Below are 144,179 nucleotides of genomic sequence, written 5' to 3' on the forward strand. Positions count from 1 at the left end.
GTTTAGTGGTGAAAAACTAACAGCTTTTCCCCTGAGATTGGGAATAAGGTAAAGATGTCCACTTTCACCACCTTTATTTAATATAGTCCTGGAAGTCCAAGGCATGGCGATCAAACAACAAAAAAATACAAAGGCATCCAAACTGATAAGAAGGTAGTAAAACTTTCACTATTTGCACATGACATGATACTCTATATACAAAACCCAAACACTCTACCACAATACTACTATGGATCATAAATGAATTCAGTAATGTTGCAGAATATAAAAACATTGTACAGAAATCTGTTGAATTCCTGTACACTAATAATGAAGCAGCAGAAAGATAAATTAGGAAAGCAATCCCATGTACAATTCCACCAAAGATAATAAAATACTTAGGAATAAACTTAAGCAAAGAAGTGAAAGACCTGTACTCTGAGAACTATAGAAGGTTAATGAAACAAAATTGAAGACAACACAAAGAAATGGAAAGACATTCCATGTTAATGAGTTGGGAGAACAAATATTGTTAAAATGTCTATACTACCCAAAGCAATCTACAGATTTAATATAACCACTATCAAAATACCAAAAGCATTTTTCACAGAACTAGAAAAAACAATCCTAAAATTTGTATGGAACCACAAAAAAATCCTGAATAGCTAAAGCAATTTTGAAAAAGAAAAACAAAATTGGAAGTATCACAATTCCAGATTTCAACTTATATTACAAAGCTGTAATAATCAAAACAGTATGGTACTGGCACTAAAATAGACACATAGATCAATGTAATAGAATAGATAGCCCAGAAATAAATCACAAATACATGGCCAATTAATCTTTGATGAAAGAGGTGATAATATGCAATGGGAAAAAGACAGTGTCTTAAACAAATGGTGTTGGGAAAACTGGACAGCTACCTGCAAAAGAATGAAACTAAACCACTTTCTTAAGCCATGCAGAAAAATAAACTCAAAGTGGATTAAAGACAAAAATGTGAGATCCTAAACCATAAAAACCCTAGAAGAAAGTACAGGCAATAATTTCTCTGACATCAGCCTTAACAACATCTTTCTAGATATGTCTCCTGAGGCAAAGGAAACAAAAGCAAAAATAAAGTATTGGGACTGCATCAAAATAAATAGCTTCTGTATAGCAAAGGAAACTATCAACAAAACTAAAAGACAACCTATGAATGGGAGAAGATATTCCATAAAGAGTTAGTACTAAAAATATATAAAGAACTTAAATAATTGAGCACCCAAAAAACAAATAATCCAATTAAAACAAAGTGGACAGAAGACATGAACAGACGTTTCTCTTAAGAAGACATATCAATGGTCAACAGACACATGAAAAGATGCTCAACATCACTCATCATCAAGGAAATACAAATCAAATCACACACCTTGTGTATCACTTCACACCTGTCATAATCACTAAAATCAACAACACAAAAAACAAGTGTTGGTGAGGATGTGGAGAAATAGGAACCCTAGTGAACTGCTGGTGGGAATGCAAACTGTGCAGCCACTCTGGGAAACTGGATGGAGTTTCCTCAAAAAGTTAAAAATAGAACCACCCTATGATCCAGTAATCGCAATACTATTTAACCCCAAGATACAAAAACACTAATTCAAAGTGATTTATGCACCCCTATGGTAATTGCAGCATTATTTACAATTGCAAATTATGGAAACAACCCAAATTTTCATCAATAAATGAAGGGATAAACAAAGTGTGGTGTGTATATATATATATATATATATATATATATATATATATATATACAATGGAATATTATTCAGCCATAATAAATGAAGTCTTGCCATTTGTAACAACATGGATGGAGCTAGAGAGTATAACGTTAAGTGAAATAAGTCAATCAGAAAAAGACGAATAGCATGTGATCTCATTCATATGTGGAATTTAAGAAACAAAACAAAGAGTGAAGGAGAAAAAAGAGAGAGAGGAACCAGCAAACATACTCTGAAAACAGAGGTGGGTGGGGGGATGGGTAAACTAGGTGAAGGGGATTAAGAGTATACCTATCGTGCTAAACACCTAGTAATGTATAGAATTGTTGACTTACTATATTATATGCTTGAAACTATTATAACACTGTTAACTCTACTGGAATTAGAATTAAAAACTTAAAAAATAAAAAGTAAATTAAATAAAACTACACTCGCTTATCAAGTGTCCCCAGATTCCTCTGAGATTTTCCTTAGTTGTTTTCGTTTTCTTTTGAAGTGTTTCAAGTATATTTAACATTTTAAATGACTGTACAAACTCATTTTCATATAAAGCACAGCACGAAAAAAGTGCAAAATGTTTACTATAAACATATGGTTTTGAAACTGAATACCCACAGTGGTTGCATCATCAATCCAAGTAGGCCCTTTTGCTCATTTTAAGAAACCACAGCTTTTTTCTGAAAATTTCTTGGACATTAACAGCTGCTACATCTTTGTTCACCTACTCTCTTCTGATCTGGTTCAGTTTGCTTGGCACACATTCACACGGTGTTAAGAAAGTTGTAAAAATCAGCATGAGTGCAACAGTCCTATCCACAATTTGAGGAGTGGGAGGTGGCAGACTGTGGGTGCATGCATTTCATATTATTAAGTACAGTAAACATATATCCTTAATGTTTTATGTTATAAAATATTTCCATATGCTCAAAACTATGAAATGCATGTAACCACCATCCATTAAAAATTCATTCATATTTGCCTGAGTCTTAAGTCTTTTTCCCTTGTTTCTTTGAACAGTTTTCAGTAGAGTTTCTAAAATAGTCTGTGCCTACTGGGTGGTTGCTGTTACTCATTATATTGTTGCCTTTGTTGTTTGGGTTCAAATTCTCTTTGTTTTTGACCCTTGAAAGTATTCTCTCTCTCTCTCTCTCTCTCTCTCTCTCTCTCTCTCTCTCTCTCTCTGCTCTGATATATATTAAAACCAAACAGTTCAGAATTCCATTTCTATGTTGTGTGGGAAGGGGGCTATCTACATTGGTTAGTTCACCCAGCATTGTGTTCACCAGAAACTTGATATTTAAAGAAGGTGATGTGAAGAATTAGAGATTTTTTTTCTTTCCTCTAGATACAGACAACTCAGGATAAGTGAGAAAAGGATACTTTCCAAAAAAGAGTATATTCTTTACTGGCAACTTAATTCTTTATTCTGCTACAAAGTCACAGAGGATTTTTAAAGGGGTCAAATGCTCCTGTCTAAAAATTTGGACAGAAAATTAGAAACATATTCATTTATTTTTAGGGCTTTCTTCTAGAAGAGAGATTATAGTATTTTCTGCAGCTCCATAAAAAGAGCTAGGATTAGGGCATCTGGGTGCCTGACTCTTGATTTTCACTTAGGTCATGATCTCACAGTTCATGAGTTTGAGCCCTACATTGGGCTCTGCACTGGCAGTGTGGAGCTTGTTTGGGATTCTCTCTCTCTCTCTCTCTCTCTCTCTCTCTCTGTCTCTCTCTGCTTCTCTCTCTTTCTTTCCCTCTCTCAAAATAAATAAATAAACTTAAAAAAAAAGGCCTAGGATCAATGTATGGAAGGGATAGACTTCGTTTAGACTTTGAGGGAAAATTTGCAGCAAGTTGTCCTGACTTTGTGGGAGTCTGTTGCCTTCCAAGCTAAGTATAGTTACCATGTGTTTGGAGTGTTGTAGAAGAGATTGTTCTACTAAAAACCTGCTGTCCAGCTGACTTCTGGTATCCTCTCACACTCTAAAATTCTATGAGTTCCCATAACTCCAACAAAGCACCAGTAGATGCAAGTCTGGTGTAATCAAAGGGAGAGCTAATGAGCCTAAGCCAGGTACCCCCAGTCAGAATGTTCAGAACTGCAGATTAGTTTAGGTGGGAAATATCACAGGGCTTCCCACAGCAAGAACTGGAGGGAATAGAAATCTCAGGCCTGGAGGCAAAAATACCACAGGGAGAACTAGGAAGACAAGAATCATCTGGGGAGTTTGAACACATATAGGAGAAAATCAAAATCAAAAGGGAAATTTTGGAGAAAAATATTGGGGAAGCCAATGTATTATGTTCCTTGGTAAACCCAATTAAAAATTTCTTTATCTTGTTTTTTTAAATGCACTAAATATCATTGGTACTCACTTGAAAAATAGTTTTTGAAGTCTGTACTTTCTAATTCGTTTGATATTTTCTTCTATACTTTTCGTGAACAAGTTGTACAAAATAGAAAAGTTAATGTTGCAAAATAAAGATATTTTATACTTTGAAATGAATTTTAAACATATAAAAGCAGTTAAAATATATGTGTAAAACTATGTTTCTAATCTTTCTGGGAGCATATTATATTTTTCTAATGAATCATGAAATATTAAGAGAGTGTTTAGAGAATACATGTTTATTTGTTTTATTTGCTGTGGGATCATAAATGGTAATTTGGTAAGTTCTGCCTTTGTTTTTGCACTTTTTTAATTCCAAAAGATGATTAAACATCATATTCAAATAACTTACTTCGAAAGAAGCAGGAACATAAAAATGTTACTACCAAGTTTTTATCATACACATGAATAAATAAATGCGTGTGCTGCGTGCACACACACACACACACACACACACACACACACACACACACAGTGCTTTGTTTTTTACTGAGTCAATAGAGAATGAATTTCTGGCCATTAATTTCTTTTCAATTAAAAAAACATGTTTTAAGACTTGCTATCTGAAAGGCATTGGGTTAGGTGCTATAAAAATAGACAGATGAATGAAGGAAAGCCCGCCTTATAGGAGCACAAACTCTTGAAAGTATAGACATTGGGGTGCCTGGGTGGCTAAGTGTCCGACTTCAGCTCAGGGCACGATGTCATGGTTCGTGGGTTCAAGCCCCATGTCCAGCTCTGCACTGACAGCTAGGAGCCTGGTGCCTGCTTCAGATTCTCTGTCTCCTTCTCTCTCTCTGCCCCTTCCCTTCTTGCACTTTCTCTCTCAAAAATAAATGAATAAATCATTTAAAAAAAGAAAATATAGACATCTACAAATATAATTGAAGTAGCCCATAGAGTGGTAAGAGGATAATTAATATAAACCACATGCTGTGTGTCTCTGTATCTTCTAGACAGCAAGTTCCTAGAAGGCAGATGTTTCTTCTGAACTGATGAGTTCTGACAGTAGGCACCACCATCCCCAAAACTGTGAATAATTGCATATTCAAATAAAATCAATTATTATAAAACTAACATACTGAGGAATCTCAACAAAATAAAACAGCCAAAACAACCGGAATAAGATTCGATGAATAAAAACCCCAAGTTAGATCAGTGTGATTAACTTTAACTCTGTACATACATTTGACAGATAATTCTCTCACATCCAAAACAGCATTTTAACGTCCACAATAAAAAGAAGAGTAAACAGTACATCTACTGTTTTTCTTCTCACACACCATTTTTATACCAACCGGGGTATCTTATAATTAATATAATATTTACTGAATCCTCACTGTTCATTGTTTTATTTATTCAACACATTTATTGAACACTGTATTAGTTTCCTTTGCTTGCTGGAACCATTTAGTACAAACTTGGTAGCTTAAAAAAAACATTCATTTTATTTTCTTGCAGTTCTGGAATTCAGAATTCTGAAGTCAGTTCCACTGGGCTGAAAGCCAAGGTGTTGGCTTGGTCACTTTCCCTTTGAAGGCTCAGGGAAGTATCTGTTTTTTGTTTTTTGTTTTTGTGTTTTGTTTGCTTGCTTGTTTTTGTTTTGTTTGTTTTGTTTTGTTTTGTTTTTGCCTTGTCCAGATTCTAGAGCTGCCTTCCTTTCCTTCCTTCCCTTGCAGCTCCTTCCCCAATCTTTAAAGCTGCCAGCATGGCATTTTGCTCAGGAGCCACGTTGCCTTCTCGGTCAAATTTTCCTTTCCCTGACTGTGAAAAGGACACTTGTGGTGATAGTTAGGGCCCACACAGACAGTCTTCATCTCAAGCTACTTAATCACATCTGCAAAATCTCTTTTGCCATATAAAGTCACATTCATAGGTTCAGAGGATTTGGGCCTAGATCTCTTTGGGGACCATTACTCATCCTACCACATGCACCTGCTACATGCTGGATATTGGAGACCCAGCAGTGAATTAGACATCTTTGCATCTGTGCTCAAGGAGCTTGACATTGTGGGAGGCAGAAAAGATGTACAAGGCACAGACCTGCTTTTTAATTGCGTTCTCTAATAGAGGAATATTTTATCAGAGAATAAATGCATGTTCTTTCTTTTACTCTTTTAGCAAGAGAAATTGCCAGCTACTTCTTAGAATAAGCAGGCACAGAAAATCACCTTGCAGCAGACACTGCTGAGAAAAATTACTTGTGTTCTCTCTTATATAAATAGAGGATGAGTGGGCTCATCTATCTTAAGAAATAACAAGCCTTTTTTTTCCCTTTAGTGACTTTGCAGACTGCTCTTTTTTTTTTTTTTATCAGGAGATTGTGGTTTTCTGGCAGAAGAAAGGTTAGGTCGATGTGGTTTAGGAGTCTATGGTATCCTGGAAAGGTAAAGAAAAACCCAAACCCTAATGCCTTAGAAAAGAACTCTGTAAAATCTGGACTATATGTAGTACAACATTTGGGGATTTGCTAGTTAGGGTATAAAACTAATGCTCAATCACAACACATGAAACTCCTTCCCTTAAAACACTGACAGGCTCTGTACCAAGCTATATGGTGTAGTTTCCCCACTCAGGAAGTGCTGTTACCCCTTTGTCGACCCAGCTTTCAACTAAAGACATGCGTCTGTCTCAACTGCCATTTGGAATAGCGTCTTGCCAGCAGAGATGGCCCATACCCAGTCAGTATTGCATTCAATTCAGCAGCATCAATCGACCAGAAGTGAATGTTCTACTACCTCTGTATGGAAGGTAATGACACGGGAACTCTCCCATCTCCATCACTTGGAGTGCTATGACCTGGTCAAGTGCTGATATCAGAAATGAAAAGAGCTTTTGTCAAAAGGACTTAGCCTATTTAACTGGTTTCTTAGTCTGTTTAGGGATGTTATAACAAAATATGATAACCTGATGATTTATAAACATCAAGCATTTATTTTTCACAGTTCTGGAGGCTGGAAGTTCAAGATTAGGTGTATGGTCAGGTGAAAGCCCTCTTCTGGGTCATATACTTCTTATTTTATCCTCATATGGCAGAAAGGGGCAAGGGGTCTCTCTGGATCCTCTTTTATAAGGGCACTATAGCCATTCATTAGGGCTCTTCTTTCATGACCTAAGCACCTCCAAAGTCTTCACTTCCACAAGTCATCACCTCCTGGTAGCATCACCTGAGGAATTTGGTTTCAATATATCTTGAAAGGACATAAGCATTGAGACCATAGCAGTTGAGTTTAATACTGGGGTGTGAATCAATCCTAGAAGAACCTCTACTAATGAGTAAAGAAGGCACCTTAGCCCCTGTGGCCACTACAAGGCCAGGGAATTGACACAGCTCTGAGTTACAGACATGACCTTTCAAGGCCAGTTTCTTCTTTGACCTGTGTCACAATTCAGGAATTTATGTGAGAGAGTTAGACTGGATTCTTTGTTGTCAAGACCGGTAGGTACTCAAGATCTCAGGATGCACATGGTGAACTATTAGAGCACTAGGGTGATGGATAAGAGTTTAGATTTCTGAATTGCCTGCTGCCATCAGCTGGTGGAGGCTTTGGTCTTCTATTCAGGAGACTTCTTGGGAGTTATATCCTTTGCATCCCAAATGGTGTCAAGATCCTAGTTAAACCTTTATAAAGCAAAATGTGATGTAAATAATGGCATGACAATTTAATTAATAAATTATTGGTGTGTTTCATAGTACTGCCTATAAATGTAATAATTAAAAATGGACCATTCAGTGTGACACAATAGTCATGGAGAAGGTAGACTTTACATGAACATTGAAGTATAACATAATAAATAATTGAACTTTTTGTTTCGGGATTAATTGCATTTGTTTGTTTATTAGGATCCAAAAATCCTTCTGGTTTTGGAGGAATACTATAGTGTGTGTCTTGTGCCCCACTTCCCATTAAAGAAGTCAAAAGAACTGCCTTCCATTCAAGGAAGCTGAGAAGATACAGACATATAGCCTAGGCTCAGCTAATCAGATTTTTCCCAACAAAGACTTGAATCTTGAATAAATAAGGCAAATAATGCAGGCAGAATTGAGAAATTCTTCATGGTGGTGTCAATGATACTGAGAGGTCAGTGCGCACTTGAAAACATCAGTGCCTTAATCTGTACTGTTTTGTGAGGCTGTGCTCCCAATAGTCCAGTGCTTCTGGGTTCCCACCCATTGACTAATTTCCTGTCTTTACCTTCCTGCTGTATTCTATTTATGCTTTAGTTTGCCAGATTCAGTTTCTCTTGCTTGCAAAAAAGAAATCTAACATTGAGAAGAGAGGATGTGGACAAGAACTGAGAAGAAATGTCAGGTAAGTGGAGTGATGAACAAAGGGATAAAATGACATAATATATCTAGCAGATTCTAATGAAACTTCAAGGACTGGAGGGGAAAAAAGACATCAAGTATTCAGGTGACACACAGTAAAGACAGTTCTAGGACTAGAGCAAACAGTATATCTCAGAAAGTAGGATTAAATAATAATGAGTAAGTAACCTCTTAGTCTTTTATTCTTTTATCCCCCAAATAAATTATTTGTTGTATTCTTGTTATATGTCAATAACTATTGTGGCTCTGGACATATAAAAAGGGCAAAATCCATGCTGTCAAGGAGACAGTAGTCTTTTATAGTGCAGTAAGGGATTCAAATTCCCTTTTCCCAAATTTCAGGATACAAATTCCTTTCTTGTTTCAATTTAAACACTTAGATAACTCTCTCTCTCTCTCTAATTATTGCCACCAATTTATCAATTTTAAAAATTGATACAAGTAGAAATTCTAAAGCAACTTAGAATCCTAGTAAATCAAAGTAAGAGAGTGTCAGTCCTGAGGGCAGCATTCTCTGTTTTAAGGCCACATACCTATTTGCTAGTTATGGTTAATGATAAATTCATGAGTTTACCATGAAATAACATAGTACAGAAAAGAGGGGAGTGGAAAATCTACATATGAAAGCAGAAAGACCGGTGAGAAATTCTGCCCCACTAGTTACAACTTGACCCAGCTGCTGTTATGCACTTAATCAACTTGCACTCTCAGAAAGCCCTTCTTCCTGGAATATACAGATCTGGATTTAAATTCTATTACTACAATTCTGATAGTCCTCTTGTGACTGTAATAAAACAGAATATAGAGTTTAAAGCATGAAGTGGTGTACTTTCACTAGCCAAACATAAAAGAGACATGTCAAAACTTCTTTCTCATGGTCAAAAGGACATTGATGTCTCACCTTTTTCCATATCCCCCATTACCTCAACAGAAAAAAAACAACTAGAAAGACATGCACCAGGCTATAAGATAAAATTACAAGATGCAGAACTGAGTAATAATCCTAGTCTATGGAAGACTTATACAGCACTGATAAGGAGATTGTCCAAACTTAGTCCTCTCCCTTAATGGATGACTTCTCACACTATCCACAAGCCACAGGAGCATGCATTGTGTCTTCCATCATCCCATCAGCATACTTGCTGGAGCCCCAGTTCCCTGAAGACTCCTTATGTGGTGATGTGTTGTGGTGAAGTGAATTTAATTAGCTAGGGAAGAGCTTCTCATTCAGGGAGCCAGTAATGTGTTACACGTATGCAGGATATTGACCTCCTTAACACCTTAGAAATTACCACATAGGGTCTGGGATAGTCACAACCACAGGGCCCACAATGTACACTCCAAGCAGGCTATTTAGTTCAGTTTTATGAAATATTCTCTCTGTTTTACAAATGTGAACTGTTATTTTAGTATTCTGTTTTATGCAACTAAAGCGTGTCTTAACTGGTATACCTCCTCACACACTGTATATTTTGTGTACTTCTGAGGCCCACTGAAATTGAGACAGGGAAAAGGATGACTGTAGGTATGCAAGTTTGCACAAGCCTGGGAAATAAGGAGAAGGATCTTTACTGCTAATGCCAAAAGATAAATGGATGCTGTTTCACTAGTAGCAAGATAAGATCAACCCCGAGGATCTTGTCAGGTAGAGACTATTATAATAATAAATAGTAATTCAGAGAAGCCAAAAGCTACTATTAGTTTAATGTGTTAGAATAGTTCTCAACAAGAATTTGATAAGGAAAATTTGGATTATTTTCTCCCCATTTTGCCCGACCACCCTGATGCAATACATTTAAAATGTCTCTTTACTACACAAAATCAATTTACATGCAGCTCTCATGTTTTTCCTTCTGGGAATCCATCTTTAAATGAATGGCATATTTTCCAGTGCTACTTTTTTTAGTTAAAGTATATATGAAAAATAGACAATTGAACTTGGCAGGAATTATAGCCATCCTATATTTGAGAAATTCAAGATTTATCACGTAAAAATATATGTGATCATTACGACAAAATATCGTTACCATACCTCCCAATAAGTAAGTAATCTACACAATAGTATTTTGAAAAAAAAAAGTGATGTGAAAAAAAAGGATAACATTGTCTCTATAAGTGATATTTCAACATTTCTTGCCATTAGCAAGGGATAAGGGACCAATAGAACAGTAAGACTTATAGGATGGGGCATTAGCTGTGATCCCAATCCAATTTATAAATATTGTTATACATTGAAACTGATGGGTAGAAAAAGTGATGCAATGAGAATCTATTTACCCTAATTTATTTATGGTGGCAGGCATAATCAAACCATTTTTAAGAAGTAGGCATGCATTGGATATATTTATAAAATAAAATAATCTTTCTTTTATTCAACATCAGAATATTAATAACTCCCATAAAAATATTAGAGGAGGGAATAATTATTTTAAAACATGAAGAAAAAATCAATAAAATAACCATTCTTGATTTTAAAAATTAGCAACTATAAATAGAAACCTTAATAAACCTGATAAAGTATCTACCAAAAGCCCATAGCAAGCATTATTTCATGATAAAATTTTAGAAACACTTCAGTAAAGTCAGGGACAAGATAAAGATGCTATCATTATTTCCATTAACGTTGTATGGGACATCTGGGTGGCTCAGTTGGTTAAGCATCTGACTCTTGATTTCGGCTCAGGTCATGATCTCACGGTTGGGTTCGTGAGTTTGAGACCCACATCAGGCTCTGTACTAACAATGAGGAGCCTGCTTGGGATAGTTTCTTTCTCTTCTTCTGTCTCTCCCCTAAAAAAAAAAAAAAAAAGTTTAAAATATTGTACTGAAGGTCCTGTTAATACAAAAGAAAAGAAAAATGAATAAGTGGTTTAAGAAATGAAAAAGAAGGAAAAGAATTACCCTTATTTATACATGACATGGTTATTTACATAAAATATCCAGAGAGGTAACAAAGTAACAAAGCAAACACAAAAAATTCAGCAAAATTTTATGGATATGAGACCAATGTACAAAAATTGGTGCCCTTTTTATAAACCATTAATAGCCAATTAGAAAATGTAACTTAAAGAAGGATAGCTCCAATTTTAGGAAGAAAATCTAAGACCCTGTGTAATGAAAGTTGTTTAAAATTTTAATAAAATACAAAGCATTACAGGCTGTAAAAGACCTGAATAAATGGATAATTGTCCCACGTTCACTGATAAGACATTTTTTGCTAAGTTACTCTATAAAGTCAATTCCATTCCAATCAAAATCCAAATAGGGTTTTTTATGGATCTTAATGGACTCATCCTAAAGTTTATATGAGAGAGCAAAGAGCCAAGAGTAGCTAAGGCAATTTTAAAGAAGAATCATAAGAAAGAGGGGCTTGAAAAAATTTTCATTATGTAGAGTGCATGGGTGTTCACTATGTTATTATCTGTATTTTTCTGTGTCTGAAAATATTTCATAATTGAACTTCAAAAATGTAGAAAACAAAAGAGAATATTTCATGGTCTAAGGTTGGGAAGCCTCTTGTAAACACGAAAGCAAAAAGCATGAAATTATAATGTACAAAGTTGTTATCAGCTAGCAGTACCTTAAAATACACAGCTTTTGTTCACCAAGAGACCATAGAAAGTTAAAATACAATCCACAAACTGAGAGAAGCTATTTGAAACACATATAACTAACAACAGAGAAGTATTTAAGCTTTAAAAATATATAAAGATTATCTACAAATTAATTTTTTTAACAAATTAATTTTCAAAAGCAACAAGCCTATAAAAAGTGAGTCAAAATTGAGAACAGGCATTCCACAGAAACCCAAATAGCCACCAAGCATTTATAAGCTGCACAACTTCATTGGCAAAGGGTTAATGTAAATTGAAAGAGCAAATTAAAAAAGGATATTACCAGGCAAAAAGTTTTAAACTCTAAAAATAACAGGTGTTATGGATAATCATGTGCCAGTCTAGTCCATGTGAAATGTATCTGTGTATCGATGAATCTCAAAACCCAAATGTGTAGTGAAAAAAGAAGTTAGAGGGGGAAAATGCTATATGATTTATTATAAAATCTACATCACCAGGATAACTATATTTTTAGGGAATTATACATATAAAACTATATTAAAAAATGCAAGGAAATAAGTAATACAAAATTTAGCATAGTGTTTATTTGTCTGGGAGGGAGATGGAAAGGGACTTCCGAGGTCTCAGAAATACTGGTATTCTGCATCTTCAGCTCTGTAGTGAGTAGCAGGGTATTCTTTTTATTATTCTTTAAAATGTGCACATACGGGATACATTCATATATGCATATTTCACAATGAACATTCCTTTTAAAAAATCTAGTCTGACTTTAAAGGCAGCCCTTACAAAATTGTTCATATCAGCAAGTTCTAGACTGTGAGTCAGGATTTCCTTGTTACCATGTCACCAAACAAAATACGGTATTCTCTTGGCTTCTGAGGCTGATGTAAGATGGAAACCTTCAGCTGTAACCTATCTCCAAAGTACTTGTTCTCCCCACCGGCCTCATTGTTTTCAATCATTTCTCTACTTCAGAACAAATGTGACTTTATACAGTATATTTGCAAATTAAATGTCATCTTTGATTCTCTACTTAGGGCCTTTAAGAAAAGTTCTAGTTTTTTAAAAAAAGACAAAAAACGGTTCCTTAATTTAAAGAGCATGAAAACAACCGGTGTACATCAGTTAATGCAACTTTGGAAGGCCACATCAAGACCAGCTGCGCTCGATCAGTGGATCAGTGAGACTTTCGCAGAGAAACCTCAGAAGACCTGTTTTTAAGAGAGGGGTGGGTCATCTCTTGTTGGAGGGGGAGGTTGGGAGTTCGGCCAGAACCCGCTCCACCCCTTTTCTCCACCCGCACAGAACGCCCAGAAAAGCTCTCCCCTCATTCGTCCACGCCCCTCAGGCCCTGACGGATAAGAGGAGCCCCTGCGGGGGAAGCCTGCACCCCGCTGGCTCGCGGAGCCCGGCGTCAAAGCCCCGCCCCCTCGGGGTTGCAGGAACGCTCAGCGCGCGTCTTTGGGGAGGCGGGGCTGGGTGGGCGCGCTGACGGGAGGCCGCGGGCTCTCTGCACCCGCTCTACCTCTTCTCTCTACCCTCACGGCTCTGGCTGGATCGTCTGCTGGTGGCCGGATTCCCTGGTGAGTAGCTGTTAGATTCAGGGCCCCGCAGACGCGGCTGCGGCGGGTACGGGACCTACCCCGGGCGCCTGCGCGCTCTTCCGCCAGCCAATGTGCTCGCAGCTTCTGCGGGTGGCCTTTGACCCCGAGCCCCTTCGGCGAGCGAGAGGTGTCGCGTTGCGTGCTTCGGAACCCCCCGGGGCAACTCACTCTGTCACTCTTAGCCCTTCTTTGTGTCTGGGTTAGTTTTATTGCCTTCTTTTATTGCCTGCTGTTTCCCAATCCTGCCGGCCTTGTGCCCGCCACTTTGGAGAGGAACCTCCCGTCGCCTGTTTTCCCTTCTCTCCCCCAGCAAGTTGGGAATTCCAGGAGTGACGGAAGCTGTTCTAGGCCTGGTCCTTTTGTATGCAAACCTCAGCTAAGCCTTGAGCCTGCGGGGAGAGTGGGGGGATCGAGGCCTATCGGGCTCCGGGTGTTGGCGGAAGGTCGCGGCCACCAACCTCCTGGAGCCTTTGGGCCACCGCAGCGGTGTTTTTTCCATTTGCTTGTTAAAACACTTTTGGCTCTATCTTCGTAGACTATTATCTTTTGTTAAGTTTCAGGATGCAGCTATGCCGGACTACGTCTTGTTACATTTTCTAAAGGAGCAAATTGAACTTCAGGCGTTCAGGACAGTTTTAGTTGTATTACTGTAAGACCCTCTGGATAAGTGTTAAGGGAAAACCTCGAAGTGTTTAAAGACAAATAAGGGAGAATAATAGGATATGATGTTAAAAAAGACGAATAGGACTGGAATGGGTTTATGTTCAAGTATTTTAGACAGTTTGAGAGAAAAATACAAAATAAAATCTAGGTATTGGTAATATTGCCACATTGCTTACTGGTCACTTTCACGACAATACGTTATTTCCTCCTTCTTGAGCTATATGTAAACTCCTAAAACCGGTGTAGTGCTGTGAATTTTGTGGATTTTCAGGCTCTATCTATGCATAAAACATTACCAGTGATGTTGCTGTTAGTCACGTGGTGAACAGTAAGTGTATGATCAGAAAGTAAACGGTCTTCAGAATAAATTTGAGCTGCAATTTATGAGTAGGTAACAGATTATCTTGTTTTTCTAAGACCATACTACTTATTTATTTACTTATTTAAAGTTTATTAGAGAGTGAGTGAGCCAGGAAGGTGCAGAGAGAGAGAGGGGGAGAATCCCAAGCAGGCTTTGCTATGACAACAGGACTCTGTCTGGAACCTTCAGAAACATGACCTCATGACCTGAGCTGAAACCAAGAGTGGGAGCTTAGCCCACTTAGCCACCCAGGCACCCCTAAGACCGTACTATTTAAATGAAAACTTGGCCACATGTTGGCAGTTTTCATCTGTGTCACAAAAAAATTTTAAACTTAATTTGTCTAGTATGTTGTAGGATGGTGGAATAGAAGGCTAGACAAATAGAAGGCTAGAGCCAAATTTGCCCTGTTTCTTGCTAGTTGCTTAACCTCGGACATGTTACTTAGCTCTTCACTAGCCCACAGACTGAAGTTACCAATTGGTTTGTACCTCTACTGTGTCATCTGTAAAATGGCGTTAAAAAAGTTTTACTTCCTAGGTCATCGTGAAGGTTAAAGTGGAGGGATGAAATTATGCTTAACTGAATTTCTGTTAACCAGCAGGTGTGTTTCATTAAAACTGGGGTAAGGAAGCATTGGTATAGAAACTGGTTTTGAAAGTTCCAGGTGTGTTTTCTAGTATTATTTTTTATTTACAATGGCTTCTTAGAAAATGAAATTAGAAAACAATACTAAAAAGAAAAAGCACTAGAAGCCTGTAAAATTTAGTAATAGGGTAATTAAAAGGTGTTTCTAACTGGATTGACAGCACTTTTTGAAATAATAGTTGATCTCACGTTGTTCTGTGTCTGTTAGGCCTCACTAGACCTCTAAGTCAAAACCTAGAATTTCCAGAAGATGAAAAGCGTAAGACACAAAAGTACAAATGATGCAGTTTCTAAAAGATATTATTAGGTATAACTTCTGTGTATTATGTAATGTAAAGTGTCCTTTTCAGTCTTCAATAGCCAATACCTTGAGTAGATTCCTGGTTTAGGTGTCCATACATCTTCAGTTGTGATTTTATTATTTTCTCAGGAGACTTGTGAAATTTCTTGCCTTTGTTGAAGCAATAGAAGTAGTTCTCCACTCTTTCCTTGCTAGATAATTAGACCCTGGGCATCTCAAGGGTCATTGTGGTTTTGCTATCTTAAACTTGACAATTTATTAAAATGGATTTTTAAAATTATTGGATCTAGGTTTCTTCCTATGTAGTATGTTCAATATAGACTATAAAAAAGTCAACTATCTCTATAGTCAGTAGAATCTATTTATACACATACTGCCCAAATACATATCAATGTCAAAAACAGAAGGGCCTGACATTAAGTTGTTTAAGCTAAACACTTAATGGTCATTGGCTGTGTATAAGATATATGGGGCTCTACTGCAGTGTAAAGAGAAGGATTCCATTTTTGGAACTTAAAAGCAATCTAGTGGATACAATATATGTAAATATAATACAACACATACATGCCACTTTAAAAAGTAGGTAGTGCTGTAACAATAGAATATTTGAGAAAATGAGTACTTTTCACTGTGGAATCATTAGGGAAGTTGTCAAGAAGAGGCAACATTTCAGCGTTGTCTTGAAGGAGGAGTAGCATTTTAAAAGTTAGTCCTGTAGAGAGAAAATGGACCTTTAGAGAGAATTAACTATGTGTTAGTTATTAATTGCTTGCTAGATGCCCGTCTTTAATCATCCTCATCCTCATCACCATCACTCTAAACAGGAAATTATTCTAGAAGTTTTATAATACCAACTTATTTCATGCCTACAAATCTGTGAATGAGGTAATAACATTGTATAGATAAGAAGAGAAGCACAGAAAGATCAGGTCATTTGATGAGTGAAATAGCTGAAAAACAAAAACCAAAAACAAAACAGCTGGGGGATGCTTGCTTTTAATCACAGTGATCTGCCTTTTGTTTGAGGTGACTTACTGTTAATTGTGATGTGGAGGTTGGGAAGAACCATCTATAATGATGTAATAAATGAACATTTAAATGAGTGAAATAAGTAATGTGAAAAGAGAGGGACCAACTTAAAATTACATTTACAGGCAAAGGTGGGGAATCAACCAGGCAACTTCCATAAATGGACGTTTTATGTTTTGTGTTCTTCTGTAGATCTGAGAAACGAATGTGAGAAATGAATCTAACAAATGTACAAAAGTTTCAGAGTTGTTCAGAACTGTTTTTTTTTAATATTCATTTTGCACTTATTTTTTTTTAAATGTTTATTTTTGAGAGAGAGACAGAGCGTGAGTGGGGGATGGGCAGAGAGAGAGGGACACACAGAATCCCAAGCAGGCTCCAGGCTCTGAGCTGTCAGTACAGAGCCCCACACAGGACTCCAACTCATGAACTGTGGGATCATGACCTGAGCTGAAGTCGGACGCTTAACCGACTGAGCCACCCAGGCGCCCCAATTTTGCACTTATTCTTAAATCCAGTTGGTAAAATATTACCCTCTTCCACTTCTTTTGCAAACATCATCTTGCATAAGACACAGAACTACTTTGTCAGAAAACACACCTAATGTGTTCTTTAAAAAGAGATTAGGGGGGCGCCTGGGTGGCTCAGTCGGTTGAGCGTCCGACTTCAGCTCAGGTCACGATCTCACGGTCCATGAGTTCGAGCCCCGCGTCAGGCTCTGGGCTGATGGCTCAGAGCCTGGAGCCTGCTTCCGATTCTGTGTCTCCCTCTCTCTCTGCCCCTCCCCCATTCATGCTCTGTCTCTCTCTGTCTCAAAAATAAATAAATATTAAAAAAAATAAAAATAAAAAAAAATAAAAAGAGATTAGGGGTGCCTGGGTGCCTCAGTCGGTTGAGCGTCCGACTTCAGCTCAGGTCATGATCTCGCAGTTTGTGGGTTCAAGCCCCACATCAGGCTCTGTGCTGACTGCTTGCTCAGAGCCTGGAGCCTGCTTCAGATTCTGTCTCCTTCTCTCTCTGCCCCTCCCCCACTCACACTTTGTCTCACTCTGTTTCTCAAAAATAAATGTCAAAAAAAAAAATTTAAAAAGAGATTAAATGATTTAGTGAGGGTCCCACAAGGGGATCAACCTAGCTGATTTGGACTTTGGTTTTAGATGGCAAGATCAGTTTTCTGTTACATATCCTGACTCTTCTACCTACGTCACCACCACTCAACTGGTCAGTCTCTGAAAAACCAATGTCTTACTAATTAATGCTGTAGTTATTGCTCCCATTCTCTGTGACTTAGCAATATTCATTACCATTATTTCCTAAAATTTTCTTTCTTAGGAAGTATTAAGTTCTAATTTTAGAAGGTAGAGTAAGAAAATATCACTATTATGTTGTCACCCAGAGGTAATCATTATTTATGTTCTCCTTTGTATATCTTTAGTATTGTTGAGATATTATGTTCATAATTGTTTTTTCTACTTCATTGCTTGTCAGATTTCTCACTATCTTTAAGGGAAGGATTTTTTTATTATCAGTTATCTTGATAATTTGTAAATTTCAGTACAACAAATCCCTATATACTTCCCCTGCATTTCACCAAATGGTAATATCTTAACTGTATTTGCTTTATCATTATATGCATGTACACACTTCTGTATTATGTTGTACATAATTATATACATTACATGTAACATGTATGTGTACATAGGTGTATATATATGTATGTAATGTATGTATGGAGATGTGTATGTCTAATGTCTGATGTTTTCTCATGATTAGATCCAAATTAAATTTTGACAGGAATCCCATAGCAGTGATTGTTTCCTTTTTAGGGCATCCTCTCAGGAAACTTATATCTACCTAGCCAGAATTAACTGATGAAATTCATTTTGATCACTCGTTTAAGGTGGTGTCTGCTAGGTTTGCACTGAGTTACTGTTGTTCCCTTTGTAGTTAATTAGGTGTCTTTTGGAGAGCTACTTTGCCAATATATGAATATCCTGTTTCTCATCAAACTTTTATTTCCTCATTTAAAATCTGTTGATGATTTTGCCTAATAATAGTTGTTATTATGGTGGTTGCCAAATAGTGGTATTCCATTATTCTATCTAAATTTATTAGTTGCAGGGGTGCCTGGGTGGCTCAGTCAGTTAAGCGTCCAACTTCTGCTCAGGTCATGATCTCACGGTTCATGAGTTGGAGCCCCGCGTGGGGCTCTGTACTGACAGCTCGGAGCTTGGAACCTACTTTGGATTCTGTGTCTCCTTCTCTCTCTGCCCCTTCCCAACTTGTACTCTGTCTCTCTATGTCTCTCAAAAAATAAATAAATGTAAAACAAATTTTTTTAATTTATTAGTTGGCATTCTAATATGAGTCTTCTCTAATCCTTTTATTTATTTTTGCATTTTAAACATCAGTATGAAAATAAAAATAATTAAAAATATCAGTATGGATTCATGAATTCTTATTTTAATACCTATCATTTATTACTTATTCCTTATTTTGGTGCTGAAATTGTCCTGGATTTAGCCAGTGATTGCCCCTCAGTCTGGCTTTTGTGTCCAATGGACATATCCCCAACACTTCTTGAGTACTTTACTTTCTGGTAAGATGATCAAGGCTCATTTTGTACTTTCTCAGCCACAGTCTGGGAATCCACATTTCTCCAAGGTAACTACTGCTGCTTCTAAGTAGAGAAGGAATATTTAAAAACCAAGAATCTTAGCATCAGATGTGTTCATTTCTGCTGGGGTTTCTTTGGTCCTAGACTGCCAGTGGGCAGAACTAGGAAATAATGTGGTTATGTTAATGTGTATATACACACTTCCCCCATTTACTGATAAAAAACACACATCCATACTAATACTGCTAATTACTGTCTGATAACACAAGTTTCTTTCTAGCCTTCACTTTATACATAACTCAACTTTTTTGTCAGTGAAAAACCTGGGCCCCAGGTTGCAGCATATATTGTTTGTTGGCTTACTTGTAGAATACACATTAAGTGTTAAGAATTGCTAACCTGTACCAATGCAAAAACAGCTTACTAACTAGAGTTTAACATTTTATATTTGTTAGAGTATGTGAAATATAACATGGCTCAAAAAAGAACTATACAAAAAGAGAAGTCACTTCCATCCTCCAATCCTTCTACCCATTCTCATCCCCCTTTATTCTGTCCTGTTTCTCCTTACCCCCTTACATAATCCACATCATTATCTAATGTTTATTCTGTTTCTTTGCTCACTTGAAAAATGTATATTTCCTTATTTGCATTTTCCTTTTTTCACTTAAGAATATATCCAGAAAATCAGTTTATGTCATTTCCAAGATCTCTTCCTCATTCAGCTGAACATCCCAGCATTTTACAGTTACAAATGGTGCTGTGTATGGATTTATGTACTGTTCATGTGGTTTTGTATTTTTTGTGTATGTTGTGTATTTTTAAGGTAATTTCCATGAAGTAGGACTGAGTCCAAAGGTAAATGTATATGTAATTTTGTTAGTGCCAAATTCACAAAAAGGCTGTACCAATTTGCATTCACTAGTAGTGTTTGGAAGTGCTTGTTTTCCCACAGTTTTACCAACAGCATATATTTGTGTTTTTGTTTTGCCAGTCTCCTAGATAAGAAATGATTTTTTTTGTGTGTAGTTTTAATTTGCATTTTTTAAATTTTATTTTGAAAGAGCAAGATTGGGAGTGTGTAAGCACACATGGGGCAGGGCAGAGAGAGAGAGAGAGAAAGAATCTCAAGCAGGCTCTACACCATCAGCGCAGAGCCTGATGCAGGGCTTGATCTAACAACCATGAGAGTTCATGACTTGAGCGAAAATCAAGAGTCGGATGCTTAACCACTGAGCCACCCAGGCGCCCTTAATTTGCATTTTTAAAAATTTTGAATGAGGTAGAATATCTTGGTATTTTCAGTTTGTCAGTTGTCCTTTGTTGACCGTATGTTCTGATATGCATATTTTAAAAGCTATAGTTAATGAAAAGATAAATTAACTATGACTTCTATTGAATCTGAATTTTGAGTCCCTTCTAAAGCGTTTCATTATGCTCAGGTTATAAGGAAATTCAGGTGGAATTACTTATTTCAATGGCTCTGAGCCCTACATCATGCATTATTCTTTGGGAGATTGTGGGGGAGATAGGAAGGGTTATTCAAAATCCCTCATTTGAAAGTAGCAGAGAAACTAAACATAAGTAGAAAATAGAAAGTTGAAGGATCTTGATAAAACCCATGCCTTTAATTTCAGTACCCATATGTGTAAAGGAATAAGGATTAATTAGAAATAGTCCAAATATTTACAAGGACTTAAACCCAGTTTTGAAGATTTTGCTCTTACTAGATTCAGATATCTTCCTCTTCACATTTCATACACAAGGGCTGGCATTCAATAATAAATTAACCCGCCTTACAGAAAGACTGTGACTGTCCAGGTACTAAGCAAGAACAAAACAAAACAACAAAAGACAGGCAATAGAAACAGAATCCCTAAGGTCCAATTCAGGTTATTAGAGGTGGACTTTAATGAATGGGATTAACATGTTCAAGGAATTAGAGAAGGAAAATTTTAGCAGAAAACTGATACCTTTAAAAAGAGTCAAATGGAAATTCTAAGAGTAAAATTATAACTGAAATTAAGAAATGACAGCTGAAGAGAAATAGGAAACGAGAAGGTATTTCAGAAGTACAGAGGCATGGAAAGATATGGAGGGACAGTTTAAAAAAATGTTATAAACACATAGGATATAGAATTCTAACATGTGTAATGTATTCCAAAATGAGCAAGAAGGCAATAATGGAGCAAAAGCAATATTTGAAGAGATTGTGGTCAAGAATTTTACAAGGCTAAGGAATGCTATTAACCCCAGATTGAAGAAGCACTTTGGACCAAAAGCAGGATAAGTATTAAGAAAACCATATTCCATGTGTATTATTCCATAGGGAAACTGCTGAAAACCAAAGAAAGAGAAAAATGTTAAAAGAAACCAGAGAAAAAAGAAAATACCTTTAAAAATCCTTAAAATCAGAAAAAAAAATAGTGGTTGAGTTTTCAACAGAAACAAAAGCAGAAGATAATAGTTTGTGCTGAAAGAAAATAATTGCCAATATAGAAGTCTATGTATACATGTTAAGTTGAAGGTAACATATATTTTCAAACAAACTAATATGGAGTTTATGAGCAGCAGACTAATACTAAAAGCCCTGTTAAAGGGAATTGTTTTTTCACCATGAGGAAAATTAGTTTGAATGGAAGTAGGCGAATGTAAGAGGAACTAAAGAGGAAAGAAAAGGATAAATGCAATAATGTTGACTGTATAAAATGATATCCTAGGGGTGCCTGGGTAGCTCAGTCAGTTAAGCCCTGGACTCTTGATTTCGACCCTGGTCATGATCTTGAAGTTTGTGAGATTGGGCCCCCCCAGCTGTCTCTGTGCTGACAGCATGGTGCCTGCTTGGGATTCTCTCTCTCCCTCTGTCTCTACCCCTCCCCCCTCTCAAAATAAATATTAAAATTATATCTGGTGGGGTTTAAGATATGTGTAAAAAAAATAATCTACACCAAAATAGGAGCTCAAAGTTGGGGCAGGAATAAAGGAACTAAAGTCTTCTAAGTGTGCTTTTATTGTTTGAGAAATGGTAAAGTTCTAATTCATACCAGTTTTTGAGAAGAATGCATGCTCTTAATTGCACTGAGAATGCATAATAGAGCAAAATGAAACCATTAAAAAGATAAGAGAGAGGGGGAAAAAAAAAGGAAGAGAGAAAATGGAGCTTGTAAGAAGGCCAAAAGGAAAAACAAGGGCAAGAATTAGATTTAAATATCCATATTTATAGAACTGTAAATGTAGTGTATACTATAACTATTAGACAAAGACTCTCAGGTTAAAAACAGCAATAATAATTGTCTTATTTCAAAAATAACCATTTAAGGTGACAATAAAATGATGAAAATGATACTCTGTTCCAGTGTCAACCAAATGAAATCTGTTGTAGCTATATTAATATTAGGTTTTGTCTTACACTGTACTCTATCAGAGAAGAAAAGGAACATTTCATATAAAATAAGATTTAATATTTCAGGAAAATCTAGCAGTCTCAAATTTGTCTCTACATAATACCATCAATTAAAATTATATAATATAAACATGTAGATATAAATATAGGGGATTTTTAATACTGATGATATGAACGATATAAACAAGATAGCATATTTGGTACGTAGATCTTGTAACCACTAGCTGCAGAATATGCTTCCTTGATGTATATGGGACACTTAATGAGATTGATCATAGGCTGAGCCTTAAAGCAAGTCTCCACATATTTCAAAGGACTGAAATCATGCAGGCGATGTTTTCAATGGATTCACACTATAAATCAATAATAACAACAACAACAACAAAAAACTAGGAAATCTCCCAAATATAATACATCTATAAATAAGTTCTCATGGGAGAAATAATGGAAATTTGAATATATTTTGAACTCAGTGGTCATAAAAGTACAGAATACAGAACTTCTAAGATACTGCTAAAGATGTAATTAGCAGTAGAGTTATGGTATTAACACATTTTAAGGAAAGTACAAAGAGTTGAGGAGTGATGGCAACAGCTTTGGTATAATGTTTAAATTATCCTGAAATCATAAAAGCAGACCAGTAAATAGTAAAACCAAAACAAATAATCTGTAACAAAACTGAAAGACAAGTTATCCCCCATGGACTCACAGTATGAGTGGAAGGGGACAACTCTAATAACTATAAGACTTGTTTTCTAACTCTGTGCAGGAGGAAACCGAGGAAAGCAGTAGTGCATCTGCTTGAACTGAAGACAGGAACATTTCTAACCACAGATATTAATTGAAAGAGTGACAGCCCACTTTGAGAATAGTAGCTGCAACGGGGGAGGGAGACTTTGAAGCCTAACATCTGAAGGGGCTACAACATATTGGTTTTCAGGACAAAACCCCATATTGAAGAGTAACTTCTGGAAATAGCTTTCAAATTGAGCAGGGTAATAATAGCATACAAGCCAAGGAAATAAAAAATGCCGGATAAATATGGGAATGGAGAAGAACCCAACTGATCTCAGAAAGACATTCAAAGCCATTGTAAGATTTCCCCAAAACAGCTTAAGTTCTATAGAGCATGAATCTAGAAAAACTATCATGATAAAGCATTCACTTCCAAAAATTGAGAGAAAATTATTTCATGTAATATTTGTCAATAGAAAAAGATCAGTCAGGTTCCATACAAAGTTCTTATAAGCAAAGAAGTGAACATGTAGATACTGAAAGCATGCCAGAGAGACATGTTCATAAAATATATGACCACCATAACCTAATATTTTAATAGAAATAATTAAAATAGCTATATGAGATTTGGATGAATAAGCAAATTATGACTATGAAAAGTGAAAAATGAGCAAATTTTATAAATGAAGACTACAAGACAAACACGATAGATAATGCCCTATGAAATGTAAAGGGTACAGAAACTTAAAAATTGAAGAGATAATACAGTTGTAAAAGTTGAGCAAAATTCAATAAAAGTAATAGAGCTTTCTATAGAAGAAAAAGGAGTGAAACAAATATTAAAATTGGAAACCTTTGCTGACAATAAAAACAAGTTGATATTAAAGTTAATTTCTTAATGGGAAGATAAGGGAGTTTGTGTAAAATTGTTTTTGTTTCCTCTATGAAGTACTGTTGACCCTTGAACACTGGAGGTTAGGGGTGCTGATTCCTATGCAGTTGGAAATCTTCCTGTAACTTTGGACTCTCAAAAACTTAACTACTAATTACCTACTGTTGACTGGAAGCCTTCCTGATAACACACACAGTTCATTAACATGTTATTTATATATGTCCTTTATATGATATTTGTATTCTTACAATAATGTAAGCTAGAGAAAAAATGGTATTAAGAAAATCACAAGAGAAAATGCATTTTTAGTACTGCACTATATTTAATGAAAAATGCACATATTAATGAACCTGCATAGTTTAAACCCGCATTGTTCAAGGGTCAGCTGGATAAGACATAGATATCTGAAGATAATAAAGGAAGTTGGTGATGTAGCCGTAGGTTTGATGAAAAACAAAAATGAATAAAGTAATTCTGAGGTTAGAAAAGTGAACATACTGGAGTTTAGTGACAGGATCGTTAAGCATCTTGAGTATGAATTCATAGTGAAAGGTCAACATGGTTGGGTGTTTTGTCCAGTATAATTCTGTGGTTCTGGATCAAGGTCAAGGCACACATCATTTATTTGGGGTTTTACCAGTATGTATTAAGAAAGGGGAGAAGTGAGGAATTACAATGTTGGACAATGGACTATAAACTGTCACTAGAGACAAAACATGAAGAAAAGGAAATATAGCAAAAAAGCAGTGGACTCAGTGGATTGGACATCTCAATAAGGTCAAGGAATTGCGAGAATGAGAATACTAAACTAGAGGGGCTCAAGGCACGGAAGGTTATGTTTGGAAATGGGAAAAAAAATAAAGATTTTGGAGTAATAAATGTTTGACAATGTCAGGATCAAGAGTAGGAGTATGACACCTGAGTTAGTGAAGTGGAGTGAAAGAAAGAACAGATCTTTAGAAGTGAGGCAAAGAGTTGGGGCGGCTAAACTACGGGACTGGATCATCCATATTGGTGGAGTCACTAAAAATAGTAATAGAAGTAGGAAAGGAGTAAGTTGTTAAAATGATCAGTGAATGGGAGATTATTAGATTCAGAAAATGGTGGAGTTTGATGCCTTGAACATTATTTTTTTATAAGGGCTCCATTCTTCTAATCTGAACTCTTATTATGCCAATATTTTGTTTACAAGCCTTTAGTAGTCCCTTGTTTACCAGAAAAGTTTTCTTTCTTTGGTGTAGTATGGTTCCAACATAGCACTATAGCTTTATTTTTCCTCCTTATCTTTTACTGGCTGCAGCCTACAGAGGCCTTTGTGTTTCACAATGTGTCTTTCATGTCCGGTATATCTTTGGACACATCCTTTCTCTGACACTAGGGACATTCTTTTTTTTTTTTTTTTTTTTTTTTCTTTTCCTTCTCTTTTCCACCAGCCTATGCATATTGTATTCCTTCTTCTAAGATTTTACATTTTTTTTTCATAAAGAGTTTTTTTCAACTCCTTAATTTATATGGTATTTTATTGCTTTATATATGCCTTTCACTTCCCTTTTAGCACTTTTCTTCTTTGAGTTATAGTTTATTTGCATATGTGTCTTCTGCCTTCCTTGGGGACTCCAAGCATCTTGAACATAAGAACTGTGTCTTACTAATCAATCTGTTTCATGTGGCGCTTAGCATACTATTTTTTACACAATTTAGTTGCTCAATTAAACTGAGTCTAGAATTTGTTTTGATATTCCAACCAAATGAAACATATTTTTGTTCCTTGAACAACAGTAAGGATTCACCTGTTTCTCATCTAAAAGTCAACTATTTCTACTTTCATAATGCTTGTTTTAGTTTATGTCTAGTGTTAATTGGTTACATGATCTACGTTAATGAGTCCAGCTTGTTGGTGTGGTCATAGTGTATCCATGTAATAATATTAAAATATTATAACTTGGGGGGGTGTCCCTAAATTAGTCTTAGGAACAATAAAGTGTTAACTTTTTACTTCCAAAAGTTTAAGAAGGAGAATATTTGACATGAAAGCGTTTTCATAAGACCAGTGGATTATTATAGTTGTAAAACAAAATCTCCAGACCTATCTACCTATGCCTTTCCATCTTCATGACTTTTTTTATGAGAGGAAGAACTGATGCAAATTAGAACATAGGGATGGAAAAGAGGTAGGATACCATGTAAAGTGTCAGAGAAGGTTTAATAAAGTTTCTCAATATTTTTGTGTAACTTCTGTACATCTAATTATATATGTAATTATACATATTTATAGTATATCTAAGTATATGGAAGGCATACACATATATTTGTATAAGATTAATATGCATATTCTCTATTTGTATATATGTACATATGGATATTACCATATCTACTTAAGTAAAATTTTGAAATGGGCAAAACAAAATGAATATTGGTTAGATACATGTATGTTTTAGAAAACCTACAAAGAAAGGTGAGGGGATGGTAAATACAAAAGGCAAGTGGTTGTTGTTAAGGAGAAGGGGCAGGGCTGGTGATTGGCAAGGGGCACAAAAGGTGGAGATGAATTTTTAAGCTGGCAGCTTCCGTTTTGAATGTTTATATGTTTCAACCTAGATGTATGTCTTTTAATCTTTAGGTGTGTTATATTTCACAATTAAACTTTACTTTGAGAAGACTGATTTTAGCCCTAAAAGAAATATGCTTGCTCATCTTAGTAATTCTTGCATATATGCATAATGGAAGTAACAGTTTATAGAAAGTATTTGTGTATGTGTGAGACAGAATTACTTGCTGATTATGTTTAACTTGTCTGTCTTTTCTATCAGGATTAGTTGTTATGAACTTAATTCTTTGGAATAACAAGAGCATGATTTATCATAGAAAGTCGTATTTTACAAATCAATGTCAACTTTTCCCCAAGCCAGAAATTTGTACATAAAGATATTTTATTCATATGTGTGTATATACCTATGTACATATACACACATACCTATACATATATGTATATACATACTTAAACATAAAAACATAAAATGTAATTGTGATATTTCCAAATAAATACTGCTATTTAATCTAGCCATATATAGATTATTTTGTAGATCTCAGTTTTTGATTATACAACTAATATGATGAACTTTTAAAATCTTTCAGTGTAATGAACTTTACAGATTTTTGTTTTCGTTTTGAATACATTGGGTAATATTGTCAATACTACTTACTAATTACCACTTTTCAATAAATTACAGCTAAACACTTACCATTTTGGAATTTAAAGTATGTCATCATGGCAAAATTTCGAAGAAGGACTTGCATCATTTTGTCACTTTTTATTCTGTTTATTTTCTCCCTGATGATGGGTTTAAAAATGCTGAGACCAAATAAAGCTACTTTTGGAGATCCTTTTGGACTTGAACTTCTTCCAGAACTTCATCAACAAACTCACTTAGGGAAAAACCTTGATTCCCAAAACAATGACAAAATCAACAGTGAAACAAATATCAAGAATTTAAAAAGTGTTGAAATCACTCTGAAACCTTCCAAAGCCTCTGAACCTTACCTGGAAGAGCTGCGACCTCTGAATTATTATTTGCATGTCTTTTATTACAGTTGGTATGGAAATCCTCAATTTGATGGTAAATATATACATTGGAACCATCCAATCCTGAAGCATTGGGACCCTAGAATAACCAAGAATTATCCACAAGGGAAACATAATCCCCCGGATGACATTGGCTCCAGCTTTTACCCTGAGTTGGGAATTTACAGCTCTCGGGATCCTTCTGTCATTGAAACTCACATGAAACAAATGTACTCAGCTTCAATTGGTAATTACTTTATGTGTGTGTGTTTAGGCATGTGATTGTGTGTATGTATAAATAATATTTTGTAGAATATTTAAGTTACTGATTAGTCTTCACATTGTTGTTAATTATAATTTTAAACATGCATTCTAAATTAAGCTGTATATACATACATATGTTCTTAAACATCTGGTAAACCACCTTTTAACACTACTCTAAACTGTTTAATTTCTAACTTTTGGAACATTTCTGGATATAGATTTGATTCCTAATTTAACATTCTTAATTTTATTAAATTATGGTTAACATAAGATGGCAGTGAATTCTCCCACTTTATGTATATAGCTCAGTGATATTTCTGTAAGGTATACACCTGTTTAAATATTACCCCAACATGAAGTAAAATATTCTATAGCCCAGAACCTTTTGTCATGCTTCCCTTATGCACCCCCACATTCCTCCCCAGGAAACTAAATCTAATTTCTATCACTGTAGAATAATTGTGAATGTTCTACGTATGACTCTCTGAAATAGAATCAGCCAGTGCGCACATGTATGTGTGTGTGTGTGTCTGTGTGTGAACTTTTGCCTAGCACATCATTTTGAAATTTACTCATGCTGTTAACTGTATCAGTAGTTGAGTCATTATTGCTGAGTAGTATTCCATTGTATGATTGTGGCAGTTTGTTTCTGCATTCATCTTGATGGACATTTGTACTGTTTCAAATTTTAGACATGTAGTATACGATTTGGTCTTGTTTTTCTGTTTTTTAAAACTAGCCTAACAATCTCTTTTTAACTTTCTGTGTTTATTTCTATTTCATGTAATAGTGATATGGTTAATTATGCTTTCTTTGCTGTTTTTTATGTCTATTCCATCTGTTTTGTTCCTTTTTCCTCTTTTTCTGTCTTTTTTGTATAAAATGTTTATTCCATTTTATTTTCTCTTCTGACTTACTGGATGTCCCTTCATTTTATTTATTGTATGATTGCTTTAATATTTACAATATACACTTTAACTTAACTGATAAGTCTGTAGTTATTTGTATTGTTTTTTCCCTGCAGCTTTTTCTTCCCTCTAACTTCTGGCACTCCAGTTGCACACATTTACATAGAGTCAGATTGTCTCACAAGTAATTCATAAGAAAAAATTAAAATGGGATGCCTGAGAATTCTTTAATTTGTTAATCTACCTTTAAAAAAAGACAAAAACAAAAAACAAAACTTCTCTGTTATGTTTCCTGTGTCTTCCCAGTCTCCATAGCACTGGGACCACAAGAACAGATTGAGTGTTTTCACATTTTTATAGCTGTACAAAAGACACAAACTTATTATTGAGCTGAAACGTATATGGAGATGTGCAAGGCTTTTTCATGAGCAAAACAATGTAGAATTCTGTGAATCTGCCTCAACTGTGTGCAAGATGTCTTTCTTCTGTAATTGATTTTTTTTTCCAACTGGTTTTAAAAAATCTAGCTTTCTGGCCAGCTCCGGTTTCTGTGTTCTAGGATATAAAATATGACATAAAATAGGATTGGTAAATTCAGACAGCATTGACTGCTATCTCTACTTACAATTTACTTTTGTGGAGAGGATCTTGCAAATGACTTTTTAACTATTTTGTGCAAAGAATTTATATCACATTTGAGGCTTTTTTGTTATTACAACGTTGATTTGTTTATGACTATACTAGTAGTTCTTGACTAAAATTGATATCCGTGGAAGTTTCAAGGTTTTTTTCATGCAAACTGAACAGCATGCAATGAGTGTTTTTTCCCCCCCAGATACGTTTCATATAAAGAAATAATATATAAATGACATACTTTGTATGTTATAATTTAATTGTGATTAGGAAGAAAACTTTGTTTATATTTAGTTTTATGCCTATCTTAAGTTTATGAAGACCTTTTTTCCTTGTATATTATTTTACTACTACGTAATATGTGTGAACATGAATTGTTTCAAAACAAAAGTCAATACAATTAATCTTAATTATAAATGTTCACAGTTTCACTATTGATGCAAATGCTTTTTTTCTTTGGTAGATTTTCTGGGAAAAATAAATCATTTGATAGTAATAAAAGTGACATCATAATCCATCTGTAAATAAATTATTTTCTTATTAGTTAAATTATTTTCTTATCTTGAATTATAGTCTTTGGTATTGAAATATTATTGACATTTAACATGCCGTAAGTTAAAGATACGTAGCACATTGATTTGATATACATGTTTTCATACGATTACCATTGAGGCATTAGCAAACCTTTCTATCACATCTCGTAATTATCATTTCTTCTAGTGGTGGAAAAAATTAAGATCTAGTCTGTTAGCAAGTTTAATGTCTTTAATACAGTTTTGCTGCCCGTAATCACTGTATGCGTATGAGATCCCCATGTCTTATTCATGTAATAGTTGCAAGCATGTACCCTGAACAACATCTCTTCCATTCGTCCTCTCCGGAGCCCCTGGCAAGTACCATTTTACTGTTTCTTCATTTGTTTTGTTTTGTTTACCTTTCACATATAGGAGGTATCTGGCAGTATTTGTCTTATCTTAACATAATGTCCTCAAGATCCATCCCTGTTGCTGCAAATGGCAGGATTTCCCTTTTTCTTGTGGCTGAAGAGTATTGTTTTATTTATATACACACACATATATGTATATATGTATAATTCTGTTTTATGTATATGAATGTGATATGAATGTAAATAAAATGTGATCTGTCACACTTTATATATTTGTATGTGTGTGTCACCATGTCTTTGTCCGTTCACTTGTTGATGGACACAGTTTGGCTATTGTGTTAATGCTGCAGTATACAGTGTATATCTTTGATAATTTTAAATTCCTTTTGATTTATACACAGAATTGTGATTACTGGATAGAATCCATTAGAATTCAGATAGAATCTGATAGATATCTAGGTAGAATCCAGATAGAACTGGTAGTTCTATTCTTAACTTTTTTGGGGGAAACTATGCAGTTCTCCATTGTGGCTGAACCAATTTCATTCCCACCAACAGTGCCAACACTTTTTATCTCTTGTTTTCTTGATAATAGCTATTGTTACAAGTGTGAAATGATATCTCATTGTGGTTTTGACTTGTATTAGTGATGTTGAGCACCTTTTCATGTATCTATTGGCATGTCGTCTTTGGAAAAGTACCTCTTTAGTTCCTTTGCCCATTTTCTAATTGGATTCTTTGTGGGTTGTTTGTTTGTTTGTTACTGAGTTCTAGGAATTCTATGTATATTTTGGATATTAACCCATTATCCATTTGCCTTTTATTTACCAATAATTCATTTGCATTTTCATTTTCTAAATTTCTTAATTCTTGCTTCTGCAGTGTAGAAGCTTTTAAGTTTGATGTAGTCCCACTTAAGTTTTGTTTTGTTTTGTTTTGTTTTGTTTTACATTTGTGCTTTGGATATCCTATCCAAATGTTTAAGTCTGATCCATTTCTAGGTGATTTTTGCGGGTGGTGTAAGTAGGGGTCCAATTTTCTTTGCACGTGTTTATCGAGTTTTCCCAGCATCATTTATTGAAAAGCTATCCTTTCCCTATTGACTGTTCTTAGATCCCTTATCATTTATTAGTTGACAGTATATGTGGGAGTTTAATTCTGGTTACTGTATTTTGTTCTGTTGACTTAAGTACCTGTTTTTAGGCCAGGGTTGTATTATTTAATTAGTATAGCTTCGTAGTATACTTTGAAATCAGTAAGTATGATGGTTCCACTTTTGATTTTCTTTATCATCATTGCTTTGGCTATAAAGGGATCTTTTGTGGTTCCATACAAATTTGAGGATTGATTTTTCTATTGTGAGAAATGCTGGGGCACCTGGGTGGCTCAGTCAGTTAAGGGTCTGACTTCAGCTCAGGTCATAAACTCATGTTTCATGAGTTCCGTCCCTGTTTTGGGCTCTGTGCTGACAGCTCAGAGCATGGAGCCTGCTTTGGATTCTGTGTCTCCCTCTGTCCCTCCTCTACTCGCACTCTGTCTCTTAAAAAATAAAAAAAAGATTTAAAAAAATTTTTAATTAAAAAATAAAAAATTTAAAAAATGCCATAGGAATTTTGATAGTGATTGTGTTGAATCTATAAATGGCTTTGGTAGCATGGACCTTTTAACAATATTAACTCTTCAAATCCTTGACATGGGATATCCTTCCAATTTTTTTATGCCATTTAGAAAAGCCTTGTAGTTTTCATAGATCTTTTACTTGATTAAATTTCTTCCTAGGTATTTTATTATTTGTGTTGCTAGTGTGAATGGGATAGTATTTTTCTTTTAATTTTTTTCAGATGCATTATGGTTAGTGTATGGAAAACAACTAATATCTGTGTTGTGATTTTATACCCTTTAATTTTATTGTATTCATTGATTAGACCCAACCATTTTTTTTATTTCAGTATATAATGTCACATCATCTGCAAATAGCAACAATTTTAATTCTTCCTTTCCTATTTGGATGCTTTTTCTTTGTCCTGCCTGACTGTCCTAGGTAAGACTCACAGTATGTTGAATAAGAGTGGTGACAATGGGCACCTTTGTATTGTTCTTGATCTTACAGAAACAGCTTTCCATTTTTTCCATTGAGTATGCTGTTACCTGTGTGTTTGTTGTATATTACTTTTATTATATTGAGGTATGTTCTTTATGTACTCAATCTATTGAGGAATTTTATCATGAAAGAATGTTGTATTTTGTCAAATGAGTTTTTTTGTTACATCTTTTGAGATGATCATATGATTTTTATTTTTCATTCTATTAATCTGGTGTATCACATTTATTGATTCATATATTGTTGAACCATCCTTGAATCCTAGGGATAAATCCCACATGGTCATGATATAATCCTTTCAATGAATTCTTGAATTTGGTTTGCTAATATTTTGTTTAGAATTGTTGCATCTGTGTCCATCAGGGACATTGGTCTGTAGTTTTTTATTCTTTTTTTAAAAATTTTTTTTTTTCAACGTTTATTTATTTTTTGGGACAGAGAGAGACAGAGCATGAACGGGGGAGGGGCAGAGAGAGAGGGAGACACAGAATCGGAAACAGGCTCCAGGCTCTGAGCCATCAGCCCAGAGCCCGACGCGGGGCTCGAACTCACGGACCGCGAGATCGTGACCTGGCTGAAGTCGGACGCTTAACCGACTGCGCCACCCAGGCGCCCCTGTAGTTTTTTATTCTTGTAGGATCCTTATCTGACTTTGTCATCAGAGTATTGTTTACCTCATTAAATAACTTTTTAAGTGTTTCCTTCTCTCCAACTTTATGGAAGAGTTTGAGAATAATTGGCTTTAATTCTTCTTTAAATGTTTGCAAAAATTTACCAGGGAAACCATCTGGTCTGGATATTTCTGTGTTGGGAGGTTTTTGATTACTGATTCATTCTCCTTACATGTTATCATTCTGTTCAGACTCTATTTCTTCCTGGTTCAGTTTTGGAAGGTTATGGGATTGTAGGAATTTACTCATTTCTTCTGGGTTCTATAATTTGCTGGCATGTACATGTTTATAGTAGTCTCTTATGAGTCTATGTATTTCTGTAGTCAGTTGCACTTTTCTATTCATCCACTTCTGATTTTATTTATTCGAGTCTTTTCTATCGTAAGTACTCTCTAAAGGGTTGTCGGTTTTGTTTATTTTTCAAAGAAAATAGCTCTTTGTTTTGTTGATTTTTTTTTTTTCTATTTTTCTGGTCTTTTCCACTTTGAACTTTATTATTTCCTTCCTTCTACTAACTGCGGTCTTGGTTTGTTCTATTTATTCTACTTCTTTGAGGTATAAGGTTATGATGTTTATTTGCAATCTTAGTTCTTAATGTATGCATATGTTGCCATAAATTTTTGTCTCAACTGTTTTTGCAGCATCTCAGTGGTTTTGGTATGTTTTGTTTCTGTTTTCATATGTTTCAAGATATTCTTTGATTCCCTTTTTGATTTATTCTTTCGCTTATTGGTTGTTCAGGAGTTTGTTTAGATTCTACATATTTCCAAATTTTCTGTTTTGATACAAGTATGGCTATCCCTACTTCTGTTTGGTTTCCACTTGTATACAATATCTTTTTATCCTTTTACTTGGAGTCTTCTGTGCATCCTTAAAGCTGAAGTGGATCTCTTATTGGCACCACATAACTGGGTCTTATTTTTTATCCATCTAGCTACTTGCATGCCTTTTGATTGGTGAACTCCATTCATTTACATTTAGAGCAATTATTAATATGTGAGGACTTACTAGTGACATCTTGTTAATTGCTTTCTGGTTTTATTTTTCTGTTTCTGCCTACCTTTATAAATTATTTTCCATGGTGGTATGTCAGTTTCCACCTTTTTTTCTCTTTTGTGAATCTGCTCTAGGTTTTTCTCTTGTGGTTACTCTTGGGCTTACATAAAACATCTTACAAACACATACATTTTAGGCTGAGAGTAACTTATCACTGATTGCCTGTAAATTTCTCCATCCTTTTTCTCCTACTTTTTATATTGGTATTACAGTTTATCTACTTTTTGTTGTGTATTTGTTAATTTATAGTAGCTATAGTTTTCCAGCTTTCTGTTAGCCTTGGTGCTATAGTTGAGTATTAATACATCATTCTAATACAGAGTTAGAGTTTTCTACATCTGACTGTATAATTTTCAGCTTTACCAGCATGTTGTGTGCTTTCATATGTTTTTATGAGGCTGATTAGCCTGTTTTCATTTCAGCTTGAAGAACTCCTTTCAGTATTTCTTGCAAGACAGATCTAGTGATGGTGAGTTCCTTCCGATTTTGTTTGAGAAAACCTTTACTTGTCCATCATATCTAAGGGATAACTGTTGGAGATGTTCTTGGCTGGCCATTTTTATCTTTAAGCTCTTTGAATATGTCATTCCATTCTCCGCTGCCATGTAGAGTTTCTGCAGACAAATCCACTAATAGCCTAATGGTGTTTCCATTTTAGGTTACATTTTTTCCCCCTGTGTCTTTCCGTGTGGCCCTTGATTTCTTTTAGCAATATTTTGTGTTTCTCATTGTACAAATCTTTCACCTCCTTAGTTAATTCCTAAATATTTTATTCTTTTTGATGCTATTGGAATTATTTTTGCAATATCCTTTTCAGATTTTTCATTGTTAGTATAGAAATGCAACCAATTTTTGTATGTTGACTTTATGTCCTGCTACTGTGCTGAAATTACTTATTCTTTTTTCTTTTTAGTACAACCTTGAAAGTTTTCTATATATAAGATCACTTCATTTGCAAACAGATAATTTTACTTCTTTCCAACTTGGATGTCTTTTCCTTTCCTTTCTTAATTGCTCTGTCTAGATCTTTCAATGCTATGTTAAATAGAAGTGGTATAAGGGCCATCCTGTCTTGATTTTCTAGGAAAATCTCTAAATCTCACTGTTGGCACTGTGGGTTGTGTGTGTGGGGTGTGTGTGTGTGTGTGTGTGTGTGTGTGTAGTTTTTGTTGTGTTGTGGTAGTTTCCTTCTAAGTTTTTGAGTATTTTTATCATGAAGAGTCAAATTTTGTCAGATGCTTTTTCTATCTCAACTGAGATCATTTTTCCCCCTTCATCTGTTAATGTGCATACGATTTCCACATATTATATCATCCTCGCATTCCAGGAATAAACTCCACTTAATCATTGTGTGTAATCCTTTTACTATGCTACTGTATTTGTTTGGTAATAACAGATCTTCCTCATCTTAGGACGGGTTTATTTCCCGATAAACCCATAGTAAGTTGAAAATATCATAAGCCGAAAATGCATTTAATACACCTCACCTACCAAACATTGTAGCTTATTCTAGCCTACCTTAAATGTACTCAGGACACTTAAATTAGCCAACAGTTGGGCAAAATCATCTTATAGGAAGCCTATTTTATACTAAAGTGTTAGAAGTCTGTGTAACTAACTGAATACTGTATTGCAAGTGTACATTGTATATTACATATACATTGTAAATGTATTGGTTTTTTACCTTTATGATTGCCTGGCTGACTAGGAGCTGCAGCTCACTACTGCTGCCCATCATCAAAAGAAAGTATGTTACCATGTATTGCTAGCCTGGGAAGATATCAAAATTCAAAGTATGGTTTCTACTGAATGCCTATCAATTTCACACCATCTTAAAGATGAAATATCTTAACTTGAACCATCTTATGTCTGGTACCATCTATATTTTGTTGAGCATTTTTACATCAGTGTTCATTTGCGATAGTGCTCTAGTTTTTTTGTGTCTTTGTCTGCTTTGGTATTAAGGTAATGCTGACCTTACAATGAGTTAGAAAGTATTCCCTCTTCCTTAATTTTTTGGAATAGTTTGAGAAGAATTGGTTTAATTCTTTATGTATTTGATAGAATTCACTTACAAAGCCATTTGGTTCTTTTTTGGGAGGTTTTTGATTACTTATTCATTTTCCTTACTAGTTATAAGTCTATTCTGTTTATTTCTTCATAATTTAGTCTTGGTAGCATTTGGGCGTCTAGAATTTGTTTTTTTTTTTAATTTTTTTTTTAATATTTATTTTTGAGAGAGAGACACACAGTCTGAGTGGGAGAGAGGGACAGAGAGAGGGATACACAGAATCTGAAGCAGGGTCCTGGATCTGAGCTGTCAGCACAGACCCTGAGGCGGGGCTTGAACTCACAGGCTGCAAGATCATGATCTGATCTGAAGTCAGTCACTTTACTCACTGAGCCACTCCAGGTGCCCCTGGGCTTCTAGAATTTGTACATTTCAACCTGGGTATCCAATATTTTGCCATGTATTTGTTCATAGTACTCTCTGATAATCATTACTTTTGTAGAAATTATTAGTAATGTCCCCACTTTCATTTCAGATTTTAGTAATTTTTTTTCTTAGTCCATCTTGCTAAAGGTTTATTAGTTTTGTTCATTTCTTCAAAGGGCCAACCTTTATTTTCATTGATTTTTCTCTGTTGTTTTTTTAATTACCTATTTTATTTATCTCTGCTCTAATCTTTATTATTTCCTTCTTTCTGCAAGCCTTAGGATTAGTTTTTTTCTTCTTGTTCTAGTTCCTTAAGTTATAAAGTTAGGTTGATGAGATCGTTCTTTTTTTTAATGTAAAGCATTTATAGCTGTCAGTTTACTCCCTTAGCACTATTTTATCCATATGCCATAAATTTTGGTATGTCATGTTTTTGTTTTAGTCATTTCTAAATGTTTAGAAACATTTCCCTCATGATTTCTTCTTTTATCTATTGGTTGTTTAATCATTTAGTCTCTAATAGGGTGACTTCTGTTGATTTATTTTCAGATACCGACTGTTATTTTTCATTACTGGAATAAACTCCATTTGTTGATGGCTTATTATTTTGTCCATATATTACTAAATTCTATTTGCTAATCTTTTAAGAAAGATTTTGTATCCATGTTCAGCTGGTATACTGAGCTGTAGTTTTTCTTTTCTTGAGATGTCTTTTGTCTTTTTGTTATTAAAGTAGTGCTGGCCTCATAAAATGATTTAAGAAAACCTCCCTCTTTTTTTTCTGGAAGAGATTGAGTAGAGTTGGCATTATTTCCTATTATGTATTTGATAGAATTTATCAGTAAAACTATCTTGCCTTGGTGGTTTCATTATTTAATTACAAATTCAATTTCATTATTAGGACTATTCAGGTCATCAGTTTTTTTTTAGCAGAAAAAAGCATACATATTTATTCAATATTTTCGATGCTTATATGAAAGTCCTCAGGAGAGAAATGAAGACCTGAAGAAGATGGTAGGCTTAAAAGTTAATGGACCTTTTTACACAGAGAACAATAAATTGTGGGGATGTGACCAGACAAAGGGGTTTGGCTCAGGACAGTAGACTGTGGGACAGTGAACAGGAAGTGTAGGAGGGAAACTGACAGCAGTTCAAGGGTTATTTTAGTAGGTTTGTTTTTGCAGGTCCTTTGCAGGGTTGACTCCCAGTCTCAGGAGATAAGATACTCTCTTTCTGGTACAGGGACGGCAACTTTCTCATGGGAAATTTTATGATCAGCCTGCTTTTAGGTAGAAAGGGGAAAGTCAGAGAGCCCTTCTGCATCTGCATTTTCTCAAGTACCTTCAGCTCAAAATAGTCAATATGCCAGAGCGGCATATTTTGGGATGGCATGTTCTGATCCCCTTTACTACCTTTTTTCTTTCCTTTTTTTTGAAGCTGTGCTAGCAGAACATGGTTCAACCAGTTATGTTTGATTACAAATAAGTAAAACAATGGTCAATTCAGGGTTTCAGCAGAAGAATATTTTAAAAGCCAAGCAAATAAAGAAAGCTAGCCTGCTTAGCTTTGCCAGGTGTTCCCCCCTCCCCCGCCTTTTTTCTTCCAAGAACATTTTTATTTTTATTGATTGATTTCAGGAATAGAGTTGAGTGATTCAACACTTACATATAATACCCGATGCTCATTTCAACAAGTGCCTTCCTTAATGCCCATCACCCATTTTGCCCATCTCCCCACAGATCCCCATTCAGCAACCCTCAGTTCTCTTTATTGAAGTCTTAATGGTTTGCCTCCCTCTCTTTTTATCTTATTTTCCTTCACTTCCCCTATGTCCATTTATTTCTTCTTGAGTGAGTTTTGGTCCTTATATTTTGTAAATAACTGGTCAATGTCATCATATTTGTCAGTTTTATGAGCAGAGTTGCTTGTATTATCCCTTTATTATGATTTTAAAGTGTACGAAGTCTGTATGTTCTGTATGTTTTACCTCTTTCATCCATGCTTTTGCTAATATTTTTCTCCTTTTTTTCTTGGTCAATATATCTAATTAATATTTAATATTATTGATCCTTTCAGTAAATGAACAGTTGGTTTCATTATCTGAAAAAGGTTGTTGTGCTGCTGTTGGATTGTCTTATAAATGTCAGTTAAAGTTCTTGATAGTATTCAAGTCTTCTGTATCCTTGACAATTATCTACCTGTTCTATCAATTATTGATAAAGCAGTGTTGATGTGTCTTCAAGTATAATTGTAGATTTATTTATTTCCCCTTTCAGGTCTGCCATTTTTTGCTTTCTATATTTTGAAGGTCTTTTGTTAGGTACACAAACATTTAGGACTGTTATATCATTTAGACAGAGTCCTTTATTATTATGAAGTATCTCTCTTTAGTGCTGGTAATATTCTTTGTTCTGAAATCAACTTTGATGTTAATATAAACAATTCCAGCTCTCTTTAATTAGTGTTTGCCTGGTGAATCTTTTTTCATTATTTTACTTTTAACGTATCTGTTGTGTGTGTGCAAGGAAATCATTCTTTTGTCAGGTCTTGATTTTTTTTTTTTAATCCAATTTGAAAATTTTGTCCTTAAAATAGTATGCTTAGACTGTTTGCACTCAGTGTGATTATTTTTATGATTATATTGATTGAAATCTGCTTTATTAGCCACTTCCTATTTACTCAATTTCTTTGTTCTCCTGTTTTGTTTTGTTTTGTTTTGTTTTGTTTTGTTTTTTTCTGTATTCTTTTGGGTTAGTTGAACATTTTTTATGATTCCATGTACTCCACATTTGCTTAGTGTTACTTCTTATCTCTTTAGTTGTTGACATAAGATTTACCAAATAAACCTTTATATGATCAGGGTACTTGCAAATAATATATACTTCATATGTAGCAGAAGGACCTCTCCACATATATTCCTGGTTTTTTCCTCCCATATCTTTTGCTATTGTTGTCATTCTAGTATGTAAAATGGTGTACATTACTGTTCTTTTTCTTTTTTTTAATTTTTTTTCAACGTTTTTTATTTATTTTTGGGACAGAGAGAGACAGAGCATGAACGGGGGAGGGGCAGAGAGAGAGAGGGAGACACAGAATCGGAAACAGGCTCCAGGCTCCGAGCCATCAGCCCAGAGCCTGACGCAGGGCTCGAACTCACGGACCGCAAGATCGTGACCTGGCTGAAGTCGGACACTTAACCGACTGCGCCACCCAGGCGCCCCTACTGTTCTTTTTCTTGTAGACCAGATATTGGTTAACATCTTCTGTAAAGGACCAGCAATATTTTTGGTTTTGTGGCCCATATTATCTCTTTACAACCACTCAACTATGCCATTATCGTGTAAAAGTTGCCATATGTAGACAAATGTATACAAGACTTAGGGCAAGATTTGGCTCATGGACAATAGCTTGTTGATGACAATTTTAAGCAATCATTCATCTTATAAAGTAATTAAGGAACCAATATTAATCTTTCAAGTATTGTTTATATCCTTTGTTTTGAATGTCTCCTTTGCTATACAATTGTCAGCAGGAAGAGTTTTGTAGGTTTATGTTTTCTTTTGGAACTTTAAAAATGCTGTTCCATTGTTTTCTATCATGGTTTCTGATGAGAAGTATACTGTAAGTTTTACAAAACTTTTTATATCTTTACGTCCTGTATGTTTCCTTTTTGCACTGATTTTAAAATGTTTTTTCTTTGTTTATGAATTTTAGTAGTTTAAACATGTGTGTATCTGTTGGTTTTGGTATTTATTCTGCTTGATATTCTCTGAGCTTCTTGAATTTGTTGTTTTGTGTCTGTCATCAACTTTGCATAATTAGCAATTATTTTGACATATATACCTTCTACCTCTTCTGAGTTTTCAGTTACATGTGTGTTTTACCTTAGTCATATTATATTTTAATGTAATTTTATGTGACTGGAAATTGACCCTTTCCTCAGCTCTGTTCAGTCCTTTCATGAGTTTGTTGAAGATATTCCTCATCTTTTAACATGTTTTTCATTTCCAGTATTTCTATTTGATTCTTCTTTTTATTGAAGTGTAATTAACATCCAGTGGTGTATTAGTTTCATGTGTACAACATACTGGTTCAACAAATCTTATATATTACTCAGTGCTACTATAACTGTAGTCACCGTCTGTCATCTTACAATGTTATTACTATATTATTGATGATTTTCTCCATACTATACCTTTCATCTCTGTGACTTATTTATTTCTTAACTGTAAATTTGTACTTAATCTCCTTTATCTATTTCACCCATTCCCCCCACATCCCTCCCTTCAGGCAACCACCAGTTCTCTATATTTTGGGGTTTGTTTCTTCTTTGTTCATTTATTTTTTAGGTTCCACACATAAGTGAAATTTTATGGTATTTGTCTGCCTGACTTATTTCACTTAATATAATACCCTCTAGGTCCATCCATGTTGTTGCAAATGGCAATACCTCATTCTTTGTATAGCTGAATAATATTACATTGTGTGTGTATACATATGTATACACTATATATTATTTAGTGATTCATCTGTTGATGGACATTTGGTGTGCCTCCATATTTTGGCTATTGTAAATAATGCTGCAATAAACATAGGGTGCATATGTCTTTTTGAATTAGAGTTTTCATTTTCTGTGGGTAAATACCCAGTAGTAGAATTACTGGATCATTAGGTATTTCTTTTTTTTAAGTTTTTAAGGAACTTCCATACTGTTTTCCACAGTGGCTGCATCAATTTACAGCCCCACCAACAGTGAACAGAATTCTTTTGTTTCCACATCCATGCCAAGACTTGTTACTTCCTGTCTTTGATTCTAGCCGTTCTCACAATAGTAAAGTGATATCTCATGGTTTAAACTTGCAATTCCCTGATGATTAGTGGTGTTGAACATCTTTTCATATTTTGGCCATCTGTGTGTCTTCTTTGGAAAAGATATCTACTCAAGTCTTCTGCCCATTTTTTAACTAAATTATTTTTTCGTCAGGTTTTTTTTGTTGTTGGTTCTGGTATTGAGTTGTAAAAGTTATTTGTAGTTTGAATATTAAACCCTTATATGATGCATGATTTACACATGTCTTCTATCAGTAGGTTGCCTTTTCATTTTGTTCATGGTTTCCTTCACTGTGCAAAAACGTTGTTGTTGTTGTTGTTGTTGTTGTTGTTGTTGTTGTTGTTTTGGTATACTCCTAATAGTTTATTTTTGCTTTTGTTTCCCTTGTCAAAGGAGACCTAACTAGAAAAATTTTGGTAAGGCCCATGTCAAAGAGATTATTACTATTTTCTTTCAGGGATTTTTGGCTATTATAAATAATGCTGCAATAAACATATTGTGGGATACAATTTCAGGTCTCACATGTAGGTTTTTAATCCATTTTGAGTTTCTTTTTTTTTTTTTTTGTATACTGTGAGAAAGTGGTACAGTTTCATTTCTTTGCATGTAGCTCTCTAGCTGTACCAGTGCAGTTTATTGAAGAGATTGTCTTTTACCCATTGTATATCCTAGCCTCCTTTGTTATAGACTAATTGACCATATAAGCATGGGTTTAGTTCTGGGTCCTCGATTCTTGTATGCATCTTATTTTTTGGCTAATACCATGCTGTTTTCATTATTACAGCTTTGTGTAGTATACTTTGAAATCTGGGATTGTGATACCTTCAACTTTGTTCTTTTTTAAGATTGCTTTGGCTCATTGAGGTCTTGTGGTTCTGTATAAGTTTTAGGATTATATATTGTAGTTCTGTGACAAATTCTGTAGGTATTTTGATAAGAGATTGCACTGAGTCTGTAAATTGCTTTAGGACATTTCAACAATATTAATAGGACATTTCAACAACATTAATTCTTCCAAACCATGAGCATGGAACATTTTTCCATTTATTTATGTTCTTTTTAATTTTTTTCATGAATGTTTTAGAGTTTTCAGTGTATAAGTCATTTACCTCCTTGGTTAAGTTTATAGCTATGTTATTATTTTGGGTGTGATTGCAAATGAAATTGTTAATTTGTCTTTCTGCTACTTTGTAATTAATGCAACAGATTTCTGTGTATTAATTTTATATCTTGCAACTTGACTGGATTCATTTATCAGTTCCTAGTAGTTTTTTGGTGTAGTCTTTATGGTTTTCTATATATAGTATCACATCATCTGCAAATAGTGACAGCTTCTTCCTTAACAATTTTGATACCTTTTATTTCTTTTCTGATTACTGCAGCTAGGACTTCAGTACTATATTTAATAAAAGTGGTGAGAGTAGACATCTTGTTTTATTCCTGATAGAGGAAAAACTTTGTTTTGCACATATTGAAACATCCTTGCATCCCTAGAGCAAATTCTACTTGATAGTGGTGAATGATCTTTCTAATATATTGTTGAATTCTATTTGCTAGTATTTTGTTGAGGATTTTGCATCTATGTTCATCAGAGATACTAGCCTCCAGTTTTCTTTTTGTGAGATGTCTTTGTCTTATTTTGGTATCAGGGTAATGCCTGGACTTATAGAATGAATTTTAGAAGTTTTCCTTCTTCTGTTTTTTTGGGAATAGTTTGAGAAGAATAAGTAATAACTGTTTAAATGTTTGATAGTATTCACCTGTAGATCTCATTTGAACATTTGATGGGTTTTTTTTTTCATAACCAGTGCAATTTTATTACTAGTTATTGGCCTGTTCAAATTTTCTATTTTTTCCTGATTCAGTTTTGGCAGATTATATGTTTCTAGAAATTAATCCATTTCTTCTAGGTTATCCCAATTTGTTGATACATAATTTTTCATTCTGTTCTCTACAATGCTTTAATTTGTTTTTTTGGTGTTGGTTGTTCTTTCTCCTTCATTTCTGATTTTATTTTTTTGAGGCCTCTTTTTTTTTCTTGATGAGTCTAGCTAAAAGTTTATAAGTTTTGTTTATCTTTTCAAGGGACCAGTTTGTTTCTTTGATCTTTTTTTTTCCTGTTTTTTTTTTCTTTTTTATTTATTTCTGCTCTAAACTTTATTATTTCTTCTACTAGCTTTGGGCTTCATTTGTTCTTTTTCTAGCTCTTTTAGGTGTGGTTTTGGTTATTCAAGGTTTTGTTTCTTGAGATAGACCTGTATTGCCATAACCTTCTCTCTTAGAACTACTTTTGCTCTGTCCCAAAGATTTGGAATGGTATTTTCATTTGTCTCAATGTGTTTTTTGATTTCCTCTTTGATTTCAAGGTTGACTCCTTCCCTGTTTAGTAGCCTGTTGTTAGACCTCCATACATTTGTGTTCTTTCCAGATTTTTTTTTGTAATTGACTACTAGTTTCATACTATTATTGAGACTTGTTTGTGGCCTAATGTGTGATCTGTCTTGGAGAATGTTGCATGTACATTTGAAAAGAATGGATATTCTTACGTTTTTGGATAGAATATTCTGTATATATCTGTTAATTCACAACTGGTCTAATGTGTCAATTCAGAGCTACTTTTTCATTGTCGATTTCTGTTTGGATTTTCTATCCATTGATGTAAGTGGGGTGTTAAAGACCTCTACCATTGTAATACTGTCAATTTCTCCATTTCTGTCTGTTAATATTTGATTTATATATTTAGGTGCTTTGGTTGTATAGATATCTACAATTGTTATATCTTCTTGTTGGATTGGTCCCTTTATCATTATGTAATGCCCTTAATTGTCTCTGGCCACAGTCTTTGTTTTAAAGTGTTTTTTGTTTTTTGGTTTTGTTGTTCATGTTGTTTTGTTTTTATTTCATATTAGTATTGCTATCCCAGCTCTTTTTGTTTTGTTTTCTGGATGGTATATGTTTTTCCAGCTCTTCTTCACTTTCAGGGTGTTATGTGTCTTTAGGTCTGAAGTGAAGCTCTTGTGGGCAGAATATAGGTGAGTCTTGTTCTAAAGTAATGATATGTATGTACCTATTGCCATTTTGTTAATTTTTTGGTATAGTTTTTCTCTGTCTTCATTTGGTTTGATGGCTTTCTTTAGTGGTAGGCTTGGATTGGATTCTTTGTGTATATGTTTGTGTGGGGGGGCATTATAGGTTTTTGATTTGTGGTTTCCATTGGATCATATATAACATGTATGCAGTTGTGTTAATGGTTGCTTAAGTTTGAATACATTCTAAAGCACTAAATTACTATTCTCCCTTTGTTTTATACATATGGTGTCATACTTTATCTTTTTATTTTGTGTATGTTTTGAATGATTTTTGTAAATATAATTGATGTAAAATCAATTTTTGTGTCTTAACCACTGTATTGGCTTTATAAGTGATTCATCTCCTACCTTTATTATATATGTGCTTTTGCCTGTGAAATTTTTTCTTTATTAACTTTCCTACTTGTTATGGCATCTTCTTTCCATTTGAAGAATTCCCATTATCATGTAAGGCTGGTTTAGTGGTGATGAACTCCTTTAGTTTTTGTTTAGGAAAGAACTTCTTTTTTCTATTCTGAATGGTAACTTTGCTGAGTAGATTATTCTTGGTTGCAAGTTTTTTTGTTTGTTTGTTTGTTTTTTCCCTTTCATTCCTTTGAATAGATCATGCCACTTCCTTTTGGCCTGAACAGTTTCTGCTGAGAAATCACCTGTTGGGGTTATGGAGTTTCCTTTGTATGTAATTGTTTTGTTTTGTTTTGCTTGCTGAATTAAAAATTCTCTATTGTTACTTTTTGCCATTTTACTTATGTGTCTTGGACTCATCTTGTTATGCACTGTGTGTGCTTTCTGAAACTGATGTCTATTTCCCCAGATTAGGGAAATTTTCAGCTTGATTTTTTCAAGTAAATTTTCTCTTCCTTTCTCTCCTTTTTCTGTTATCTCTATAATGTGGATATTATTACGCTTGATGATGAGTTTCCTTAACATAGTCTTACTGCTTTTTATTAATCTTTTTTCTCTTTGCTGTTCAACTTGGTTGCTTCCCATTACCCTGTCTTCCAGATCACTGATCTGTTTTTCTGTGTCTTTTTAATCTGCTGTTAATTATTTTTTATTTCAGCTATTGAGGTGTTTGTTTTTAATTTCTGACTGGTTCTTTTGATTTATACGTGTATTTTTGTAAAACTTCTGAATTCATCCACTCTGTTTGTAAGTCCAGTGACTATCTTTAAATTCTTGTAAATATTTATTTATTTTTGAGAGAGAGAGAGAGAGCGAGCGAGCGAGAGTGCATAAGCAGGGGAGGGGCAGAGAGAGGGAGACATAGAATCCAAAGCAGACTCCAGGATCTGAGCTGTCAGCACAGAGCCCGACATGGGACTTGAACTTATGAACTGTGAGAATCATGACCTGAGATGAGGTCAGACACTTAACTGACTGAGCCACCCAGGTGCCCTTCCAGTGACTATATTTATGACCATTACTTTGAATTTTTTTATCAGGCATTTTTGCTTATCTCAGTTTCATTGAATTCTTTTGCTGTGATTTTTGTCTTTTTCTTTCATTTGGGACATCTTTCTCTGTCATCTCATTTTGCTTGACTCTCTGTGTCCATATATTATGGAGGTCAGCTACATCTCCTGATCTTAAAAATAGTGGTCTTCTATAGAAGAGGTCCTGTGATACCCTGTAGCTCAGTCCCTCCTGGTCACCAGAAACAGGTGCTCCTGTGGTGTTTCTTTTGCAGGCTGTGTGCACCCTACTATTGTGCCTGAACCTCACTTACCTTTGGCCCAATCAGATGCAGTGACTGACTTTGCCTGCTGTGGGCACACTAGGCAGGGTTTGGTCCCAGTGCAGTTGAGAAGTCTGAGGCCTCTGCAGGCTTGTAGGTGGGCAGGGTCAGCAGTCAGGCTGTCTGCTCTTAGCCTGTCTGCCACAGCTATGGGATACCAAACAGCAAAACTTCTTTCTGCTCAGTGAAGAGGCTTTGCTGCTGGAATTGTGGGCATGCTGGTGTGTGAGATTAGTTGGCCTCTCCCCAGGGCAGGAGTCACTTTGTAGTTGTGCGGATCCCTGCTGGGGCTGTTTTCAGGTTATGGTGGGGCAGGAACCACTTTGTTGTTATGCCTGCCAAGGCAGGCGGGTTGGATTGGCAGGTCTGCATGGGAATGTGGGGACATAGCACACAATGCTAGAAAGATAGGTAGAGCATTAGTACTGGCTCCTGCAAATGTCCAGCTATCTAGGATGGGGGAGGGGAAGAGAAATGGCACCCCCTAGTACTTTTGTTTTTGGAGAAGTCTTCTGATCATTCCCACTGCTTTAGCATGTGTTCTGAGATTAGTAAGTGATTCTCCTTCACGTATACCCCAGGCACTTTTCAAACTGCTACTATTGTGCTGTGTCTTTGGTTGAGTCATTTACTATGCTGGCTTTTTAGTATATGTGCTGCCGAAGCGAGAACTATGCTGGCTTTTTAAAGGTGGAACTCAGTTTCCTGTTGCTATCTGACTCTCTTGGAGTTAAGCCCAGTTGACTTGTAACGTAAGTGGAGTTAAATCTTGGTGATATTAAAAGCTTCTAAAGTTCAGCCCCATAGGTGTTCAAGGCCAGATGGGGGCTCATTTCCTAGTGCATATCCCAGTACTTCTGGTGCCTAGCGTGGGGTCTAATCCTCTCCTTTCTCTTTGCTTGTGGTGTAAGTCCTTTTTGTGGTTAATCTCACCTGGGTGGTTGGTTCCCAACCATGTGTCCACCTCTCCTGCCCTTTTTGACGTAGCCTCCTGTCTGATTGACTGTGAAAGGTCTTTCTGCCAGTCTTTAGGTCATTTTCAGAGTTAGTTACTTAGAGTTAGCTATAGTCTCAGAGCTGTGTCCATGGAAGGAGGTGAACCTGGGATCATCCTACTCTGCTTTCTTCCCTGAACTTCTATTTGATTCTTAGAATTTTCATTTCTGGCATATTTCCCAGCTGATTCACATATGGTAGCTGTCTTTCCCATTAGATCTTTTAATGTTTTGATCATAGTAATTTTACATTGCTTATTTAATGATTTCAGTATCTGTTTCATATCTAGTTTGGTTCTGTTGACTTCTTTGCCTCTTGACAGTTATTTTTTTTCTTTTTTGTATGCCTTATACTTTTTGTTGAACATGGGTCATCCTATATAGTGATAATAGTGTTTATGTCTGAAACTGGGCTTGCCTTTGTTTCTGCTAAATCTTTAGTTTGAAGGAGTGTTTAATATGTTTGAAAGAAACAGTAAGTTCTCTATATCGAAGAGAAGCTATCATAAGTTCTGTGGAGTTAAATGTATCCTAATTTACTTGCCATTGTCTTTTTATTATTGTTTTTATAATCACTTTTGGGGGTCTTATTCTTTGTAAGGCATTTTCTATTTTTAAAACACTTTTAGGGAATGAACTGAGCTTATCCCCAATTTACAAGTATGGAAACTTAAGTAAAATTAATTAAAGATAAACACCTATCAAATAAGAGAATGAGAACTTGAATCTCCAGGTCTGTCCGATTTCATATCTTCTTAACTATTACCCTGTTTAGATTCATCGTTTTACTTCATAAAATAAATGGTTGGGTACCATTTATATTGAAGACCCTGTAATAAGTGCTATGGAGGGACACCATGATCAATATGACATGATCTGCATTTAATAAAATGCTAGTGTGCTAAGAATAGACCTCAAAGAATATCCCTTTTCACTATACAGTTGAAATAGTAGAAATACTCAGTAATCTTATTTATAAATGATACTTAGATTATGTGTGTTAGAGAAAATTTTCTGGTTGCTGTGAAGGTTCATTACCATTGTCAGTGGCCCAACTCTCCTTGTGAGGAAGACCGTGATTGGCTTATTTCCCAGACTATTACTTGTGTTCAGAACTCATGAGGGATACAGTCCAAAAGATATGCTGCAAAGATAAATTAGACTGTGGAGCACAGTAAGGGTATAGAATTAGACATGTGGAAATGATAATTTGACAGAATAAAAAAGCTGAAGTAGAGTAACGAGGAACAAAGAACATTCTTCTCAAGCCTTAGAGTAGAACTTGAATGAGGATAGGGAGGAAGAAAACTCAGCAGACAAGAATGAGATGGTCAGGTATTAGGAGGATCAGAAATCTAGGAACGCTGTCCGGTAGAACTTTCTGTAAGAATGAAAATGTTCTTTATCTATGGTATTCAGTACAGTAGAAAATACTAGTCACTTTAAATTTAAAGCTAGAGGACTTCCCAAGCTTGTCAACCTGGTACTTAATCCACTGGTTTTGAGGGTTAGTTTACTTCTGCCAATTATGTTTTGAGCAGACCAAGTTCTTGCTCAGATACTTCTCTTCTTTGTGTTTTTGCCTCAGTTTGGACAGATAATTCGTTATTCTCCAGCTCTTTGGCTTTGAGAAGTTTTTTTTTGTTTTGTTTTGTTTTTTTGTAATCCGTATTTTGTTTAATAATTGTTTGTCATTGGAAATGTTGGTCTATGTAACCTAATCTTTATTGCTAGGAACAGGAATCTTTTGATTTGAATTTCATGGGAGAATGCTGTGCTTAAAATTTTCCTAGGCTTCATGGATAATCTTTTATATATTCTTCATTATTTTGTCTCGTGCTTGTTTTCTTATTTTTTGCAGGATTTTTTCATAGGTCCAGTGTTGAAACTTTTTTAATTGTGACTCTTCATTAGTGGTGTTTTTTTTTTTCTTTTTATAAACTAGGCTAGTAGGCAGCTTAAATGTTTGATCAATTGTTTCCAGACCATTTTTTCACCATCATTTCCCTCTATATAATAGATTCCCTTTGTAACTAGCCATAAGCTTTCCTAAAGCCTATTGTAGGTTCTTTTTCTACCTCTTGTGTTCTTAATGCTATTCTTGTTTTCAGAGTGGATAGAGGACATAGACGACCACTTCTTCTTTTTCTTCTTCTTCTTTTGGAAATGTTAATGAAAGTTCTGTTTTGTTTCCCTAGATGGGGCTGCTCTGTACATGGCATGTCTACTCCAAAGTTTAAATCTTATAATTTAATTCTCTGCCGGTTTCTAACCTTGCAGTTTCTGCATTTCCATATGCTTCTCTTTTGGTACCATTGTATTTCTCTCCATGCCTTAAAGAGTATGTTGATTAATTTAGAAATTAGTAGCATTTTTCTAATGGCCTGTTATAGCTTTATATATTAATGTGGGTTTGAATTACTTGACTTCAAATATTCCATCAAAGTCAGTGATTTTTTTTTTGCAGGCTTATGTTTCTAATACTTATTTTGTAACTTATCATTTCAAAAGTAAGTACTACAGGAAGAAACTGTAATTTTTTTCTTGAATGCTCATAATTTCCCCAAATAAGCATCCATGGTATCCTCTAGTAGTTGAATGGATAAACTGGCACATTCATACAATGAGATAGTATGTGGCAATAAAAAAGAATGATTTATAAATCCACAAAAAGACATGAATGAACCTTAGTTATGTATGTATGACTAAATTTCAAAAGCCAGTCTGAAGAAGTTACTGTATAATTCTACCTATGTAACATCCTGGAAAAGACAGCAATAGAGATACTAAAAAGATCAATTATTGTCCAGGGGATTGAGAGAGGAGGGATGAATAGAGGGATGTCAGAGGATTCTGAGGTCAGTAAAACTATTCTATATGACACTGTAACAGTGGGCAAATATGCTTTTGTCAGAAGCCATAGAACTGTACAACACAAAAGGTAGACTTTGATTAATAATGATGTATCAATATCGGTTTATTATGTGTAACAAACATACCACAGTAATGCAAGGTATTAATAACAGGAACCGTATGTGGGTTGGAGAGGGGGTGTGGAAGAGAATGTATGGAAACTGTACTTTCAGTGCAGTTTTTCTGTAAACCTAAATTCTATAAAGTAAAACTTATTAAATATATTCATACCTGATAGAGTTTAAATATGACTATACAAAGTAATTAAATAGACATAGGTAATATTTAAGTAACAAAATAATAACTTATATGGGAATATGTTTCTTTTTTATTGTTGCCAATTTGGTCTTTGTTCTGCCTTTTAAGAAAAATCTGTGTGGAATACCTCCAATCAGTCCTGTTCCTGTATTTATTTTTCTTTTTGGTTTTTTCTATTAGGTGTACTAGCCCTATCTTGGTACCCACCTGGTACAAATGATGAAAATGGAGAAAATACTGATGATTTGGTACCAACTATTTTGGATAAAGCTCATAAATATAACCTGAAGGTATTTAATTTATTTTTTATTGAGATAAAATTGACATATTAATTTCAGGTGTTCAGCATAATGATTTGATGTGTTTATTTTGTGAAGTGATCATCAAAATAAGTCTAGTTAACATTTATTACCACACAATTAGAAATTATTTTTTCTTGTGATAAGAATTTTTAAGATCTATTCTCTTAGCAGCTTTCAAATACGTAATACAACATTAATTATAGTCACCGTGCTGTACATTATATACCTGGGTCTTTTTTATTTTGTGACTAGAAGTTTGTACCTTTTAACCATCTTCGCCCATTTCACCCCTCCTCACACCCACCTCAGGCCAACCACACATTTGTTCTCTGTATCTGTGAAGTTGTTTTGTTTTGTTATTAAGATTCCACGTTTAAGTGCGATCATAGGGTATTTGTCTTTCTCTGATAGACTTAATTCACATAGCATATTGTCCTTAAGGTCCACCCATGTTGTAGCAGATGGCAAGATTTCCTTCTTTTTGTGGCTGAATAATATTCAACCAACTTTTTGGTGCTGAATATCAGCACCATTTTCCAACAGTATTTGCTTACTTCATGTTCTTTGCCACATTTTGGTAATTCTTGCAATATTTCAAACTTTTGCATTATATTTATTAAGGTAATCTGTGATGAGTGGTTATGACTTACTGGAAGATGAAATGATGGCTAGCACTTTTTAGCAGTAAAGTATTTTTCAATTAAGACACATTGTTTTTTTTAGACATAATGCTGTTGCAGATGTAACAGACTATACTGTATGTAGTGTAAGCATAACTTTTTTATGCACTGGGAAGCCAAAAAATTCATTTGACTCACTTTTTTGCAATATTCACTTTATTGAACTAGTCTGGAACCAAACCTATAATGTTTCTGATATGCTTGTAATGATGCAATAAGCATAAGTATTTTTTCAAACTTGTTTTTGTTTCCTTTGGATAAATACCAGAAAGGAAATTGCTGGGTCATATGGTAGTTTTATGTTTAATTTTTTTAAAGAACTTCCATAGTGTTTTCCATAGCAGCTGAATCAATTTATATTCCCAACAACAGTGCACAAGGGTTCCCTTTTCTCTACATCCTCTACATTACTTGTTATTTACTATCTTTTTGATAATAGCCATTCTAACAGGTATAAGATATACCTCTTTGTGGTTTCATTTGCATTTCCCCGTTAAGTAAGTGATGATGAGCACCTTTTCATGTACCTATTGGCTGTCTGGATATCTTAGAAAAAATGTTAAGAACTTTAATTGGATTGTGTGTTTTTAAAATTTATATTGGATATTAACTCCCTATCAGATATATGATACACAAATATTTTCTCCCAGTTGCTAGGTTGCCTTTCACTTTGCTGTGCAGAACCTGTTTAGTTTGCTATAGTCCCACTTGTTTGTTTTTGCTTTTGTTGCCTTTGCTTTTGGTGTCAAATCCAAAAAAAAAAAAAAAAAAAAATTAACATTGCTAAGCTCTGTGTCAAAGAACTTGCCACCTATGTTATCTTCCAGTTTTGTAGTTTCTAAATTTATAAGATTTTAATCCATTTTTGGTTAATTTTTTGTATGGTGTAAAGCAGTGGTTCAGTTTCAGTTTTTTGCATGTAGCCGTCCAGTTTTTCCAATACCATTTATTGAAGAGACTGGCCTTTCTCCATTGTGTGTTCTTGTCTCCTTTGTTGAAGATTAATTGGCCATATCTGTGTGGGTTTTGGGGGAGGGAGCTTTCTGTTCTGTTTGTTCCATTGATTTATATCTCTGGTTTTGATCTTGCCAGTACCAACCACATTGTTTTGATTACTGTAGCTTTGTAATACAATTTGAAATTAGGGACCTTGATAGTTCGAGGTTTCTTTTTCGTTCTCTGTTTTGGTTCTCTTGTGGTTCCATACAAATTTTAGGACTATTTGTTCCATTTCTGTTGAAAATGCCATTGGAATATTCCTAGGGATGGGATTTAATCTATAAGTTGCTTTGTATAGTATGCATGTTTTAGCAATATTAGTTCTTTCAGTTTATAAACATGGAGTATCTCTCCATTTGTGTCTTCCTCAGTTTCTCTCAATGTCTTCTATTCAGTGTCCAGATCTTTTACCTTCTTGGTTAAATTTATTTTTAGGTATTTTATTATTTTTGATGCAGTTGTAAATGGGATTTTCTTAATTTCTCCTTGTGATAGTTCATTCTGAATTAACTTGTATCATAGAAAAAAATCTAAAAGTTTATTGAGCATATCTTTACATAGCATCAGATTTCACCCATTACTTCTAGTCAACCTTTGAGAAACAGCTGATTCTTATGATACTAAAATACAGTGGAGAGTTTACCCGTTATCTATTGCTACATAACAAATTGCCGTAAAATTCTGCAGTTTAAAGGAACAAACATGTATTATCTCACACATTTTCTAAAAGTTGAGAATCTGGAAGTGGCTGAACCTGGTGGGTCTGGTTCAGGGTCTCCCAAGAGGTTGTAGTCAGTTTCTTTGCTGGTGCTGCAGTTATCTGAAGGCTGTAGGATCCACTTCCGAGCTTCTTATGCAAAGGTTGACAGACCTCAGTTCCTTTCAGCTATTGGAATGGGAGTTTTGGTTCTTCATCACGTAAGCCTTCCCACAGAGTTACCTGAGTCCCCTTAACACATGGCAACTAGTTTCCCCTTAGTGAATGATCTGAGACAGAGTCCAGTGTTTTCTTGACCTAATCTTAGAAGTGACTATCACTTTGACTTCTTCTATGGATTTATCTACTGGTAGACCAACTAAACAAGTACAGCATGAGAAAGATTTATAGACTGATCTCACTAATGAAAACATATGCAAAATTCCTAAAGCAAAAATGCAGATAAGAAGTGTCCATTAGCAAGAAGCTGAAGAATTGTTTCAAGAGTATGAAATCTGAATTCAGATCTCTGCATTCAATCCTGACTCAACCACATAAGAACTATGTAACACTTATGCCTGAGTTCTCTCATCTTTCAAATGGAAAAAGAAAATCTGCAGAGTGGTTGGAAAGATTACATGAAGTAATATATGAAAAGTGCTCAGTGTCTGGCACAGAGTAAGCGCTATATGAATGTTAAGTAAAGTTTACTGGAGATAAAATATGTCATAACAGATACTGAAATCTTGACTACATAAAAACTCATTAGTAATAAATCTTCGAATGCAAGTTTTTTAACTGGATAAATGAGGTCTTCTACTAACCTATGTCAAACATTTAATGGAAAAACAATGGTAAAACATGTTCATTAAGCCAAGATCAATCAAAAATGCCTTCTATCGTCAGTATTATTTAATAGTGACTGAATTCTGAACAAATCATTTTAACTAAAAGTGTTCCAAATAAAATTACCATTCTTTACAAGTGGAAAATACCTATAAAACTCATGAAAATTATCTAAAAACGATTATGTGTAAAGAGTCCAATAAGGTGGCCAAACCCAAAGAATATACAAGTCAAGAGGATTCTTGTATTATAGGGAACATAATGGAAAAAATGTACATTGAAAATAGCATAGCAGTAAATATACAAAGAAATCTTTGGAATTTTATGAAAGGATATAAAAGACTTGAATAAATGGAGAAACATGAATTAATTTTTTTTTTGTTTTTTTAGTATTTATTTCATGGGAGACAGAGAGACAGAGTGCAAGCAGGGAAGGGACAGAGAGAGAGGGAGACACAAATTCTGAAGCAGGCTCCAGGCTCTGAGCTATCAGCACAGAGCCTGACGCAAGGCTTGAACCCACGAAGTGTGGGATCATGTCCCGGGCCGAAGTCAGACCCCTAACCAACTGAGCCACCCAGGCACCCCTGGAGAAACGTGAATTTATTGTGAAGAGTCAAAATTGCCAAGTGGACATTCTTTCAAACATTTGTATTTTATATATTAATATAATTAATTTGTAAATTTAGTGCAATTCAAATGAGAAATTCTGATGAGATTTTATAGAACTTAACCACCTAATCCTAAAGTTTATAACTATGTTAGAAAAAAGTAAGACTTAAAAAAATGTTTATTAACGAAGGGAAAAACTTGTTTTTCCAAATAACAAAATGTACTATAAAATGATAGATATTAGAAGTATGGCATTAGCATTACTATACAGAAAGAGATCAATGAAATGAAACAGTCCAAAAACAAAGCACTTTATGTGGAATTCTAGTATATAATTGAAGAATCATTTAGAATGAAGTATAAAAGGAATGTATTTAATAATCTTGTCTTCCTGGTACTGGTTTAGTTTTTTGCATTATTCACTCCACTGTTGTCCTTAAGCAGTAATTTTCATGTCTAATAATTCTTCTCAGGCTGTTCATTTTTCTTCAGGTTTATTCTTGTTTTTCTAAGGCAGTATGTTAGCAAATCTTGATGAAAATGTGAATCAGTATCTTTTCACTAGAGACTAGTTACTCTGAATTTTCAGGTTGTTAACACTCTTAAAAATCACTGAGGGTTTTTATTTGCTCTGAAACTTCTTCCAGTTTATATATCCTAATTAAATACAGCTGGTTTGTCTGGTACAGGGAAATTATTTCCAAATAAAAAGAGGAAACTTAGTTTTAAAACTTCTTTCACAGCTTACGGATTTAGTAGTTTACTGTGGAGTAGAACTGGAACTCTAGGGAAACAGGCGGGAGCAACTAGATAGGCAAATTCTTTTTTCTGTCTTTTTTTGTTTGTTTTTAATTCCTGTCCATAAAGCCTTCTCCTACTTTATAACCCTAAAGCTCTTAAGGCAGCATCTCCTAAATTAGGTGACTGGGAAGAGCTGTCATTTGCCATGTCCCCTGTACCATTCAGTTAGCTTTCATTGGCACTTGAAATCTGCAAATATACAGACCTTGCAAATTCTGGCACCAAGTCTGAAACTGGATAAGTAACATGATTTATCTTCTACAAAACAGGTCCAAGGGCTACTCTTCTTTACCTATAACTATAGATATTATAATCCTGGGATATGAGAGGGAAGGGGCCTTCACAACCCAAGAAAGCTGGCTTTTTAGATTGTACTTTCAGAGTTTAAAGGTACACTGAGGGTGTTCTGATGAATGGGGATAGGTTTGGATTTCTCCTGTTTAAAGCTTATTGTTTAGGTGAATGTGGCAAAGATGTCTAATTGCCAACATACTTAGTCTTTTTGCATCAGATTTTTTTATTATGTTACAGTATTTTTTTTAATTTAAATTTTAGTTAACATGCTGTGCAATATTGGTTTCAGGAGTAGAATTCAGTGATTCATCACTTACACACAACACCCAGTGCTCATCACAACAGGTGCCCTTAGTACCTATCACTCATCTAGCCCAACTACCAACCTTTTCCCTCTGTCAAGCCATAGTTTGTTCTCTATCATTAAGAGTCTCTTGCGGTTTGTTTCCCTCCCTTCTCTTCCCCCCTTTCCCATATGCTCACCTGTTTCATCACTTAAATTCCACATATGAGTGAAATCATATGGTATTTGACTTTCTCTGATTGACATATTTCATTTGGCATAATACATTCTAGCTCAATCTACATTATTGAAAATGGCAAGATTTTATTCTTTTTGATGAATGAGTGATATTCCATTCTGTATGTATACCACATCTTTTTTATCCATTCATAAGTTGATGGACATTTGGGCTTTCTCTGTTGTTGGCTATTGTTGATAACGCTGCTATATAAACATTGGGGTGCATGTACCCCTTTGAATCTGTACTTTTGTATCTTTTGCATAAATACCTATAGTGCCATTGCTGGATTGTAGGGTAGTTCTATTTTTAGTTTCTTGAGGAACCTCCATGCTCTTCCTCAGAGTGGCCTCACCAGTTTGCATTCCTGCCAACAGTGCAAGAGGGTTCTCCTTTTTCTGCATCCTCACCAACACCAGTTGTTTCTTGTGTTGTTAATTTTAGCTATTCTGACATGTGCCAGGTGGTACCTTATCATGGTTTTGATATGTATTTCCCTGATGATGACTGATATTGAGCATCTTTTCATGTGTCTGTTAGCCATCTGGATGTCTTCTTTGGAAAAGTGTCTGTTCATGTCTTCTACGTTATTTTGAGTTTGATAAGTTCTTTATATATTTTGGATACTAACCCTTTATTAGATATGTCATTTGCAAATATCTTCTCCCATTTTTTAATGAATATAATTTATTGTCAAATTGGCTTACATACAGCACCCAGTGCTCATCCCAACAAGTGCCCTCCTCAGTGCCCATCACCCATTTTCCCTCTCCCCCATTCCACATTCACCCGTAGTTTGTTCTCTGTATTTAATAGTCTCTTGTGGTTTCCCTCCCTCCCTCTCTGTTTGTATCTTTTTTTTTCCCCTTTCCTTCCCCCATAGTCTTCTGTTCAGTTTGTCAAGACCCACATATGAGTGAAAATATATCTATCCTCTGACTGACTTATTTCACTCAGCATAAAATCTTCCAGTTCCATCCACATTGCTGCAAATGGCCAGATTTCATTCTTTCTCATTGCCAAATAGTATTCCATTGAATATATAAACCACATCTTCTTTATCCATTCATCAGTTGATGGACATTTAGGCTCTTTCCATAATTTGGCTGTTGTTCAAAGTGCTGCTATAAACATTGGGGTACACAGGCCCTTATGCATCATCACTCCTGTATCCCTTGGGTAAATTCCTAGTATTGCTATTGCTGGATTATAGGGTGGCTCTATTTTTAATTTTTTGAGGAACCTCCACACTGTTTTCCAGAATGGCTGCACCAGTTTACATTCCCACCAACAGTGCAAGAGGGTTCCTGTTTTTGCACATCCTCGCCAGCATCTATAGTTACCTGATTTGTTCATTTTAGCCACTCTGACTGGTGTGAGGTGGTATATCAGTGTGGCTTTCATTTGTGTTTCCCAATGATGAGTGACATTGAGCATCTTTTCATGTGTCTATTGGCCATTTGGATGTCTTTAGAATTCTGCCCATTTCTTTGCTGGATTATTTGTTTTTCAGGTGTGGAGTTTGGTTAAGTTCTTTATAGATTTTGGATACTAGCCCTTTATCTGATATGTCATTTGAAAATATCATTTCCCATTCTGTTTGTTGCCTTTTAGTTTTGTTGATGATTTCCTTTGCAGTGCAGAAACTTTGATGAGGTCCCAATAGTTCATTTTTTCATTTAATTCTCTTGCCTTTGGAGATATATCGAACAAGAAATTGCTGCGGCTGACATCAAAGAGGTAGCCTGCTTTCTCCTCTAGGGTTTTCATGGTTTCCTAACTCACATTTAGGTCTTTCATCCATTTTGAGTTTATTTTTGTGCATGGCGTAAGAAGGTGGGCTAGTTTCATTTTTCTGAATGTTGCTGTCCAGTTCTCCCAGCACCATTTGCTAAAGATACTGTCTTTTTTCCATTGGATGCTCTTTCCTGCTTTGTCAGAGATTAGTTGGCCGTACATTTTTGGGTCCAATTCTGGGTTCTATTACATTGGTCTATATGTCTATTTTTGTGCCAATACCATACTGTGTTGATGATTACAGCTTTGTAGTAGAGGCTAAAGTCTGGGATTGTGGTGCCTCCTACTTTGGTTTTCTTCTTCAATATTACTTTGGCTATTTGGGGTCTTTTGTGGTTCTATACAAATTTTAGGATTGTTCATTCTAGCTTTGAGAAGAATGCCTGTGCAATTTTGATTGGGATTGCATTGAATGTGTAGATTGCTTTGGGTAGTATTGACAAATATTAACAATATTAACACATATCAATATACAAATATAATAACAAATATTAATATACAAATATATTATTAACAAATACTAACAATATTTATTCTTCCAATCCAGGAGCATGGAATGTTTTTCCATTTCTTTGTGTCTTCTTCAGTTTCCTTCATGAACTTCCTATAGTTTTCAGCATACAGGTCTTGTACATCTTTGGTTAGGTTTATTCCTAAGTATTTTATGGTTCTTGGTTCAGTTGTAAATGGGATCGTTTATTTCTCTTTCTGTTGCTTCATTATTGGTGTATAAAAATGCAACCGATTTCTGTACATTGATTTTGTACCCTGCAACTTTACTGAATTCATGTATCAGTTCTAGGAGTCTTTTGGTGGAGTCTTTGGGGTTTTCCATGTAGAGTATTGTGTTGTCTGCAAAAAGTGAAAATTTGACTTCTTTGCCAATTTTGATGCCTTTTATTTCCTTTTGTTGTCTGATTGCTGATGCTAGAACTTCCAACACTATGTTAAACAACAGTGGTGAGAGTGGACATCCCTGTCGTGTTCCTGATCTCAGGGGGAAAGCTCTCAGTTTTTCCACATTGAGGATGATATTACCTGTGGGCTTTTCATACATGGCTTTTATGATGTTAAGTATGTTCCTTTCTTGATGGTTTTTATTAAGAAAGGATGTTGTATTTTGTCAAATGCTTTTTCTGCATCTATTGACAGCATCATATGGTTCTTATCCTTTCTTAATGTGATGTATCACATTGATTGATTTGCAAATATTGAACCAGCCCTGCAGCTCAGGAGTGAATCCCACATGGTCATGGTGAATAATTCTTTTTATATGCTGTTGAATTTGATTTGCTAGTATCTTGTTGAGAGTTTTTGTATCTGTGTTCATCAGGGATATTGGCCTGGAGTTCTCCTTTTTCGTGGTGTCTCTGTCTGGTTTAGGAATCAAGGTAATGCTGTTTTTCTTCCAGTTTTATTTTGTGGAACAATTTGAGATGGATGGGTATTAACTCTGCTTTAAATGTCTGGTAGAATTTTCCAGGGAAGCCATCTGATCCAGGGCCCTTATTTGTTGGGAGATTTTTGATAACTGATTCAATTTCTTCATTAGTTTGGGGTCTGTTCAAATTTTCTCTTTCTTCCTGTTTGAGTTTTGGTAGTGTGTGGGTGTCTTGGAATTTGTCCATTTCTTCCAGGTTGTCCTGTTTGTTGGCATATAATTTTTCAAAGTATTCTCTGATAATTTCTTGTATTTCTGAGGGATTGGCTGTGATAACTCCATTTTCATTCATGAGTTTATCTATTTGGGTCTTCTCTCTTTTTGAGAAGTCTGGCTAGGGGTTATCAATTTTGTTTATTTCTTCAAAAAACCAACTCTTAGTTTCATTGATCTGTTCTACTGTTTTATTTTTATTTTTATTTTTGGATTCTATATTGTTTATTTCTGTTCTGACCTTTATTATTTCTCTTCTTCTGCTGGGTTTGGGTTTTTTTGTTGTCCTGCTTCTAGTTCCTTCTGGTGTGCTGTTAGATTTTGTATTTGGGATTTTTCTTGTTTCTTGAGGTAGGCCTGGATTGCAATGTATTTTCCTCTTAGGACTACTTTTGCTGCATCCCAAAGGGTTTGGATTGTTGTGTTTTCATTTTCATTTGTTTCCATATATTTTTTTAATTCCTTCTTTAATTGCCTGGTTGACCCATTCATTCTTTAGTAGGATGTCCTTTAACCTCCATGTGTTTGGAGGTTTTCCAAACTTTTTCCTGTGGTTGATTTCAGGTTTCATAGCATTGTGATCTGAAAGTGCATGGTATGATCTCAATTCTTTTGTATTTATTGAGGGCTGTTTCGTGAACCAATATGTGATCTATCTTGGAGAATGTTCCATGTGCACTCAAGAAGAATGTTTATTCTGCTGCTTTTGGATGAAAAGTTCTAACTTTATCTGTCAAGTCCATCTGCTCCAGTGTATCATTCAGGACCATTGTTTCTTATTGATTTTCTGTCTAGATGATCTGTCCATTGTTGTAATTGGAGTATTAAAGTCCCCTGCAATTACCACATTCTTACCAATAAGATTGCTTAGGTTTGTGATTAATTGTTTTATATATTTGAGTGTTACTGAATTCGGTGCATAAACATTTCTAATTGTTAGCTCTTCTTGATGGATAGACTGTGCCCTTCTTCATCTCTTGTTACAGCCTTTAATTTAAAGTCCAGTTTGTCTGATATAAGTTTGGCTACTCCAGCTTTCTTGATAGTTCTCCATCCCCTCACTTTCAATCTGAAGGTGCCCTCAGGTCTAAAATGAGTCTCTTATAGACAGAGAATAGAATGGGTCTTGTTTTTTTTTTATGCATTCTGATACCCTATGTCTTTTGATTGGAACATTTAGTCCATTTACATTCAGTGTTATTAATGAAAAATATGCATTTAGAGTCATCATGTTATCTGTAGGTTTCATGCTTGTAGTGGTGTCTCTGGTTCTTTGTGGTCTTTGCAGTACTCACAGAGTCCCCCTTAGGATCTCTTGTATGGCTGGTTTAGTCCTGATGAATTCTTTCAGTTTTTGTTTGTTTGGGGAAACCTTTATCTGTCCTTCTGTTCTGAATGACAGTCTTGCTGGATAAAGGATTCTTGGCTGCATATTTTTCCTATTCATCACTTTGAAAATTTCCTGCCACTCCTTTCTGTCAATTTTCAGTAGATAGATCTGCTACTACCCTCATGTGTCTGTCTATCCTTACAGGTTAAGGCCCGTTTATCCCCAGCTGCTTTCAGAGTTCTCTCTTTATCTTTGTATTTTGCCAGTTTCACTCTGATATGTCTTGCAAAAGATCAATTCAGATTACGTCTGAAGGGAGTTCTCTGTGCCTCCTGGATTTCAACGTGTTTGCTTCCCCAGATTGGGGAAGTTCTCAGCTATGATTTGTTCAAGCACATCTTAGGCCCCCTTCTCTCTCTCTTCTTCTTCTTCTTCTTCTTCTTCTTCTGGAACTCCTGCGATATGGATGTTGTTCTGTTTCATTGAGTCACTTAGTTCTCTAATTCTCCCCTTGTGATCCAGAATTTTTTTCATCTTTTTCCATAATTTTACTCTTCTCCTCTCTGCCTCTTCAATTCTGGTTTTTGCCATCTCTATTTTGCACCTCATTACAGATTTTTTTAAATACATCATGACTATTTTTTAGTTCTTTGACCTCTGCAGCAATAGATTCTCTGCTGTCTTCTATGTTTTTTTCAAGTACCAGCAATTAATCTTATGACTATTATTCTAAATTTTTGTTCAGTCATATTGTTTATATCTGTTTTGAGCAATTCTTTAGCTGTCATTTCTTCCTGGAATTTCTTTTGAGGGGAATTCTTCCATTTTTGTCATTTTGGCTAGTTTTCTGTCCCTTATGTGTTTTAAGCTTTGTATGTGTCCTGCACCTGCAAGCACTGCTATATTAAAGGGGGGCCATACATTGTCCAGGGCCTGGCCCTATAGGAGGTGTTTTTTTGGAGAGTGTTACTTGCTCTCTATTGTTGTGAGTTTGGCTACTTTGTCTCCCTGCTCTTAGTGATATTTTGAACCCTTCACTAGATGTGCTTTGATTTGTTCCTTGAAGTAGCCCTGGAAAGGAAAGCAAACAAAAACAAACAGAAAACAAAAACACTTGAACACACAACTCAAAAACAAAAAACCAGAAACACCAGCTACTAGTAAACAACAGGGTGGAGGTGGTGCTGATGGAAGAGGCCTTATCCCATACAAAGAGAAAAATGACAGGGGTAGGGAAAAAGAAAGAATAAGAACTGACCAGAGAAACTCTGTGGCTTAATCCAGAGAGAGAGAGAGAAAGGAAAATAAAGACGACACTTGGAAAAAGAAAAAGAAAATAGTTACCCAGACAGAGAAACTATATGGTTTAATCCAGAGAGAGAGAAAGGAGAATAAAGAAGGAGGTATAGAACATGTATCAAGAGAATAGATTGGTTTTGGTTTGTTTAAAGACATATTTAGAGTAACCAGAGTAGAGGAGGGAAGAGATGAGAAGGAGAAAAGGAAGAATATATCTATATAATAAATGTCTGAGAATTAGATCAGGCAATGCAACAGCGCTGGTCTGGAGAAGAGGCCATCTGGTTCATCAGTATCAATCCTGCTCCAGTAGATAGGCAGTTAGCAGGCGCAGAGGGGTGTGGTTTGGTGTAGGCGGGTCCCGCCTCCTCTGTGGGCCCCATTGGCCCTTTGCTGAAGTCCCCCCTTGTTGGTGATGGGGAGAAAAATAGTGACACCCCAGTCTCTCCTCCTTGGACCCAGTGAGCCAAACCACTCTGTTCGAGCTGTCCTCACAGTGCCACGGGCAAAAACGAGTCAGTTTGTCCTGCTCCACCGACTCCCAAGCCCCAGTGCTTGGCTGGGATTCAAATTCCTGTCCGTGTGCCCTGGTACTGGGGAAGCACAGCTGTGCGCCACCCAATATGTGGTCCCCAGCTGCGGGTGCAGGGGGACCTGCCCTGTCCCACAGCACTCCAGGGAGAGGATTGCTTTCTCCTACTGAGGACTGCACCCCTGACCTAGCCACTGAGCCTGGGGCTGGCTCCCCTCTTCCCCAGGTGCACCATATGGGCAGCCAGCCCCAGTCCCCTGTCTGGAGAAAGCCCCTCAGTTAGAGATTGGCTCTTTCTCCTTCCTGATCCATGTTTTTGTTTTGTTTTGTTTTGTTTTTTTCTTGTCCAGATACAGTCCTAAGCTTCCTCAGCCACTCTTGCTCTTCCCTTTGTCTCTCCGCAGAAGGGGATCCCTCCCCTCCTTTGTTTTCTCTCTCCGGGTTTGCAATCATGCACCTATGGCCCATCTGATTGTCCCAGTGGGTGCCTGGAAGCATGACTGTCTCTTTTCCTCCCAGACTCTCAGAGTTCAAAGTCCTTTAGCTTCAGCACTGGTTTGTTTGTGAGATGAGGGAACTTCGGATCCCCGTTTCCCTACCATGTCGGTCCCTCCCCTCTTTTCTCCCATTTTGTAGCCTGCTTTTAGTTTTGTTGATTGTTTCCCTCACTGTGCAGAAGCTTTTTATCTTGATGAAGTCTCCATAGTTCATGTTTGCTTTTGTTTCCCTTGCCTTTAGCAACGTGTCCAGTAAGAATTTGTTGCAGTGGAAGTCAAAGAGGTTCCTGTCTGGGTTTTCCTCGAGGATTTTGATTGTTTCCTGTCTCACGTTTAAGTCTTTCATCCATTTCAATTTATTTCTGTGTATTGTGTAAGAAAGTAGTCCTGTTTCATTCTTGTGCATGTTAGTATCCAGCTTTCCCAGTACCATTTTTTTCTGGTGGAGTATAGTTGACCATATAGTTGTGGGTCCATTTTGGGGGTTCTGTTCTGTTCCATTGGTCTGTATGTCTGTTTTTGTGCCAGTACCATACTGTCTCAAGGACTACAGATTTGTAATACAGCTAGAAATCCAGAATGATGATGCCTCAAGTTATATTTTTCTTTTTCAGGATTGCTTTGGCTATTCAAGGTCTTTTGTGGTTCCATACAAATTTTAGGATTGTTTGTTCTAGCTCCGCAAAATATGCTGGTGGTATTTTGACAGGGATTGTATTAAATGTGTAGATTGCTTTGAGTAGTGTAGACATTTTAACAGTGTTCTAATCCATGAGCGTAGAATGTTTTTCCATTCCTTTGTGTCCTCTTTAATTTCTTTCATAAGTCTCCTATAGTTTTCAGAGTATAAATCTTTTACCTCTTTGGTTAGGTTTATTCCTAGTTATCTTATGTTTTTTTTGTGCAATTGCAAATGGGAATGATTTCTTGATTTCTTTTTCTGCTGCTTCATTGTTGGCATATAGAAATGCAAGAGATATCTGTACGTTGATTTTATGTCTTGCAACTTTGCTGAGTTCATGTATTCTAGCAATTTTTTTGGTGGTCTTTCATGTTTTCTAACAGAATATCATGTTGTTTGCAAATATGTGTCTCAAATTTTATATCTGATCAGAAAAATTTGAAACCAGAGAGTCTAATATTTTACAAACTTTTTAGGACAATATTTTTGATTTGTATGTGGGGAGCAATTATGCAGTGCTTTAAAAAAGTAGACCGGGAACCATGAGACTGGGGTTCTTAGCTCTGGAGTTTTATGTTACTTACTTCATCTTCTTGGCTTATCTTCCTCATTTTAAAATGACATCATAAGATGTCATGAAATGACATGAAACCATAAGATGGTTTTATTTATTGGATTTTTGTGTGATTTCTGTAATATTGTTGAAAGGATATTTTTGTAAAAAGATAAAGTGTAATATATCCTGTTTTTATAAAGAATGGATACTTTGCTTTCTAGTTCAAACAAAACTTAATGCTTAAATAATGACAAAATTTACTAAAATTAAAATTTTAAGGCAATATGATACAAAGGAGGAGTAATTCTCTGAGTTCTGTGCTAATAAACTAGGGCCCACAATACACATTTATCACCAAACCTGAAGCTTTAAGGGTAAAATAAATGGGTTTATTAGTAAGAACTTTTTTTGCTTGCTAATTTTCAGCCCCAGGAAGTAATCTCCCCTTTTCTCCAATTTGATTAGTATAGAGTTAGTATTAGTCCCTTACCCCTAAGAAAGCAGCTCTTCAATTTATCAATTTTATTTTTAAAATATTCCATTTTTTTTAGTGTTTATTTAGAGAGAGAACACATAAGTGGGGGAGGAGTAGAAAGAGAGAGAGGGACAGAATCCCATCCAGGCTCTGCACTATCAGTGCAAAGTCCTATGTGGGATTCAATCCTAAGAACCAGATCATGACCCAAGCTGAAATCAAGAGTTAGTCACTTAACTGACTGAGCCACCTAGGCGTCCCTAAAATATTCCAGTAGTTTTAATGTATTAATTGTATTCAACCTTGATTGATATTTTTCTCATTCTTTGCTTGGGTTTATTTTACTCCTCTTTTGCTACTTTCTGAGCTGAAAATGTTTTTCCTTTATTCTCTTTTTTTTTTTGTTTAAGAAAGAGAGTTTGCTCAAAAATGAGTTTGTCTCATAGTTAAGCTTTTGTCATAGCTCATTAGTTTTCATTACATAATAGTATAACTAGTATTAGTCACTAAGTACTTAGTAATTGCAATTTTTATTAACTTCAAGAGTCATTTTAGGTTAGTGCGTTTTAAGTCAAACAAGCAAGAATAATAAAAATGTTTGACACTGTAGTTACTTGTTTTGCATTATCTTTAGCAAATGTGGATTAATTTCTTCAAGGGGGGGCAAAGTAAATGAGTAAAACTAAAATATAAATCATGAGTTTTCAAAGAGAGATATCTGCTCTCTCATATATTTGTCAGCGTATTCACTGGAATAAGAGCTATATCACTTTTAACTGTCACTGAGTAGGTTGGTTTTGTAAAAACTGTAAAAATCAGGGGTGCCTGGGTGGCTCAGTCAGTTAAGCCTCTGACTTCAGCTCAGGTCATGACCTCATGGTTCATGTTCGAACCCCACATCGAGCTCTGTGCTGACAGCTCAGAGCCTGGAGCCTGCTTTGGATTCTGTCTTCCCCTCTCTCTCTTCCCCCCCCCCCCCGCCCCCCGCTCATGCTCTGTCTCTCTCTCAAAAATAAACATTAAAAAAAATTTTTTAAAGGTATAGGAGGGCAAAGACAGGGTAGAAAAAAATCCACCTCTGATCTTTAGTTTTTTAAATTGTCTTTAATGTTTATTTATTTTAGAGAAGGAGGGAAGGTGAAAGGGGGAGGGGCAGAGAGAGAGGAAGACACAGAATCCAAAGCAGGCTCCAGGCTCTGAGCTGTCAGCACAGAGCCTGATGCAGGGTTAAAATTCATGAACCATGAGGTCATGACCTGAGCTAAAGTCACTTAACTGACTGAGCCACCCAGGTGCCCCATGCCCTCCTATGTCTTCATGAACATAGCAGTGAAACAGTACTTGAGTGAGACATGTTTTGGTAGATTTGTGTCATTGTTTGGCCAATATTCCTGTTTCCTTTCCCCTCCGTGGAAAAGAGTAAGGGTACCTCTTGCCCCACTGATGTTGGGCCTGACCTCATGGCTTACTTTGGCTGATGAGATGTGAAGAAACCTAATGTATACCATGTCTGAGCATAAGCATTGTCCATAGTCGTGTTCCTTTCTCTTCAATGAGAACAGCATGCGCCAGGTGCTCTTTGTGCCTAGGACCCTGAATGGTAAGGCACACAGAGCAGACCTGAACCTGATCCACAGTCTAGAGCATTGTTAGGTATGTGATCCTTCTATATCAGATTTGTTGAGGGTTTTATGATGAAAGGATGTTGTATTTTTTTAAATGCTTTTTCTGCATCTATTGAGATGATCATCATATGATCTTTATCTTTCATTCTGTTAATGTGATGTATCTCATTGATTTAAGTATGTTGAACCATCTTGATTCCCAGTGATAATTTCTACTTGGTCATGGTATATAATTTTTTTAATGAGTTCTTGAATTCAGTTTGCTAATATTTGTTGAGAACTTGTGCCTGTCTTTTCAGAAGGTCCATAGTTTTCTACCCATGTAGCATCATTATCTAGCTTTGGCATCACAGTAATGCTGGCCTCATACAATCAGTTTAGAAGTGTTTCCTGCTCTTCTATTTTTTGGAAAAAAGTGAAAAGTATTAGCAGTAACTCTTTAAATATTTGGTAGAATTCCCAGTTAAGTAAGACATCTGGTCATGGGATTTCATGAATCAGGAAGCTTTTGATAACTGATTCAATCTCTTTATGTGTGCTTAGATTTTCTTTTTCTGTGTCTTTAGGAAATTTATCCAGTTCTTCTAGGTTATCTAATTTGTTGGCATATAATTATTCATAGTAGTCTCTTATCCTATTTATTTTGATAGTGTCTGTTGTAATTTCTTTTTTGAGTCTTCTGTCTCATTCTCACTTAAGAGTTGTAAATTTTGTTAATCTTCGCAAAAAAACAGCCCTTAGTTTCCTTACTCTTTTCTATTGCTTTTCTGGTTTCCATTTGATCTTTGATCTTTATTATTTGATCTTTATTATTTCCTTCCTTCTGCTAACTTTAAGCTTAATTTGTTCTTTTTCCAGTTTCTTGAGGTATAAAGTTAGGCTGTTAATATATGACCTTTCTCATTTTCATTTTTTAATATGTGCATCTATCATCTGTAAACTTGTCTCTGAACTAGTTTTGAAGCATTCCGTTGGTTTGGGTGTGTTGTGTTTCCATTTTCATTTGTGTTGAGACATTCTTTGATTTCCTTTGTTTTTTAATGGGGTATAATTGACATGTAACATTATATTAGTTTCAGGTGTACAGTGTAAAGATTTTATATATATATATATATATTGTGGAATAATCACCACACTAAGTCCAGTTAATATCTACCACCACGCATGATTATAAAATTTTCTTGTGATAAAAATTTTAAGGTCTAATCTCTTAGTAAATTTCAAATATGCCGTGCAGTATTAGGAACTGTAGTCACTATGTTCTACATTACATCTCCATTTCTCTCTCTCTCTTCTCCTTCTGGGACCCCTGTCATGCAAATGTTTACTTGATGTTCTCCTATAAAAATCCCTTAATTTAGGTTCACTATTTTTCCATTCTTTTTAATTAATTTATTTATTATTTACTTACTTATTTTTTGCTGTTCTGGTTGGTGAGTTCCTATGCCCTGTGTTCGAGTTCACTGAACCTTTCTTCTGTTTCATGCTATTTAATCCCTCTTGTGTATTTTTCAGTTCAGCTATTTAATTCTTTAGCACTTTCATTTCGTACTGTCTAATATTATCCCTTTGTTGAAGTTTTCACTTTTTTATCCATTCTTCTGAGTTTTGTGACCATATTTAAGATTATTAATTTCAGCTCTTTATCAGGTAAGTTACTATCTCCATTTTATTTGACTCTCTGTTGGTTTCTATGCATTAGATGAAACAACCATCTCTCCCTGTCTTGAATGGTTGGCCTTATACAGGAGCTGAACCTTAAAACTCAACCCTGCCCTAGCTTTTGGCTGTCTGTTAAGATTATTTTTAATGTTTATTTTTTAGAGAGAGAGGGAAAGCAGGAGAGGGAGAGAGAGAGAGGGACAGATGATCTGAGGCAGGCTCTGCACTGATAGCAGTGAGCCCAAGCCCAATGTGGGATTCAAACTTAACAAACTGTGAGATCATGACCTGAGCCAAAGTCGGATGCTCAACCAACTGAGCCACTCAGGCACCCTCTATTTTATTTTTAATAGATCCCTGTAGTTGGGGTATTCCAAATAGTTATACAAAGCAAGGGAGAGCCTCCATCAGCACCTAGATTCAGGCTGATAAACCAGAGCCTTAGTTAGGCAGTAGCTTTAAAAAAAATTTTTTTTTAAACGTTTATTTATTTTTGAGACAGAGAGAGACAGAGCATGAACGGGGGAGGGTCAGAGAGAGGGAGACACAGAATCTGAAACAGGCTCCAGGCTCTGAGTTGTCAGCACAGGGCCAATTCAAGGCCTGAACTCAGGGATGGCGAGATCATGACCTGAGCCGAAGTCGGCCGCTTAACCGACTGAGCCACCCAGGCGCCCCAGGCAGTAGCTTTTTAAAGAATACAAATAAATACAGTCCAGTGGGACCACAGACATGAGACCCACCAGCCATCAGAGCCAGGCAATCTGGATGTGTTGCCTGCATGGCAGTTGTGAAAATTGTAGCACCAGACAAGTTTATTAGCTCCTTTCTGGGAGACTCCACAAGCTGTGACGCAGAGGGAGAGTGCAAAGACCACATCCTCTGGCCTACATTCCCTGAAGGCACTTCTGTATGCTCCAGATATGTGCCAAACCTGAAATCTTTCCCTAAGGCCGAAGCTCCAGGACAAGCAAGTCTGCCTTTTTTTTTGACAGAATGGGGCTGTGTTTCAGTCTGCTGTGTGCTGTGCCACGAAGTACCTGTGCCACCAAGTCTCTGGTTAGTGCATTTCTGGGAGACTCCAGAACTCCAGCACTGCTGCTACCAGAGCCAGGCATTCAAGGGTTATCCTCTTGGTTGCAGCTGCAAAAATCAGGGCACCAGACACATGTAAGAGGTCCCCTCTAAGAGATGCTGATGCTCTGAAGTGCAGCAGAGGGAGAACCAGAGATAGTGCCTGGCTCTCTGAGGGCCCAGAAAAGGTTTACAGTCAGCCCGTAAATGTGTTTAATTAGAAGCCTGCCTCTCAGATTGCAATGATGACAAAACTATTAGGCCTCTTTTACAAAAAGACTGAGCTCCTAGTTGTTACCTGTTGCTATGCCAAAGAGGTGGTATCTGTTTAAGAATTATTTTTCTGTGTGTTACAGTCCTGTGGCATTTGTGAGCATTAACTCCACTGGCCAGCAGAACCAGGTGATGTGGAGGTGTCCCCTGGAAGCAGCTGTACAAATCAAGGCACCAGCCAAGAACTTAAGTTCCTTTCTTGAAGATAAGGGCAAGTTTAAGCAAGGCAGATGGAGAACGTAAATACTGCATCCACTGAGCAATTCTCTGGATATCTATAAATGTGCCAAATCAGAAGCCTTAGGTCAGACCCTCTGGTCAGAGCTCCTGGACAAGCAAATAGGCCTCCTTGTCAATTTGGGACTGGGTTTCAGTCTGCTATCGATACTCTCCCAGGGGAGTGCCAGTCTGCCAAGAACTGCCTCTCTGATTGTTGTGTTCCTGGGTCCCTTAAGATGATAAGCTGCTTGTTCTTGAGAGCCAGGTGATCAAGGGGTGTTTCCTGAGTGGCAGACACAAAAACTGGGTCACCAGACATAAAAACCGGGATACCAGACATGGGTAAAAGCTCTCCTTTAGGAGATACTGGTGTTCTAGAGCACAACAGAGAGAGAGATCAGGAAGAATTCACCCACCGGCCTTCTTTCCCAGAGAGTATTCCCGTAGGCCCCTGCCTCTCAGATCAATGCTTTAATTAGCAAATGAATCTCTTTGACATAAAGTCTGGGCACCTTTCAAAGAACTGTTTCTGTGCTGGGCCCTGGGGCAGGTGAGTCGGCACATGAACCTTTTAAGAATCATCAGTCTGGTGGGTATGAACCCTGTTGGTCTTCAAAGCCAGATGTTTTGGGGACTCCTCTGTCAGGTGGCAGTCTTAAAAGTGGGATACCCAATGTGGGATCAAACACTTTGCTTCTCTGGGAGAAGCTCCAGCTTTTGAATCCCCTTCTGATTATGGATCGGCGGTGGGTTTATCATAAGATTGTCTCAGTCTTTCCTATGTACTTTGATATGGTTTTTCCCATGTTTGCCAGATGTGAAGAGCTCATGCTGCCAGGTTTTAGGGTTTTTTTTTTCCAGAGGAAATTATTCCATAGATATAGCTATAGATCTAGTGTGTCCATGTTAGGTGAGTGTAGGATCTTCTTCCTACGTCACTATCTTGAATTGGAACCGTTTTTTATTTTCTTTCCCTACTAGAGTTAACATTTATATCAAATAAATTATAATGTAAAACTACAAAGAAACAAAAATATTTAACACTCACAGAGACACAATTTTGTAAAGAGGAAAGTTAACCATAATTAGCATAAGTACAATAAATTATATCTGTTGATATTTTAGGGGAAAGTATTACCAGAAGAAACACAGAAATACTTTTAAAATACAGCATCATTGCCACAGCACATGGAAACATTGCCATAAAAAATTAACGATTTTTGCTTAATTTTTCAGCCCTCTTTGAATTTATATTCTGAAATTTGATGTTCTACTGCAATTCCACTTGCATGGAGTATATTTTCCATCTCTTCAAGTTTTACATGCATCCTTAAAGCTGAAGTGTATCCATTGTTGGTACCAAATACTTGGGTCTTAGTTTTTATCCAGCCAGCCAGAGTGCCTTTTGATTGGTGAATTCAAACCACTTATGTTTAGAGTGATTTTTTAGTAAGTCCTTAACCATTAATAGCTTTTATATTTCCATTATTTCTTTTTATCTCTCTTTCGGCCTACCTTTGTAAATTGGTTATTTTTCATGGTGGTATGCTCTGTTTCCTCCTTTGTCAATTTGCTGTGGGTTTTGTCTTATTATTGATGTTCCAATTGACCTCCTGTTTTTTCTTTAACAACTTATTGTTGCTGTATTTATTTTTCCTGCTTTTTTCCTCTGACTTTATACTGTAGTTGAAGAGTTGACACACCATCCTAATATAGAGTTACAGTTTTCTAAGGTATATTTTTACTTTTACCTAGTGTGTTGTGTACTTTTGAATGTGGCTTATTAGTATGTCTTCGTTTTAGCTTGAAGAACTCTTTATCAGGTTGCTTGCAAGGCAGATTTAGTGGTGGTGAACTTTATTTCATTGGTCTGAGAAAGCCTTTATTTCCTCTTCATATCTGAAGGGAAACTTTGCCAGATTAAATATTCTTGGCTGACAATTTTTTGTCTTTCAACACTTCAAATATGTCGTCATGCTCTCTCCTGGCCAGTAGATGTTCTGCAGAGAAATACACTGATAACCTAATGGGAATTCCTACGTAAGTTACATTTTTTTTAAATTGGATGTCTTTAATATTCTTTATTATTTGTGACAGTTATGTCTTATAGAAGGTCATTGGGTATTGAGATAAAAGGGTGATCTATTAGTTGGTAGACTTGGACATACATAACTTTCCTCAGGTTTGGGAAGTTCTCAACTTTTTAAAAATTTATTTATAAACTCTGCCCCCTTCTCCGTCTCTTCTTCTGAAATCCTGATTTATTCTGATATTTGCCTTCTTTATGGATAATCACCACTCACATAGGCTTTCTTCACTTTTTTTTAACTCTAATTTCTCTCTTTTGTGTTATTTCAAAATTCTTATTCTCCATGTCAATTATTCTTTCTTCTATGTGATGGGCCTTGTTATATATGCTCTCTGTTTTATTGAATTATCAGCTCCAGAATTTGTTCTGTTTCTATAATTTCATTCTCTTTGGTTAAAAAAAAAAAAGAAAACTCATTTTGTTTGTATTTTTAATTCCTGACTTCATTGAATTGTCTTTCTGAATTTTCTTAGAACTTGTTGAGTTTCTTCATTATAGCTATCTTAAATTCTTTATCAGTTAGATCAGAATACCCTGTGCCTGTGAGCTTGATTGCTGAAGAATATAAGTTTCTCTTAGTAATGCCCTATTTCCTTGATTTTCATAACCTTTGTAGATACTTATTGGTGCTTTCACATTTGAAGTAGAAGATACCTCCTTAATTCTGCTTACTGTCTTCATATGGGGTATTATGTTCTATAGTATTGTTACTGTATTTTTCCTCTGTGTTTTTGAAGAAACCTTCTCGTCATCTTGTTCCTCCTTTGGGGCAGTTTTCTAAAGCTTTTAGGTTTTCTCTGGTTCTTATGATTTACCAGACTACAAGCATTTCTTTTGTTTTCTAGAAGGTGGCACTATAGCTCAAGTTTGTGCTGTCTACTAGAGACTACTCTCATGGTGGCACTTGAGAATCCTGCACAAGGAACTAACAGACCTTGAGGGGAGGTGTGGGTTTAGCACTGGGTGCTCCCACAGACCCAGTAGGATGATCCCAGGAGTGGTACTTCTTGTTAAGCACAGTCCTTCTCACACCATTTGAAATTCTTACCTGCTTCTTTCCCAGTATCCTCCCAACTTCCAGTTATAGAGCTCCCACCTTAGTATTCCATGTGCTGAGGCAGAAAATGGATTTCTCTAGTTGCCATAAGTAGGCAGTCACTGATTTCCCTTGCAGGAGAGGTCACTGCCACCAGATAAATCAGCACCCTTCAGTGTTTTCTTAGCCTGGAAGGTTTCTCTTACTGCTTCTTCTGCAACCAAACTCCTATATTTTTCCCTTTAGGGTAGTGTGCTAGAGTCTGCCTTAGGGAAGTCTACACTCAGGAGCATGTTCTCTCTCTGATGTGTGAGTGCCTGTTCAGATCTGCACTCACCCGATTTTTGTCCCATACTGGCAAGAGGGGTCTAGGCAGTTTGGCTACCTTCTCTGGTTCCCCAGCTCTTACAGAGGTTGGTTTGTCTCTTACTGGCTGCACTGGTGGGTGAGACTCCTGCCAGGTTCTTTGGAGTAAGGTTATAGGTCTGAAAACACCCACGAGGGTGCTTTGGTTTATGTATGAATGTCAAATCTTTTGATTAAAAAGGGGGATAAGTAGGAGAAACATTTTATGCCAGCATGTTGCTGACCTCACCAGGACTGTCAGATGTTCACTTTAGAATGTTCACTTTGGCTGCAGGGTGGAGAAGAGCTGGAGAGGTCAGAAGTAGAAGCCTGAAATGAAGAAACATTCATGATTCTTACTCCATAATCTAAAGCATTGCATTTGATTTTATTTATAGTATTCTATCATTTATAAGGTTATTTTAGCATTGGTCTAATAGGATTTTCCCATTGAATGAGAAATAGTAACTAGGTTACATCATTAAACCTACAAAGTGATATTGTAATTAAAAAGTTTGAAATATATGAGGGAAAATGAAAATATTATGTATTTATCAATAATGGCTTTTTAAATTACTGTAAATATATTGAGCTATACTTTACAAAAGAAGGAAGGATGTCATTTGTATCTGGCATAGGCTGTTTGGTACCCTTTATTTATAAAATGAAAACTTAGAAAATACAACATTCCATCTAAAGGGAGAATTACCCAAGGTAACATTACATAAGAATACCTATATCCTTACCAATCTGCTTTCATTGAAGTTAAAAAGCAAATACCAGAGCTACTGAAAACTATGACTATCCTAGCAATACTTACAACACACAGAATTGAATTTGATCTTAATGATAAAACTTCCTATTAATAAAATGAAGTCTCGATAATATTATACAATGTAGGGGATATTTTCATTAAATGCTATCTGATTTTAAGCTTCTGTGACAGCTGTTAGCACTGATTTATGTAAAATTCATTTTACTTTAATTGGGTAATTGAAAACAAAGGCACTTTGTATTGCAGTAGCATAGAAATTTATTTTTATTTTTACATAGAGAGCGAGAAGCTCAAGCAGACCCCATGCTCACTCAGCATGGAGCCCAATGTGTGGCTTGACCCCATCACCCTGGGATCATAGCCTGAGCCAAAATCAAGAGTTGGATGCTCAACTGGCCAACCCACCCAGACACCCCCTAGAAGTTTCTAATTACATGCATGCTTCATAGAGACCAAACCCTAAAGTTAAGATAAACATTTTGATGTTATTCGATTGTCATAAAGATGTTTAATGACTACTGATAAGTCAGTAAAATTAGTAATGAAAGTGAAAATTTTCACATTATTTGATAGTCACATCTTAAGTACTAGGTGGAAGTAGCATTCAAAATCGTTTTGCTAGCCATAATTAGTTTTTTTAAATTTGTATATAAGTAATGTTTTTCAGTTTACAAAATGATTGTTCTGTGCACAGTATTTAAAAAATACTTTTGGTTACTGCTTTCTACAATTATGGTTGAGATCTATCTATAAACCATTATCAACAAGCATTCATAGTACTAGCACATATTATTTTTTCAGTAATTTTGGAATAAATCCTTTGAGTAATAGTACACATATGTAGATTATTTTGTGAAATATTGTTTTAATGATAGAAGACGTTGTCATTTAAAGATACCTGCTATTAGGATGCTTGGGTGACTCAGTTAAGCATCTGACCCTTGATCTCTGCTCAAGTCATGATCTCATGGTTTATGAGTTTGACACCCTTGTGGGGCTCTGCACTGATGGCGTGGAGACTGCCTGGGATTCTCTCTCTCTCCCCCTCCCCCACTCTGTCTCTCAAAATAAATAAACTTTAAAAAGATATTTGCTATTGACTCCATTTAAATGTAAACTTAGTTGGTCATACCTGGGAATAGAATCCATCCAGATTTTTCTGGACCATGTTCTTTTAAAGAAACCTATGTCTGGATGTAGAATATATCCCTATTCTTTATAAGAAATATAGGAAGACGTATTGGATGGTGGTCGAACATTTGGGTTCTGAATTCAGATTGCCCATTTTGACTCCAAGTGTCTGACTCATTTAGTAACTAGAGAGTCATGAGAATGGAGGTAAAAAGTATAAACTGTTGAGCATATTATTTCACAGTAACAACATTGACTAAGAACTTTCTCCCTTAGAATTCTCTGTTGACTACTTATTGAACATAAACGTTATCTTAATGAAAGTATATTCCATGTTTTAATAACCTTTTTTTCATTATAAATAATTAATCAATTTTTTGTTTTAGGTCACTTTTCACATCGAGCCATATAGCAATCGGGATGATCAAAACATGTACAAAAATGTCAAATATATTATAGACAAGTGAGTTTCTTCTGTGTTTATAATTATTTTTTATGAGCCAGTGATAATTACAGTTATAAGAAGAGTAAATTTAAATGTATTTGAGAGATTTGAATGAGTTATGATTTGATACATTAAAACTAATCATTTTGAGGAATATTTATGAAATTCCGTATAATTCACTTTCTGTGTAAATAGATTGTTCACTTTACTGTTTGTGTTTATTAAGCTGTTTATGATTTCTCATATCATATAAATGATATAAAATATTTTAAATTGATGTTATTAAACCACAAATATTAAGTTTTGTCTAATTATGAAACATGAACTGCTTCTCTATCAGTGGACTCACATCTAATATTTATATTTAATCTGATTATAAGGAAACATTAATTTTGTTCAAGGATTTTACTGATGAGAACTGTGACAGATACTATATACTCTTAAAAAGAAACTCGTCAGCAACAGGGAGACATTGATTAGTAGGAAGCAGTTGACATATTCATATAGAAAATGGGCTTTTTATGGTATTGGTCATTATTTGTAAACCTCAATATAAGATAGTTAATTTGTTGTTAGGTAATGTCTTGATGTATCCAGTATCTCATTTTTCTAATCTGCAAAATTGAAAATACTTTAATCATTACCCATAATACAACTGATCCCCCTCAAAGAAAGTGAACAATGTGCTTATTAAACTGCATGCATTACCTTCATTTTCAATATAGAAACAGTTATGGTCTATGGAAAATGAGTTGCAGATATTCATTTCATTTTTACATATTTTTGTATTTTAGGTATGGAAATCATCCAGCCTTTTATAGGTACCAGACTAAGACTGGCAATTCCCTTCCTATGTTTTATATCTATGATTCCTATATCACAAAGCCTGAAAAATGGGCCAATCTGTTAACCACCACAGGGTCTCAAAGCATTCGCAATTCTCCTTATGATGGACTGTTCATTGCACTTCTAGTAGAAAGCAAACATAGGTATGATATTCTACAAGGTGGTTTTGATGGAATTTACACATATTTTGCCACAAACGGCTTTACTTATGGCTCATCCTATGAGAACTGGGCAGGGCTAAAATTTTTTTGTGATCAGTTCAACCTACTGTTTATCCCAAGTGTGGGCCCAGGATACATAGACACCAGCATCCGTCCGTGGAACGCTCAAAATACTCGGAACCGAATCAGCGGGAAGTACTATGAAACTGCCCTGGGTGCCGCACTCCATGCCCACCCCAGTGTAATTTCCATCACCTCTTTTAATGAGTGGCACGAAGGAACTCAGATTGAAAAAGCTGTTCCCAAAAGAACCAGTAATACGGTATACCTAGATTACCGGCCTCATAAACCAAGTCTTTATCTAGAACTAACTCGCAAGTGGTCTGAAAAATACAGTAAGGAAAGAGCTGCTTATGCATTCGATCATGAGCTGCCTCTTTCTTAATGCATTTATAATTCTTATAAATCAATAAATATTTTTTGTTTTAGGAATAACTGTCAATCAGTATACACTGATACACTTAATAAAAAGAATTTGTTCTTTTTTAAAAATAGTAATGTCATCATTGCCACCCTTCACATTGCTGCACTGAAAAAATGAGAGAAAAGTGCACAATGTTCTGAATTTGCAGTTAAAATTCTACTTTGATACTTTCATTTCACAGTAAATGCTTGTGTTACATAATTAGTGCACAGTTACATCAAACTTGTATTCTGGGCCCAAGGAAATAGATTGTGTGCATATTTGGTATGTCTACTGAGGAAAATAAGGCTTAAACGATAGTGTACATGTTTCATGTAGAATTTTTTCAGTGATTCAGTCATCCAGAGTTTGAACACTAAAGTCTCCAATAAAAATACTTAAGGGAATGTAATCATAACATCAGTCTTACTGTGAATCCTATTGTGTGAGGAAGGCCTGCATCATCCTTTGAGGAATTTTGATAAACCATAGCACGCTTGGTGTTTTGTCCGTCTAATGTGTCTGCTTCACATCGATGAATTACAGATTTTAGAAGCTGTGGAAAGTTGTTTCATAAAAGTTAACACTTGCTTATCAGTTATTAAGAAAACATAGTTCACAATTGTTATTCATGTTTTTAAAATTCAATGTTAATCAGAGACCAACTGTTAGTATCAATTTTTTTTTTCTTACCTGTCATCGGATTTCCTTCTTGTTTTTAGCTATTTTTACCCAAATAGAGAAAATTTACTTAGCATTTTAAGGCCATGGAAGTGAAAATATTTTTATATCTTAAATCCATTCCTACATTTTACTTTTACCAATTTAATGATTGAAATAATCTCATTTAAAATACTTTATTGTATGTAATAACATCCCCATGTGTAAAAACATCATACATTCATGGTATCTGTCACGTTTAATGCTTGTGATCAGTTGTTTGTCATATTGTGACAAATTAATCTACCTGTATGCTAATAATGAATCTTTATTTTTTTTAATGTTTATTTATTATTGAGAGAGCATGAGCAGGGGAGGGGCAGAGAGAGGAGGAGACTACAGAATCTGAAGCAGGCTCCAGGCTCTGAGCTATTAGCACAGAGCCTGACACAGGGCTCAAACTCACAAACCATGAGATCATGACCTGAGCCGAAGTCGAACACTTAACCGACTGAGCCACCCAGGTGCCCCAACAATGAATCTCTTTAATAATAGAGTATATGTCATTCTCCAGTTCTTATAGTTAATATTTGTAATTAGAAATATAGTAAAAAATATATGCTTACATGAATATTAAAGAGAAGCAATTGGGCAGTACTAATCAAAAATACATATAAATCTTCAGGGTTTAGAGATACTCATACAGAAATAAATTAACAACAGTAGAATTAACAACAGTAGAATTAACAGTAAATTAACAATTTATCATAAAATAGTCCATCAGGTGATGAAATTTATTTTCAATCAGTGATTTTGAAGTAAAATTTCTTTGAAAAGAGGCAAGATTAGTGTTAAACTTATAACTTAATTTGCCATTTCTCAATGATCAGACGATGGGAAATTAGTACAATAGTAATCCACTTTCTCAGAAAATGACAAGAATAAATCACTATAATGATGTAAGCAAGCATCTTCATAGGACCACTCATACAGATAGAACCTGTGGATTTTTTTTTCTTCTATCCAGTTAGCCACTGTATGCTATCCTAGGGATGAATTCTAAATACATCATGCCTAATAATCACACTGTATTAAATTTTGAAGAATGCTACAGAGGAGTTTTTGATATTGCTTGTACTATATATTTGAACCTACTGTGACAGAAAAGTTTTGTGAAATGGTTCTGATTAAGGGAAAGTGGATAAAAACAAGGTCAGCAAATCCTCAACACAAATACCATCACTTCCTATTTTGCTCTCATTGCAGACCTAGATAATCAACAGCATGACCCCATCCAGCCAGTAACAGACTTCAAAGTAAGATAAAACAGATTCTGTCTTCAGTGCAGAAAGTTATTCTCAAGGGAAGAATGTTTGGAATCTGATATAATGGTTTAAGAATTTATATGAACATCGTGTGTCTTTTCACCTGTTAAAAAAATTATTAGGAATCATCTTCAATAATTCTCAAAAATGCTCTCAAAACCCTTCCTCAGGTATTCATTACAGCTGCCTGCATCATTTGACTTACAACACAGTTTATATCATTATAATCACAAGTAAATGAGAGCAAAGAACTGATTGCCTAAACTATATAGGTGTAAATTCAATAAACAGTATAATATATGCAATGCATGAATCATAATTCTTTTATGGTTTAATCAGTCTGTTTTGACTGTATAGAAAATCTTTGTTTTATTGTCCCCTTAAGGACTAATATTGTCAAAAACTGCTGTTATTAGTTTTTAAGTTGTACATTAACTTTTTTGTTTTGAAATTAAAAAATGACTATTTTGTTATATTAACTTTCATTTAATAAAAGCGTACATGAAATATATATAAAAATGTTTCTGCTTAATGAAATATTTAATTTCTGATGATTAACAGATGAAAGTAGTATTCATTCAGCACTCTATTTTCTGTTTGAAATACACAACACTCACAAAGTCTATCTTTAACTGCATATACATTTTAAATGTAAATTTGCTAAACATGTTTTTTTTATTTGGGAGATGTTTTATTTTTTTTTATTCTTTAGGCATAATTATGTTCTAACTTATGAAATTGGTCTTACCGTAACAAGCTACCAGAAAGTCTACCCAGTTTATAACCATGCACTTTTCAAACTAACCAGTCAGTTTAAACACGATGACATGTGTGAACTCTATAGTTCCTACAGAAACAGCTCTTAAAACTCTGTATCTAAATTTTGGATTAAGGTCCAACACCCTCATGTCACATAGTGTAGAAGCAATACTTTATTTATTACTATTAAAATATAAAGCAATACTTTTAAAGTATAAAGCATATAGTATAAAGTATAAAGCAATACTATTAAAGTATAAAGCAATACTTTATTACTATTAAATACTTTGTTACTTTATTAATAAATAATATTTATTTAGAAAAAGTCCAGTTACTTTCATAAATATCTACAATTTCAAAATGAAAAATGGACCTAGCCACAGCCACAGGCAGAAACGTTTTTTGGCTCACATGTTCTCTGTTTAAAAATAAACTCCAAATTGAATTTTATACTGACTTTCTTACATGTCCACGTAAAGTCTAAATGTTATTGTATGCTTACTGTAAAATTATCATTGAGAATTCAGGTACTACATTGGCTTAATTATAAAGACTCACTTATCCTTAGTCTAAAGAACTTAGTAGTAGTGCTGTTACATTTCAATTATCCGTGGAGAGAGGAACATTTTTCAATGCGATTAGTTTTTGTTGGTTTTACATAATTTAGGATATCAAAAGAATTTAAAAACTAGTAAGCAAATGATCATACATCTAAAATTTACTGAAATTAAAAGAGTAGCACTTTTTATTCTTAGTGTTCTAGATCCCATTTAAAAGCATCTTATATATTAAATTGTAAAAAAATTTAACCATGAATTTAACCATAAAGAGACTTTCAGAAAATACCCATGAAATAAATATCTCATGACATAAAACAATAGTGTACTATTATAATTCTATATACAATTCAACTTATGGTATATGATTGTATCCTCATGCTTTGTGTTTTTGACTTGAAAGAATTGGTTAAAAATCCAAGAAAAGATTGTAAACAACATAAAGTGACAGTCTTTAGCTATTCAATCACATTTAAAATTCATTACAATTATATTCGTGCATAAAAGTATGTTTGAATCAGTTTTATAAAAGCCATTAAGACACTCACTTTTGATAATATCTAATGTAATGCGATCTTTACCCTGATTTTGAAAATACAAAAAAAAAATTTAGAAGAAATTCAATTGTAATAAATACAATAAAGTTTAGAAATTTATATATTTAAACAGTCATCTAAATGTAGTGTGCCAGAACTTTTTTTGTATGTAGTAAGTTTATTTTGAAGACTGCCATTTTATATATTGTTTTTTACTTAGATTCACTAGCCATGTGGCACACTGTTAAGCCATTAATATTAAAGTAGAGCAATCTGATCTTTGGCTTCATGTAAAAAGTTAACTGTAAATCTGCTAAATTCTTACTTGAAAATTGGTGTTATATTCATTTTAGTTAAAGTACATGTGTCTTGAAAATACTCGACTTTTTAGCCATCTTGTAAAAAATGTTGAATGATAATCACTTTATGAATAAGTAGCTGAGCTCAAATTCTGTTTTATTTTTCATGAGTATTATGTATTTTCAGCTAAAGACTTAATCTCCAAATATTATTTTAATGTATAGTATTTCACTATTTTCACTTGAGTCATTCTTATATAGGGTGTAGGTAATATTTCCTTTTTTTAAAATATGTGTACTCTTTGAAAAACATAACATTTTTTCTGCAAAAAGGGGGGGGGGGGCCTGAGTGGCTCAGTCAGTTAAGTGTCCAACTTTGGCTCAGGTCATGATCTCACAGTTCATGAGTTCGAGCCCTGTATTGTGTTCTGTGCTGACAGCTCAGAGCCTGGAGCCTGCTTTGGATTCTGTTTCCCTTGCTCTCTGACCCTCCCCCACTTGCTCTCTCTCTCAAAAATAAACATTAACATTTTTTTAATCTGAACAATGAAACGAGATTTTAAAAAGAATATACATATACAGTACTAGCATACGTGGTTGACTACATATTTGGTATTGAGCTTGAGTAGTTAATATAAAATGTTATATGTTTCTTACTGCCAGAAAAGAAGCACCTCCTTTCCTCTCCAAGGTAAAGTTCACCTTGTCAACACAATTTAAAATAAAAGTTATAAGGAATATAGTCAACAGTACTATAATAGTGTTGCATGTGACAGGTAGTAACTACATTTATGGGGAGCACAGCATAATGCATAGAGTTGTTGAATCATTGTGTTGTATATCTGAAACTAATGTATATCAACCATGCAAAAAATTTCAGAAAAATAAAATTCTTAAATGGCCATTATACCTCTTGTCAAAAGTGTAAAAACCTACAGGAACCTGTCAGGTAATATAAATAAAATACATCAGGTCTAAGACCCTAGAGAGAATCCTAGGAACTGTGGACCACTCCTAAAAGGAATAGCTGCTAATCAGCTCTGTCAATGTTCATTTTGTAGTTAGGCATCACTAAAATGAAGAATTAGGTACTATGTCCATGTGTGTGTACGTTTTTCTAATTATAACGTTGGCAAATATCACAGATGATTTTAAAAATATTTGTTGGTTGGGGGTCACTAATATGTGACCTCTGAAATAAAGAATGTAAAACTATTGAATATTTGTCATAATGTTTTATTACACTTAAGAGGATTTCATGTGTCAAATTATTGTGATGATTATTGGATAAATTCCAGGTATGTAACAAACTCAGAGAAAGTGAATCCATGAGGGTTCTGATTATATGATAGCTTTTCCCAGATATTATCTAGTGCAAGATCAGAAATAAAGCACCTCAAAATGAGTTAGATGTGTATCTCTTCACCAGTCTTCTCTATTATTTAACCTAACTTGATTTTTGAATAGCTGATGTGAATTTATTTACTAAGGTCCTGGAAGGCTTTATTCTATTGTTTGTTAGGTATGGATCTGTGTTTGAAACTTCAAAAATAAATAGAAAACACTATAAGTAATTGCATTTAATTATAGCCCCCACTTCTGACTTTTTGATGCCTGCCATTCAACCTTTCTTATTCTCAACTTCCTGTTCGTTTTAAGTTTTTATTTAAATTCTAGTTTACATATAATGTAATATTACTTTCAGGAGAATTTAGTGATTTATCACTTACATATAACACAGTGCTCCTCACAAGTGCCCTCCTTAATACCCATCACTGATTTAGCTCAACCCCCTCCTTTCTCCCCTCCAGCAACCTTGTTTGTTCTTTATACTTAAAGTCTTGTTTTATGGTTTGCCTCTCTTTCCAACCCCCCCCCCCCATGTTCATCTGTTTTCTTAAATTCCACATGAGTGAAATCATATGGGATTTGCCTTTCTCAGACTTATTTTGCTTAGCATAAAATATTCTAGTTCCATCCATGTCATTGCAAATGGCAAGATTTCATTATTTTGATGGCTGAGTAATATTCCGTGTGTGTGTGTGTGTGTGTGCGCGCATGTGTATTCAACTTCTTTATTCATCGGTCAGTTAATGGACATTTAGGCTCCTTCCACAATTTGACTATTGTTGATAATACTGCTGAAAACATCAAGGTGCATGTGTCCCTTCAAATTAGTATTTTTGTATCTTTTAGGTAAATATCTAATAGTACTATTGTTGGATCATAGGATAGTTCAATTTTTTAACTTTTTGTGGAAGCTCCATACTTTTTTTGTGACTGTACCAGTTTGCATTCCCATCAACCACCAACAGTGCAAGAAGGTTCTCCTTTTTCTTCATCCTCACCAACACCTGTTGTTTCTTGTGTTGTTAATTTTAACCATTCTTATAGGTGTGAGGTGACATCTTTTGAAGTTTTGATTTGTATCAGTGGGGCACCTGGGTGGCTCAGTCAGTTGAGCGTCAGACTTTGGCTCAGGTCATGATCTCACAGTTCGTGAGTTTGAGCCCTGCACCGGGCTCTGTGCGGACAGCTCAGAGCCTGGAGCCTGTTTCAGATTCTATGTCTCACTCTGCTCCTCCCTTGCTCACACTCTGTCTCTCTCAAAAAAAAAAAAACAAAAAAAAAAAAAAAAAAAAAAAAACCACATTTTTTTAAAAAAATGAACTGATTAATGATGTTGAGCATTTTTTCACATGTCTTTTGGTCATCTGTGTGTCTACTTTGGAAAAATGTCTATTCAGGTTTTGTGCCCATTTCTTAAGTGGATTATTTGGTTTTTGGCTGTTGAGTTTGTTAAGTTTTTTTTTTTTTTTAAATAGATTTTGGATACTAACCCTTCATCATCATTTGTCATTTGCAAATATCTTCTCCCATTCCAAAGTTTGCCTTTTAGTTTCGTTATTTTCTGTTTTGTTTTAAAAAGGATACTAGTGATTTGTTAGAATATGTAACATGTGACAAAAAGTCTCCATTGAAATGGAGCAAGAATAGGAATATACATGAAGCTAGCATTGAAAGGAAAACAGTATTAATGTAAATACACTGCTATACTGGTGATTACAAATTTAACTTTAAGCTTTTGAGTAGCCAAATATGGTAAAGCATCTAATCATCCACATATTGGGTAATATCCATAGCATAAAATACAAATAACTTTCTCAGTTATTTGTAGAAAAGTAGAGCTATCTTAAGGATGTCCATTCTCAGGGCGCATGGCTGGCTTACTCAGTTAAGCCTCCGACTTCAGCTCAGGTCTTGATCTCATGGTTTGTGAGTTCAAGCCCCACGTCAGGCTCTGTGCTGACAGCTCAGAGCCTGAGCCTATTTAAGATTCTGTGTCTCCCTCTCCTTCTGACCCTCCCCCATTCATGCTCTGTCTCTCTCTGTTTCAAAAATAAACATTAAAAAATTTTTTTGATAAACATTAAAAAAAAAGATGTCCTCTCTTACCACATTTACTCAAATTAGTACTGTAAGTTCTAGCCATAACAATTAGACAACAAAAAAGAAATAAAAGGCATCTAAACTGGTAAGAAAGAAATAAAACTATTTGCAGATGACATGATATAAGACAAAACCATAGACTCCACCAAAAAACTATTAGAAATAAAAAGTGAATTCACTAAAGGTGCAGGATACAAACCTAATACATAGAAAATCTGTTGTCTTTCTATATGCAAATGACGAAAGAGACATTCAGAAAACAATTCCATTTAAATTGCATCAGAAAAATACCTAGGAGTAAACTTAACCCAAGTGGTGAAAGATCTGTACTCTGAAAACTCTAAAACACCAATGAAAAAATTGAAGATGACACAAGTGGAAAGATATACCATGCTCATGGATTGGATTAATATTGCTAAAATGTTCTTACTATCCAAAGGAATCTAAAGGTTTGCTGCAATCTCTATCAAAATACCTAGAGTATTTTTCATAGAACCAGAATGACACTAAGATATATATGGGACCACATAAAGCCCCAAGTAGCAAAATCAATCTTGGAAAAGAAAAACAAAACTTTCCCAGATTTCAAGATATACTACACAAAGCTGTAGTAATCAAAACAGTATGGCACTGGCACAAAACTTGAAACATTGATAAATAGAATAGAGAGGTTAGAAATAAACCCATGCTTATTTGGTCAATTATGACAAAGGAGGCAAGAATACAATGGGAAAAAAGACAGTCTCCTCAATAACGGTGCTGGAAAAACTGGACAGCTACATGCAAAAGAATGAAACTGGATAACTATCTTACACAATACAAAAAATAAAAGATTAAGGAAAGACCTAACTGTGAGACCTAAAACCATAAAACTCCTAGAAGAAAACAGGAAGTAATCTCTTTGATGGATTACATTACTCTAGCAATGTAATTGTAGGTATGTCTCCTTAGGAAATGACTATTTCCTGAAAATTAAACTGTTAATTAACAAACTATTGGACTATACCAAAATACAAAGCTTCTGCACAACAAAGGAAACCATCAGCAAAATGAAAAGGCAGCCTACTGAGTGGGAGAAGCTATTTGCAAAAAAAATCCAATAAGGGGTTAACATCCAAAATATATAAAAAACATCTATAACTCAACATCAGAAAAATCTGATAAAAACATGGGCAAAAGACCTGAATATACATTCTCCCAAAGAAGATCTACAGATGACCAGTAGACCCATCAACATCACTAACCATTAGGAGATACAAATCAAAACCACAATGAGATATCATCTTACACCTAACCAAAGGACTAAAATTGAAAAAAAACAGCAAGTGTTGGCAAGGATGCAGAGAAAAAGGAACGCTCATGCACTGTTGGTGGCAATGTAAATTAGTGCGGCCACTGTGGAAGTTCCTTGAAAAATTACAAGTTGAAATATATATGTTCCAGTAATTTCCCTACCTATTTACCCACAGAAAATGAAAATACTAATTTGAAAAGATATATGCACCCCTATGTTTATTCAGCAGTCGCCAAATAAGGAAGCAAAGTGTCCATCTATAGATTAATGAGTAAAGAAGATGTGGTAAATATAAATAATGGAGTATTACCCATAAAGAGAATAAAATCTTACCATCTGCAACAACATGGCTGGACCTAGAGGGTATTATGCTAAGTGAAGTAAGTCAGACAAAGACTAATACCTTAATTTCACTCAAATGTGGAATTTAAAAAACAAAAATGAATAAATAAAGCAGAAACAGACCCGTAAATAAAACGAATTGATGGTTGCCAGAAGGGAGAGGAGTGGGGGAATGAGCAAAATGGCTAAATGAGAATGGGTTGGAGATATAGACTTCCAGTTATGGAATAAAGAAGGCACAGGGATGAAAGGTACAGCACAAGGAGTATATCAATGATATAGTGTTGTATAGTGAAAAGATGATAGTTACACTCGTGGTAAATATAGCATAATGTATAGATTTGTCAAATCACTATGTTGTACACCTGAAACTAATGTAACATTGTATGTCAACTATATTGCAATTACATATATATAATTGTGTGTATGTGTATGTATATATATATGTATTTATATATACATATGTGTACATATACATGTGTACATATACATATACATATATGTACACATATATGTGTGTATATATATATAGAGTATACATAAGAGAGAGAGAGAGAGAGAGCTTAGTATTGAAAGAGGGATTTCTTTTGGAGGGTTCTTATAAAGAGGATACTGTAATATAATGAACAATATACTTGGTTAAAATTTTTTATGTTTGTTTACTTTTTGAGAGATACAGAGCACGAGTGGTGGAGGGGCAGAGAGAGGGGGAGACACAGAATCGGAAGCAGGCTCCAGGCTCTAAGCTGTCAGCACAGAGCCCAACACAGGGCTCAAAGTCACAGACCAGGAGATCATGACCTGAGCCGAAGTCAGATGCTCAACCAACTGAGCCACCCAGGCACCCCTAATGAACAATATTTTTATCAACACTCTCCTTATAATATGTCAAGACCAAATTTCATCGGGCTTTTTCTTATAAATGTCTTTACATATGTGATTTCAGTATCAGGCTAAAGCACAGTCACTGAAAGCATTTAATACCTATCCATCCATTTATCTCAAAAAGTGGATAGTCCATGTATCCTTCAAGCAATTCTTCCCATAATTTTTTGAGTTATTTGTTAATTAAAATTTCTTGAAGTTTTGCCAGAAACTGATGAAGGGGATTATACATGAATAAAACAGTAGCTACCTGCTTTCAAGATACTTAAAGTTTTTAACAAAGCATTATGTTTTAGGTGATGCAGTTTATGTTTTTTGATTCCTCATGCCTGATCAGCTATATTCATAACAGAAACTTTCTGATAAATAATCAAAATAAAAGGCTGAGTCAAATATATATTAGTTCCAGAAGGGAAAATGAAATTATATAGAATTTTATACAGAAAAAAAATTGACATTTGCTGAATTGGTTGTACATTAGCCATAGATCACTGTTCATTTACAAAAAAGGAGACCAAAATGGTTACTGATAACTCATCTGCCCGGTTTCTATATCTTTAAAATGGAGGCATTGGGCTGAAAAACAACTAAGACCGCTATCTGGAACTAAAATTATTTTTATGTTAATAGCATCAAAACCAAAAAAAAAAAAAAAAAGAGAGAGAGAGAGACAGAGAGAGAGAAACAAGGTCTGCATATCTATAATAAAGACATAAATGGTAGCTGGAAAAAAAACGATTTGATAAAATCATACAAACCTTAAAATTAATATCTGTCATCCACTCTGGATTTTATTACTCTCATGTCTGCCTTTCAAATAATATTGTTGTAGATATTAAATGTGTTAATACAAATAAAGTGCTAAAATAGTACTGAAACATGGTAATATTCATAAATGCTGGACATTCCTGTAATTTTTATACTCAAGAACAATTCAAATGTCTGTCAGTGAGCAAAAGGATAAATGAACTCTGGTACATTCATTTTTACTAAGCATTAAAAAACAACAAAACACTGATACATGCAACCATGTGGATAAATCTCAAATGCATTATGCTAAGTGAAAGACATCAGCTGCCACTTACAGGTTTTCCCCATTTACCTGAAAGCAAAACATTCCTATGAAATCTTTTATGAGCTAAAATCATGTAAAGCAAAGAAACAATTGCCGTTTCACAAAAGCAAAAATCCTCTTCGGATTTCTTTTGGTTAGCAAAAATAGATGCTATTATAGCTCTTTTCTGAAACAAAAATGGCATAAAGCAAACTTTTGATAGCAAGAGAAGCATTTGTATACATTGTGATTCTACTTATATGATATTCTCAAAAAGGCAAAATTCTACAGGCAGAATACTTTGGTGGTCACCATGGTTTAGGTGTTGGGGACAGGGGCTTGATTACAAAGGAGCAGCACAAACTGTTGATTACTCAACGCTATACATTTGTCAAAATTCACGGGGCTATACAACTGCTTTCCACTCAACAAACACATACACACAAAAGAAACAGGTTAATTTTCTGTATATTAGTATTTTTAAGCCTATAATGTGGTACTACTAGACATTCATACAAATGACAAAAATTTAAGAAGACTTAGAATGCTAAAGCAATCATCCTTTTGTGGTGCCAGTATAAAATACTTCACCAACTTTCAAAAACCATTTGGCAATTTCTTATATAGCTAGACATATCTTTACACTATGACCAACAATGTCACTTCCACTAGCAGAATTTCTCATCTTGAATCCTCATTTTCTTTTCCCAATCTCAAATCATGCCATTGTCATTCATGCCACACAACCACAAATGTGGTTCTTCTGTGCCTTACCACACTCTCTCAGTGCCCTAAACCACATCAGCCATTAAGTACTGCTACCTTTTCCCGCTAGATATTTCCTAAATATTTATGCTATTCTCCATCTGTATAATCTCTGATCATACTTAAGACATCATCATGTTTTCACTTAGCCTATTAGATCTTCTCAACTAGTTTATATACTTGGAGCAGTATCTAATTCAAATCACTCTCTAGACCCAGAGTCTAGGTCATTCTCTTGCTTCGAATCTTTTAAGTGATTGCCAATTTCCTACAGAATAAAGCACAAACTTCAGAAGGTATGTTAGATGTCTCATTACTCTTCAATGCTTATAGGAACAGTCTCATCTCCTGGGTCATTTTTTCCCTCAAACTTTTTGCTACAATATTTTACTTTTAGAGGGATTGTCAAACACAACTTGCTATTTCATAATCCCATGAAGATGTGTGTGTGTGTGTGTGTGTGTGTGTGTGTGTATGATGTCTTTTTCATTGTTCCTCACTTATTTACTCCTACTTGAAAGAGGTTAAGAATGGAACAGGAAAGCATAGGTAGAAAGGAAATAGACATTTCTAACAAGTATCTAATGTGTGTCAAACACTGCATTAAAGTTTTGTACATTTTATTTCATGTGATAATCATCTAACATTCTGAGGTAGCTTTTATTTATTTTATAATTGATACTATATTACAAAATTTGTCAATGTCCTACAGCCACTTGAGTAGAGATGGGTCTGAACAAACTATGTCATTCTACTATAGGGCCAACTTACCTAGAACTATTTGCCAACACTTTCCCTACTCACATAGGTTAGATACTCCAACTACACTTCTATCCCAGCACTTACTACTTTGTATTGAGATAAGCTTCATGGGTGATATCTTTCTAAAATAAGCACATTGGGGGTGGGGAATATCTTTGGCTTCACTTTTTTTTTTAAGAATATAAATATGTCATACACAGAAAAAGAACATAATAAATATTTAGTTTTTTTAAAAAGGCTGTCATGGACCCAGCATGAAATGTAGCATTCCTCATAAATCTGAAACCTCAGGGAGTGTGTCTTTTCCATCTTTACACTCCCAGTGTGACACAGATTAGGTGCAAATTAAATACTTGTTGAACTGAAGACAGATTTATATGAAGCTTTGCATATACAAAACAATGTGTTACACAAAGGTTTCTTCTCATGAACATTTCTTATTATTATTCTTGTCCTCTTAGTTACTGGCAAGAAAATTGTAGATGTGTTCAATGAATTGATGGTTAAACCAAATAATATTGGTATATATAGTTTATTTTTATAATCACTAATTAAAACTTTAAAAATAAAATTGTAGTTGCGGGCTACCTGGCTGGCTCAGTCAGTTAAATGTCCGACTCTTGATTTTGGCTCATGTCATGATCTTATGGTTCATGGGACTGAGCCCCCACATCAGGCTCTGTGTCTGTTGTGGACCGTGCTTAGGATTCTCTCTCTCTCTTCCTCCACTGCTCATGCTCACACATTCTCTCTCTCTAAGATAAATAAACATTTAAAAAATAAATAAATAAAATTGTAGTTGTATCTCACAAATTTTATTTTGTTGTTTTTCCGACCCTTTCATACAAAGTCAATTTCAGGAAAGCTCTGTAATGCAAACAAAAACAATAAACAAGAAACTCCATTGCTTACAGAAAAGTAAAGCTATTTTGTTGATTAAATACATTAGTGGCAGAAATTCTATAAGTGTCCCAATTAAACAGATTTATAATCAGTCATTTTCTCTAACAGTATAATGTTTGCGATAGTCATAGCTTCTGAGGTATTTGCATAATCCCTGTGCTCTTCCCACTAAATGTTTTGCTAAATTTAACACAGCTATTAAAACATAACATGCACCAGAAATTTTTAAAAAGTAAATATTGACATGCTTTTCAATCAATATTAAGATTTAGAAAACCATGTGTTGAATATTAACCTCATTTCTCCATTAATCATAATTCCTCCTAGATCTTTCAATTTTAAGACAGTAGAGTGAATTCTTTCTTACTGTGACAAAGTCCCACAGATACCATACAGCATATTTAGCAATTGATAAAGTATGATGATTGGGTTGGATAAACAGTTATCCTAGGAAACCACATTCTGGAAAAATCTTGAGGAGGTTGTTGAGTCAAAAGGTACACATTCTTAGATATAGGTCAGCCCTTTTCCCACTTCCTGAAACCTCCACTACCTTCTCTGTCCAATTTGTGATCTTGCTTCCTACTTAAGAAAGTAGAAGAAATTGAAGATGATGCCCAATGAGCCATTCCTTTATATAATCCCCTCCCCATAAGTGTGAGTAGGATCTATAATCTATACTCATTTATTTCCAACAGACTACATCAAAGTTAACGTGTTAGCATTTCTGCAATTATATGGCAAAGGTGAAATGATTTTGAAGATGTAATTGAGACACCTAATCAGTTGACCTTAAGTTAATCAAAAGGTATATAATTCTTGGTTGGCTGCCTAATCAGTTGAATGCTTTTTAAAAAAGGTCAGAGGTTAGAGACAATACATTAGAGACACTGTCTTACTGACAAGAAGCAAACCACCATGAATCTTCAGCTTCAAAGAAATGAAGTCCCCCAACAACTGCATGAGCTGAGAAGATGACTCAGCATTACATTTTCCTCAGCACCAGCTGACACCTTATTTACCACCCTGTAAGACTCTGAGCTGAGAATCCAGGTAAGCCGTGCCAGGTAGCCTGACTCAAGGAAACTGTGAGATAATAAAATATTTGTTGTTTTAAACTGCTAAATTTTTAATAATTTGTTACATAGAAATAGAAAATTAATACACAGTCAAAAGAAAATGTGCATAAGCCGCCACCACCACATGCATTCTCCTGCACACATCTGGGTTCATAAACTCTGTCAGCCTTTCTCTTAATTATGCACAAACCATCCTTATTTCATCTAAGTCCAGTTTCTCCCTCTGGGTTCTAAACCTTACTTCCCCTTTGTGATCAAAGGCACAAAACTGACAGTGGTACTGTCTTACTCAGAAATCATTAAATCTCCCCCTTCTCTACTGACTCATTTCATCATCAAACAGGATCTAGTTTCTTCTGGCTTCACAAAACATACCACCTCTGTAGTATCATCTCCAAGAAACAATAACCCCAGTCTAGTCGTGAGAAAAAAAAAAATCAGACACGCGCAAATTGAGGGACCTTCTGCAAAATACCTAACCAGAATTCCACAAAACTGTCAAGATCATGCAACAAGGAAAGGCTGACTGTCATAGGCCAGCAGAAACAAAGGCAATATGGCAACTAAATTCAGTGGTTTCTGGGACTGGACCCTGCAACAGTGAAAGGACATGAAGGGAACAACTGTTGAACTCTGAACAAAGTCTGAAGCAGTCTGTGTTAGTTTCTTAGGCTTGACAAATATACCATGGTGGTCCCTCACCTTCTTTAGGTCTTTGCTGAAATATCAGTGAGGACTTTCCAGTGAGTCCTTCTTTAACAATTCTATTTTATTTTAGAATACACCTACTATTTTCATGGAACACAAGTTTATAGCATACTTACTTTTAGATAATAAGGAAATAAAATGAAGGTAATATCTCCATGCACAAGTAGTTCACAGGCTAGAAACAAAATAATAATTTCTTCACAAGGTAATCATTGTTTCTGCTTGTCCAGTGTCCCTTAAGTTTTTATGATAAAAAGTCTGTATTTGAGGAACAACCTTTCCCTATTCTATGTGGTCCTGGTGGGATTATTAATCCCAGAATCTTTAGATTGGACATATGGTAGAAACTACCAAATGAATCTACTCCATTTGCAACAGTGATTGCTCCAGGGCTAGACATGTGAACCAAGCTCAGTTGATCTCTAATAATATAGGCTTGGAGCACTCCCTAGATACATTTTTTCTCCCACATGGAAATCTGTCTGAGAAAAATCGAATATACAGGAGGAAGCAAAAAGCAAGAGGTGGAGAAAAAGAGTCTTGATAACATATCTGGACCCCTCAAATTCTACCCTAAACTACATCCGCCTTTTGGCTCCATTCCATTAGCCAGTAAACCTTTCTTTTGGATTAAGCTAATTTTAGTTAGATTTAATTCATGGAACTGAAAGAGTCATGATCGATACAATTGCATGTAGTATTGTAAATCTCAATGTAGAGGTAGATATGGAAAAGACATTACAAAGAGTGAGTCCATCCTCTATGAAAGGCTAAGGAAACATTCACAGAGGAGTCACTCTTAAATTTTAAAGTCTAAGAACCCAACATTTGGGCAAACCAAGAAAATATGTTAATGATTTTCTGAGTTCTTACTATGAGATAAGCATGGTCTTAAGCATATCACATATATTGTGAAATCGATTCTGTTATTATCTCCAATTTTTTAATGAAGGGAGAAAGCAATTACTAATTTGGCCAAGTTTACACCTGGTAATTGAACCAGCAGCAGCCAAATTCCATTGTATGATCTTTTTGGGGAAATGGGTTTTATGATATATAATTTTTGAAATGTTTCCCATATGTTCTAAGAAATCACTAATACATAAAAACTTTATTTGCGATGGGGGCACCTGGATGGCTCAGTCAGTTGAGCGTCTGACTCTTGATTTTGGCGCAGGTCATGATCTCACTGTTTTGAGATCCAGCCCCACATTAGGCTCTGCGCTGACAGCATGGAGCCTGCTTGGAATTCTCTCTCTGTCTCTGCCCCTCCCACACTGTGCTAGCTTGCACACACATGTACATGCTCTCTCTCCAAAATAAATAAATACATAAATAAACCTTATTTGTTGTGGACTGGATTTTCTATAAAGGGTATAATTTGAGTCCTAAAATCATCTAACTTTGGTTTAATTAAGGTGAACAATATACTAAGGACCAATAGGTAAAACAGACCAGTGGTTTATTACCTGTTAGCTACTAACCCCTGAGTGGAGCGGTTATTTCTAAGCATATACAATTATGAACAACTTCTTATGGGAATCAAGTATTTCCCCTAGTGTGGCTGAACCACTGAGTCAAGTAGAGCTGGAGACAACTGCTTGGATGAGTTAGTGGGTGTTCTCTCCAGGAGTGCAACTTAGTCAAGCAAACAAAAACAGTTGAGACATGTAAATGTGATACTTTTAAAATGCTTTAGCTCCGAGTGGTAGCAAAATATTTTTTACAAAAAAACATGGTAATTTCTATGAGGAAGAGTGACAAATATTTTTGAGAATGCATAAATAGCCCTATAAAAACTGACAGTTTTGAGAGAACTTCAGATTTATTTTATTTGCTAACAAAATCTAATACCATCCAACACCAGTTGATCTAGAATTTTCTATATGCTGCAGCCTCTTGAACTTTTTCTTATGAATATTTCTCTTATAAAAGCATTTTAAGCTTAATATGTAAATTATGCATGATATATTTATATAACCATTATATATTTTTACATAGAAGAAAAAACATTATTTAAATTAAGTATGTTGATTTTTCTGCCTCAAGTAAGCATGTCTTGTTTAGTTTCGATAGGGACATTCTTTCTTAATACACTACACTTACAATATAACCCAATATTTTCTGCCTATATTAAAAGGGGACTGTATTGATGAATATTAAATTAATTTGCTAGTAAGGACTGAATAACAAAACCATACCGCAGATAATTTGCTTAAGTTTGTGTTGTTTCATCATTAAAGTCCACACGAAATTAGCTGTTTCTGTAAAGTTTCATTCCATAATTTATAAAATTGAGAACATTAAAAAAATATATTTGTGCAGAGATGCCTAATAAATGAGAACACATTATTTTCTATTTTTTCTCAATGCCAGCTGCCACAGACTCATATTTGGAAATTTTCACGGTTATTACAGTATTTGAAAATTATATGAAATCACATTGAATAACTTATTTTCAGATATATTTACTAAATTTTCTTTATCTGTACTTATTACATTACCTAAGTGTTCATAAACTTAAAATTCCATACTGTTATGATTAAGACCTGGATTCACTTAAACATGGCTGTATTCTATTTTATTTCATTTTAATTTTACTTTTATTGACATATAGCTGATATACAATATGACATTAGTTTCAAGTGTTCTTACTTTGGTTTAATGGAGGTAATTTAAATACTTTAGAAAATTATGGAGCTTAAGTCTAGTTACCATCTGTTATCATATAAAATTATTATAATATTATTGACCATATTCTCTATGCTGTACTTTATATATTTATTTTATAACTGGAAGTTTGTACATTTTAATCCCTTTCAGCTATTCTACCCATTCTTCATCCTCTCCAAACATCAGTTTATTTCCTATATCTATGTGGCCTGGTTTTGTTTTATTTTATTTGTTCATTTCGCTTTTTTAGATTCCACGTGAAAGTGAAATCATATAGTATTTGTCTTTTTCTGACTTATTTCATTTAGCATAATACCCTATAGGTTCATATCATAACAAATGGCAAGATGTCATTGTTTTTTATGGCTGAGTAATATTTGTGTGTGTGCGTGTGTGTGTGTGTATTACATTTTCTTTCTATCGTTATCTATATGGACTATAGATATATCCATATCTTGTCTATTGTAAATTATACTGCAATGAACATAGGGTACATATATCTTTCTGAATTAGTATTTTTGTTTTCTTCAAATCAATAGCCAGAAGTGGAATTGCTGGATAGTATGGTAGTTCTATTTTCAATTTTTTGAGAAACCTCCATGCTATTTTGCATAGTTGCTGCAGCAATTTACATCCCTATCATCAATGCACAATGGTTTCCTTTTATCCACATTTTCAAATATTCACTTTATTCAAATAATATCTGACATTCTACAGATGTGATTGTAACACCATGCAGATTGATCTCAGTAATCTATCATTGGTGAAGCACACAAAACTTTTCTTTAAATAAGGTATCTTTCACTAACTGACAACTGTTCTTTTGTTGCTCAGCATTATGGCATCGTATATTATTAAGATAGCTGAGAAAATATTGATTTTCTTTAATGATGCCTTGCAACATTTCAGTCCTTTTGACTTTTTAACTTTTGTAGGCATTAATCCAAGGATCCTAAACTGAAATATATCTTCTTTTCTGTGCACTGATTTCCAACAGCTCCAGAGAAATGTATTTTTATTCACCATTTATAAGCATCATTAAGCATCATGCTTTCTTAATGGTAATTACTATGCTCTAAGAAATAAAATATTTCCAACTATGAATTTGAGAAACCTATTTTACCTAACTAGCTTCAAGTGAGCCAACAATTTATAGTGACACTTTTACGAAAAACTTGATAATCAACTTGGAAATAAGCTTAAATCTTTCATTTTCATATTTTTAAAAATTTCCCTAGGGTATCTTTTTCCTTTTCTTTCTTTTTTTTTGTTTTTTTCTTTTTATCTTCATTTCTTCCTTGCTTTCTATATTTCCCCCTTCCTTCCCCCTCCCTTCTTCTTTATTTCCTTGCCAGTTTCTTTACTTCCTTTCTACAAAAAACCTAACTGCTCCAAATAACATTTCTTCAGACCAGGTTTTTTAACAGGTAGAACTATTGGGATACAAAGTATATGATGATATACATTTTAAAATTCTCTCTTCACTTTTTAAGTCTAAATTCCAAAGTGATTTTTACATGTTATAATCTGTCTTGAACTTTGTAGACTTCAAAAGTAAGTTTTAGTGGAGATGGTCATCACGTTTTTCATAAATTACAAACCCTCAATTATATAATAGTTGAACTTGCATCACTCCCTACATATATTTTGATTAGAGCACGTTGATTCATCATAGATGAGGATGATATTTATGACTAATAGTTTTTGAATATCTACTGACTATGTTTTAGGTTGGTGGTTTCAATAACCTTCAAAACATCCTTGTAGGGCAAAGGAGCTAACTTTAGCTCCAGTTTTAGTTTTCTCATCTGTAAAATGCAAATAATAATAGCACACAACTCCTGGAGTTATGTGCCATTAGTTGAGGAAAATGTTGCACAGTAACCTACACAGGGTTGCAGAGCTAACAGTTTAGGACCAGGATTAAACCTTTCCTGTTCAACTCTATAGTTTATGTGCCTAATTGTGCTATAATGACATACTGAAGGCTAACTGCTCCTGGAAAGAACCCCTTCCACTAGCTCCTGCACTGCTCTCCATTGGATTGGGAAGTGGTGAGGGGAGGGGAAATGACAGAGTTTGCTTTACTTTCAGTCTGACTGTGACTTCCCATCCTCCAATCATCTCAAACTTATCTTGAACCAGTTCCAAGATGGGTCTATAATTAGACTTAATCATTCATATCCCCATAAGATACCATCAATACAAATAGTTATTGTGTCCTATATTCTTGTTTATCTTAGTTCCCTGACAAAAAGTCCAAACTTCATATCCTTTATCAATTTACCTTCACATGGCACTAAACATTATTTTAATCTGACTCAAGCTCCCATTCTTTCCTGTGGCCTACAGACTCTAAGACAACCTCAGTTATCCCACCTTTCTGGTGCTCAAGTTTTAGTGTAATTTCTTCCTTTTGTGTGTGGGTTGGGGGGGGGGGCAGTGCTGGGAGTTGCTTCTAACTAATAAAATATGCAAAAGTGACTAGATGTCACATCTGTGGTTATGATCTGAGATTGAAATTTCTGCTTTGCTAGAAGAATCTATCGCTTGCTGGTTTTGATGAAGCAAGTAGTTTTACTTGAAAGGTCTCATGACAAAGAACTGAGAGTAATCAGCTGACAGCAGCAAGAAACTAAGACCCTTAATCCATCAGTCTGCAAGTATCTGAATCCTGCCAACAACGACATGAGTTTGGAAGTGAATCCATCCCTAGTCAAGTGTTGAGAGCATAGCTTTGGCTGACACCTTCACTGCAGCCTTTCAGGGGACCAGACAAACCATGCTTAGACTTTTGACTCACAGAAATTGGAAGATGATAAATCTGCACTGTTTTCAACTGTTACGTTTGTGATATTATTGTTACACAGAAATATGCAACTAACACACCCCTGAATCCCCCCAAACTCTTTATCTATGATCTCTAGAATTCACTGAGGAAATAGAGGCCATCAGAAGAGAATTTCTACATCCATCAAGTATTCCAATCTACCTACAGTTTGTTCTTCATTATTCAACTGTCTCTTCTATTATAATATATAAACTTTCTGTGTTCCTAATGCCATTTTTTGAATTGTGCATTTAATCCAATTACCTCTCTTCATATCAAAGACTCTGTTTCTAGAATTATTTCCTCCCTCTTCATCATCAATTTTTCTGTATCTATTGGAGAGTTCTCATTTGTATAGAAGAATGTGTAATATCCCCATCATAAAACAACAAAATCTTCCCTTGACTTTATCTCCCACCAGTTACAGCTCTCTATTCCTTTATACAGCAAATATCTCTGGAGAGTTGTCTATACTCTCTACTTCTCCTGCTTTTCTCTTTCGGATCCAGCTAAATCTTTCTTTCCTATCACTCCACTAAAAGTGCTCTTATTAGGGTCTCTAATGACCTCCAAATTGCCAAATTTAGAAGGTAATTCTCAGTCTCCATCTTATTCAAACTCCCAGCAGTGAGTTCAGTTCATCATTTCATCCTCCTTGAAGAACTTTCTTCCCTTAGTTTGGTGACATCACCCACTTTAGGTTTTCCTTCTAACATTCACTGCTCTGTGTTTGTGTCTGTGCTGATAGCTCAGAGCCTGGAGCCCGCTTCGGATTCTATGTCTCCCTCTCTCTCTGCCCCTTGTCTGCTCACGCTCTGTCTCCCTCTCTCTTTCAAAAATAAACATTAAAAAAAATTAACATTCGAAGTTCTTTTTCAGTCAACATTGCTGCATGCTCCTGCCTTTTGTAACCACTGAAGGTTACAAGGCTCTGGGCTCTGTCCTTGCTTATCTTCTCTTTTTTATCGACATTCTCTTTCTAGGCAACTTTGTCTAGTACCACGGATATGCAAGTAACTTCCAAAACTATATCTATAGGATATAACTTCCAAAAGTGTGTGTGTAAGCCCTGACTTTTCATCCAAATGTCTAGGCTTATATAGCTAATCTGAACTTGGGTTTCTAATAAGTAATTTAAATTTAATTTTAAAAAACTGAATTTGATTTCCTACATTCCCCCCAACATTTGCTTTCCCAGCAAGTGGCATCAGCATACTTTCTGTTCCTCATACCAAAATGCGTAGAATCGATCTTTACTTCACATCCTACATCCATTCCTTTGTGGAGCATATGCCAGCTCTGCTTTTAAAATGTGTCCCAAATATGAAAGTTTCTCACTCCATTCACTAACTAGGACTAGTTTGGTTGTAGCCACCACCTTTTCTTCCCTGACTGTAACTTCTCATCGTGTTTCTATTTTTGGAAACATATAGTCTATCTCCTTCTTAGTAGCTAAGTGATTTAAGTTTATTTTTGAGAGAGAAATAGGGGGGAGGGCGAGCATATGAGTGGGAGAGGGACAGAGAAAGGGGGAGACAGAGAATCCTAAGCAGGCTCCCCATTGTCCTGAGCCAAAGTCAAGAGTTGGACACTTAACTGACTGAGCCACCCAGATGCCCATGAGTGATTCTTTTTAATATGTTAAATTATACATTATGATATTTCATAAAACTATCCAATGACTGTCCTCAACAGTAGTAATAAAGTCCGAAGTATTTGCAGTAGGTGCCCAAGCCTGCATGATCTAGCCCCTGCTTCAGTCCTGATCATCTTTCCTTCGTTATTCTTTGCTCACTCCACCCCAGCCACAAAGACCTTTTTGCCTTCTCTACAGTACTCTATGCAGGTGTGTTCCTCAGGCTCCTCCTTTCTTTGTCCCTCTGTTTCCTCTTCAGAAGGATCCTCCCCAAGATATTTGTAAAGCTCCCTGCAACCGTCATTTCATTTTTGCTTCTGTCCAAAAGTCTCAAATTTTTCCCTGACTATACTATTTAAAATAGCAGGCATATCACTCTCTATTCCCTTGTACTATGTCACTTTTCTTCAAGGATCTTTTACCAAAAGACAATATTATACAGCTGTTTTTACAGTCTGTGATCCTTTCTGGAATTCAGGCTCTGTGTCCTGGTATGTCCTCTTTGTTTACTCACTGCTGTATTGCAGTGCACACAAGTTCCTGAGGCGAAGGTGAAGCGTGAACAGAGCAGCAAATCGTAAAAATTAAAGTATCAAAATATCACCATTTGTTGAATTATAGAAAAGTCTGTCTTTCATTAAAATTTTTATATCGTGATGAAGAATTTTCTGTCATGCAATAGATTCATCGCATAGTGCTACAATTATTTGTAGCTATTTATGTGGTTTTGATGATCTTATCACATTTCTGATAGATTCATTTTTCTTCTTTCTGGGAAATAGGGGATCTTGTCTCCATTTTCCTTGTTCAACTCTCATAGCAGTCTTTATTATCTAGGCTTTTAAGCATTAACTGAATCTTTTCTGCAAATTTCACTGAGAAAAAAAGAATTATTTAGGACATTTCATAACATTCATTACCTAATCAGTAATCCCCTAGTTAGCTTTGATCTTTCACAGATGGCAAAAACATTCAAAAGAGCGTTCAAAACTTTTGAAAGACATTTTGTCTTAGCTAGCAATGCCTCATATCTCCTTCCAACTTACTTTTTAAATGTGCCAACATACCTCTGTATGTTTTTGAGACCATCACAAAGCTTTTCCTTTTTCCCATCTTTTTCATTATAAATATTATAAAAGAATCCTACTCCTTTTTTCTGAGTCTTTATTTAATATGCTTCTCACACACCTGCCCATCCTCATAATAAATTTTTAGCACATAGCCAATTTGTCATTTAGTGCCTAAGAATGATGCTATATTTCCAGAGATGAGTCTGTGCCAAACTTTCATAGCCTCATCGTGCATGACTGCAAAAGTATTCGTCCATAGAGTTCTTCCGTTTAAACAGCTTTCTCAAATTCCCTCCAAAATTGAAGAGGAGAGTCTCATACTAAAAATGCTTCATTTCAATGCGCTTGGACCTCTGACAAAAATAAACATGGATGCACTATTAGTAAACTATGTACATACAACAAATATGACTTTGGGATGAGGTTTTAAATTTGAAAACAATCAAACAAACATACAAACAAAAACCCTGTCACTCTGTGCCTTCAAATTAGCATTTCTTCTATCACTCCATTCCTCTTCTCCATTTAGAATACGTGGTTCTGTGCTTCTTGCATTTGAGATTAAAATCTGGCTCTAAGAGTTTTTCTTAAAACTGCAAGTAGTTTCCATGGAAACACAGCATGACTTCTCAAATGTCAGCTTTCTCAAACTAGCACTTGCAGTTTATGAAGGATCCTTCATTGAAGTGTGACAATGTCTTTCACCTCTGTGAAGTAGGTAGGGAATATTGTCACAAGAAGAGATACCATGGGCATACTATATAGTTAAATATTATTTCCACACCTAAAAATACAAAGTAAATACCTCTCAAATTAAAAATTGGTGTTTTCAGAATAATTATCTTCCTGCATTCTAATAAAGAAGGAGTAACAGAGAAACAAACACAGGAAGCATATTGGTTTCTTTCTCTACAAAATATGTTAGAAGAAATGTGTTCTGCCTCTTGCACTGCTCTCAAATCTACTTCACACAGCATAGCCTCCTCTCTTAGCTGGGAGCTCCTGGGCCTGGCCAAGCACTGGGTTAAAACATGGAAACTGGACACAAAGTTGAGAGAAAAGTAGGCAATTCAGCTTGTGAATTGCACATACCAAGCGGGCTCCTATGATGGATCAAGCACAGAAAGTGCTGAGCTGAGCTGGGGCTCCTGGTTTTCCTTGGATAATGCCATAAGAAAGAAGATCAAACATATGGATCAATGTACATGTGGATTTCCTTTCATGAGCACAGCCATGAGCTCTCCACAGGGGTCCCAGACCATTGAGAGTTCCTCCTTTCTACCTGGTGACTGTTTCAGATAGATCTGCCTCAATGCCTTCCACCTCATACTCTAACACAGACCTCTACTGCAATGTGCTGAGAATGACAGGAGCAAATCAGTGGTTCCCCCCGTGTACGTGTGGCTCTAGCCTCTGGGATTGCCCTTGTAGGTCCCCCAGAGGACCTCTAGAGATGTGAAAGGGTTGTTCGGGACTTCCCTCTGAATCAGTTCTAAAACAAGCAAGAAGAAAACATTCAGCATGTTTCTGTCACTACAGTTAGAATTCAGCTAGGAAAACTGAGTAGAAAATTGAGGCAATGAATGTAAACAAACACGACTAAAAGAGACTTTTAGATAAGAGGTCATTGTTAAGTTCTCATTTTAGGAGTTTCTTTGAATAAAGCCTGAATTTACCTCTTGATTTCTTCATATTAAAGAAAGAAGTTAATTGGTGAATAACTTACAAAGTTTTCTTTCTGGGTATTGGTTGGTTGAAATTTGGCTCAGTTTACTGCATCAGTTATCCACAGAGTCGCTCTTCCTTCTTCTCCTCCTGCTCTTCATCCCTCCATCCCTACCCTTTCCCCTCATCTTTCCAAATCTTTTTGGTAATTCTTTGTCACCTTGCTTTAAAAAAATGGCTCCCCCCGCCTGGGTGGCTCAGTGGGTTAAGCGTCCGACCTCAGCTCAGGTCATGATCTCACGGTTCATGAGTTTGAGCCCCACAGAGGGCTCTGTGCTGACAGCTCAGAGCCTGGAGTCTGCTTCTTATTGTGTTTCCCTTGCTCTCTGCCCCTCCCCTACTCAAGCTCTCTCCCTCTCTCTCTCTCAAAAATAAAGAAAACATTTAAAAAAAAACACTTAAAAAAATGGTTCTCCCATGTTACCCTCCTATACTGTTTTTGTGCACCTTTGGCCTTGTCTTTCATATTAAATGCATGTCTAAAATGCATGATTACCTTTGGCTGTCCATTTACATTTTAGTGTAGACAATAAAACAGTGATAGGAACATCTAGGTAAAGTTGTATTGAGTGTAGTTTTAATGTGGGTTGTTCATCTGGACTATTTATTTATTGAAGCATTTTCTGTCAATGTCATTGGGTCTTTCCTTTTGACTGATTGATTCAGAGTACTTGGAGATTTTTTTTTTCTGTCTCCTGACCTGGCTGCTGGCATTCTATGGGATAAGTGAAGGAGAAGGTTTGAAGACTTAAGTAGTACGTGCACTTCAATTTACTCCTTCTTTTCTGTATGGACTCTTTCAATTTGGTCTGCTGTCTCCTAGCTCAAGAATCCTCAGTTTGAGTCAATCCAGAAAGAGCTCCACTCACTCTCTGGATAGAGGAAGAGCCATTGCTCAGTTGCAAAACTGAGATGGATATGTGGAGGTCTACCAATACCTTAAAGGGATCTTCAGTCAGCCTTGTATAACCCTACTTTCTGCCCCGTTTCCAGAAGTAACTAGTAAAGTGAATTCTGGAGCCTTTTGAAGGGTTGTTGTTCTGCTTTCCCTACCATTGGCTCCTGTTTTCTTGGGTGCACCAAGTCTGTTCCTCCTTTTGCTTCAACATTCCAGCTCCCAAATTTGGTAGCTATTGGGTCTCCTCCCATTCTCACTGTACTTGTCATTTTCTTATAAAATTTTCTCTCCCAATCTTCAAATCTCCAAAACTTACAAACATTCTTTTGGTGTCATTTAATGGGATTTTAGCAAAAAGTAGAACATAATACATACATTCAACATGCCCTTATTTGTGGTTTCATTCTTTATTTTGCTGCACTAGTAATCTGTGATCCTTAAGGTTATACTTGAAAAGGCCTACAGATATCAGATACTTTCTTTGTCTTGTTTCATAGATGAGAAGCCTAACTCTAGGGAGATTAACTGAACAATAAAGTTTATCACAGTAGATTTGAGATTTGAACATAAGCCTTCTATAATTTTCAGTTCTCAGAATCTCAGAATTTTAAACAATGTAGAGCCTAGAAATTATCTCAACAAAACCCTCATATTTTGAACCAAATACCAGAGAAGTTAAGAGACATGTGCCTGGTCAAACTTCCAGATAAAGCTTTGACTGCCTGACAACCAATCCATATTGTCACATGTTCTTTTCAGAGTATTTCTTCACAGTTACTTAAAGATGGATTTAGAGGAGGAAATAGATGTGGCTCCATGTTTTGGAATGTAGATGAAAAGTAAATGATATCTGTACTTTGAGGTTTTCCTCGAGTGTCTAAACTTAATAAGACCAGCTGACTCAATAGTGGTGTTAGCGCTTAGCAAAGTTCTGGTAGAATCTATTTCCATTACAAGAAGACACTCATATACTTAGATTATTCAGAACCCCCATGAATCGTAAGATGGTAGGATTGATTTAATACAAAATGTTTTGATATAGGAAATGTTGCATCAATATATGCAACCCAAACTAATGTAGCAATGATAAAACAACTATTAATGCAAATGTTCAATCATGAAACTCGAGTAAACTTTAACTTCAGGCTAAGAAATGAAAATTAAAAAAAATGCAAAACTTTCCAAGCTTTTACCATTCCCACACTTGGGAAAACACACACACATACACACTCACAAACACACACACACACATATCTCAATACATAAAAAGGAGCTGCAATAAGTGGGTAGGTTAATATTAGCTTCAGGAAATATTTACTGTCATGCTATAAAACTTAGAAAATAGGATTTTATAATGAAGTGCTAACTTTAATTATAGCAAAGAGATTAGCAGCACAACAATTAACATGTAAAGCATATGCAAATAGGCTATTATTATGTAAAAGTCAAGCTGAGGTTTAGTGCTAAAAATCTGAATGTTTAGTGAAAACAAATAAAAAGTAATGATTAAGTCACTTTAGCCACAGAGTAGCTTCAGAGAATATCCTAGAGGATCATAGAAATGGAAAGAAAATAAATATGCTTGATGATTTTAGGAACAGGAGTAATTCTAGCTTCTGAATACAACATGTAAAACTGACCCAAGTGCAGCTTAAGAAATAAAAAATGACTTCTCAAATTGATTAAGCCTTTATATTGGGATCAATCTTCTAATTACATCATTATTTCTTGCTAATGGCAAGTTTCCTATTTATTCATTTTTTTTTATTCCAAGTGACTTGGAAACCATTTGTACTGAAAGAAAAGGAAAATATTAGGGGGTCACCCAGACTGGGCCCTGCAGGGAGTCCTGCTTTAGCCCAACCTGAGGCTCTGGAGAGACCAGTACCCAAGTCCAGACTGATACGAGAGCAATGTGTTGCCCATCTTGCTGTTTACTGAACAATGTTCTATTGGCACTTGCCAATACATATGTGGGTCCCCACGCAGGACTGACTCTGTTTTTCCTGGATCTGAGATCAAGGTGCTGCTATTTAGAGTGAAGTACAAGTTAGTCCAAGAAAGCATTTAGGGCAATTCTGATTCCTTTCATCCCTTGGATCACTCTCTTTTTGTTCTCTATCATTGGTTTGGTTGCTATTTGAAGTGGTCAGGACAGTTTCTTTCTTTCTTTTTTTTTTTTTTTTTAACTCTCTCTCGTCAGGCATTCTTATTTATAATCTTTTCCAAACTCCACATCAGGAAAACTTTCTGGGTCATTTCTGTGTGTGTGTGTGTATTAAAAATCTAAAGCCCCAAAATGATGGTATTAGGAAGTGGGGACACTGGGAGTTGCTTAGGTCATGTGGGTGGAACCTTCCTGAATGGGATAATGTTCTTATAAAAGAGTCCTCAGAGAGCTCCCTTGCCCCTTCCACCAAGTGATGACACAACAAGAAGTCTGTGCTCTGGAAGAGGGCCCCCACCTGACACTAAATTTCTATTGTTTATAAGCTACTCAATCTGTGGCATTTCGTTATAGCAGCCCGAACTAAGACAGTCATCATTATAGTGTTGATTATGATTAGATAATAACAAGTCTGTTATTAGTCCCTTACTAGTGTCAGGCATGAGGCTTTGGGTGTTCTATGTATGGTGGAATTATATCCTGAAGTATTAATTAATATAGCTATCTTCCCGACTTCTCTAACCTCTTCTCTGGCATTTGTAACCCAGGGGCTATTTTCCTTCTGTGTATCTTATACTAAAGGGAAAAGAAAGATTGAAAGAAATTGCCAATATATAGGGAAAACATGGTTTTCTTTCCAGAAAAAGACTTTTTCGTAGACGAAATAGCCTGTGGAAATGAGAGGAAAAAAATGATGTTACACGTAAAATGTAAAGGAGAGACTGGATGGTTTGGAGACACTTCTAAGATGGAACTGTGATGGGTCATGAATTTCCCCTACCCTCACCAATCTATCAAGGGCAAAGAACCTGATTTTCCACAGTTTGGATGCTTGTAAGCTCCTTCTTGAAAAAATGGTAGGAAATTTGAAGATTCTAATGGAAATAGGGCTGAGGAAAGAACTTCATCCCTGACCAAAGCAGCACTAAATTAAACCAGAATATATCCCTGTGAGTATAGAGTCACTATCATTATGTACTGCATACGTTAGGAAACTGAGATTAAGAAACTTGTGCAAGATCAACTATTCAGTCATTAAAACTTTTTTAATGTTTATTTATTTTTGAGAGCGTGCGTGTGACAGGATGTGAATGGGGGAGAGATGAGAGAGAGATGGAAACACAGAATCTGAAACAGACACCAGGCTCTGAGCTGTCAGCACAGAGCCCAGTCCTATGGGGGCTTGAACTCAGGAGCCATGAGATCATGACCTGAGCCAAAGTTGGAGGATTAAGTGACTGAGCTGCCCAGGCTCCCCTATTCAATCATTTTTGGAGCTGGGATACAAGACCATGTAGTCTGGCATCAGAGCTTTCATTTATCATAATGTTCTACTGCTTCTAAATATCTACTGCAAAATAATTCAGAATAAGGATTTATCAATATAGTGACATTCCCTTCCTCTAAAAAGTATCCATCTTCTCAGAGGATAATGGTGGGCTTCATTTTTTTTCTCTACCATATACTTATTTTCCTCATAGAGAGATCTGGAAAAAGGGCATTTCTGACAATGAAAAATAACCGCCCCATCCTTATGCAGTCGGGGCTTTAGAATGTCAATATCACTTGCAGGTGTTCACATTTTAGATTTGTGGGAAACCTAACACAATTTAGATAAATGGATTTTTAATTAACAAAAACTGAATTCCAACCCAAGGGAGAGTACTTCAACCTTAGAATTAGCTGTATAATAAATCTAGTTCTTAAAATGTCAGCCATGCCCACCCGCCTGCATTTCTGATAACTGTGCTATGGTTTCCAAAGAGCTATCAATCTGACCTCCCGGTATCAGTTACTGAAATAAGACTTGCACAAGAACAAAGTAATTTTAGTTTATATAATCAAGTCGGGTTACTGTGTCTTTTCTTTAGCATAAAACACATTACAGGATCCAACATCAAACATGGCAACTAAGGATATAAGAGGATGCCAGGTACAACCCACCACTACCTTCTGCCCTTCTTCTCCATAATACATTCTCAAAAATTCAACCTAAGATTTCAGGAGCCTTCAAGTTCACCCAAGATCCAGAGCTATCTACACCTGGAAGCATGAAAAGTGAGTAACACACTAGAACACTACATACCATAGCACCAAGGTAGAGCTTGATCTTGGTAGCCACTAGAGCTATGGCATGTGGGGGAGTGGTTACCAAAGTGTTGGCCTATCTAACTGAGGCCAGGCCACTTCAGGAGACAACTTTTCTTTAATCCAGCTCAGGCCAGTGGGTGAACACTTGGCAAAAATATCTTGGAATAGAAGATTCATCTTGACAAAAATAATAACAAAAACAAAAAGAGTTCTTCACTGATGTATGTCTTACATATAAAATGCATATACCAAATGTAAAATGAAACAATTTAAAGCTGCCAGAATATATGAGAAAACCTAGGTGACCTTAAATTTGGTGATCAGTTTTTGATGTAACACTTAAAGCGTGATCTATAAAAGACAAAAACGTGGTAAGTTAGTCTTTAATGCAATTTAAAACTTTTGCAAACCATACTATTAAGAGAATGAAAGACAAGTTACAGACTAGGAGAAAATATATGCAAAACATGTATAGGATAAAGAACCTACCAAAAATATACAAAGAACTCTTCAAGCACAAAAATAAATTAAATCAGTAAATAATGAGCACAAGAACTGAATAAATACCTCATCAAAGAAGATATAATGATAGCAAATAACCTGAAAAGATAGTCAATATCACAGGTCATTAGGGACATACAAATTAAAACTATAAGGAGATACTGCTATACACATATTAGAATGGCTAAAATCCAAACAACTGACATTTCCAAATGTTGGTGAGGATATAAAGCAACAGAAACTCATTCATTTCTGGAAGGAATGCAAAGTGGTACATCTACTTTGGAAGACACTTTGGCAGTTTCTTTCAAAGCCGAACTTAATCTTCACTTGGGATTCGGCAATACAACTCTTAGATATTTGCCCAAATAATTTAAAAACATAACATCCACACAAAACCCACACACAATTTTTTTATAGTAGCTTCATTCATAATCACCAAAGGCTGGAAGCAACCAAGATGTCCTCCAATAGGTAAATTGATAAATGAGCTCGTTTACATCCATACAACAGAATACTACTCAATAAAAAGAAACTAAGTATCAAGCCACACAAACACAGGGATGGATCTAAAATGCATATTACTAAAGAAAAGAAGCCAGTCTGAAAGGCTACATACATATACTTTCAATTATATAACATTCTAGAAAGGGCAAAACCGTCAGGACAACTAGCAGATCAGTGGCTTCCAGGAATTCAGTGGTTGTGGGGGAAGGATGACTTAGAGGGAATGGGAATGTTAGGAGCAGGCAAAACTGTTCAGTATGATACTGTAATGATGGTTATATGCAACTATGTATTTGTCAGAACCCATAGAACTTTCCAGCACAAAGAATGAACCTTTAGGTATGTAAACTTTTAAAAAGTCAATTCAAATATTTAAAAAGATACCACAGGACAGAATACAAAAGTAAATGAATGTGAAACAACTTCACTAAAGGGGAGGGAGTGAAAGGTGCTGACTGAAGTAATTTGGGAGATGTGTGGAGTCTGTAAGACTAAAGGCAGAAGAAACTGCTTGTAAGTACGATACCCTGGTTGATAAAACTGTTTTGCACAGCATAACTGGTTGACAATTTTGCTAATGTTTTACATGTCTACTGCAACTGAACAATTAAATTAATGGGTTGCATACCAGGTTTCTTGTTGTTGGAGTGGGGGGCTACAGAGAAGAAGAACTAGAAGGATTCATGGGGTGATGGAGTAGAGTTTGTGTAAATTTATATTCAGCTTAATATAGAAGCAGGTGATGACATATAGAGATATGTATAGATATTTAAACATACATGAGCTAGTATATACACACATATTTTCTTGATCTGTCAGCTGAGAGGGCATAGAATCAACAACATTCTAGTGGCAGTGATCACACTCAGTACTCAGATCTTGGTTTTCTCATTGTCCAATAAAAAGAGCCAGTTGCTCCTTGAAGAAATGGCTGATTCTAGGCCTGAAGTGGGAAATGTGTAGGAGGAGCCTGGAGCATTTTGTAGTGCCTGAAAGGAAGGGAATGTTTGCCAAAACGAACAAATACAACAAAAACAAAACAAAAAGGCACTGTGTGTGCATACATCAAAAGGACTCAGGAACTCAGGAATTAAGATGGTTCCCAGTGACCAAGGCTGGTAAAATTTGAACAAATAATGAAGCAGTATTAGTTCAATCCAAAGTAAAATATAAATATTTATTAGATCATATTAATATAACTATGAGAATAAACAAATAAAGAGGAGGAAACAGAAAAATTCTCCTGTGCTGAAGAATTCCAAAAAATTTATGTCGGTATCCTAACCTCAAGTAGGTAAAGCATAACTTCCGACACATTGAGTGTGGGCTGCATAAGTGATTTCCATCCTTCGAGCAAAGTGCAGAAAGGAAGAAGAAAAAACAGTAACTTTACAGTGAAGAGATCTGACAATAACTACCTTAGGTGATGAACGTTAACATCAATGGTGTTAAGTCATGTTGATAGTATGTACTCCAGATATGATGTGATGAGAATGCCACTTCCTCTCACAAACCCATAACCCCAGTCTAATAATGAGAAAAATATCAGACAAATCCTAATTGAGGGATAGTCTTCAAAATACCTGACCATATTCTCAAAACTGCCAGGGTCATCAAAAATTGATGATACATCATCACAGCCAAGGAGACATGATGTCTAAATGCAGTGTGGAATCCTGGATTAGAATCCTGGAACAGAAAATCTGAATAAACTGTGGCAAATGTAAGATGTTAATAATAGGGGAAACTGAGTGTGAGGTATATGGAAATTCTCAGGACTATCTTTACAATGTTTCTGTAAATCTAAAAGTATTCTAAAACAACAACAAAAACATTTTATTTTTTTAACTTAAATTTTTTTTACAAAAAGTTATTTTAAAAGGTACATGTCCTATGTATATAGCTCACTATTGTTTAAACTCTTGTATATCTACCTCCCAGATCATGAAATAGAATATCACCAGCACCATCAAAACCTCCTCATTTTCCCCCAGTCCTCTATCCCCAGTCCCTACTACTCCTCTTCCCCCAAGGGCAACTACAATCATGACCTTTAACAGCATGGATTAGTTTTGCCTGTCACTGAATGTAATACATAGATGGAACCACACAGTGGGAAGAAAATTATTTTTTAAATGACATATTGGCTCAAGCCACTTGAGACTCCAATGGGAATGCCTTTGCCCTTGATTATCAGCATTTAAGGGTATAAAATTAAGGGTACTTGTCAGCAGTTGGCACACCTTGTATTTGACTTCAGGTATAATTTAAGCTATTTGGAAATGAAATAATTAGGAAGAGTAGAAGAATATATGAAATTTTGTCTTCATTTCTGTGTAAGACTTTTTTCCCCTAACCTTTTTAATTATACAGAGTTTGCATTCCCTAAAGTATTTTATATTATTAGCACCACACTCTAACCAACTGAGCTAATTGGCCACTTTAAAGTATTTTTTAAAAACGTATTTCAACACTTTCTGGTTATCAGTTGATACGGCCAATGATAGTTATTAGGTTTCCAGATTATGAGCAGATGGCATTTGTATTTTCAATGACTTACTCCCCTCTTTTCATACAATCCAAAGTCTGGGCTTGTTATTTCCTTATGGACTAAGCCCTGTGAAAGTGTGTTCTTAATTTGCTGAAACTACCAGTCTGACAAGTCTTTAAAGCAAAGAGTTTTATTTAAGTTTATTCCTCATGCAGCCTGCCTCATGACTGGTCATCTATGAGTTTCTTAAATGCCTATCTCCAGGCCTGCCCAACCCTACTGAATCGGACTCTTTGGAGTTAAAGACTGAATATCTGTAATTGGATAACATCACCATGCCAATTCTTTTGCACACTCAAGTTCAAGGACTTTTTCCTTGGCATCAGACACGGAATAATTGATGAATTTTTTCATAGTATGTTTTAAAATATTATTCAAAACCATTTTAAATGAGTGTGTATGTGTGTGTCTGGAATTTCAAAAGGTATACACTATAAGTCAAATTCACAGAATTTGTAATTTTATTTCCTATTACTGATTTCATCTTACTATCTAACCCTAGTTTCAAAAGACTGGAATAAAGAACAAAAAATAAACCTTAAATTTAGCTTATCCATTTCTCCTGGTTCAAAATAGTGTTTTTCATCTGTATAAAGTCTCTTTTGGAAAATTATTCAATCTTTTCATGAGTTAATCATAGGAAATTATAGCATTTACCCACTTTGCCTGTTCTGAGAATCTTTCACGTCATTATGTGTAGTACTCTATGAAAAACAATCACTGCCTCCTAGACATTTTTCTTAGCTGGCTAAGTCACCCCATGCTTGTGGCCTGTTTTTTCAGGGATATGCTAATGGAAAAGTTTTAAATTTTCCCTTTCTACATGAAGGGAACAAAGTCCACTACCAGTCTTCTTTCCTCTAAATACTAGGGTTCCTAATTTTAAAAATGAGTGGTGGACATATAGGCAGTTTCCTTCTCGTTAAATAAGACCATGTTGCTTCCCACTCTGATAAAGCTAATGTTTATTAAGTATGTTTTATGCTTAACTGTGTTCTAGGCATTTAATCTCCCCAATAATGTAGAGATTGGCTTTTCATCATTTCTATTTTACTGAGGCATAATGAGATCAACTAAATTGCTCATGGTATATAGCTAGTGGGCAGTGGGGCTGATATCCAAAACCAGTCAATCTGACTCTAAGGCCCTATGCTCCTCCCACCATGCTATATAATGTTCTCACTCATTTATTCAATAGAGATATATTGAATACCACCTGCTATGGACAGATCACTAGGGATATAGCAATGCATGCAAAAGACAAGGTCCCTGTTTTCATGGACCTAATGGGGGAAGAGCGAGATAAGGAAAAAATAATAATAATAAACAAACAAACATATAATTCAATGTTGAATTATAAAAGGTGCTATGAAAGAAATGTTCACATATGGTTTCATTAGATAGGATTATTAGGGGAGAATTATCTTAAGAAGGTAACATTGAACTGATACTGAAGGGTAATAAGGACTCACATAAAAAAAAAAGAAAACAAAACAACATTTCAGATAGAGGGAAGTAGGGTGAAGACCTCAACATGAAAAAAAATTTTTTTGAATGTTAGGGAGTGTTGGACTGTGTACTGAGCACTGTAATCAAGAGTGAAAGTGGTAAGAAAAGTTGGAGAAGCAGGTAAGAGTCATAATATACAGGGCTATGTAATTCAGGGTAAGAAGGCAGATTAATCCTAACATCTCATATTTTAAGCAGGGTGATGACATGATCTGATAGGGATTTTCAAAAATATTTTGGCTGTTGTGTGTGGGAAATTAATTTTAAGAAAGTCAAATAGGAATGGGGACAACAGTTATACTTTATAACTCTTTAAAATGAAATATGTTGACTTTGTGAAGATTTGGGAAACTTACCAACCAAATAGATAAGAAGGATTTTTTGCTAGTCTCCCTCAATGCTGCAGACCATTATGAAATAAAGGCAAAGGGAAATGTTAGGGCTGTTTTTTATGTTAATGTAATGCTTTTCATCTTATATTAATCTGACTATTCTGTAAGTTATTTTCTTTTTCCTGATATCATACAACATAGCCTCAGATGATCCTCCCAAGATGCTTGGGCTTTATTCAGTCCTTAAAATTGATGAAAGTTCCCCATAAATCTATAGCTATAATTCACTAAAAGAGATGCCTTACAAAATCCAAATTGGCAGAGTTTGCATCTGTTTTGAAAATTTAAACAAGTTGAAATTGATTTGTCTCATTGACCAAATGTTATAGTGCGCATTTCACAGAGATGTTACTTATCTGGTTTTGTGGACAACATGCATATGTAATCACTATGTCATCTACTTTTTAGGAGCTTAAAAGTTATGTTTTCATTCAAGAAATGATTGAAAGGGGCATCTGGGTGGCTCAATAGGTTAATCATCCGACCTCAACTCAGGTCATGATACTGAGGTTCGTGAGCTCGAGCCCTGCGTCAGGCTCTCTGCTGACACAGCCTGGAGCCTGCTTCAGATTCTATGTTTCTCTCTCTCTCTCTCTCTCTCTCTCTCTCTGCCCCTCCCCCACTTACTCTGTCTCTCTCTCTCTCTCTCTGCCCCTCCCCCACTTACTCTGTCTCTCTCTCCTTCAAAAATAAACATTAAAAAAAAAAGAGATGATTGAAAACCCATGATGTGAAAAACTCTGGGGTAGGCATCATGGCCAAGAAGATAAATAGCACACTGTTTTCACTTTAAAAAATTGCACAGCCAAGTACAAGGAGGCATAATAAAGACAACATAGAAGACCTACTGTGATAAAAAAGAAAGAAGTGATTGCTTTTAATCATGATCAGGGAGAATGTCTTCCTCAAGCTATTGACCTGGAATCAGAGACAGAGAATATTGCTAGTAGGCAGGTAGTTTATTTTTGGAAATAGTTGCAGGGAAAAGGAGTGGCAGATGAGGCTGAGGGATATAGGGGAGGAGAAAAAAAAACAACTCCAGGGTATATTCTTGAATAGGTCACTACTAACAGCATCTTGGCTTGATTCTCCCTGGACCTTCTATGGAACCATGGAAGTGTGTTCCAGAACTGCCTAAGGACAAAAGAGGTCAGAACTTAATAACAGCAATTCTCTTTCTACTCTATAAATAGTTGCCCACTGGGACATTAACTCTCCCACACTCCCAGGTTGCATATATGTGGCCATATTGGTTCCCACAAGTGTCCTGTGTCAGAGAAGCTCGGGACAGAAAGCAAAAAGATCACTGGTACAGCTAATGGGAGGTGCTGTCTGGTCACATCTGTACAAAGCTGCTTGCCTCAGCAATGATTAAATCAAAAGATGAACTGAAAGAATGTAAGAGGATGGGAAGGGGAGCAAGATATTCTTAATAAAGAAAACTTTAACATGAGGTAGCATTTGAGCTAGAATTCAGAGATATATTATGATTTTTATATGCAAAGACTAGGAACATATAGTAAGATGAGGAAATTATGTAGAAATGTATTTCAGAAATCTGGTGGACAAATATACAGATCTGGAGAGTAGAGAGTATGTTGGTAAGGGGATTATGATAGGTAAGTGTATCTATAGCTTTTGGGTTGGAGAGTAAAAGATAATAGACTCTGTACCATAATTGTCCAGTGGATGGAAGTTATTGGCCTGATCTGGTTACAGACCTCTGGGTCCAGGAAAGTCAGATGTATTATTATGGTAGAAAAGAAGTTCTCTGTAGGAGGATGTTGTGATGTTAAAATACATCCACGAATTATCTTACAGTCCTTTCAAGAGGTAAAGCTTAATTCCCCCCATATTAAAAGTGGGCTGGATTTAATAACTTGCTTCTGACAAATAGAATATGGTGAAAGTGAAAATCACAGCCAGTCTCACAGTTCCAAGACCAGATCATAAAAGGTATGCAGCTATCTCCATGTCAGGAGAACACTAAAGCTTTCCTATGGTCCATATGGTGAGGAATGGAGGCCTCTAACAGCCAGCAAGAAACTAATGCTTCTTACAGTAACCAGGTAGACAATCAATAAGCAGACATTAATAGAATCCTACCACACATCGAAAAATGGAGTATTATAATTTTGTTTTTTCATCAGATACTGGATCATCTCAGAGTTATGGGTTCTCAAGGATAACTCAGGTTTACATAGGGAATCCATTTCCGATTTGGCCTGAGGAATGTGTGGATAATAGGGAAATAATAAAATATAAGCCCTGCTCTCTTGGTTCTCTCATTTCAAAGGAAGTTAGTGGAAAGCCTGGAGAAAACTGGTAGATAATAGATTCCAAATTCAAATAAATTCTAGCACAATTCTACAGTTTCCTTTTTAAATTTTTTTTCAACGTTTATTTATTTTTGGAACAGAGACAGACAGAGCATGAACGGGGTGGGGGGGGGCAGAGAGAGAGGGAGACACAGAATCGGAAACAGGCTCCAGGCTCTGAGCCATCAGCCAGAGCCTGACGCGGGGCTCGAACTCACGGACCGCGAGATCGTGACCTGGCTGAAGTCAGACGCTTAACCGACTGCGCCACCCAGGCGCCCCATACAGTTTCCTTTTTAAATATAAGGAATATGATATTTTGAAATATATTAAGGCACCTTTTTTTTTATTTAATGGGTTTGTGATGGTCTCACTAGTTCGTCAGAATTAAGGCATCCTTTTCAGTGTGTATGTGGAGAGTGATAGTTGATGGAGCAGGAATGAAAAGGGAGCTTAAGAGTTAATGCTGTACTCGGTTTATAATGCTAGAAATAGTATTTTCATGAAATACAATTACCTAGATATCTAAGCTTTTCCAGAGATAGGATTTTCTAAATCTTTTTAGTATATGAAGAGATAAGCCTAACAGACTCTAGTCATATATTTTCTTTCATATTGCAGAGAAGACACTCCCATCTGTTTATGATGATTAGGTCATAAGTCTTGTTCTCCTAAGGTAAATAAGGTAGTTTCAATGTCAAAACTCCTTTCTTCTTTATCACTGAGTACCAAAACTTTTAAGGTGAGGGTTCTGAGAAACATCCATATTTGTAGGTTAGAATTTGGAAACGTAGTGGCAAGTGGCATAATTCTGTGGAAATTGTGATGGCACTTGCAAATCCCTAGTAAAATGCTCTGGATCCAATGTGCCAATGGTGATGTCCAGAGGCATGTGGAGAGGCTTGAAGATGTGCATGCATATGTTCCTCTAAGCCTTTATTTGTTGTGCTATGGCTCTGGGCCTACAGATACACCCTGAGAGGAAAAGTAGATGTGCAAAGTGGGACAGTAGGCATCCTGTCAAACTTGCAGTTTCATGACAGAGCTATTACAGATTGGAAATTTGAGACATAGGACAAGTATCTGTAGCCATAGTCCAGAATTAGCTGCCAGAACAACACAAGTAGAGTAACATATGATTAGTCGTACTTAACCAGAACAGAGAGCTGACCAGTTCAAGACTCCCCACAGCCAAGATCATAGAAGATGCATGGAGCATTCTTAGAAGGTGGAGGAGGGACAGTAAAGTATCCTCCAGACTGCAAAGTCACTTTGGGACCAAAAAATGAATCAAGCCACACCATGCCATTTACAGAGTTTTGTTCAGAGTAACTTACTAATGGGGGAGTTGAATGGACAATAATTCAGGCAAAACACAACTATGCAACACAGCGCTTGTACCTTAATACCCAAATGTGGAATTTAGGAATTTATGGGAAGGGAAAAAAAGAAAGAAGCAAGCCATAAGAGGCTCTTATTGATAGAGAACAAACTGAGGGTTGATGGAGGAGGGGGTGGGCTAAATTGGTGATGGGTATTAAGGAGGGCACTTGTTACGATGAGCACTGGGTATTATATACAAGTGATGAATCATTAAATTCTACTCCTGAAACTGATATTACAATATATATTAACTAACTTTAAATAAAAATCTGGAAGAAGAAAAAAATGCCCAGATTTTATAGAGCAAGGGGCATTATGATAAGGTCAAAGGGTAGTTATCTAACGTGGTATCATCTGTGTGCCAAAGAGAAAGAATCTGTTATCTCTACTAGTTATCTAAACTTTAGGGAAAATCAGAACAAGCCTACCTACATTCTAGTCAGGCATACATTAACCTCCAAGGGGTCTGGAACACTTAGCCCAAAAGGAAGTCATTGCTGGGATATGAACAAGATGGAGTCAGTATTGTCAGCACTCCTACATACAACATGTGGGTTTACAACCTGAGTCTCTTCTGCTGACATGAGAATTCATAAATGGTCACCTTCTCTCAAAAGGTAAGAGATAGACATCTGAAAGAAAACCTTTTATTCCAAAGAAATGGAATTAAAGAGTCATTTGTGGGCCACCTGAGTGGTTCAGTCAACTGAGCATCTAACTTCGGCTCAGGTCATGATCTCGCAATTCTGGAGTTTGAGCCCCACATTGGGCTTGCTGCTGTCAACCTGTCAATGTAGATCCTGCCTCATATCCTATGTTCCCCTCTCTCTGCCCCTCCCCAGCTTTTACTCTCCCCCCATCCCCCCCCCCCAAAAAAGGATCGTTTGACATTATCGACTCAAACTAAGATTATTGGATTAGGTAAATTTAGTTTTCCTTCCTTCAGTAGTCCACTGGGGTTGGAGGCTTTTCAGGAAGAGCAGATCAGATAGAAAGAATAAGAGGTCAATGCACTCTTTTATTCCTTTGAACTGCAATGGAAGTGAATATGTTACCCTGCCAAATTTATCTCCTTGTGAGTGTGATTATGTACCAAATTTTTCTGAATCCTATGAAACCATAGATAAAAAATCCACTTATCTATTTTAGTTACATTATCTTGTAGTGGATGGAATGAGAACAGGCAACATGGGCACAATATAATTTTTGAACCTGGATCCTACTACTATCATTATGTAGACATGACCTCATGAGTTTTCAGACTTGCTGACTGTGCTGTGATTTTATACCATTTAGTGTGTCTATATTACAAGAACATAAGAGGCTATCTTTCTTAATGGGAGATGTCTGTAATTTTTTCCAGTTTAAAATGTGTTCTTATGAGTGAACAGCATTATTTACCACTTTCTGAATGCATATCCACTGAGATAATTTATTTTTATGACAACAATTTCCATGCATTGAGGCATGTTGTATTTTCAGTTAGCTTGCATTTTCTGAGACATAGATAAATCAACTTTAATCCTTTTTTTAAGGTCTATTTTTTTCTTAGTTTTTGTAATAGCTATTAAAGAATTCCTTCGAAACAAATTAGCTTTCCTAAGGCTGTGTATATTCAGCCTATTAAAATTTGCAACAAAAGTTTATAATGAAAACCACTCAGATAATTCAAAGATGAGGCATTGTTACAGAATTAAAATAACCCCTTAGCTCTTAATGTGGTTTATTATGTGAGCAGGGCCACTAAGAGTGACAGGGAAAAAAAAAGATTACTTTTGTTAATGTCAGCTGCCTGATATTAGCTCATCTCCCACCCATTCTTCAGTGAAATTAAACTACTTTTCTTTATTTGACAAATCCTTGAAACCTAGTGTTAGCATTGTTTCTTCTTGAAGCACAAGAACGTTCCATTCCTATTATCTCTCCAGCATTCCACCAAACACATCTTTAAATACAATTACCTATCTTCAACCTCTCATTTGTTGCTTTCTCTTAAACCTACTCAATGCCACTATTACATTAACTTCTTTTTTCTCCATCATTTCCTATGTGTTTGCATTACTAGTAAGCTGGAGCTGCACCACTTTTATTTTTTCTATTGTGGTGAGAGCACTTAACATGAAATCCCCCCTCTTAAATTTTTAAATGTACAATACAGTATTGTAACTATAGGAACAATATTGGATAGCAGATCTCTAGAATATAATCATCTCATATAATGGCAACTCTATACCATTTGAATAGAAACTTCCCATTTCCTACTCCCTTAACCCCTCATGACCAGTATTCTACTCTCTGCTTCCTTGTGTTTGACCATTTTAGATACATCACGCAAGTTGCTAAGTAAAATCAGTCAGAGAAGGACAAACACTTTCCTTTTTTTCAAGATGGCCTAGCTACCTACTTTAATGAAGGTTGAAACCAATGGGCATATTCAACTTCTCTCTCCATGACTTAAAAAAAATCTTGCAAATTAAATCCCCCTAACACCTTTTCCTTCTAATCTATTTCCTTCCAACGTCCTTCACAATTTTTTTTCCATCAACCATATCTATTACATCATGTATCATCAACTTTTTCCATTCAACTGAAAGTGCACAGAACTTTGCACTTGAAAAAATGGTCCTTCCATTCTTGTTATACCCTCAAATTGCAATATCTGTCTTCAATGCCCATTCAAACACTCAATCCTAATCCTTTACATTCTGTCTTCTATCCCTTTCATACTATTTTGTTTATGAATTCCACAGCTTATGTTTTGTAATCTCTCTATCCTCACTCTATAGTTTATTGTAGATATCTTTCAGTAGATAGTTTAGTTTTAGTTTTAGACAGTTTCTAGTTTATTGTAGATATCTTGAAATCCTTTTCTTTCTCTCTCATTGGTATGGGCTAATTGTATTCCCTCAAAGTTTATATGTTGAGTCCTAGCCCCCAGCACCTCAGAATGTAGCTATCTTTGAACATAGGTCCTTTAAAGAGGTAATTAAGTAAAAATGAGGTTGTTAGGGTTGACCCTAATCCAATCTGACTCGTGATCTTATAATAGAGGGCTCTTATGACCTACAGAGACACACTGGGGATCTTTCTTTACAGAGAAAAAAACCTGCATGGCACGGTTAATGGCAGCTACCTGCAAACCAAGGAGAGCAGTCTCAGAAGAATTCAAACTTGTTGACATCCTGATCCTGGACAATTAGCCTCCGGAATGGTAAGAAAATATATTCCTTTTGTTTAAGCTGCACAGTCTATGGTATTTTGTTATGGCAGCAAAAGGGTTCTACACTCAGTTATTGTGTGTGTGCACGTGTGTGTATGTGTGTGTGTGTGTGTGTGTGTGTGTGTGTGTGTGTGTGTGTTGATTCCCCACACCACCAATAATTTTCTGACAACAGCTGGGTGCCCTATTCAACTCAATTCTGACAACTATCTACCTAAAGCTAGCATCATATTCCACAGGGTAAGGGCTCAGTTCTGCAAGACTGCCCTCCTCCCCCATGCTCCTCTCAGATGCCAATTGTAAGCCCATGTTGTCATCTGGGTTTCTGACTACAGATTAGAGATTTCCAAGACCCTCTCCTCAGGTTAATTTGCTAGGGAAGCTCACAGAACTTAGAGAAAGACTTTAATTACTAGATCACCAGATTATTATAAAGCAATAGATCTCAGGAACAGACAGATGGAAGAGATCCATAGAGCAAGGCTTGGGAAAAGGATGTGGAGCTACCATGCTTTGCCACTCTCCTCTGATCTCCTCATGTTCACCCACCTGAAAGCTCTCCAAATCCCACCCTTTTAGGTTCTTATGGAGGTTTTATTATATAGGCATGCTTGATTAAATCATCAGCTATTAGTGACTGGACTCAATCTCCAGCCCCTCTCTTCCCAGTATGTTTGTTTAAGGGTGGAGTGGAACTGAAAGTTTCAACAGTCTATAATCACAGGTTGGCTCTCCTGGAAACCAGCCCTCATCCTTAGGTTTGTTGCAAAAGTCACTTCATTGGCAACAGAAACATGTTTATTGTTTCCATTCCTTAGGAAATCCTAATGGTTTTAGGAGCTCTGTGCTGGAAGGATGTCAAAAAGTAAACATATATTTCTTCCTATAATCGCAATATCACACAGCCCTAGCAAGTTAATTTACCCATTGAACACTGGTAATCTCACTTCTCACTTCATCTGTGTTCTCACCCTTCATCTATGTTGGCTGGCTCATCTTCCATTTACTTCACATTTTATCTAAACTTATTTTATTTCCCTTAATGTCAACTTCTTCCTTAATTAATTTCTAAAAGTCTATATTCACCTCCAAACAGATCACTTTGAAATCTATATATTTATTTCCAACAGCTCATATAAAATATGTCTCCTTGTTCTGTTATCAGCTGCACAGCTTCACCTCAGTGATACACCAGCCCAATTCTGTATACACAAAATTAGACTTGTCTCCGTATGTTCAAGGCATTGTGTACTTTTTGTATCCTTGTCTATTATATACATGGCCCATATCCTATTTATGGTGCCACCGTTTTCTCTCATTTTAATCACTGAAACTCCTGTATTTATCCCTTTGCAGCATCTCTCAATTTATTTCCTTTTCCATGTTGCTATCACTGGAGTTCAGGTCATGATACTAATGGAAAACTTCAGCCTCTCTAGCTGAATTGAAGCCCTCTGTATTCTACCCCCAAGAAAAAGCAGCGCTGATGGAGGTCATGGTGAAGAATATTATTAGGTCATGGCGCTGAGAGGTAAGAGTTTTTGTCATGAGTATTAAAGTGATTCAGAACTCTTATTTTTATGACATTTGTCCCTTTTCCTTTGGATTCATGTGTATGTGTCTCATGTTTACTTTTTTTTATCTCTCTCTTATTCCTTTTTCCTTTTGTAAGAAGAGGGTCACATCTCCACCTCTCTTTTAGTAAAATTTACCCTCATCCTCACCTCAAAGTTTAGAAAATGAAACAGGAACAAGAAGGACTCAATGAAGATAACCAATACAGACTAAATTGCTTAAAGGGTTTTTTTTTTTTTTAACTGTATAGTAGATTCTCTACTGAATGTTCTGTAAGATACTCTGCTCTGGCTGGTCAGACCTCGAATATATTCAGCTCCTTTAAAAATTTCATTTGGTGATCTTTCAGCAAATAGCTCCCAGAAGTTATCCTGTTCCAGTAATTATTCTGTGATGGCCTCATGGAGTCTGATCACATGTGACAGTTCCATAGTTAAAGACCAATGGAACCCCTCTGCAAATTTTAGTGCCTTTTCTTGTGTTGCTTCCTCCCCTTACAGTTCCACCCTAAAAATTCCAGATGCTTAGGCTTCACTGATTTCTGCTTGCTAACTCCTCAACTGAGCAAAAATGCCACCCTTGTATAAATTCTCTCTCCCTGCTCCACAGTCTGGAATACACATCCAGGCAGAAAGCTGAAACAATTGTAGGTCTTAGCATGTTTTTTCCTCTCTTTAAGGGCAGTCGGCTCTGGGTATAGCCTAATGTCTGGAAAGAGACACACAGGTTATTTGTACATATTTATCTGGTTATTTACACAGAAGAAAAGTCTAGTACCATTTACTCCATCATGACCCGAAGTGGAATTACTCAGATACATTTTTTTTTTAATTGAAGGTCAGATACAATTTGTATTCCCACTTTACAGAGAAGGAAACTGAGGCACAGATAATTAAGGTACTTTGGCTCAGATAACATAGATGTTGAATATTGAGCCACAATTCAGATATGGATCTCTGTGACAAGGCCTATTATCAACTGATGGCAGTTCACCTCCTCTCATGGACGAATAGGATCTTTGAGATTCTTTCAGGCTTTGTAAAATCCAATTATTAACTATAGTTGTAGTAGTAGCAGCAGTAAAGGCACCAATAATAATAGTAATGGGGCAAAGAATGGCTGTATTTATATGTAAATAGTAATTTATACTTGGCAAAGTAACTTCGCGTTTATTTCTCATTGATCTTTACAAGGCTTCCAAATTTTCTCACGTTCATTGCTTCACCTGTGCTGGGAAGAAAAGCTGTAACTTTTGCTATGTTCCTAAGAGGAGGTATGCATGCTCTCACTAATGTGACAGGTGACCAACAGGTGAGATGGGAAGGGGATAATCAATCTGTGAAAAAGGAGTTTTTACATTTTTTTAAACTACTTAATGGCATGAATTAAAAATAAAATCTTATTTATTCATTTTTTTAAAGAGGCACCTGGCTGGTTCAGTCAGTAGAGTATGCAACTCTTGATCTTGGGGTTGTGATTTGAGCTCTACGTTGGATGCACAGATTACTTAAAAATAAAATCTCTTTAAAAATATTTTAAAAACTGCTCATTGGCAGAAAAGTTGCCTCTTTATTTCTCTGAGGATAAAAATAGTCTAGATCAAAATGACCTGATTTAAGCTTATTTGATAGCTTCTAAATTTGGTCAGTGGCATGGTGATTTTTACAGATTCATAGAATTTTAGGTTTTGAAAGTTTGCTCACTGTGCTTTTTTCCTAATTGTTTCAATAATTACATTATTGAAATCAAACAAAGGCTAAAAATAGAATGAAATGGAAAAGTACCTAAGGCTTTGGACACCTGAGATTATGCCCACAGAATCAAACATGTCGAGCCAGAAATTTAGATTAGAATTATACTAGCATGAGGGTGTAACTAATATGAAAATAACTGTGGCATTAAGTGTCTTAAATTATAGTATTTAAAATTTTCTCAATCATGTACATTGTATTATCTAAATGCATCAGTGTTTAAATCATTCTTTTGAGATTACAGTTTCTAAAGGAGAAATGGGGGGAGACTATTAAAATGTCAGTAATACAAGTAGAAAAGCAAAATATCATTCTGGCTAAACTGATGATTACTTTCAAATGCAGATCTTTGAAGGGAGGAGGTATACTAAATAATCTCTGTTCTAATCACAAAAGAGCACAATGATTGCTCTTGTTCTGTTGTTGCTGTCCTTGAGTTTGTTTAGTCACTTAAATCAACCTATCATCCTCTTCTGTTTTGAATACAACACAATGTTTTAAAATTATTATTTCCATAAGTCAGTCAGAGAAAGACAAATACCATATCATTTCACTTATATGTGGAATTTAAGAAACAAAACAGATGAATGAACATAGGGGAAGGGAAAAAGAAAAAGAGAGAGGGAAGCAAACCATAAGAGAGCAAACCTCCCAACTATAGAGAACAAACTGAGGGTTGATAGAGGGGAGGTAAGCAGGGCATGGGTTAAATGAGTGATGAGTTAGTTCTAAGGAGAGCACTTGTGTTAAGCACTGGATGTTGTATGTAAATGATGAATCACTGAATCTACTCCTGAAACCAATATCACACTATATGTTAACTAACTAGAATTTAAATAAAAACTTGAAAAATATATAATACAATTATTACTTCTTGGCCTCCAGAAAGGAAGAGAAATAAAGCCTCCATTTTGATTCCTCATGAGAAAGTCTCATTTTGAATCAAGTATTCATCCCCAAAAATGTGGGGAACTTTCAATCCCCTACATTTGTATGGCATATTCTCATGAGTAAAAAGCACATGAATTATTCTAGAAAAAGCCATTTTATTGCTCACTTTAAAGGTCCATGTTCTAAAAAAAACAGGTTAATGGGAAAGGTTAAAGGTTAATGGGTTAAAAGTTCTAATGGGAGTAACAGGAAAGCTCCAAGTTTGGGAGTCCTTATTTATTAAAAATTACATTAAAATCTAGGGCATAGGGTTGTAGAAGGGTGAACATAATAACTGTTAACACAAATCAGTTTCATCCCTCATGCTTCTGTAATCAGGGCCATAGTTTACCCAACAGATATACTTGCATTTTAGACCATAAGTTGACACATCAGCTGAGTGGAGCTCACTATGGGGAAAATGCACGTGTTACAGAGGGATCATCTTCAGTATATAGACATGGAATAGGAAAAGCATTATGGTTACAGCATGGTCAGTTGCTTCTTTTTTTCCAACATGGCTCTTGTCATAATCATAAGCCTTTGGAGGGTTTATAAAACAAGATCACTTCCCAGGATGCACTGTGGGAGAGAAATTCCCTCACCATCGTAGGGAAGCATGGCCACATCCTACCTGCCCTCATGGCAAGTAGTTTCACTTGTGTGTGGGAAAAATGGAACTGTTATCTCATTCATTGTACACCCTCACTTGTCCCTAATATTTCTGCCAAACATTTTACTAATTTAAAATTAAAACTGTACACATGGCATGCCAGAGATCATTACTTTCAGTCCTAAAGGACTATCTTTGCTAATGTGAAGTCAGGAAGCCAAAAAGCCTGTTTCTGGAATTAATTACTGTACTGGTTGTAAAGATTAATAAAAATAAAATGATTTGGAAAACAATATGGACTGAGTATGACACATGTGTGGGGAAATGGAGAAGGTAATGAGAAAATCAACCTAAATTTGTTGTAGGACTCCAAGATAAAAATCTAGCCCATCTACTATTTTTCTCTTTTATTCCTTTCTTCTAGGCCACACTTTCTCTTTTTCCAGTATGCTCCTGAGTTCATCTTTCTTTTAAAGCAGTGCTGACCAAGTTGAGGTATTACACATAATCAATTGGCATGTGGTTTGCACATTTTTTTTTTGCACTGGAAGAATGTGGACATGAATTCCTGACTATCTCAGTGTGTAAAATCCTCAACATATAAACCTACGTAAAGTGCAATCATCGTGAGTATTTGGGCAAGTGTGGCTGCCAGTGACTGCAATACCTCTTTGCACGCACTATCAAAGGCATTGAAAAGAATGTTGGAAAAAAATTTTAGAATGGAAATCACTGCCATTTCACCCTAGATTTCTACAAAGAACACCACAGACCGTGGGGCATGGAAATTTCCATTGAACTATGCTTATTTCTCTCTTGCATTAATTTCAGTTCAAGTTGACTGCTTCAATAAAATAGAAAGCAAAAGCAATGCCAACCCATACCTTTTTCCAGATCATAAAAATTACTATACTCTTGAGAACATAACTCTAGAGAAATATGTTATATGTTATATAAAACAACATTCTGAAATAAAGTAATGAAAGGTATCCTTTTATGAGGAATTAGCTTAATATTTTTTAAAAACTTGATTCTAGATCTAAGGTTATTGGAGAATTAAGTAATGCCTTTAAATTAATACTTGACCCAGTTTAGTTATCTAATAAAGTTTCTGATGTTCCTGTCATTGATATGTATATTAACCACATATGGAAGAATAATATTTGAATATAAAAGCTGAATTATTTCTCTTTGTATGAGTCTAGCAAGAGTGTCTTTATTCTGGTTGCTTCTAGTGATATATGAGGAAGTTACCTCAGTGGCACACATTATAGCTACATTAATTGGTGATCTATTTTATTTTGTTTTCTTATGAGTATTTGGGGACTTAAATTCCATTTTGAAACAGAATTATTTTTTTTTATGTTTATTTATTTTGAGGGAGAGAGGTGGGGGGGAAAGAATCCCAAGCAGGATCCAGGCTGTCAGCGCAGAGGCTGATGCAGGGCTCAGTCTCACAAACTGTGAGATCATGACCCAAGCTGAAATCAGGAGTCAGACGTTTAAGTGACTGAGCCACCCAGGTGCCCTGAAACAGAATTCTTATGAAAATAAGCATAATCAAATAGATATATATTTTGTTCTCTGCATATAATCAGGCCATTAAGTATTCTGTTTTTTCTTATCTAAGATTTACTCCATAAATCTATCTGAATAGGAGGAATTACCTATTATGATGTTAATAAGTAACAAGCATACTTCTTGATAAATTAATAAATAATTGAGTTTCAGGATACTGAAGAACTATAATCATTGGTGGAAGAAATTCCAATGATATTGTCACTGTTGGAAGAAATTCAATATGCTCTTTGCTACAGAAGGGATATATATTAAAATGGTTATAGAAATAAAAAACATCCAAAGAATAATTAAAATATTAGTACATAAAGCTTCTCCTATCCTCTCATGCATATATGCAAATGAGTTCCTTCCTATGAAATGTCAGAGATTTTCTCCATAATTAGCTTAAGGGAATTATGTGACCTAGAACAGAAATTTCAAATGGTAGTACCCCAAACATTCATAGTTCTTGGTACTTGCTTTCTATTATAGACCTCTAATGAGAAAAAGATTCAATACTTTAGAACTCACAAGTGGCTTGTAAGAATACATGACTCTGAGAATTTTAGGGTGAGAATATAACACTGTTTTGGGGCACCTGGGTGGCTCAGTCGGTTAAGCATCCAACTTCATGGTTCATGGGTTCAAGCCCTGCCTCAGGCTCTGTGCTGAGTGTGGAGCCTGCCTGGGATTCTGTCTCTAACCTCCCACCTCTCTCTCCCTCTCTCTCTTTCTCTTCCTCTCTCTCTATCCCCCTCCCCCACTCACATTTTCTCCTTTCAAAAGTAAATACTTAAAAAAATAAAAGAATGTAACACTGCAACATTTAATAAAGAAGAGATATTAAGCTTACGCCCTTTTCCCCTTATTTATGTGAAACGGTTGAAACAGCATGTAGTAATTAAGTGGTAAATATTGTACAAATGTAAAAATTAATTCATTAATTTGCTCAATAAGTTTTTTCTTTTCCCCAGAAATCACAGGTGTACTGCATTGCTGCAGGAGCTGTATATATGGACGTGAAGCACATATTAGTGCCAGGGGCAGTCAAGTACAAAGAGCACTATAACACAGAGAGTACTCAGTGCTATAATAGAACAAAGAGCAAAGTCATCCAGGAACAACACATGGTAGGTTCTTGGAGAAAGGGCAAAAAATTGGGAAATGGCTGTCAAATGGAGTCACAATATCAGAAAGGGCATAAACGATTTGTAAAAATCAGCATATATTTAAAAATAAGTAAGATAACTTCCAATAATTCTTATTTTAGATAAAAAAAAAACAGTATTAAAGGATAGTGATTGGAGAGTGGGGTTGAGAGCCATTTTATTTAGGCCTATGAAGTTGCACTTTTGACAGAGATCTGAATAATGAGAAGAAACCATAGGATCTTAAGGAAGGGCATACCAGATAACAATAACTACTAGTGCAAATGGCCTGAGGCAGGAAAAAGTTTGACATGTTCAAAGACAAAGAGAAGGGCAGTAGAACAGTGTGGGTTTACAGGGGAATAAGCTCAGGGGATCTTGTATGACTTAAGCTCATGATGTAGAGACTTGTGTATTGATTTAGCCTTGCAGGTAGTGTAAGAATTCTTAAATATAATGGAGAATCTTAAGCTGGGGAATAAATCCTAGGTCAATTGTTCACTTCTATATCACTGTACCTAGAAGTAGGCCGGCCACAAAGTAGTTACTCAATAAGTATTTACAGTGAATACATGATTGCTAAGGCAATGTTTGAAAAGTGGTGATTAAAATATGAAAAGAGAACTCAGATCCATTACTTATTTTCTCTACATGTCATGCTATCACTATTACATGATTTTTAAAAACATCATTAAAAAAGACATGATCATTTAAGCCAGCCGAAATAATCCAATTTCTTTTCTGCACCCATGGTTTATAGTTTTTAGTTTATATCATTATGTAAGAATACTAGTAGTGGCCTTGGGACAGCTGTCAAGGAATATCTTCTTAAGAGGATGATACATCTAAAACCTTAGACCTTTGTTGAGATTTTATGTGTTATTATTTAAAAGACAATTTAATCGGGAACCAAAGCTTTTTATGGGGCTCCCTTGTCAATCCAGGGCTCACACTGGCATATCACTTTACTAGTATCTACTACATAAAAAAATAAAAATAAAAATAAAAAACTTCAGAATAGTTTTAAATCTCACAACTTAGACATTTTTTATAATGATTTAAGAAATAAAATATACTACAACTTAAAAAAAAAAACCTTAGATCCTTGGAATGGATGAGAATCTGTGAATATGATGGCTTGTGATTAAATTTTCATTTTCGAAGAGATTGAAAAAGCACAACGATAAAGCTGGTTCATCCTTACATAATATGCTCAGTTAATCTTAGGAGAGCACCTCAAACAACAAAAAGCATTCAGAAAATCCAAATCTTCTGAAACTTTCTAATCCTTGCGTGCAATGCTGTTCAAAATTGGATTTCTTTGGAATTGTTCTATTGTATTTGTGTCAAAACAGGTAATATTTTTCTGGTCCACTAAACTAAACCTTATTTCAACTTTGATGGATATAAAATAGCTCCTTTTTATCTGGGAAGGATATAGCACATAGTGCTTATGATTTTCTCTCAAAGAAACTTATTTTGTTCATACTGTGGAACTAGTACATCGACTCTGCAAGCTTTTGACATGAAAATCTCATGTAGACTCTCTTCTTACCTATACCAAATGGGATTATTAAATGAAATATTAATATGTGCAATTACCTGGACTGATAACAATGAACAAGAAGAAATCAGAGAAGGAAAAGCATATAAACAATGAATATTCACTCAGGGGACTCTCTGAAAAGTTATTTTAAGATGATTTTAAGAGCAATTTTAAGTTCACAGCAAAACCTGGTTTTTTTAAATGTTATTTTTAAATATTTATTCATTTTCGAAAGACAGAGAGAGACAGAGCACAAGCAGGGGTGGGGCAGAGAGAGGGGGACACGGTCTCTGAAGCAGGTTCCAGGCTCTGAACTGTCAGCACAGAGCCTGATGAGGGGCTTGAACCCCAGAACCATGAGATCATGACCTGAGCTGAAGTCGGATGCTTAATGGGCTGAGCCCCCCAGGTGCCCAAAACCTGTTTTTTAAAAACAATATCGGGGCGCCTGGGTGGCGGAGTCGGTTAAGCGTCCGACTTCAGCCAGGTCACGATCTCGCGGTCCGTGAGTTCGAGCCCCGCGTCAGGCTCTGGGCTGATGGCTCAGAGCCTGGAGCCTGTTTCCGATTCTGTGTCTCCCTCTCTCTCTGCCCCTCCCCCGTTCATGCTCTGTCTCTCTCTGTCCCAAAAATAAATAAACGTTGAAAAAAAAAATTAAAAAAAAAAAACAAAAACAATATGTACATAAAATGCAAGAAGGGAGTATGTAGGCAAGAGTAAATCAAAGTAGCAAAATATGTAAGAATATGACAGTAATAATGGCAAGTATTTATTGAGCTCTTCAGATGCTATTTAAAATACCCTATATGTTATTTAATTTAACCTTCACAATAATGTTATGATAGCTACCATTACTTTCTTCTTTTTACAGATGAAGAAACCAAGAGCAGAATGGTTAAGTACCTTACAACCCCCCATTTAGTAAGTGAAGGGGACATATTTGAATGAACACAGGTAGCATGTTCCAGAAACCTATGGGGCAGCTTGAGAGGCATCACTTCGATTTCCCTCCAAGAAAGTTGGCTGTTTGGCCGCAAGAAACACAGTTGGCTGACAGTGCCTCATTACAATATCTAAATTTTTGAACCAATGTTACACTCTTCCCAGGCTTTCCCCAGCCAATGAGGAGCATGACAGAGATGCTGGAGTCTGGCATTTCTACCTATTGTGAGTCTGCTCTATGGGTAATTTTGCTCCAAAGCTCCTTTGGCCGGATGAGAATGTGACAGAATTCTATATCAGTTTAAGACTTTCTTCTCTTTTCACAGAAGACAGATCTGGATTGCATTCTGAAGCCTCTTCCTGCACACCCCCTCCCTCCCTAATTAAACTTCTGCATTCCTAAATCCAGTTCATGGTCTGTTTCCCAGAGACACAACTCAGACACAGTCATTCTCAATTACTCTGTGATGATGACTCCAAGAAAACACAGAAAAAATGAATTTGTGACTTAATGAAATTAACAATGTGTTTTATATACTATATGCCAAACACTATGCTAAATGTTTTCTATTTACATTGTATGTTCCTTAAGTGCTTAACAAACCTTAAATGGTATATGTATTTTTTTTCAGAATTACAGATGAAGAAAACTTCTAAAAGCTAAGAAAGTCACTCAAACCAATAAACAAAACAGAATTAAGATTCACATCCATGTGTTCTTGAGTCCATTATGACACCAATTTTAAAATAAAAAAAAAAATCTATACTCTTCTAAAGTTACTTGTAGAGATAAGAAGAAAAACTGGACATACTGCTTAGTGAAAATTATAACAAATAAAAGAAGGAAGAATATTCAAACATTCCTTGAATTCCATCTTTTGTAGCAAAGAAAATGACTTTCAAGCTAAAAATCTAGAACAATATAAAAAAGATATTACTGCTTGAGGTAATATGTAAATGGTCTGAGACAATCCCTAGTTACTTTAACCCAAGTCTCGAAACAGAAGATTGATACACTAGGGAGCCGTAGAAATGTACAAGTATGATCTCAGAGTCACTCTCATAAATATTTTAATTATGCAGGAAGAGAAAAATGCAGGACAACCAGAAAGAAGCAAATGACTCAATTTTAAAAAAGAGGAAATGTGTGGCTACATTATATATTGACCTCTGGATAAAAAAATATGGAATGGCTCTCAATTAGACTTAATTTGCATTTTTTTAAAATTTATATAAAGTCCAACTAAAAAGATCAAGAAAAATACATGAAAGATTATACAACGTACAGAAACTAGAAATACCCTATCACACATATACAGATACAGATACATTAAGAACGAAATTTGGTTTTCTTCACAAATTGTTTTATAATTTTCCAAAGTCTACACAGTGAATGATAGCTTAGAGTCATTAGTCTAAATATCAGCAAGAATTCACACAGGCAGGGCCTCTCGTTTCCACTCTCTGTTGCTTCCTTGATTTGTCACCAAGAGGTTAAGTGTTGTCTTATTCTGTTCAGGCTGCTATAACAAGATTCCACAGACTGAATAACTTACAAACAACGAAACCTTATTTCTCACAGTTCTGGAGGCTGGAAGTCTGAGATCAATGCATTGGCATAGTCACGTTTCGGTAAAGGCTCTCTTTCTGGTTCACAGCCAGTGCCTTCTCTCAGTTCTCACACAGCCAAAGGTCTTTCAGCACCTTCCTTCCTTCCTTCCTTCCTTCCTTCCTTCCTTCCTTCCTTCCTTCCTTCCTTCCTTCCTTCCTTCCTTCCTTCCTTTCCTTCCTTTCCTTCCTTTCCTTCCCTCCTTTCTTCCTCTCCTTCCTTCCCTCCTTCCTTCCCTCCTTCCTTCCCTCCTTCCTTCCCTTCCCTTCCTTCCTTCCTTCCCTTCCTTTCCTTCCCTTCCTTTCCTTCCTTTCCTTCCCTCCTTTCTTCCTCTCCTTCCTTCTCTCCTTCCTTCCCTCCTTCCTTCCCTCCTTCCTTCCCTTCCTTTCCTTCCTTCCTTCCCTTCCTTCCCTCCTTCCCTCCTTCCTTCCTTCCTTCCTTCCTTCCTTCCTTCCTTCCTTCCCTCCTTCCCTCCCTCCTTCCCTCCTTCCTTCCTTCATGTAAATTCCAGTTACCTAACATATAGTGTAATATTAGTTTCAGGTGTTCACAATAGTGATTCAACAGTTCCAAACAACACCTGGTGTTCATCACAGCAAGTGAACTCCTTAATCCCCATCACCCGTTCAATCCATCCCCCTACTGCCCCTCTCTAATAGCACTCAAGAGGGCTCTGCTCCCATGACTTAAGAACTTCCCAAAGGTCCCACACCTCTTAATACCATCATCTTTGGGGATTAGGATTTTAACATGTGAATTTGGGGGGGGGGACACAAACACTCAGCCCATAACAAGTATCCTCAGGAACCTGGCAATAGGGCTTCCATTGTCTTAAGCTCAAAATTCAGAGACGCAGTGATCTCCAATCATATGGAGAGCAAAGAAGCTAGTGAAATTATGTTTTTGTTGAGTTGTGAGGTTTTCAAAAATTATTAGGTAAGTCAGGTTTTTCTTTTATTTGTTTTTTAAAAAAATATGAGTCTCTAGAAAAGACCCAAGATTTCTGGGTTTTTAGAGTATGTTTATTTTTTTAGAGAGGGAGAGAGAGAGAACAGGAGCAGGGGAGAGGCAGTGAGAGGGGGAGAGAGAACCAAGCAAGAACAATGCTGCCAGCACAGAGCATGAGGCAGGGCTTGAATTCAGAAGCCTGAGATCATGACCTGAGCAGAAATCAAGAGTTGGATGCTTAACCACCTGAGCTACCCAGGTGCCCCAGAATTTTTTGGGTTTAAACTCCAGTCTCCTTCTCTAACCAGTACTGTGACAAGCCACTTCATTTTTCTGGAACTAAAATTTTCTTATATTAAAATCAGTACATTTCTAAGGTTACTTGGAGATAGAAATTTCTCTGACTGTATAAAAGGTCTATTAATGAGTGCATTACCACTGTAGTGAGTAGAGGTCGTGATGAGCAGAATATCTTTTACTTCATTTTTTTTAATGTTTGTCATTTGCACATGGCAAGAAAGCTTAATAAAAATCAGCAGATCACCCAAGGAAGTATCAGGACTGCCTCTTACTAAGTTGAATAAGAATAAGTAAGAAGTTTGTAAAATACTTTAACTCCAGAAAAAGAAAAGCCATTTAAAATGTGGTTCATACTGAGCACTTATTACACATTATGTCATCTTAAAAAATGCTTTTCAACTTTAAAATTTGCCTAGAACTTATGAGAAAGGTGATACTATATTACAGTGGGCAAAATATGAACTTTTCAATAGAGGACCTAGGATCAAATTGGGCATCTGTAAGAAAAATGTGTCTGGCCACTTACCATATAAAAATAACCAGTTCAAAATGCATATCTAAAAGTGAAAGGTAAAATAATAAAGTTTTTATTAAAAAGGAATCTTTGTGAACTTGGTAATGCAAAGATTTTTTAAATAGGACTCCAAGGTAGTAATCACAAGAGAAAAACTTAATCAGCTGTATTAGAATAAAATTAAGAATTTCTGTTATCAAAAACCACCTTTCAGAGAGTGATAAAAAATCTGCAAATCATGAAACATTTTCATAAAACAAATATTCAACAAAAGCCTGTATTAAGAACCCCTACCAATAAGAAAACAAGATAATTCAATAGAAAAATGGGCAGACATTAACACTTAATAAAAGAGCATATCCAAAAGTTTAATATATATGTTAAAAGGTGCTCAACATGTTAATACATATGATAAGTATTAGGGATTTGATAATTAAATCCTAATAAAAACCCACTGCATACCCATCAGAAGGAAAAAAGAAGAACATAGAAGTATTAGGCAATGACAAAAATATGAAATAACCAGAACCCCAATGCACAGATGGTGGGAGTAGCAGCTAATAAAACACTTATTTTTTAGGTTTATTTATTCATTTTTGAGAAAGCGAGAAGCACATGCGCACAAGTGAGCTGGAGGTGGGGAGGGGCAGAGGAAAACAGAAAGGGAGAATCTCAAGCACTGTCAATGCAGTGCTGGACCCGAGGCTAGATCTCACCAACAGAACCCTCAGATCACGACCTGAGCTAAAATCAAGAGCTTGACATTCAACCAACTGAGTTATCCAGGTGCCCCAACAATTTAGAAAATTAGATGCTCATACTACTAAAACTATATATACATAAGACTATATAACAATATAACACATACATAATAATATAGCAATTGTACCCCTAAGAATATATTTAACAATAAGCAAATATATTCCCTTGAAACATCTACTCTAATTGTCATAGCAAAAATATTTATATGTTCCAAACTGAAAACTATTCAAATGAACAATAATAATAGAATAAATTGCATAAATACCACTTGGCACTGAGAAAGAATAAACCAAAACTACATACAATATGAATGAAGATTAAAAAAATAATATTGAAAGAAGCCAGACACAAAAGACTATATATTTAGGACCCTATTTGTATTAAGTGCATAAACAGAAAAAAAAAAAACTGGGCTGCTGTTAGCACATGTAACATTGTTGTGCAAGCAGCCAAAAGGCACCCTTTCTTCAGGCTGATGAAGAGCATATGGCTTGGTTGATGGAGAGGGATGAATTTCAGCTCGTGCCAATGTTCATCACTGGCCATCCTTATGCAGGGCACAATCGTGTGTGGAGGTTCTGGGGCTTCCTCCCACTCATAAGAAACTACTCTGAGAAGAAATGCTGATCTTCTTGCCCTATAAATATCACCAATCTTTCCTCTTTTCTTTTACTCCTCCCATACTATCTTCTTGAAACCAAGGGGACACTTCATATTTACAGAATAAATGATCAACAATAATCAATGAGAACTTTAAATGGCAATGTGTAATCTGACAGCTGTCGTCCCCCAAAGCAGTATTCTATAGGTGGAAAAAGGAATATAATTCATGAGAACCCTAAATCTTAGGAGCCCAAAGAGTAGATGGCCATTAAGAGAAGACAAGAAGCAAAAATAACTATAAAACAGGTGAATACATCACAGAAATTTAGTATTAAAATGTTTATATCAATGTCCTCTCCAACTGATTTATGAAGAGGTTTTGGCACATAACCCAGAGGTTAAAACAAGAAGAAGAAAGAGTATATATTCTGTGTGTTGGCAATTATTGAGTATGGATAAATCTCACCCTGTTTAACAGTGAGTAAGTACAAAGGAAAGAGAAAAAAATTTTTGTGACTATTTTTATCTAAAGCAGATTTTAAGAGTACATGGCCTCTATAAAGGAAGAATAGAATATGATGAAGAAGAAACTTAGTAATTGAAGTAAATGAGAAGATAGTTTACAAGGAAATTAAAACAACCGGACCCCTGTTAATGATGGTAAAAGGAAAATTAGTGCCATAGAACTCTGGATCAGTAAAGGATACAATTGACCAGTTTTCATGTATGTAGAGGAAAAAAGCAAAATAATGTATGTGATTTTAAAAAAGCTAATAAAATTGGGGGATAGACAACAATAGCATAGATGTTGTCATTGATTTTACTACTGTTTACAATAAGGTGCTCCCTGCCCTGTAAGAAGATAATATATTTCTACCCAAATCAATATGGCTTACAGTGCCTTCCTGGAGTGGAGTATGCTTCTGTATTTTCAAATTTGGTCATGGGTTGCTTGGGCTAAGAAAACATGGTGGAAATAATAGTATGTAACTTCCAAGATGAACTTCTGGACAATACTCCATGTTTCTACCATTTCCCTTACTATTCCTTCTGCCACAGGAATGGCAAACTCCAAAAAGGAGCTACTCCTTTTTGATCAACCTAGATCACAGAATAAAAAATATATAAGTTGTAACATAAGTGACATAAAACGTAAACAAGATATAAATGCTTGTTTTGTAAATAAATTACTGAGGCTAGGGGCCATTTTTTAAAGCACAGTAAAGTCAAACAAAAATAAACATTAACTCTGGAAGGAAGATTCAGAGTAACTTCAATAGGAAAAATAGACAAGTATATAATGGGACATTTCCAGAAAAAAGAAATGGATATGCATGTAAGTTTAAAAGATTCATTCTGTTCTAGATAAAATCAATTTATGGAAATGCTCACTAATCAGTACTTGAGGAAAAAATTTTAAATTCATTGATAAAAGAGAAAAATGTTATGTACATCCAGGTAAAAAACATATAGCTTACTTAAATGAATAAAAAAAGAATTGATATTAACTTCTCCTTTACAAAACTATGTCCAAGATAAGCACAACACATGGGATGTTGAAGAAATTAGGTGGTGACAATATTATACATGGTTAAGTTGTTCCTTGTGAGGGGACAGAAAGGCATTCTAAGATATGTGTACATTCAGAAAATGTGTTAATGGCATTTCTCAGGCTTTTTTTATTGCAACTGTCAAAAACACTACATAAATTAGAAATAATGACATTTTTTGGTTCTCAGAATTCTGTTGATAAACCCAGCTTCTGAAAGGGCAAGGGCACAGTGTGACTCAAAAACAAGAACCCAGGAAGAGTACCCTACCAAGGTTCTCATTCTTCCCTGCCTCTTTCCATGTGTCACCTTCCCATGTGAAAGTAGTTGCGTCTCTTTATGAATAAGAAATTTATGGCTTAGAAAGCTCAGTAAAAACTCCTAAAACCAGTGATTACGACAACAACAACAAAAAAGAGAGAGAATTTGTCTTAAATCTTGTTAGAAAACATAGTTTTGAAGTTAAAATTTTCAGAGGAGAAGCTCTCCAATAGCAAAATAATGTAATAATATCTGGATTAAAAATTCCAAATCGTGTCCTTAGAGGTAGGAACAAGGATTAGAGACAGGGACTGGTAGGAAAAGTTTACTAAACTCTTTGAATAAATAGGACAAAACACAGGACAGAGAGAGGAAAAGAAAATAATCCATAAGTTTGAAAAATTCTACTTTTTATCATTTTATTATTAAATGACAAATAATGAAAAGATTCCAAGCATTTCCTCATGAAAAAGAATAGTAACCTAAGCTAAAATATTAAGAAATTAATACTTAGTAAGATAAAATCAGGAATAAGGTAGAACAAAGTAAGTATTACAATTCATAAATAAATCCAAGAGCTAAATTTTTAAAAAGATGACGTGGACAAACCTCTAGGAAAATAGAGAAGTAAAATACATAATTAATTAAATATGAAAAAAAATTAAGAGAAAAACATGCTCAATATTCAGGAAATATTTAAATTTTTCTAAGAATTGGTTTTCTAGGAAAATATAAATTATGAAGACAGATGCAAACGGATATGGAAAACCCCAAAGAGACAAATAGCAATAGGAGAAAAAAAAAATTGTCAAAAACCCACACCCACACAAAGCTAATCCTATATTCTTCTAGAATACACAAAAGGTGGAGCTGATTTTTATGTAGATGGTACAATCAAATTGAAGCCTAAGGAACATGTATCCTTATAGTTCTCAAAATAAGTTCTAGGACTGTAGATTGAAATCTATAGAGTAAAAATTAAGAACACACAGAAGAACAAATGAATACTCGAAGGGAAATGGACTTTGTAAAGTTGACCTAATTGCATGAAAATACAGAGAAACTAACACCTGATTTGACCATATAAACATGAAAAAAGCAAGATTACAAAGTAAATAACCTGCCAGGAAATACTTTGCAAAGTATTATTATGAAAAAACACATTTTTTTAGGATCCATATTATTCTGGCAGATTTATCAGAAAACATGAATACCTAATTTAAAATGAAAACTTACATTACAATATGAATGGTAATTCATAACAGAAAAAAATTAATTTTATTAAAAAAATTTTTGTTTAATGTTTATTTATTTTTGAGAGACAGAGAGACAGAGCCTGAGCAGGGGAGGGGCAGAGAGAGAGAGAGAGAGAGAGGGAGACCCAGAATCCCAAGCAGGCTCCAGGCTCTGAGCTGTCAGCACAGAGCCCACTGTGGGGCTCGAACTCACGAGCCATGAGATCATGACCTGAGCCGAAGTTGGACATTTAACCAACAGAGCCACCCAGGTGCCCCATAACAGAAAATTTTTAAATAACCAATGAAAAGTTGGGAGATACATTCAACCTTGCTAATATTCAAAGAAATGCAAATTGAAGCTACACTGATATACCATATTTTCATTTATAAAATCTGGTGAAAGATCTGTTAGCTTCAGTGGGAGAAAGCCCTTTTAACAGACTTTCTCACACATTCTTATATAGAGTATATACTTGTACAGTTTTTCTAGAGGTAATTTGGTAATATGTATAGAGAGCCCCCAAAACAGCAAAACATTTATCCTAGCAATAACATTAGAGAAATTTATCCTAAGGCTATGATCTGAGATGGGCATTAAAATTTATGTATGAATGTTTTTACAAAAATATTTTTTAAAATAATCATGAAAACTGGAACAAATTAAAATGTCCATTAATACAAGTCTGGCTAAATTATGAGACAGTACATGATAGAATATGATTTAGTCTAGTACTATTAATAAAAATAAGTATCTATTCACATGAAAAGATATTTTTAAATTTTCAAATGTTTCTACTACCATTTTAAAATAAAAAATTGAAAATTTATTTATAGCAAACATCAGCAATTGTTAGCATTTGATATGTAACCTGACAGTTGTATGCATATTTATGTAATTAGAAGATAATAGTTGTTCCACAAGCACTATTTTAAATAAAATTTGGCTTTAAAAAGTAATACGTGTATATGAAAATGTAGTTTAGATGATGTACATTAACATGGATTCACAGCCGTTTGAACAGTTGCATTTAAGAAGGATTGAATCAAACCTCGGTGCCATCCTAATGAATTCAAATCCCTGTCCTGTCCTCCTTAATGATTTTATCACTGTCTTAGAACAAATTACTGGAGGTGTGACATATGAGACAAGAGTGTAGGGTGCAGAATGTAAGAAAACACGTAGCAGTAGGGACTATGTAAAAGTGAAGAGTGCCATTTCTGAACATATTCTATTTCAGTTTTTGCTCCTCTCTACACTGTACAAGCCAAACCAAGCTCCACTCCAGGCCCCAGCAAGACTAAAGAACAAAGGTTTATGACCATGATAGGGGAATATTTAAGCTCAATCCATTATTTAAGCTCTTCCATGCATTTTACAGATATTAATTCATTTCATCCTTATACTGAGCGGTCAAAAGTAGGTAGTATTAGTATGTCTATTTTACAGATGAGATACCTGAGACACAGAAAGATTAATGAATTTGTCAAAAGTCACACGGATAGTAACTGGTGACACAGAAATTGGAACCTGGAGCTGACCCCAGAGGTAGGGCTTTTAGCTATTACACTACCAACAGACTTTGAAATCCTGCTTCAAGCCCTATGCAAGACATTGCTGGTGCACAAGGAAGTCAAACAGTCTCTTAGCAAACACATCATGCAACGATTGTCAAATATCACACAGTGTGGAATGTGTTCTTGTGGAGGAACAAGAAATACACTTGCAGCAGGGAGGCTGAAATCAGCTCCAACTCCTGGAGATGAGTTTGTCATGTGTGATTCTTTTCCTGAAATTATAACTCCTCTTCTAGCCACTCAGCCCTTCAAGCCCATGGTCTCCTTTAGGCTCACTTACCAGGGCACAGATACTGCCAGATATGCATGGATCCCAGCAATAATCATAGCTTGACCTCTAAGAAAAGGGCAGAAGCAGTAGGAGGCGATGTCCTCACTAATTATGCACATACATAGCATTTTCTATAACCAAAGGGTAAAATTTTAAGGCCTTAGATAATGTCAGATCCATTTTCTCAACATTCTTTATAATTTTGCATCTAGTTGTCCTTATAAACTAGGGGGGTATTGTGGAAAAAGTAGTGGTTCTGTAATCACCTAGATCTGAGCTGGAATCCCTGCTTAGCCAGGGACAAGGTGAATGATCTTACAGAAGGAATTTAACTTCTCTAACACTGTGTTAAGTGGGAATAATGAAAACTACTATAAGGCAGGTAGGTATTAGAATGAAACCTACTTTCCTTCCACGTTTGAAATAAATTAATGAACTCATAATACTCACAGCTCAGAATGAAAGCAAACCTAATAAAAAGTATTAAAAAATCTTGCAAGTATTCTTTATATGCATGAAATTAAAGCCCAAGACACATAAAAGATACATAAAAGAAAAAATATTATATTAAATTCCATCTTCTTGGCTGAAGAGAGGACCAAATTGTGTTTTATTCAATCCCCAAGACTAAGAAAGTAGCAGTTTCTGACTCAAAACCAAATTAACAACCTGTGGTTTCTGAGGGCAGTAGATATCCCAGACCAGGAAACCACGGCACTCTTGAGCTGTAGCCAATATAAAGTTAGATCTGTGCATATACGTGGTCATTTGTGAGAAAGAAAGTTCCACAAACTCCTGTCCAAGTAGTACATAGTCCTCGGAATGCAGACCTATGAAGAGACTGTGGGAAACTGAGATACTACTAAGTGTAGCAGCTATATTTTACCAAGTTGTTTTAGCCACATAAAACTCCACATTATTTCCAAGAGCAGATAACCAGTACTGGACTGGCCCATGCCCAAATTGGGTAATTGCATTCTGTCATATTTCAGATCTCCTTGGCACTTTTAATTAGCCATAATTTATACTCTTCCCAGTTTACAATCAAAACTGCCTTATATTGCAGCTGTGGGAGACAGGGACTAAATTAACAAACAGCTAGCCAATTATTGCTATTTTTCATTTCTCTTTTTCTTTACATTTCTATGGACTGCTGAAGGTCAGGGATTACTAGTTCCATTTTATAAAACCAGTGAGCCTTAAGCATAATCTAATATTAACATCTATGATAAGTTAGATTACAATTTAAAAATAAATTTCCTTTTGGATATATACCCATATCTTGAGACAGAAATAAAGAAGATAATGAATCTTTTCTAAAAGAAAAAAAAATCACTTCAATATAAATAGGGAGTATAGTGTGATTGCTTTTTTTCATTTTTTTCAATATTTATTAGATTTCCACTTGTACCAAGTGCTGTTCAAGGTGTGAGGTCCAGGGGATAACAATATGTCATTTCTCAGATCTTTAAATTGCACCAGCCCTAGTTAAATGCATTTAATATTCACAAGAGCTTTACGAGGTAATCACTAATGTTACCCCTATTTTACAGATAAGAAACTGAGGCAAAGCAAGTTTTAATAATTTTCCAGAGATATGATATATGAATATAACCACAGCTTCAAACCTTGGCCATTGGATGGCTCTTCACCACTGTGACCATCTCTACCATGGACAGAACAGTCCTGGACTTTAATATTACACAGAGGAAAGTGGACAATGATAGAGACTTTCTATTCAAGTTGAGAGATCTGGAACACAATAAGGAACAGGCTAAACAAACACCAGGGAAACAGTGTTCAAAGTGGAAAGAAGACCTGATGCCAGGACCCTGAGATGAAATAGATGTGGCACATTTGAGGAATCAGAAGAAGCCCACGATGGCTGAAACACAAAGGCTAGAGGGAGAAAGAGTGAATTTTGGTTGGAAGTAGGCACAGGATTATGAAGGACATTAACAGTGTAAGGTGATTAGTTTTTATGTGTAATGGGGACCTTTTGAGGATTTAAAAAAAGTAAACACATTTTGTTTAAAAGATTATTTTGAAGGGAAAATCTATTTAAGGGTGGGCAAGAGGGAAAGGAAAGAGATAATTTTCTCTCTCACATAAGAAATGATTTTTATTTGGGTTAGGGTGCATTTGGAGATTACCGAAAAGAAGAAGAAAAAATAAGAATATGTTTTTGTTGACTTTGCTGATGAATATTAGAGAGGAAGCAGGTGAGGAAAAAAGAGAATCAAGTAAAAACCAGAACTTGTCATTATTTAGGTAAACCTAAGTATTCCATCAAAAGATTTATCCACGGGATACAGGTGTGCTGTTTCGAAGGGACACATGTACCCCCATGTTTATAGCAGCACTATCCACAATAGCCAAAGTATGGAGAGAGCCCAGATGTCCATCAATGGATGAATGGATAAAGAAAATGTGGTGTATAAATACACACACACACACACACACACACACACACACACACACACACAATGGAGTATTACTCGGCAATCAAAAAAAATGAAATCTTGCATTTGCAACTACGTGGCTGGAACTGGAGGGTATTATGCTAAGCGAAATTAGTCAGAGAAAGACAAAAATCATATGACTTCACTCATATGAGGATTTTAAGAGACAAAACAGATGAATATAAGGAAAGGGAAACAAAAATAATATAAAAACAGGAAGGGGGACAAAACAGAAGAGACTCATAAATATGGAGAACAAACTGAGGGTTGCTGGAGGAGGTGTGGGAGAGGGGATGGGCTAAATGGGTAAGGGGCATTAAGGAATCTACTCCTGAAATCGTTGTTTCACTATATGCTAATTAATTTGGATGTAAATTTTGAAAAATAAAAAATAAATTAAAAAAATAAAAAAAATGAAAACAAAAAATGGATGGGAAAAAAAGATTCATGTAGTTTATTCTGAGAACTCTTGGTGAGCCCAAAAAGAGTATGAAATGTGATGTAAATTTTACTTTTTGGGGGGAGGTGGGTGGAAGGATGGTTGAAATAGGTGAAGGGGATTAAGACTACACTTATCATGATGAGCACTGAGCAAAGTATAAATTGTTGATTCATTGTACACCTGAAACTAATACTGTTTTTTAATTATACTTCAATTAAAAAAGTACATTTTTAATTTCATTATCTGTGTCAATAGACCTTTATGTTTAATTCTTCGTATTTATTTTAATGACTTAAAGTACATATAAGCATTCTTAACCTTGTTTAAATTATTTATTAATTTGTATAACATTTATTTATTATTTGGCAAAACTGCCTAGAGATATGCTCATTTGAAATCATTACCTATTATCATAGAAAGAGCTACACAGAAGGGCATCTTGAACATGGTTTTTTGAACAACACACAAGTAACACACTGTTTTTAGCAACTGGATAGAACATTGAATTATCATGCTGAGCTCATATCTCCATAAACAGAAGACATTTTATTTGCATTTTAAATTAAGGTGTGATAGGATACATCATGGTCCTGAAGTTGTGTGAATTGTGTGAATAAAAGATATCTAAATTAAGTTGGATGTATTTGGCAGAAAACTGTTTAAAGATTTTGGAAAAATTGAAAGTATTTGTCATAGGTCTTAATGGAATCTAAGATAATGTTAATACATTTTACTAAATGTAATTTACTAAAACTTAAATTTTAGAAAGATTTTATGTTTTCTTTCCTTTTTTTTTTAAATATTCAATGTGTCCACATAGGTTTAAGCTGGTGCTTTCACGAATTTTCTAGCACAATTTCACAGTCAAAAACAAACAAAAAACAAACCTGATCTCATAAGGTTTTGGTTAATTTTGGATGATCAAGAGATTAGAGGAAGACATGGGTGTACAATGGTAGAACATTTATAGTAGGAGATATCTATAGATTATCTATGATAAACTTTATATTCTATAGCCCTTACTGTCTCCTGAGCTCCAAACTTACTCAAGGAGTGTTTCCACCTGGATATCCTGCAGCCTGACCCAGCCTGGATGAAAATTACAATAATTTTGTTCTTGAATTCTATACTACTGTTAATAAAATTATCATTTACCCAATTCTTCAAGCTCTTGTGTTTAGAGCCTTCGTTAGCAATTTTATAACCTTTACACACCATCTTTCAGTAATTGATTATTTTTACCTTTCAAATATCTGTCTAATTTATCCCTTCCTCTCCTTTACTATCACCACTGCCTTAATGCCTTTCTTTCTCCATCCCTAAGCTGGATTGTTGCAGTAGTTCTCTAACTCATCTCTTTCAGCCCTTCCCCACTCCAACCCA

The 144,179-nt window shown here is 35.5% G+C and overlaps 1 protein-coding gene and 1 long non-coding RNA gene across 4 annotated transcripts; both read left to right on the top strand.

Moving 5' to 3' along the window:
• The first annotated feature begins 13,362 nt into the window (after positions 1–13,362).
• MANEA (mannosidase endo-alpha) lies at positions 13,363–80,927 on the top strand. 2 transcript variants are annotated; one of them, XM_003986390.6, is made up of 5 exons: positions 13,363–13,617; positions 27,518–28,096; positions 50,810–50,919; positions 75,819–75,895; positions 76,672–80,927. In XM_003986390.6, the coding sequence occupies exons 2-5, from the start codon at positions 27,556–27,558 to the stop codon at positions 77,327–77,329; spliced, it is 1,386 nt and encodes a 461-aa protein (XP_003986439.2). In that variant the 5' UTR covers positions 13,363–13,617; positions 27,518–27,555; the 3' UTR covers positions 77,330–80,927. The 2 variants fall into 2 exon arrangements, with proteins under 2 accessions (XP_003986439.2, XP_019686526.2); XM_019830967.3 differs by lacking the exon at positions 13,363–13,617 and adding an exon at positions 13,698–13,837.
• Positions 80,928–114,324: 33,397 nt separating this feature from the next.
• Positions 114,325–131,032, top strand: LOC109499782. Of its 2 annotated transcripts, none has more exons than XR_006598058.1 (7): positions 114,325–114,673; positions 120,073–120,187; positions 121,553–121,727; positions 122,965–123,082; positions 125,490–125,691; positions 127,600–127,755; positions 130,191–131,032. It is a non-coding gene; the product is annotated as an uncharacterized LOC109499782 (long non-coding RNA). The 2 variants fall into 2 exon arrangements; XR_006598057.1 differs by having other exon boundaries at positions 114,330–114,673; positions 121,601–121,727.
• The last annotated feature ends 13,147 nt before the right edge of the window (positions 131,033–144,179 follow it).

Source organism: Felis catus, chromosome B2 (genome assembly GCF_018350175.1).
Source record: "Felis catus isolate Fca126 chromosome B2, F.catus_Fca126_mat1.0, whole genome shotgun sequence".
Classification (NCBI taxonomy): domain Eukaryota; kingdom Metazoa; phylum Chordata; class Mammalia; order Carnivora; family Felidae; genus Felis; species Felis catus.

Coding starts and splice junctions, on each gene's coding strand:
- MANEA (XM_019830967.3), top strand. CDS start 13,708: ATGTGCTCGCAGCTTCTGCGGGTGGCCTTTGACCCCGAGCCCCTTCGG. Junction 50,920..75,818: donor CTCATAAATATAACCTGAAG/GTATTTAATTTA, acceptor TTTTTGTTTTAG/GTCACTTTTCACATCGAGCC. Junction 75,896..76,671: donor GTCAAATATATTATAGACAA/GTGAGTTTCTTC, acceptor TTTGTATTTTAG/GTATGGAAATCATCCAGCCT.